This window comes from Bubalus bubalis, chromosome 6 (genome assembly GCF_019923935.1).
Source record: "Bubalus bubalis isolate 160015118507 breed Murrah chromosome 6, NDDB_SH_1, whole genome shotgun sequence".
In the NCBI taxonomy this organism is placed as follows: Eukaryota; Metazoa; Chordata; class Mammalia; order Artiodactyla; family Bovidae; genus Bubalus; species Bubalus bubalis.
The window spans coordinates 99,096,911-99,220,328 of record NC_059162.1 but is presented as its reverse complement, the minus strand read 5'-3'; the positions used below and the strand labels follow the sequence as shown (position 1 = coordinate 99,220,328).

The window sequence follows — 123,418 nt, the reverse complement described above, 5'->3', positions numbered from 1 at the left end:
CAACCTAGATAGCATATTCAAAAGCAGAGACATTACTTTACCAACAAAAGTTCGTCTAGTCAAGGCTATGGTTTTTCCTGTGGTCATGTATGGATGTGAGAGTTGGACTGTGAAGAAGGCTGAGCGCCGAAGAATTGATGCTTTTGAACTGTGGTGTTGGAGAAGACTCTTGAGAGTCCCTTGGACTGCAAGGAGATCCAACCAATCCATTCTAAAGGAGATCAGCCCTGGGATTTCTTTGGAAGGAATGATGCTAAAGCTGAAACTCCAGTACTTTGGCTACCTCATGAGAAGAGTTGACTCATTGGAAAAGACTCTGATGCTGGGAGGGATTGGGGGCAAGAGGAGAAGGGGACGACAGAGGATTAGATGGCTGGATGGCATCACTGACTTGATGGACATGAGTCTGAGTGAACTCCAGGAGTTGGTGATGGACAGGGAGGCCTGGCGTGCTGTGATTCATGGGGTCGCAAAGAGTCGGACACGACTGAGCGACTAATCTGATCTGATCTGCATGTTTGGGAGGAATATTTTGAATGCTGCCAGTCTTTTTAAAAACGAGAACAAGTTCTGTAAAATTTTTTAGAAGGTTTGGGTGCTTGGAAATTTCTTAAAGAGATGAGAATACCAGAGCACCCTACCTGCCTCCTGAGAAATCTGTATGTAAGTCAAGAAGCAGCAGGTATAACGGGGACAGACATGGAGCAACAGGCTGGTTCCAAATTGTGAAAGGAGTACGTCATGGCTGTATATTGTCACGCTGCTTATTTAACTTATGTGCAGAGTACATCATGCGAAATGCTGGGCTGGATGAAGCACAGGCTGGAATCAAGGTTGCTGGGAAAAATATCAATAACCTGAGATATGCAGATGACACCACCCTTATAGCAGAAAGCCAAGAGGAACTAAAGAGCCTCTTGAAGAAAGTGAAAGAGGAGAGTGAAAAAGCTGGCTTAAAACTCAACATTCAAAAAAAAAAAAAAAAATGGCATCCAGTCCCCTCATTTAATGGCAAATGGATGGGGAAATGATGGAAACAGTGACAGACTTTATTTTCTTTGGCTCCAAAATCACTGCAGATGGTGACTGCAGCCATGAAATTAAAAGGTGCTTGCTCCTTGGAAGAAAAGCTATGAACAATCTAGACAGCCTATTAAAAAGCAGAGACATTATTTTGCCAACAAAGGTTTGTCTAGTCAAAGCTATCTTTTTTCCAGTAGTCATGTATGGATGTGCGAGTTGGACCATAAAGAAAGCTGAGAGCTGAAGAATTGATGCTTTTGAACTGTGGTGTTGGAGAAGACTCTTGAGAGTGTCTTGGACTGCAGGGAGAGCAAACCAGTCCATCCTAAAGGAAATCAATCCTGAATATTCATTGGAAAGACTGATGTTGAAGCTGAAGCTCCAGTACTTTGGGCACCTGATGTGAAGAACTGACTCATTGGAAAAGACCCCAATGCTGGAAAAGATTGAAGGCAGGAAGAGAAGGAGACGACAGAGGATGAGACTGTTGGATGGCATCACTGACTCAATGGACATGAGTTTGAGCAAGCTCTGAGAGTTGGTGGACAGGGAAGCCTGGCATGCTGCAGTCCATGGGGTTGCAAAGAGTTGGACAGGACTGAGCAACTGAACTGAACTGAACTGAATGTCTCAATAGCCAGATGATCCTGAGTCACTCAGGCTTAGGTTCCAACCGAGGTTCTCAAAATTGCTATGTGCCCCACATGGCACCCAAGTTCAGTTAAACAGAGATGAGGGCTCTAGGGGCTCAGAGGAGGAAAGTCTTAAGGAAGGTCTCCCCACATCAGATGGAGTTCCAGCCATGCCTGTGGGGGCTCCCTTCACCATACACTCCACACAGCTCCTGGGGGTGGGGCAGTGGGAGTACCAGCAGGAAACAACCTCCAAGAGGCTGCAGTGTTCATGAGGGCCAAGGATGCTGGGGGATCCTTTACACAGCAGGTGAATGCTCTGCTCCAGGGTGGGGCAAATGGCTTGCTTCCCTATTCCCTGCTGCAAATATTTTTATGGCTCCTGAGCCAACAGGAAAACAAAGCCTTCTGCAGCCTGGCTGCTGTTCTACATTCAGTACACTGCCTCTGCCCAGATCCTCTCTTGCCAAGTTTTGCCCTATGAGGGCCTCTTTTGTGTAGCTGAGGCCCCAGCTCTCTCTTTTATCTTCTCTCTGTCTTGTCTTCTCCAAGCATCCCTCTCTGAATTTCTCAAAGTAGTTTTGTGAGGGCTTTCTGATGTATTCAGACATTCTCATGTAAGGTACAGGTCTTGGCCACACAGTTCTGAGATAAATATACCATTATATGGTGTATTCCAGAACAACCATGATCCCAGAGCCTGAAGTTTCTGAGTCTAGTAATTGAGGGAGTAGTGAGTGACCTGTCATAGGAGGTGTGCAAGCAAAGCCACCTTTTAGAATGCTGGACTGGGGCCTCCTCTGGTAAGCCAGAAGAAGGGGCTGCCTTCGACACTCACAGCAGTGGTGGAGGGCCTTAGACACCTACAGCAATGAAAGGAGGGACACTGGGCATCAGGAAGGCAGCCAGGCAACAAATGATTCAACAAGCTATTACATGTCAAGCATTTAGAGTTCTACCTAACACAGGGTGCGTGTTCAGTCGCTCAGTCGTGTCTGACTCTTTGCAACCCCATGGACTGTAGCCCACCAGGCTCCTCTGCCTGTGGGGTTTCCCAGGCAAGAATACTGGAGTGGGTTGCCATTCTCTTCTCCAGGGGAATCTTCCTGACCCAGGGATGGGACCCATGTCTCCTGAGTCTCCTGCATTGGCAGGTGGACTCTTTACCACTGAGCCACCTGGGAATCCCATACCTAACACATAGTATTTGTTATTATTGTGAATGATCCACAAACTGAGTAACCAGGAGTTTAGAAATCAGTAAGTCCCTTACTCCCACAGCTGATCATGAAGGACATGGGGAAACTGGGGTTCAGAGGAGAAAGGAATGTGCCAGAGCATCTTGGGGGCTGGGTGGGGACTCGAACCCAGGTCTATGCCTCCTAGGAGAGCCACTGCATAAAGCCAGGCTGTCTCCTTCTCAGGGAGAAAAAAGAGCTCTAGGTGGGTCTTTGCTGACTGTTTAAGAACCAAGCTGTTTTTCAACTCTTATTTAGGCAATTGGGGTAAGGGGCTGTGGAATGATAGCAGGACCTGAGCTAAGAGCTTCAGGTGTCCCTGGGGAATAAACTCAGGAGTCAGTCCATGTCTTGTCACCCCCACTTGGAGCTCTAACCAGCACCCAACAAACAGCCTTAAGAAGGCCTTCTTCTGCTCTAATTAGGGTTAGGGCTGTATTTCTGTCCTGTCCCTTAACTCATTAGCTCCAATAAACTACCCAGATTAATAGGATGGGTGAGAGTGGCCAGTGCCAAGTGCCCTGAGCTGAAACAATGACTCTCCAAAGAGACTGAGTTCCCTGAAGGTAAGGCCCAGCCCTCCCCACTCTATGATTCCTAGCCTAGCCCAGGAATTCTAGGTCGTGAATTCTCAGAGCCCTGGGAAAACCTCAGTGTCTCCACCCTGGGGAGCTGGGCCAGATGTAACCACACCAGCCAGCCCTTCACAAGGCCCAGGATCTCAGGACACAAAGCCCTCCCTACCCCATTCTGGCCCAGTTCCTTTCACAGCCTGCCCAGGAGCCATGTGGCATGCAGACCACAGCTTCCCACCAGGCCCTTTAGTTTGCCTCCTTTATTTTACCAAAAATAACTAAGATAAATTTTCCCTCTGTTTCACAAAAAGTAGATTGCCCCCATTCCACTCCCCCCCACCACCACCACTTTCATAATCAGCACTGGCAGTAGCCTAGGCTCAAACTCCCAATACACAATCCTCTTTGGGAGACTCTTTGACTTCCCCCCAGACCCCCAGCCCCACGCCAGAATTTCTGGCGAAGCTGCTGAGCCAGTGTTTCCCTTGGGAATTTCTCTGGAGGCAGCTGTCCCAGGTCCAGCTGGCTGGCCCCAGGAGCCCCATCTGCTTCCCCAGAGATCTGGCAGCTGCAGGGCCATGGAGAGGGGCATGATTTTGGAGGCTTGGCTCAGCAGACAACCCCAGCAGACCACAGGGGTGGTGGGGTACTCTGGCATCAGGCTAGAAATCCTTGCTCAAAGCAAAAAACAGCTGTGTTCTGGAGAGAGCTGTCAAACACTCCTTTGGAGTGCCTCTCATCTCCCTGTGTGACAATCCACAGGCCTGGGGTGAAAGTCAGAACCCCTGGTTTCTACTCCAGCTCCACAAAAGCTTTGCTGGGAGGCCTTGGACAATTTCTCCCACCTCTCTTCTGGCTTCAGTTTCCTCCTGTGTCCACGGATGTTTCTGTAGGTGAGACTGGATGATCCTCGGATTCCTTCTGGTTCTCCATCCTGGCCCCCCAGCCCACCATCTCCAGGACAGGAGGGCCCTGTCCCTGTCTCAGTTTTCTTACTTGTGGGTCTGGGTGCAGGGCTGGGCATGGAGGTGCTGAGTAATAAGTGCTGAATGACCATGCCAGTTTCTCTGTGGATAGCTATGCTCTGAGATCTAACCAGCTGGAATGTCTCAGATGGTTGGGAAGGTACTTGCAGGTACTTGCAGGATGGGGGCTCTCCAAGCCTGGAAGAGTCTGTTCACAGCTATGTGGTCCTCAATATCCCAGATGGGAGATAAGGCTCTGGAGTTTCCCAGCTCAAGTTCATCAGCTCTGTGAGTTGGAGGATTATCTTCTACTGTTTTTCAGATCCTCACAACCACATCTGGAGATTCAGGGAGCTAGATTGGAGGGTATGATTCCTGATTTAAGGACAGAGGACCTTTGTGGACATGAGGGATCACCCCTGATGCCTAGGAGGCTGTCTATAACCAGGCCTTCCTGGAGGCAGAGGGATGAGGGAAATGATAGCGCACGAGCTTCTCTGGCTGAGCAAATCTGAACCTGTGTCTATGGTGGGCCAGGATTTTAAATACTCAGGATAGGGCTCCCCTTCCTACCTCCTACCAGCTCCCCAGAACTCATGCTGATGTAAGATGGTGGCTTGGAAGGTTCAAATATGGAGCTACATCTATAACCACAGTTTGTGCACTTAACACCAAATGGGGTAACTGACTTGTCATCATTCCTAAGTGGTCATGGTCTGAAAGCCCTAGTCCCTACTTCCTTTCATCCATCCATCCATCCATCCATTTACCTAACATTTATGGACGGCCCATGTGCCAGGAAGGTTCTAAGGCAACTTGCTCTCACAGACACATCCCATAGTCAATATAGCACACATACACACAGATACATACATCTCATCCGTGTCCACTCACAGACCAGCTGCTCATGCTCTTGCACGTTTCTTGCCATCACTTCAGCCACATCCACACTCCCCAAATAGGCTTGGGAAGCACCGTGGAAGGGTCAAGTGTCAGAGCAGAAACCCTCTAGACTTCATGCTGGGGGGTTAGCTCCTCCTTTCCTCCTGTCTGCCTGCCTTTAAGCTCTTCCTTTCTCCACTCCCAAGCAGTCAGGAGGACATGTGGGCAGATTCAGAACCAGAAGTTCAGGGGCTTTGGGTGTGTGGAGGGGCTCCACGGCCTTCATGTCCCTCTGCCACCAGACTTCTGATGGTCCCCTCCCTGGGACACTCTGTGTTCAGATGGTCCATCTGACAGTCAACAAGGTCCAGGTCTGGGCTCAGTGACAAATCCGTTCTGTCATCTCCCTCTGCAGAGACACAAGGTGGGGAGGGGTCAGTCAGAGCTCAGTGTACCAGGCAGCCCCTTCCCAAACTACAGGGCCTGGCAACTCTTCTGCCTGAGCCTGGCCCCTGTCTGCCACTACCACCCCCCAACTCCAGGCGGCAGACCTGTATCTGTAAACTGATACTTGAATGAATTCGCTATTAAAGTACAAAATCCACTGTTAAATGAATTGCAGTCCCCTGATATATCCACTTGGGTATTGGATTTTCTTAAAGCAGGGAGACTTTGGATCTGAAAACTTACAGAGGCTAGCCCTGGTAGGGGAGGGCAGTGGGGGCTTGGCCTCACCAGTGGCTCCAGCTCCCGCTGGTCCACCAGGCTGAACTCGCGGATGAAGTAATAGAAGTGCTTGTAGCAGGTATTGACATGCGCCTCGGCCCCCATGCTGAGGATGCTGTCAAAGTGGTGGATGTAGACGTGTACAAAGACGCGGAAGAGACGGGTCAGGATCTTGGTGCAGACCTGCTGGAAGTTCTTGGGGAAGGGAACTCCTAGGGGGTGGGATGGGCAGATAGATACAGGACATCAGCAACCTTTTGATGGAACTCTGCCCAACCCTGCCCTTCGCCCACACTGCCCAGGATGGCCTCTTTCCCTAGCACACTTCCCTGTAGGAAACAGAGATCAAGGTTTGCTTTCTCCCGTACTTCCCTTTTTAATGAAGCACAAAGCTCACTGTGCCTCTCCGCTGCTGAAATACAAATCATCTTCCAATTTCCCCATCACCCTGAACACGACTCTACAGCCTTGTTGGATCACTGACCAACCCTGCTGAGGCTATGATGGAAGTTATGCCACAATTCTCTCCAGAAACATGTGCATCTGTAGATGTTTGCACATAACACTGTTGGATGCAATTCCAAGGGGAGTTCATCAATATCTGGGGCCCACTTTTTTTGGGGGGGCTACTTTTTAAAATATGGGCCTTCAGGATTGAATCCTGTCTTCCCAGCATGGTAGCTGCTCAAAGCCTTTCATAATCTGATCCTGACCTGCCTCTCCAGCCCCACCTGACTCCTTTCCCTTTGCAACATTCACACAGCGGGCCCCAGACCCCAATCCTGAGAATTCCTAAATCTTCAAGAATGAATTCAGATATTTCTCAGTCCTTCAAACATTCAATAACACTTGCAAGAACCTTCCACCTGTGAGCCAGGCCCTGTGCTGGGTCTTCTGCACCTTTAGCCTGGTATGATAATGGATATGGTAGCAACTCTAGCTTTGATAAAACTGAGGTCCATAAACATGGAACCACTTGCCCAAGGCCACATAACTATTAATTAGTATAGACTGGAGGTGGGATTCAAGCCCTCTTTGCACTGCATCGCAGCACACCTCAAATAAATGCTATAGACCCTGCCAGCGAGAAAGCCCAGGACTTTCTCTATGAAAAAGGCACGATTTCTGCCCAGTCTCCCATGCTCACAGTTGAATTTGAGGCTACACCCTCTTCTCTGCTGTGGCAGAGTCATCCCAGAGTTAAGGCACAGGCATCTGGGATCTCACAGGCCTGGGGGTGAAAACTAAAAGGGAACAAGAGCTCAGACACAGGCCCACACTGACTCACCCCACTCCATGAGGCCCTTCCCCTTCCTCACTGCTCTCGGGTGGGGCTGAGCCCTGTCTCCCTGTGAGCTCTTCCAGGCCCAGCCCAGGTCCCTGACTTGTCCTGCCCATCTAGACTCGGGGTCCTGGGTCCCACGAGACCTGAGCAAGTTCTGAGTACGTCCTGATTCAGTGCATTTTCCGTCTCTCCGCCTGTTTGCTCCCATGTGAAATGAAGATACCTGGGTTGCACACGATAGTGCAGGAAAGGGCAGGCCACCAAATGGGGAGGGGTGTGGGTGGTGATTTGTGACTCAAGGCCCTCAGCATTCAGACTTCTCCCCTCTGGGCCTGACCACCCTGGCCCGCCCATCTCTGATTCCCATAACCTTAACAAAGATGCACAGGAGGCCAGGTAGGGCGGGCTGCAGTGATGAACACAAGGTCATGCCCACTTAGCTTCTAAGCCAACGCCTCCTCTTGCTGCCCTTGAGTGAGGAAGAAGGGCCAGGATGATGTCATTCATCTCCCCTTCCCACCCCCACCCTTCCAGGCTGCCCAACTGAGCTAAGACAAGGCTCCCTGACTGGCTTGAAATGGAAAAATTCTGCCCTGAGGGCCCACTGCAGTGGAGATACTGTTTGGCCCCCAGTTCTGATCGCCTTTCCTTTCCTGGGGCCAGGAGTCAGAAAAGACTACGAAGCTGCAACTAGTCAGATTAGCCCAAACAGGATGACTTGCTAGGAGCACCTTGAGGCACTTGTTCTGGAAGATTTTGAGAATCATAGTCTTGCCTGGATGGTCCCTGGAGAAACACTCAAGCTTCAGACAAAAAGAGGCCCCAGAGAAAACAAAACAAAAGGAAAAAAAGGAGCCTGACCTGCCTGCCAGGCGAGACTCACCTACGCGCGTGGGAAAGACATCCTCGTCGTTGATGAGGCTTTCGATCCAGTCCATGAGCAGCGCCATGTAGCGCGGTGCCGAGAGCTTGGCCGGCCGCCGGTACTGGCGCTCGTCCTGCCAGCGGTACTCGTAGCGAGGCCCACCGGCCATGACCGGGCAGCTGGTCTCGCTGCAGCGCTCGGCCATGGTGCCGTAGATTAGGTTTATGCGGTTGAAGAAGTCTACCACGTGCACGGCGATCCAGTCATCTATGTTTTCACCGGGTGGCAGCCTCACCACGCTGCGCAGGTCCAGGCCAGACTTGAGCGACGCCTGCGCCTTCTTATACAGCTCAAAGCGCTGCGTGCCCGGCTCAAAGCGCTTCCGCGGCCTGAATGTCTTGTCCTTGGAGAACACCTGCTTCAGGCACAGCGCCATGGCCAGGCTGGGCCAAGGGTCCAAGGGCAGGACCTGCGGATTCCCTGCCAGGGCCAAGGGCAGAGGGGAGCACGGTGGTCAGGTCCTTACCAAATAAATGGACTTGATTTCCGCCACATCATTGCCGTCTCACCTCTTGACTTTTGGCCTGGAGTTCTCAGCCTGGAATCTAATCCTCCTCTTCCCCTCAATCCAGTATCCTGCCCTATTGCTAGCTCCCCTGGTTCCCCCTGCCAAGCTTTCCACAGGCCTTCCACCTTTTTTCTTTCTTCTCAACTTTCATTATGTCTCAGAGAGGGCTGGGCCTAGGCTCCAAACAGGTGCTCCTCAGACTTGCTGTGGACTATTAGAGTTGGCAGAGGCTCCTGCAGGAGGCAGGGGCCTGGGTGAAATGATCTCTGGGGATCTCACGGGCCAGTTGGTACAGCGTGGGAGAGCCTGCCGGCATTGTGCTGAGGGTAGAGGGGGGAGCCCCCACCCTTGGCTTCCTCTGGGATATCCCGTAGTCCTTCCGGCCACCGGGGATTCCCAGGGAGCAGGAGGGACTTTTCTACCAAAAATGTCCTTTCCTTTTACTACCCTGAAAGGAAAGAGCTCTCAGATGGTCAGCTGGGTGGCCTCTGAATGTGACTGCAGGCGTTGGAGGAGAGGGGGAGGGTGGCAGGTCTAGAAAGGCACCACTTCCTGCAACAGTGGCTGGGGGTCTTTCCTCCCAAGCCTGCCTCTGCAGCCTGAAACCCAAACCAGAACAAGCCACTGCCCCTCCCACTGCACCTGACATTCGGTAGACCTTTCTAGAGCTCCTACTATGTGCCTGGCACTGGGAGGCAGGAAAATGCAGTCACATCACCCAGTTGGGACCATCCAGAATTCAGAATTTGCTTTGCTTCTTAGAATTGAAGGATCTCAGACTCACAACAGCCTTTGAGGACGATGATAAGAGCCCTAGGCTTTAAGGCAGGAGACCTGGGTTCTAGTGTCATCCATCATTGCTGGGTGACCCCTGCAGCAGGGAGGGATTTGGCCCATGCAGTTTCCCGGGTCACTCATAGGCCAAGTTCCTGGGACTTCCAGGGTAATCACCTCATTTTCCCTGTGAGTGCTTTTGCTCTTGGGAAATGCAGGGCCCCAGGTACCCACTGGAATTTAACCACATGAACCGTGATCCTGACCCCAGACCAAGCACTAAGGCTGAGAGCAGGCTAAGCACTCAGCTTTGGCTCCAGGCTGAACTCTGACCTGGCCTTGACCCTGGTCAATTTGAGTCCTGAACTCTAACCCTAGACTAAGGCTTGAAAACAGCCACAAAGCCTGGCCTTGACCTCAGAGCTGACACTGGAGTACTTTCCTTTCTCATATCTCAAGTAACACAGGGTGAGGTTTGGGGAAAGGAGGGTGGGAACAAGGTGACAACTGGGTGTAACCAAAGGCACATGTGGGTTGTCACGTCAGACAACAAGTCAAGCTAGTGGAGAAGTTTGAAACAAGGATTCCTCTCTGTGCACATAACACACAGGCCAGGAGGGGAGAAGTCAAGTAAAATGAGAGGAGTTTGGAGAGTAGGGGCAGGTCTCTCCACAGGATCTTGTCGTCTTGAAAAAATCCTCTAAGATGTGGCAGGTCATCCATCTGCTACCCCTCAACTTCTCACCCAAAGAAGTGCTCAGTGTGGGACCCAAGCTTCCTGACCCTAGAGGAGATTTCCATACTTCACATGACCCTGCATCTAAATTCTGCTTGGGGAACTTCCCTGGCCATCCAGTGGTTAGGACTCTGTGCTTTCAATGCAAAGGGGGTGGGTTCGATCCCTGGTCAGGGAACTAAGATCTTACACATTACGTGGCATGGCCAAGAAAATTTTTTTAAAAAGAAAGAAAAAAAGAAAGAAAGAAACTCACCTTATTCTTAGGGCAGGAGCTTCCAAAATCACACTACAATTAGTTGGGTCCCTGGGCTCTCCACCTTTGCACAGCCCCCCTCACTGACAGCTACCAACAAACCTACCCTAGCATTCAACATCTCATCCTAGCTTTCTTGCCCCACTTCCCTAGAGCCACCACTCTGGGCTTCTTCCTGATCCATGAACAGCCCCTCAACTCCTGCTTCTGTATGTTTTCTTACACTGGTCCCTGGGCTTGACTCCTGCCCTCAAGTTGAACACTACCTCCTCCCATAGCCTCCTCTACTGCACCCAGATCTCTTTGTCCTCGGGTGGAGACTACTCTTTGGTTATTTTGTCCTCCACCAGCTTCACCTCCCAGCCGAGGTCAGGCCTGGTACATACTGGATGCTCAGGCTTTGTGGAAAGCTCAAAAGCAAGAATCATCGAGTTGAAATAGCCCTGAGAAATCAACTGGCCCAACTCACTTCTTGAATGGATGAGGAAACTGAGGCCCCATAAGAGGACTTTAGGAGCCTGGGTTTACACAGCAAGTCACAAGCAGGGGATCTCCAGTGGCACAGTGGGACACTGGGGTAAGGTGGGGCATGACAACTGGTCAAGGGCCATTTTCCTGCCCTAGCTGCTTGCTACTGGTCTGGTGGAGATAAGGAGAAAGGAGGGGAGTGAAGGAAAAGGGGAAGCATCTTCCCATCCATTAGACCAACTTAAATTCCTGTTCCCCCAACACACTGTGCCTCCCCCACACTCCACAGCAACTTGGGTGTCCTAACCAGTGAGCTAGGGTTCCACCTTCTTGCTGCAGAATGTCAATGCCTGGGTCTTTCCCCGGGGAAATGAAAGCTTGTGAGGGAGGGAACATGGATAGATGCCCTTATATCCAGGCCACTTGTCTGTTTTCACTTCCCACTCTCATACCTTTAGTGAGTCTCTTATCTCACAGAATCTCTGTCCCCTCCCTGGAACCATGGCTATTCCCCCTCTTGGCCCCTGTTTCCTAACTCTGGACGTCCTTTCATTCCTAAAGTGGCCAGTGATGGCTCGCTCCCTGGGTGGGCATCTGGGTTTCCCAAATAAAAGTCACAGAGGAGCCCTGCCTGCTTCTGACACTCAGCCCCCTGCCAGGGCCACACCTGCCACTCCTCCAGTCCTGGCCCCAGTCGGAAACCAGAATCCAGCCTAGAGTAGAGCGATGTGTATTAGCGGGGTGGGGGTGGGCGGGAGCGCTGAGAGCAGAAACCCAAGAGAAAAGTCGAGGCGAGGACTCCCAGCTCCTTCCCGTGGCGCTCGGCCACCCACGACCACTCCTCGACGTCTCCCAGAACACCTGACGCCCCCATCTCCCCAGCCCAGCCGCCAGGACAGATGGGTCGTAGGACCCAGAGGAGCAGGCCTGAAATTTCCGCCTGCGAAGACACGCCCTCTTCAACCGACGCGCCCCCACCCCACCCTGACTTTCCAGCTCCGAGTACCGGACCCCGGAACCAGGGTTGTGGGTACCCTGCTCCGGGCGCAGGTCGCCTGGGGACGGTGCCAGGCCGGGACAGCCGAAGAAATGAAAGTGGAAGAGAGGCTGGGCTGTGTGCGCGGCGGGGCGCGGGGGGAACTCACTCACGGGGTCCGCCGGGTGGGTTAGCGCTAGTCCTCTCTGGTCGCGGAGTCACATCCCCAGCGCGTGGTCCTCTCCTCCTGCCGGTTCCCGGCCGTGCCGGTCTTCTCGCTTGTCCTCCTGCCTGCCCTGCCGAACCCGCTGTTGCCCTCCGCCCCCAAGCCGACGCCAGCTCCGCCCAGGCCCTCCCGGCCCCGCCACGCTGCGGCCAAGGGGCGGGGAAGGGGCGGGGAGAGAGGACCCCCCTCCCAATACCTTCGCCTTTCCGGAAAGTCCGTACCGCTTCCCCAGCTTCCCAGGGCCAAAGGACTAAGAGCTGGTTCTCTTAAAAGGGTCAAGGAGGCAGCCTCAGTTTCCTTGACTGTAAAATGGGGACAAACCCATTTTATCTAGCTCTGTCTGCAGCTAGATAATGGTGGTTTCCTTGCCCTCCTGGAATCTTCTGTGTTTCCCTTGTCGCTGAGCTCAGAGATCAGATCTGCCATCCACTCTCACACCCTCAGCTCCTGGCAGAGTGCCTGGCACACAGCAGGCACTTAATACCCACTTGCTGATTGAATGAACGAACGCCTTGGGAACCATTACTTCAGCACTCAAAGGACTGGCTCCAGAGAGTGCTCAGATCAGAATTTCACCTCACCCACCAGAGCTGGGGTTTTGGCTCAGGCTGGGCAGATTCTCCTCACTCCTGGGCCAAGTCATCCCATTCCCACCCTTTCCCCCCAACCACCCACATTTTTGTTCCAGCTATTCCCACTTTGGAACATCTTTTTTCCTTCCTTTCTTCTAATCAGATCCAAACCCTTCAAGAGCTGTTTTGCATTCCCTACTTTTCTACCTGGGTTCTTTTCCCCTGAGGGCAAACACATACCCTGCAGAAGCACAGAATACACTCTGTGGGTCCCAGGCCCAGGGACCAGTTGGCAGGCTCTGCCCTGGGAGGGAGGGAAGGGTGGGGGCCTCCTACAGTAGGAGGGCCAAGGCAGACAGATGGGCTGCAGAAACTACTCTGGAGGGGTGCTGGAGGAAAGGGGCAGGAGGCATTTACATGGCACAGATACCCCACTGGGTTCCTCTTGTGTCTGGAACGTCTGCTTGCTGGATGGCATGAGAACTCACTGGATTCTTAAAAATGAACTAAAGATTCATTTTTTTGGTTGGATACCTATTTTTTCCCCAGTCTAAAGCTGTCACTCTCTTTCTTTTTTCCCCAACATCTGAGTCTTAACTCTGCCCCAGATCCTCTATAAGCAAACATTTGCATGTTCTAGTGTATGCAGAAGGAATTCAAACCTAGTCCTTCATTTGTTTGATATAATGATTAATACCCTTTACTGAATGTGACTTTGTGCACTGAGAACGGGGAGATCAGGCGATGGAGCTGACCCAGTGGTGACCTTGGATGCTGATGGGTCAGCCCGGGGTGGGGTGGGAGACCAACACACAGAGATAACACAAGGTCAGAGCTCAGCCATCCAGATGTGAGAACTTGGTTATGGACTGACAGTGAGCACTTGGTAAGTGTGGCGTTACCAGCAGGAAACACATGGAATACCCAAAGAAGTGGGTGCTCTGAGGAGAGTTTAAAGAAGGCACTATTTAGAGCCATAGTCAGGGTGTAGGAAAACCACAAGGATTGCGTATCACAAAAGGACTAGCAGCCATTTGCTGTCTGCCCAAGGCTGGAGGGAGAGGTAAAAGTGGGAGCCCTGAGGATGGTACTACTGACCAGATTTGTGGCCTGAGCTCCACCTGCATATCCTGCCTACAGCAAATCATACCTCAAAGGACTGGGGGGTGAAAAGGGGCCTCACTTCCCTCCATCTGATTTCTGGGAAGGTTTCCCCATTGGCCAAATCCTACCAGAAGCCAAGGACAAGGGAACCAGTTGATGTAGCCCATAGAGGTCAGCCTCCTGGGACCCAGAGCTGGGAGGAGGAGGGCGGGGAATGCAGAAGATTCTTGGCATGTGGGCCCAGGGACTTTGACTTTACAAAGGAAATAGAAACTGCTTGTGCTTTCCTTTATCATTCAGTTCTAAATATTTCATAATTTCATTGTCATTTCCTCTTTAACCCATGGATGATTTAGAAGTGTGTTTTTTAGCTTCCTAACCTATGGGAGTTTTTTTTTTTTTCTTGTTGACTTCTAATTATATTTCACCGTGGTCAGAGATCATGGTCTGTAAGAGTCTTTGGAATGTGATGTGACTCCCTCTGTGGCTTTATACATGGTCATTTGCTGTACCTCTGAGCTGGGTTTTATGAGATAGGCAGGAGTTTGCTGGTAAAGAGTGAAAAGCACAGAATCTAAAATTGTGGGAAATTTAGATGATCCATTTTGAAGAAACTTCAGAGGCTCCTAGCTTATCCACAGAGCCCCTGGGTGTCTGCTTCAATACAAACCAACAGGCTGGCATGTGGGATGGGAGGCACGTGGAAGGATTGGGAGAAGCCAGAGACAGCCCAGATCCTGCAAACACCTGTACACCCTTCCTGTTGCTCTCAGTCTGGGCTCAAGACACTCTATTCTTCTAGGAGACCCTGTTGGGGCTGAGAAAACTCAGACCTTGGAGAACAAAGTCCTGGCTTTACCGTGTATTAGCTGTGTGTCCTTGGGGTACTCCAGCCCTCTTAGATGGCATGCTGAAACACCACAGCACTGCATATTGACACAGGACAGGCACGGTTTCCTGACACTGTGTCCTGATTATGACAAGTCCTCACATAAGGCCATCTCTGAAGCTTGGCAGGAGTCAGCAAGGACCTAGTTGAGGAAACATCCTCTTCCACTGCACAGCCCAGGCTTCTCAATGGGAGAGTCAAGTGGCAGTGGAGTGGTATCCAGACCTGGACTCCTGCCCTGCTGTGTCTCTCTGGGAAAGCCTCTGCCCCTCTCTGGGTGTCAGCTCTCCCCTATCTTCCAGCCATACCTTTCCAAGTGCCTTATCAAGACCAGCTTCCCGTTCCTGCCTCTGTAGGCCTGTACCCAGTGACTCTGTTGATACGGAGTGACCTCTTCATGGGAATCCCCAGCCTGTCCTATGCCAGGAAATGGTCCCCCCCCCAACACCACACTCCTCCAAGAATGAGCAATAGTATCCCCAGTTCACCCCACCAGGTATCTGGCTGTTTCTATAGCCTGATGGAACTCACCTTCTCCTCACTGCTGCTGCTACTGCTACTGCTAAGTCGCTTCAGTTGTGTCCAACTCTGTGCGACCCCATAGACGGCAGCCCACCAGGCTCCCCCGTCCCTGGGATTCTCCAGGCAAGAACACTGGAGTGGGTTGCCATTTCCTTCTCCAATGCATGAAAGTGAAAAGTGAAAGGGAAGTCGCTCAGTCGTGTCCGACTCTTAGCGACCCCATGGACTGCAGCCTGCCAGGCTCCTCCGTCCATGGGATTTTCCAGGCAAGAGTACTGGAATGGGTTGCCATTTCCTTCTCCTCACTAGCCCAAGAAAATGTTTCTATTTCAGTTTAAGTACCTCTGTGCCCAGAAGGCAGAATCTCCCATCCTGGGTCTTTCCTCCTGACACATTGAGGGAAAAGCAAAGGACATTCTTATGGTGTGTGTGCATGCTAAGTCACTACAGTTGTGTCTGACTCTTTGCGAACCTATGGACCTATGGTCTGCCAGGCTCCTCTATCTATGGGATTCTCCAGCTAAAAATACTGGAGTGGGTTACCATGCCCTCCTCCAGGGGATCTTCCCAACCCAGGGATTGAACCCACGTCTCTTATGTCTACCTGCACTGGAAGGCAGGTTCTTTACCACCACTGCCCCTTGGGAAGCCCACCTCTCATGGCAGTAAGAGGAATTATGGTTGGACTTCCTTTAGTTTGAGAAAGACAGGGTTCAAGGGAATGTGACAGGGGAAGACAAGGTTGAGAAGCATGTACATCAAAATTCTGTGTGACCTCTCTGAGCCTATTTCTGCTTCCCTGGTGGCTCCGTGGTAAGGAATCTGCCTGCAGTGCAGGAGATGTGGGTTCAGTCCCTGGGTTGGAGAAGGAAATGGGAAACCAGTCCAGAATTCTTGCCTGGGAAATCCCATGGACAGAGGAGCCTGGTGAGGTACAAGTCCATGGGGTTGCAAAAGAGTTGGACATGACTTAGTGACTTACAACAACAGTAATAAAAATATACCTCCCACGGAAGAGCTGTGAGGATCAGACGTGTTAGTCCTTATAAACAGCAGCACACTTTAGCCAGTCTTTCTGGGAGTGCTGTCTTCAAGCACCCTGCAGGCCTTTGTGCAGAAGAGGGATTGCACTTGTTTCTGTGATCCTGGAAGGTGGGGCAGCGGCCAGGACAATACAGAGAGACACTTGGCACATCAGAGCTGTCCAACCATGCTGCCTAGATGGCTGCACTGACTTGTCTGGAGGGACGTGTGTAAGCAAAAGTGGCATAGCACACCCACCACCCCCACCATGTGACATGGGCTTCAGAGGGCTCCAGTCCCTTAGAAGAGCAGGAGGGCCCTCTTGACTCTTGAGAACCTTCTTCTGTGCTCCAAGGTCCTCCTCCTTCCCAGCTTTCCACCTACCTCTTGAGTTGGAGGCATTGCCCTCGCCTCTCTGGATTTCAGGTCTTTCATCTTGGGAAGGAGACCTCTAGAGGCTGTGGCAGAAGCCTAGGGTGCATAAGGGCCTTAGGACAATTTTACAGCTCCCTCCCTGGCCCCCTGAACCTGACTCCCAACATGGCCCTACTAGGCATTGCCCCATCCTCCGACTCACACCCTCCAGTCACTTGGGTTAGTTCTCAGCTCAGGAGTGTTTCAGGAGTGGAGGTGACAGTTGAGGGTGGGGGGGAGGTTCACCAGTATTCCAGGCTCAGTCTTCCATAGAGCCCACCGTGAAGCCAGCGCAGGACGTTCTGTCTAACCGGATCCGATCCTCTGCCACAGTGGAGTCTCACATTGAGCCTCCAAGGCTGCCTTCCTGGAATACGATACCAGTTCAAGGCCCTTATCCTACAGGAAAGCCTCCTCCGCCTGCCCCAGTCCCCATGGCACTTTCTTCCTTCCTCTGCAGCATCCTTTCTCCAAGTGTGTTCAATAACACCTACCTCAGAGTTGCCAGTGGGGATGGGGGTTCCTTACAAAAAACCCATCTGATTCTGACTAGGAATCTAACTGTCAGTTATAGGAAGGATTGGGAATAGAAGAACAAGTGAAATGACACTGGGGGATGAAATCAGCAAAATCCAGAATGAGGAAAATTCTGTAAGACAGATTCTCAATAAATAAGTGGCAAGAGAACAAGAGACGAGTGGGGAACCTCTTAGTTAAAAGTGACACTATGGAGTACTACTCAGCAGTAAAAATAAATCAACTACTGATTCTTGTGACAACTTGGATGTTTTCAAGGGCATTATGCTGAGTGAAAGATTCAATCTTAGGGAATTCTCTTGTGGTACAATGGTTAGGACTTGGCACTTTCACTGCCACCTGGGTTCAATCCCTGGTCTGGGAACTAAAATCCCTAAAGCTGCACAACACTGCCCACTCCCCGCAAAAGCATTCTAAAAAAAACTTCACTCTTAAAAGGTAACATACTATATTATTTAATTTATATATATTCTTGAAATAACAAAATTATAGTGATGGATATCAGATCAGTGGTTGCCAGGAATTAGAGTTGGGGAGAAGCATGTGATTATAAAGACATAGCATATAGACCATATGAAAAACAATATGAAAAAGAAAGTGTGTGTGTGTGTGTATATATATAAATGACTGAATCACTTTGCTGTGCAGTAGAAATTAACACAACACTGCATTGTAAATCACTATACTTTAATAAAGTAAATTAAAAAAAAGATGTAGCATGAAGAACTTTCTCTGGGTGACAGTTCTGTATCCAGACAATGGTTCCACAAACCTATACATGTGATAAAATTTCACAGACCTATATACACAAAAGGAAACAAATGAAAAATTAGTGCATATGAGAACTGATAAAATCCAAATAAAGTCTATAGTTTTAATGCAGCTGCTGCTAAGTCACTTAATAGTATTGTTCTAATGCTAATTTCCTGGTTTTGATCATTCTACTATGGTTATGTAACATGTTATTAAAGGAAGCTGGGCAAAGGTACACGGGAATTTTGTATCAGTTTTGCAACTTCTATGTGTGTCTAAAATTATTAAAAAATAAAAGGTTAAAAAAAACAGACTTAAAAGACATATCCAGTTACAAGGTATGGATCTTATTTGGAGCCTGATTTGAACAAGCCAACTATAAATAGAAAAGTTATAGGATTAACAGATACAAACTATTATATGTAAAATAGATAAACATCAAGGACCTACTGCATAGCACAGGGAACTGTATTCAATATCTTTTAATAACCTATAATGGAAAAGAAGCCGGAAAAAAAAAAATATATATATATATATCTGAATCACTTTGCTATATGCCTAAAACTGGCACAACATGGTAAATCAACTGTACTTAAATTTTTTAAAAACCACCAAAAAGTAGGAAATGTATAATAAAATTTATCATTAATGGATCTAGGGTGAAAATCAAATTATCATCTCCATAGATGTTAGAAAAACATTTGATAAAATCAACACTCTTGATTTTTAAAAGTAACTCTATAAGATAGAAGTCAAGTTCACTTTTCCTAATGTGAAAAAATATATCTTTTTCAGATCCAAATGGAATAGTTAGGGAACTAATATTTATTTTTTTCAACACTGCTAATTGTGAAGCGGGAATTCAGGCATTATTTCTACTAAAGTCACAAACAAGACAAGGATGCCCATGTCATCACTGCTATTTAACATTATATTGGAGGTAATAGCCAATGCAATCAGGTAAGAGAAAGGCATTAGAAGTTTAAAAGTTGACAAGGAAGAAGGGAAACGTCTATTATTTGCAGACAATATGGTTGTCTCTCTAGAAAACCCAAGAAGTCAACTAAAATTTTTGCTATAAACAGTAGGAGAAGTCAGTGAGGCAGAAGAGTACAAAAATATACATAAATTAATAGCTTTTTTATATTAAAAATATAGCTAGCTAGAATAATGGAAAAACAAAAGTCCCACTTACAATGTCAACAAAAATGATAAAATAACTAGTAATAATTCTAACAAGAGATGCAAACCTATATGAAAAAACTTTAAGACAACACTGATGTTCAGCAGTTAAGAATCTGCCTGCCAAAGCAGGAGACTCAGGAAACACGGGTTTGATCCCTGAATTGAGAAGATGACCTGGAGGAGGAAATGACAACCAGCTCCACTGTTCTTACCTGAAAAATCCCATGGACAGAGGAACATGGTGGGCTACAGTCCATGGGGTCACAAACAGTCAGACAAGATTGAGTGACTGAGCACACACGAATGATGGATACAAAATAAGATGAGTAAATGGAAAGATATGCATTTTCAGATAGAAATATTTGTCTTTATTAAAGATGCTGATTTCCCCTATGTTAATCACTGCAGATGGTGATTGCAGCCATGAAATTAAAAGACGCTTACTCCTTGGAAGGAACGTTATGACCAACCTAGATAGCATATTCAAAAGCAGAGATATTACTTTGCCAACAAAGGTCCATCTAGTCAAGGCTATGGTTTTTCCAGTGGTCATGTATGGATGTGAGAGTTGGACTGTGAAGAAAGCTTAGCGCCGAAGAATTGATGCTTTTGAACTGTGGTGCTGGAGAAAACTCTTGAGAGTCCCTTGAACTGCAAGGAGATTCAATCAGTCCATCCTAAAGGAAACCAGTTCTGGGTGTTCATTGGAAGGACTGATGCTGAGGCTGAAACTCCAATACTTTGGTCACCTCATGTGAAGAGTTGACTCTTTGGAAAAGACCCTGATGCTGGGAGGGACTGGGGGCAGGAGGAGAAGGGGACGAGGATGAGATGGCTGGATGACATCACTGACTCAATGCATATGAGTTTGGGTGAACTCCAGGAGCTGGTGTTGGACAGGGAGGCCTGGTGTGCTGCGATTCATGGGGTTGTAAAGAGTCGGACATGACTAAGCGACTGAACTGAACTGAACTGAATGAATAAATTTAATCTGATTTCAATAAATATTCCTATAGTGTTAAAAAATGTTATGAGACAATTGGGGAAATTTGAATATGATTGCACTTTTGATAATAATCCCATGGACGGAGGAGCCTGGTAGGTTGCAGTCCATGGGGTTGCTAGGAGTTGGACATGACTGAGTGACTTCACTTTCACTTTTCACTTTCATGCACTGGAGAAGGAAATGGCAACCCACTCCAGTGTTCTTGCCTGGAGAATCCCAGGGACAGGGAGCCTGGTGGGCTGCTGTTTATGGGGTCGCACAGAGTCGGACACGACTGAAGTGACTTAGCATAGCATTGTTATTTTAGGAATTTTAAAAAGTACTTATATTTTAGAAATATAAACATAAGCAGTATGGATGAAACAGTATGATGTCCAGGATTTAGAGGGAAAGTGGGTGGGGATATAAACAAAACCAGATGCCATGTGTTGAAATTTTTTAATGTTGGGTCACAGGAACTTTGGGTTCATGATACTATTGGCTGGCTCAGTGTTTGACATTTCAACAATAAAATGTTTAAAAATGAACCACACTAGATTTCCTGACAGAAACTCAGCAGGCCAGGAGAGAGTGGGATGATATATTCAAAGTGCTGGAAGAAAAACTTCCAACCAAGAATCTTTACTCAGAAAAGTTGTTTCTCTGAAATGAAGTGAACAAACAAAAGCCGAGGGTGTTCATTGCCACTAGACCAGCCTTGCAAGACATTCTAAAAGGAGATCTTCAAGCTGAAAAGGACACTAATTAGTGTCCTTTTCATGAAAACATATGAAAATATAAAACACAATGGTAAAATTCTGCAGTCAACTCAGGTTTGTTGAGTTGAGCACCAGAAGTTAGAGAGAATGAAGAAAGAGTGTGTCTGACCAGCCCAACCTCAAGACTTTGAAAGCTAAATTGCAAAGGAATGCAATACATTCAGAGTCTACAAAACCAGAGATGATGAGGAAACTAACATTGTAAGAGATCGGGCAATCATTTCTATCATCACTTCGAGGCAAAACATCATCACATTAAGGAAATGAGAGTTGAAGAGTATTTGTTTCATCACTATTTGAATGACATCATCTCATTAGCTAGTGCTGGTTAAGTTTGCTGGCCCTGTCAGGTTGGTTAGTTTCTGCCTGTTTATTCTTACGAAAATCACAGCTCTTCTGTTTCTTCAGACATCCTGCAGTCTGACTGGGATGCTCATAAAACCTCATATAAATCTAGGAGATAAATTTATAAAATCCTTAGAATGAAAAAAGGCAAAAGAACATGTTCCTGGGTAGGTCTGACACTTTCTGTTCCATGTCCTGGGTAAAATACAGGGTGGTTTCTCTTTACATGAGCATGCATGTGTCTTTGTGCATAAAGCACAGAGAGCAACATAATCCATTAAATTAAAAAAAAAGATGAACCACACTAAAAGTAAATATCTGGGTCCTTCTCATAGAGATTTTGTTTAAGTGTCTCTGGGATGGGCCCATGAATCTGAGGTTTAGCAAGCTCCCTATTGATATTTATATAGAAGACTAAGGTTTGAGTCTGCCTGCCTCTTGAAAAACCTGTATGCAGGTCAGGAAGCAACAGTTAGAACTGGACATGGAACAACAGACTGGTTCCAGATAGGAAAAGGAGTATGTCAAGGCTGTATGTTGTCACCCTGCTTATTTAACTTATATGCAGAGTACATCATGAGAAACACTGGGCTGGAGGAAGCACAAGCTGGAATCAAGATTGCCAGGAGAAATATGAACAACCTCAGATATGCAGATGACACCAGCCTTATGGCAGACAGTGAAGAGGAACTAAAAAGCCTCTTGATGAAAGTGAAAGAGGAGAGTGAAAAAGTTGGCTTAAAGCTCAACATTCAGAAAACTAAGATCATGGCCTCTGGTCCCATCACTTCATGGGAAATAGATGGGGAAACAGTGGAAACAGTGTCAGACTTTATTTCTGGGGGGCTCCAAAATCACTGCAGATGGTGACTGCAGCCATGAAATTAAAAGATGCTTACTCCTTGGAAGGAAAGTTATGACCAAACTAGATAGCATATTAAAAAGCAGAGACATTACTTTGCTGACAAAGGTCCATCTAGTCAAAGCTATGTTTTTTCCAGTAGTCATGTGTGGATGTGAGAGTTGGACTATAAAGAAAGCTGAGTGCAGAAGAATTGATGCTTTTGAACTGTGGTGTTGGAGAAGACTCTTGAGAGTCCCTTGGACTGCAAGGAGATCCAACCAGTCCATCCTAAAGGAGAGCAGTCCTGGGTATTCATTGGAGGAACTGATTTTGAAGCTGAAACTCCAATACTTTGGCCACCTGATGCGAAGAGCTGACTCATTGGAAAAGACCCTGATGCTGGGAAAGACTGAGGGCAGGAGGAGATGGGGACAACAGAGGATGAGATGGTTGGATGGCATCACTGACTCAATACACATGAGTTTGAGTGGGCTCCGGGAGTTGGTATTGGACAGGGAGGCCTGGTGTGCTGCAGCTCATGGGGTAGCTAAGAGTTGGACACGACTGAGCAACTTCTTTCACTTTCCACTTTCGTGCATTGGAGAAGGAAATGGCAACCCACTCCAGTGTTCTTGCCTGGAGAATCCCAGGGACGGGGAAGCCTGGTGGGCTGCAGTCCATGGGGTTGCACAGAGTCGGACACGACTGAAGCGACTTAGCAGCAGCAGTAGCAGCAGCTATGGACTGAATGCTTGTGTCCCCTCAAATTCATGTGTTGATAGACCTAACCCACAATGCGATGATCTTTGGAGATGAGGCCTTTGCGAAGTGATGAGGCCATAAGGTTGGAGCCCTCATGAATGGGATTAGCGCCCATATAAGAGACTCCAGAGAATTCCCTTGTCCCTTTCACCGCGTGAGGACATAGTGAGATGACAACTGTTTATGAACCACGAAGCAGGTCCTCACCAGACGCTGAATCTGTGGATGCCTTTCTTTTGGACTTCCCTCCAGAACTATGAAAAATAAATTTCTGTTGCTTATAAGCCACCCAGCAGTCTGCCTGCAATGTGGGAGACCTAGGTTCGATCCTTGGGTTGGGAAGATCCCCTGAAGAAGGGAACAGCTACCCATTCCAGTATTCTGGCTTAGAGAATTCCATGGACTGTATAGTCCATGGGGTGGCAATAAGTCAGACATGTCTGAGCAACTTTCACTTTCAAATAAACCACTCAGTATATGGAATTCTATTCTATTAGCCTGATGGGCTAAGACAACCTCTTCCTGTTTCTCATACTACTTGTGGGGTGGGGTAAAAATGGGGGACCTTCAAGAGAGCTGAGGCAATGACTTCTAGTAATAACAGTGGTAAATTAGTATAGTTTTAACATCTTATAGAGACAGCATGAAGGGTGGAGATAGTACATCTATTTCATTCATTCATTCTTTCCATAAATATTTATGGGGGCGCATTAGATGGCCAGCGCTGTACTGGGTTCAGGTGCAGATCCTGCTCTTGATTTGTGGGTGATGACGAAGCCTCAGTCTCCTGAGGAACTTCCACAAGGCCCAGGTGTCCTCCTTCATAGCTCGTAAGACTGAGGCTGCCGAAGATGCTCAGCAAGCAGCAGGTCAGAGAGAGGGTGGCTCTTAAAGGGGAAGGGCCTTGGCTATCAGTCTAATCTCCACGGAGTGCATGAGAAAACTGAGATGCAGAGAGCAAAAGGGACCAGCCCAAAGGTATTAATACATACTGAGGATGTGAACATTCATGAGCCTTCTCTACACCTGTTCTGGAGATGCTTTTTCTCATTTCCTCTCATCAACTCTGGGAAGGAGGGAGATTTGTCTTTTTGTAGCGGTTTTGTCCTTCCCTCCAGAGGGAGGGAGGGAGGGGCATGAAATAGAAAGACACAATTCCCCTAAATGGGGAAGAAAGGAATGGACGTGTTAGGGTGACACCCCAAACTCTGCCCTGGGGCTCTGTCTGGGAGAACCCCTTGGTGAAACATCCTGGTTTCATTTCCTGGAAGTGGGAAAATTGTGTCCTCCCACTTCCAGGAAGCTGAAATTCAGGCAGTGAGCAGCAACTACTTCTTGGTGGAGACCCACACCGCACCCTATGGAGTCTGGATTACACGCCAAGTACCGCTCGTGACTTTCCAAAGTTGTTTTCCAGCTGGTCATGGCTACATTTGGGCCTTTTTCAGAAGCAGCTCTGAGTGCAGCATTGCCCAAGGCTAAGGGAACCAAGGGTGTGTGCTCCCTACTTCCAGAAAGTCTGCGTCTTACGCCAGCTGCCTGGAATCAACCTTCCTCAGGGGGAGCCCTTGGCACAGAAAGTTCTTCATGATTTGCAGATACACTTGGTGGTTCAGATGGTAAAGAATCTGCTTGCAGTGTGGGAGATCCTTGGGTCAGGAAGATCCCCTGGAGAAGGGAATGGCAACCCACTACAGTATTCTTGCCAGGAGAATTCCATGGACAGAGGAGTCTAGTGGGCTACAGTCCACGGAGGTCACAAAGAGTAGGATATGACTGAATGACTAACACTTTTCATTTCAACTTTGCTTGTTTAAGCTGTGAGATTCTGCCTTCTGCTTGGATCACAAACCCTGGATAGTGGGTTCTTATTTTACCTTCTCCCATGGAACCCTGTAGCAACAACTGACATTTATAAGGATTTTTCTAACTGACAAAGTGCTTTCACCATGCCAGACATTTTTGAGTCCTGCAACAACTCTGGGAGGTGAGTATTGATAGCAAAGTGTGAAATGACTTGGCCAAGGGGCACAGCCTGAAAGTGGCAGAGTTAGGACTCAAACCCAGGCCTCCCAACTCCATTCGTGCACCAGCTCCCTGCCCCACACTGCCTGAGGTCTTAGCAGGTGTACTCACATGACCTATCCAGTAAGTTAGGAGAACTTATTTGAAAGGGGCTAGACACTTTTCTGAAGATGTTCTCCTGGGAAAGTAGATGAACATAGACATTTATACCTGGATCCGTATTAATGCAATTAACATCATTAAGATCCTCAACCATCCTCAGTAATCTTGACACCACCTTAGATTTTTTGCTTACTTTTTTGATACCCCTGCAAAATCTGCTTAGACAGGTCATATCCTACACATAGGGGATAAGACCTGTGTCTGGTACCCAAGAAAAAATATCATTTAGTGTGAGCCAAAGGTAGAAAAGCAGAAGGAGACAGGAAGGGGACCAAGTATAGACCGAAGGGGTTCAGGAAACAGAAGGCTACTGGAGAGTCACTTGTTTTTTTTTTTTTTTTTCCTGTGTCTTCCTGTGTGAGGGTTTTCTCTAGTTGCAGAGAGTGGGGGCTACTTTTTCCCTTTTTGCTACTACTATTGGTGATGTGTGGGCTTCTCACTGTGGTGACTTCTCTTGTTGTGAAGCATAGGCTCTAAGCATGTGGGTTTCAATAGTTGTGATGCACAGGCTTACTTGCCCTGAGGTATGTGGGATCTTCCCGGACCAGGGATCAAACTGATGTCCCCAGCATTGGCTGGCGAATTCTTAACCACTGGACCAGTAGGGAAGTCCTCACTTGGTTTCTAGAGTGGAGAATCACCTGCCTCTGGGAATAAGGTATATGGCAGAACATCTCTGAGATAGCCAGAGCTTTCCCGACCTTGACAGCAATTCCTTTTTCCAGAGGGCACAATGCAGGCTGCTGTCTCTGAGACAAATTGAGAAGGGTGAGAAAGTTCCAGCCAATCAATCCCAGCTTCAATGGGGTGAGAGTCCCCCAGCTGAGCTTTGTGCCTGAGTTCCAGACCATTCTCCATCATTGCTCTACATCATCTCCGTCTGCTCCCTCATCACAGGCAAGAGCAAATGCACACACGATGGATGGAGAGCTTCAGTCTACACAAGCAACACACAATTCTCCGTGCAGTTGCAGGGGCCAGGCACAATAACCCAGTGCAACAGATAATCCAGCACTGGGCTCCAGGGCTCATGGGCCTGGGGAATTCTCAGCTGTCAACAATCAAATGAGGAAGCCATCTGGACTTAAAGAGTCTCGGGGGCCTCTGGTTTCCTCTGCTGTCCCTCGAGGTGCTCAACTGAGACATGCTAGGAACAGCTAGCCTTTTCCCAGAAATCTTCCCTAGAAGCAGACAATAATCAAATACTTATTTTTCAGATGTTTTCCAGTTGTGTTGCCTGGCACGAAAGTGCAGAGAAAAATTTCAACAAAGGAATGGAAGGAACGTTGCCACCAAAACAATGCATGATGTAAAGGCAGTCATCTTGCCTGGTTTGGGGCCTTTTTCCTCAGATATAAAATCACTAATTTATCATAGGGGTTCCCAAACTAGGCTGAGCCTCAGAATTACCTGGAGATTTTTTTTTTAAATAAACAGTTTCCCAGACCTCGTCCAGACCAAAATAATCCATATTTCAGTGATGGGCCCCAAGAATCAACATCTTTGACAAGTTCTTTTGGAGTTTCCCATGTCCAGCCAGAGGGTTAAATTACAGGCTTTGGTCTCTTTACAACTGTAAACTGTTATGTGTAGTGAGTTGTCAAGGAATTAAATCAGTAGCAGTCTGCAATCAGAAGTAACTTGGTCTGATAAGTCATCCCCAAATAGTTAGGTAGGCCCTACCTTGGCCTGGAACTTCAAGTGCCACCTGGCTCCTGACGCAGAAGTCAGCTCCCAGGCTCTGGGTCCTGCCTTCGCACCTCCCTCCCTTTGCCCACTTGCGGGCACTGCGTCTAGCCACCTGGTGGTTAAGGAGAGGCAAACAGTGATCTCTCCAACCTGTATGCTCTGTTTGGGGTTAGCCCAGCCTTCCCATCTTTGCTCCTACCTGCCGATTTCTGAATCCAGCCTTGAGATTCCCCAGTTCCTAATGTCATGCTTTCTGGTATGCTTAATATTGCTCAAGTCTCTTTAAAATGTTGGAAGAGAATGTCTAAAAATGGAAACATGGTGCAGGAAAAATAGCACAATAGAAACTTATAACACACACAATATTGTAAAGCAATTAACCTCTGATTAAAAAAAAAACCCAACAACTTGTGTTCCAGAAGTAGAAGATCTATGTTCCAGAAGCAGAGTTTCCCACCTCTTCTATATAGGAGACGTGAGCCTTGAAAAGGTCAAGTAACTTAATCTAACAGCCACTACTCTGCACTTATTTTGTGTGTCAACTATAGTGCTATGTTCTCTCTACATATCATGTAATCCTTTTGAGATACGATCATTATTTTTTAATTTACAGATGAGAATACAAAGGCTCAGAGAGATTAACTTGTCCAAAGGCAGAGCTGAGAGTCTAATTTAGTCCTTACTCTTAACATCTACAATGCTATCTCCCCAGTGTCGTCATTTGTAAGATGGGAGTAATGTTATCCTTATAGCACTGTTGAAAAAGATCAAATGGAAGAAACAGATAGTGGAAGCAAATGTCTCAGAGTCTGTTGGGAGTTGTGGACCTTTCCAAGAAATACTGAAAAAAATAAAAAGAACTTGGTCTAGTTTAACCTCCTACCCACCACAGCAGCCCTGCCTACAGCATTCCCAAGTCATTGGACAACTGTTTGAAAATTTCCAGAGACTGGGAACTCTCCACCTGCCAGCTGACCTGGCCCCTGCAGGGCTCAGGAAAACTCCTCCATGCTTCCTTTCTTCCCTGCAAACTCAGTGTCAAAATGCAAGATCTGTCAGCTACTTCCCTCCTGACCAGAGGCAAGGCCAAAAGGGGAGAATACATGTAGACTGAAGAAATAAGAACGCAAGGTGAAGACTCATGACAAATCATGGATGTTAGAACAGTAACAACAAAAGTGATCTGGGGAATCACAGTGAACCAAAAGTTAAGTGTGACTCAGTAGCGATGTTTCAACCAAGGCAAGAATTTGTGTGGCGGGGGGGCGGGTAGAGGAGGGAGGTAAGTGAAATGCTTGAGGGGACATCACTTACCTCTGATTACTGCCAGGGCAGATGTAGAAGAGCACCAAGGAAAAGCAAGTATCACATCTGTAGAGAGGGACATGGGCTCTGGGCATCAGGCAAAATTCAAGTCAAGATGTGATGCAACGCTGGGCTGAAACCAGCCAGATGAAATGAAATAGGAGTAAATGCAAAGAGTTCTCGGTAGGAAAAGCCATGTTTGATGATCATGGGAAGACAGCTGAGAGTGGCAGTGAGGATGAGGATGAGGGAAGACAAGGCGGGCAAGTCAGCAAGGTGACCTAAGTGAGAGGTGATGTGGAGAGGTCACTGCCAAGTGAGCCAGGCCAACTCCCAAAGGACTTCCATCTGAAATCCACTCTGGTCATCCCACAAGGCTATCTTTGGCTTAACTCCAGGCCCCAACCATGAGGCAAACACTGGTGAGTTTGTCCAGAAGCAGAGGCTGGGGTTTTGGTTCATATAAGGAAAGACAGAGTTTGTTTCCTCTGCTGAAAAGCCTCCAAAGTAACGTGAGCGCTATCTTCACACATCAGCAGGAGATGCTATGGGGATAGAAAAGCCAAGAAACTTCTCTAGGAGGCTGCAGCTATGATGGGCAGAGCAAAGTCCAGTGAGGATGGAGAGAGGTGGTGAGATTTCAGTGTAGGGTGGGGACAAACTTGCAATCACTCAGAGCTGTCCCTGCAGGGGCCAGGTCAGCTGGCAGGTGGAGAGTTTCCAGTCCCTGGAAGTTTTCAAACAGTTGCCCAATGACTTGGAGATGCTGTAGGTAGGGCTGCTGTGGTAGGTAGGAGGTTAAACTAGACCAGCTTCTTCTTTTTTTTCCCTTTTCAGTACTTCTTGGAAACTGTTTCTTCAAATGACAGCTTAGGGAAAGCCCAGTAAATAAAGTTTGCTTCTCTCTGGTTGACTTAGGGATAGGGACCAGGCTCCCACCCATAGGAACTGTTGGGATTTCTTTGTTTCTTTTTTAAATATTTATTTGGCTGTGCTGTGTCTTAGTAGCGGCACATGGGATCTCCAATCTTCATTGCGGCAAGCAGGATATTTAGTTGCTGCATGTAGGATCTAGTTCCCTGACCAGGGATTGAACCCAGGCCCCCTGCACTGGGAGTGCAGTCTTAGCCTGGACCACCAGGGAAGTCCATATTGGGATTTTTTTTTTTAATATTTAAAAAATATTTTTAAAGTTTATTTGGCTGCATCAGATGTTCGTTGCTGCTCGAGAGATCTTCATTGCATCACAGGGGATGTCGTTTGCAGAACATGGGCTCAGTAGTTGTGGCATGTGGGTTTAGTTGCTCTGCAGCATGTGAGATCTTAGCTCCCTGAACAGGGATCAAACCCACCTCCCCTGTGTCACAAGGTGGATTCTCAACCACTGGACCACCAGGGAAGTCCCCCTGTAAGGATTTCTTGAAGCACAGTTGAAAACTAGTGACTGGAGGGTGTCTGAGATCTTTTTAGTGCTGAGACTTGGTAAGCCAAGATGGGAGCTTGCAATGTGTGCAGCTGGTAAAAATAATCGTGCTGTTCCCCAAGTTTGTTCACTGTCTTAGTTCTTTCTGCTTACAAACCTTGGACCAGCTGCCTCCTCTGATGGCCCCTGGCTTTGTTTTCACATTGCAGCCTCTGTAGGAAGGGCAAAGTGGCCACTGCCTCAGGCTGAGACACAGTCACAGTGTTTGCCAGGGCTGGGTCTCACTATGCAAGGGATGCTTGTAGACACAGGTAGTCTGAGATGAGCAGTCATCCAAGAGGAATTTATACGAGTCATTGGTACCTTCTCTGTCTGTGCTGAGCTTCTTGCTGGACACTGGGAACCTGTGCTGAGCTTCTTGCTGGACACTGGGAACACGATGTCCAGTAAGACATGATGTGTGTCTCCGAGGAGCGTCCAGTCTATGGGAAATAGAGCCTGGAAAAGGCAGAGCACAAAATGCTGGGGAAGCATAAAGGAGCACACAAGTGGGCAGGGACAGCTGGAGCGGGTGAAGCCAGGGAAGGCTCTGGGAGAGATGCTTCAGTGGACCTTTGAGAGACAAATCAGAATTAACTTGATGAAGGGGGAACAGGCATTCAAAGCTTGCAAATCCTATGCAAAGATCAGAGTAGAGGGAAGAAGAACAGTACATTCAGGAAACTGCCAGTCATCCAGACTGATGGGGGCTAAGGGAGTGGGTGGGGCCTACCAAGAGATGAGCCTGGAGAAGTCACTGGAGACTAGTTCTGAAAGCTCTTGTGAGCTGATCCAAAGGGACTTGGTTCTGAAAGCTCTGGACAGCTTGGGAGGATTCATAAGTGATATGAAGTGATTTTTCTTGTGGTTCTTCCAGTACCTGAGGCCCAGAGAGCTCAGAAGTAGCCTTGTGAATGTGAGGGATGAGACTGCTCAGTGGACGTTACAAATGATATCATTAAGTCTGAGCATGGCCTTCTATTCCTGGCTTGGTTCCTGATGCAGTGACCTTCAAGTCATCTCTTTCCTTTTTGTGCACCAAGTCTCCTTTATCAGAATAGGGATAAAAATGCTGCCATCAACCTGCCACATTGAGAACTGCCAAGACCAAAATGCTCCATACAGGATGAAACAGCACAGAAAGTCCTCTTTTACGTAGAATATGATGTCTTTAGAAATAGTTTGGATGAATCAGAAATACATAACAAGTGCATTTTGTTCTTAAGGTGTTGGTAGGAAAATTGGCACATCTGTTTCTCAGAGCAAAGGCTGGTTCAAGACACCCATGGCTTCTAAAGGTTTCAGTTGGTTGCTGAAGTTAGGGTTAAGGGTGACTGCGAGGCTGCCCTGTTTTCTGAGCTGGAGGTGAGGGAAGGCAGGGAGCACAAGGGGAGCAGTGGCACATCCCACCAATCAGCAGGTTCCTGTGACCTCACTGGGTTGTAGGAAGGACTGATACAATCTACGTAAAGGGCTCAGCATCGTGCCTGGCACATGGTAGGTAAACCACCAATAATAGATGTTAGTGGTATTGTTAACATATATATATTTTGAGACCAACTGTGAACTCATAGCACCTCCTGTCTCTTGCATGGAACACACATTCTTTGAGACTTTTAATAGTCTTTCATTCCTTATTAAGTCATAGGTGCTTCAGGGCAAGATCTGCATTCCCCACAGCATCTGACGGTAACCCTCCCTGCCCCTCTTCTAAGACAGCACTGGTCTTGCAATTAGTATTCACGTCAGCATCTTGCTTGCTGAACTCTGAGCTCCTCAGTGGTTGAACTGAGCCTTTAAGCATGCTTAGCTTGGCCCCACTTTCAGGCCTCAGCAGTTGGTGATCTCTACCTGGTACTTTCCACAGGCCAAGCAGCAGCCGTCACCTCTGCAGAGGTGGTATTCCTGACCATTACGTCACTGCCTCCACTCTTATGTTTTATCACATTTTAAAAATTTCTCAGCACTACCAGTATTTGAAATAATCTTATTGCTTTATTCATTTGTCTTCTCCACAATAATCTAAGCTCCATGAGAACAGAGGCCTTATTTGTCCCCTTCATTGCTGTATTCCCCAGTTTCCTATAACTGTGTTTGGGATATAATAGGTGTTCCATAACTATTAATGAATGCTGAATCAATTCTAAGTCAAATGACAGGCGGACTGTGCATTTGTACCTCTTCTTCAAGACTGAGCAGCAGGTCAGTGTTGCCGAGACTACAAAAAACAGAGCCTGTGGCTCCAGCTTCCCAACTGCTCGAGGAAGAAAGCACCCACACTCAGAATAAGACGAGGCAAACTCTGACCAGGCGCTAGATTGAGGCAGAGTCAAAGGCCGGACGCAGCTGATGGCTGGAACACAGCTTGAGTGCAGGGATCACCGTGCTCACCCTCCTGTGTCAGCACCTAAGTCGGAGGTTGTAGAGGATGTCCTCTGCAATGACTGTTGAATCGCACTGAGCAGACAGCCCACCACAGAAGTGCAGGAGATTTAGCTGAGATACAGGGAATGTTTGTTTACCTTGCTGTCTTGATTAGCAAATATTCCTACTCAGTAAATTTTTCACTTATATGTGTCAAGAGAATCTCTCAAGTGCAAACTATTTAAATATAAGGCACATACACGCAGAAGATAATGTTTTGGCTAAATCCATGTCATGTATTTATTTAACAAAAGGCCTAAATCTGAGTATCTTCAATGTTCCAAGCCATCAAGCCATGTCCTTGGTGCTGGAAATGGAGATTAAACCCCTGGCCCTCAAGGAGCTCACAGTCTAGAGGGGAAAAGACATATACATAAATAAATATAACGTGGAGTATGCCAAGGGGACCATTATAGGAGGCAAAGAGCCAAGGAAGCTGATTCTATGGTTAATGTCCACAGCAAAGAGAGACCTGGCTAATGTGGATTTTTTGTGAATAGATAAGGCAGTGGTTCTCAAAGTGTGACTGGCTAATTATCTTCGTCAGAATCATCTGGAGCACATATTAAAATGGAGATTCCCAGCACTTCAGCAGGTTGGAGTTTGGGACCTGGGAGTCTACATTCTAAAGTGCTCTAGGTAATTCCACTGCAACTTAAAGTTTGAGAACCACATCGGATATACTAATTTGTGGGTCTTTAGCAAGAGGTGAAGTAGGGAAGAAGGGAGTTGACATTAAGTTCTACTACAATCTTTATATGTTAATGTAATTCTCAAAATGATCCCATGAGGTAGATACTATTATTCTCATTATACAGATGCAGAAACAGAATTAGAGAGTTTAAATAATTTGTTCAACATTTAGAGCTAACGAATCCCAATACTGAACCCAGATTCACTTAACTCTAAAGCCTGTCCACGTTTATACCACCACACTATACCAGGGGACTGATTAATTTGACAGTTTTCTTATCATTCTTTGTCAGATCTTGCTAGGTAAATATAAAGAACAACCAGATGGTACTTTGATCACATCTGATGTAACTGGCCACAGACTGGCTCTTCTCTGGCAACCGGGGATTTAGGGCAAAGCTGGGAGCAACGTAAAATGAGCAGTCAGTTCCAACTTATTTCATGGTCATTTTCTCATCCTCTGGTAGAGATGTTATGAAAGGTACTAAGGCTAAAGACTGGGGCCATCTGGAGGGGAAAAGGAAACATATCTATGAAAGTAATTCCACTGAACAGCAAACATTCTTGGGACTCAAAACAACCAGACTCGTTTCTCAAAAAAAAAAAAAAAAAGAAAAAAGAAATGTCAGGACAAGAGGCCTAAATCTGCTTAGGAAATAGCTCAACCTTTAGAGAAACTGTGAAAGACCAGTAATTTTTCCAGGTTAAACAAACGCTCTCTCTTTCTACACACAGATTCAGAAGTACAACAAAAGAAACACAGCTCAGAAAATAATGGGAAGTCCAATCCCATTTAAAGGACCTGGGGACGAATTCAACCTATAAAAAGTCTCCAGTAATAAATGAAACACACAAATTGCAAATCCTGGTTATATTCCCACACACCATGCTCAGCGTTGTTCGCCAGACCATAGGCAGGAGCAGCCAAGTGGAACATGTTAGATGAAGAAAAGGAAAGACGTTATAATAAAGGTGGCTGACGACAATGGTGGGGTAGGGGGTGCTCTGAGGCCTCGTGTTCAGAAGCCCGGTGTGTTACTGCCACCCTCTTCTATCACTGAGCTTGGAGCCACACAGGGACACTATAAGCCAAACCTGAGTTTCCAGTGCTGGAGAGCTTCTTTTTTTTTTCCTGTTATTTTAAGCAACTGCTGAGTCCAAAGATGAGTTTTGATGAGATCAGCCCACAGTACAGACACAATGGACAGCACACAGCTTAGATTTCACTATTTAGTGTAACAAAGATTATAAGCCAGACTTTATTTTATTGCTACATTTTCCCACACACACAATAGGGTACATTTGCTTCCACCTACCTTTTCTATTAATATAATACTGGCATGGTTTAGAGTTGTTTAAAAAACAAAAAGCAAATCTGGATTGATCCTTTGTTTACAAAATAGTTGATTTATTTATACTGCACCAATTCAGCCCCTCCAAATACACAGCTTCCAAAAGGCAGAATAGTTAGAGATGCAGGTGTCACAAATTATGGTTTAAAAATATGCAGGCAGCAGGCACTGTACCTGTACTTTTAATATACCTGAAATCTGCTGATACTCCAAATCAGCTACACTAACAGCAATTCTGGGAGCATCTAGATAGACTCTTAATCCTGATGGCAATATGTGGTTGTTCGAGGGTCTAACTGGGTTATGCCTTTGGCTAGCCAAGTGGGAAGAGTATGCAAAGACCATGTCTAACTACAGCAGGTCTTCAAGCTTATTAACCTGTCACAGTTTATAAAGGTGAGGAATTAATTATTAGGAGCTGTGCAGTCAAAATGGCCAGAGAACAAATATACTCTTACAGTGCATATAATTAAGTCAACCATCTTGTGGATCCCTGATTGTCTCTGGATGTGACCTCAAACACTTGAAAAAGAAACTTCAAGTACGCTGGGAGACAGTTATCAGAATGTTTGGGTATCTTTGTTCCTGAATATCAAGTAACAGGGCTCACCTCCACGTTACTTCTTGCAATAAGCACACAGGACGATTCCTTAGAGACAGCTCATTATAGATACCAAGCCTCCAAGAGTTCAAGGGGTGGGTAGGCTCAGTACTATCCAGGGCTGAGCAGAAAACTCTGTAAGCCAACCTGACATCCCTAAGTCTTATTCTGGTTCTGAGAACATTTCAGTTCGGCTCCAAGTCCGCTTTGCTCCAACTCAGCGATGACAGACATATACTTGAACTCATTCGGTCTGAAGTTAAAGGTCTCTACTAACCCGTAGGTCTCTTTTCGATCAGTGGCATAGAAGAGCTGCACTTGGTTGGCCATGCACTGTGCCTCAGCAACATTCTGAAAGGTAGAAAGAACAGTGAGGTCCCTTCCAGCACAGGGCCACATAGCTCTGTGTCTAAGGCCTGCGGCAGGTGGGGCCCTCGCCCAGGAGTCACTGCTTCCAGAAAGCTTCCTGACTCCCTGACATCCCAAGTCTTGGTGAGGTGCCCCTTTTCTGTGTACCCAAATTAGTCTCCTCTTCCTCTAGCATTGTATGCATCATAGTATATTTTATCTTACCTTTGTCTCCTCTTCTTTTTTGTCTGTCTACCCTTATGTGAATTCCTCACAGTATGAGCCTGTTTTACATCCCTGCATATAGTGAAATCTGATGAATGCTTGCTGATAAATTAATGCAGATGTTAAAAATTTCCCTCTTTAAAAAAAAAGATTCCGTCTTCTTTCAGTTCCTTAGTAACTGTTAAGTATACCTCAAGGGGGAAAAAGACAGCAATAGTTAACCAGCTCTCCAGCTCTAAGAACTAAGTTTGTGAGTTGGTACTAAGGTTTTGACTAACTACACATACTCTTGAATAAAACCTATTCCTCACACCACCTCAGTTAAATAAATGGTGTCAAAGCCAGCTGCAGTTTAACAAATTGTCCACAAAGTCTATGACATCCTTTTTTTTCTCTTGGGCCACACAACTTGTGGGATTAGTTCCCCAAGCAGGGAATGAATCCAGGCCATCAGCAGTGACAGCATGGAGTCCTAACCACTGGACCACCAAGGAATTCCCCATGACACTTTTTCTTCCCTGTGATAGAGCCTTGTTTCTCTTTCCTTGAGTGATGGTTACACTTAGTGACTTGCTTTCTAACAAATGGACTAAAGTAGAATGATGAAAAATGACTTCTGGTATTCAGTCACAGGAGACATCATGGTTGCTGTCTTGCTATCTCAAACCACTTGCTTTGGAGAAAATCAGTTTCCATGTCATGAGGACATTCAAGTAGCCTACGGAGAAGTCAATGTGGCAAGGAAATGAGGTCTCCTGCAAACTGCCATGCAAGTGGGGTGAGGTGGATCGTCAAGCCCAATCAACCTTCAAATGCCAGCAGCCCCTTCCAGTATCTTGACAGCAACTTCATGAGAGTCTGAGCCAGAACCACTCAGCTATGCTGCTCCTGAACTCCTGATACAAAGAAACCGTGAGGTAATAAATATTTATTGTTTTATGTCACATAGTTTTAGAGTAGTAATTTGCTATGCAGTCATTTCTAACTAATCCCCAGCAAAGCCTCAGGAAAGAAGGAGAGGCCACCTTCTCTAAAGCTCAGGAGCAGGAAAAATGGTGACCTGACCACTCTGTAACAGAAGTGGGATCAAGATACAGGCTACACTCTTGAAATCTTACAAAAGAATTCCCAAAAACTCTTACTTTGCTTCCTATACATTCTCTAGTGCTAGCTGATCAGAGGCATTTATTCAACATTATAATGTTCACACAGCCAAAATCCAACCCCAAATAATAATGGAAAATTCCTACTAAAACTGTCAAAAGTGTGCTATGTTTAGCCACAGAGTGATGAAAATGGGTTTATAAATACCACAGGCTGCTTCACCTCCATTCCCTCCCATGGGTTGCAGGTCATTTCGCATAAGCAGGCACTCATCTCTGAGACTGAATCTTCAATCAAAAGCCATTTTCCAAATCGCTGGCTATTTCAAATTAATAGAATTTTAGACCAGGAAGGGGCCTTAGAGATCATCCAGTCCTCATTTAATGGACCAGGAAACCAAAGCAGATGAGGGTCAAGGATGGACTCAAGGTCACGTGGCACGTAAGTGGCAGAGCAAGGACTAGATCTCTGGACTCCCAGGCTGGTACTCCCTCCACGTCACCCTGATACTATTTCTGGTGGGGCAAAATAATTAAGGTCGATAACTCTACCTCATCATTTTTACCTTTTAAATTCAAACATGTCAAGGACAAACCATTTCTTAAGCAAGTGCATAATCTGAGGCAGATGTCACCACTCTGAGGCTCTGAGCTGTAGGGACTGTGACAGTTAACTTTTATTTGAGGCTGAGGATGGTGGAGGTAAGGGTAATTTCAGTTGTGTTCACCCTAGAACAGTGCTGTTCAAGCTGCAGAGTCCTAGGGCTCTGTGGAGGCACCTCAGTCCCTTCACTCTCTTTCAGCTGTTATATCCTGGTGTTTTACATAAGATTTTGTGTGGATAAAGGACTCTGACCACTTGTTTGAAGACCACTAGAATGAGGGGAAGAGAGTTAAGACATGGAGAAATGTCTCTCATGGAGGATTACGGAAAGCTCTCCTGCACCCCAGCCGCTGCCAACTCATTTGCCCCTTGTCTTTTATTCCCTTAATTCTCAACATGAAACAGTAGTCTCTTCCCCTTCCAAGACCCAAGAAGATAAACATATTAATTCCCTATGCTGCTCAACAAGGAGGTATATTAACAGACCTGATTCCTTCCTCTCTTTCAATCTTAATGGCTACAATCAAAGTACCAAGCCTTGCCCATTTTATTCCCTATACGTTTCAGAGGTCATTCTCTCTCCTTCCCTACTCTGCTCTGGGTAAGGTCTTTACCACCTCTTGCCCAGACTACTGCAACTGCATTTTAAATGATCACACTGACCAGGCTAGAACTAAAAAATGTTTAGGAAGCAAATACTTAAGGTTAATGGTCTCAAAATCCAACTCTCTATGGGTCAACTCCTCATCTTTCTGTGCTCACAGGATAAAGTCAATCTTCTGAACATAATCCACCAAATTCCCTTTTTTAATATATCAGTGACAGCAAACTGTATATCCCAAGTCATTTTGTGCTTCCTAGCTTTTCTGTATTCCATTCCCACTGTCTGGAACATTCCCCTCCCCCTTTGCCCTCCCCACTTTATACTATTAAACTCCTGCTAATCTTTGAGGTTCAGTTCAGGTATCATTTCTTCCTTCTTCTGGGTCAGGGACACTCCCCCTGATCCCTCCAAAGCTGTGCATGTCTTTATCCTAGCACTTACTACATTTCAATGAAATCATCTGCTGACACACATGTGGAACCAAATAAGGTTTTTAAATACTATACTAAATTTTCATCATTAAAATGAATCAGTTTAGAAGAAACCTATAGGTTCCATGTATTTCTATCTATTTGCTTTACTGTATTTGGAAACACAATGCCCAAAATATAAATGTATGCATGAGTATGCAGGGAATCATATATTTATACTACATTTCTAGGTTTCCCATCTCTGAATCATGTATCTCTACACTAAATTTTAGCATGTCTAATTCTGTACTACACTGGAAACTCACAGGTTGATTTATACAAGGCAAATGTATGTTGTCTAGTATGCTGTTGAATGTTATAAGACTAGGAAGCAAATTTAATAATTATGGGAACCATGTTTGAGACCACTAGAGGTGGTATAAATGCTAAAGCAGAAACAGTCTCTCCTCTGACCTCTAGAGTCCACATCTAATATGGTTAGATGTTATGGTTTGTTGAAGATCAGAAAATACAAAACCATCTCTGTGTCACTCACTCCTGTCTGTGGTCAAGTTTTACATTTTATCATTATTGGTAACTACATCCCCTCCAAGTCTCAATTTCAAAATTCACACTTTGTCTACTATTTCCTATATTTAACACTCACTCTCAACTTCAAAAATCCTTCAACTACACAACACTGTAAAATACCTATACTTCAATAAATTAAAAAAAGAGAACAGATCAACTAAATACAGCAATAAAAATTTTGCAAGTAAAAAAACAAACAAAACAAAAAACACCTTTTACCTCAAGCAGGACTCACAGTTCTTACTGTCTCTTCATCTTTCTTATGTTTCCACTTCTCTCTTTACCCAACTTGCATCCATTGTCAATAATTACAGTCATTTCTTTGCATTCAACTTTAACTTCCCGGTCCCTGTCTTACTTCATCACATCACTTGGCTAAACCATAACCCTAGGTAAATCCAACTCGCACTCCTTTATCTCTGCGCTTGTCATTCCTGCACAGACATTCTCTCTTCCTTTTCCCTAGATCACACGTCGGCAAACACCTTCTGGAAAGGGAGAGACCATTAATGTTTTGGGTTTTACGGCCCTACAGTCTCTTGTTGCAGCTACTCAGCTCTCTGTTCTAGATGTAACACAGCCATAGATAACATGTAAAGATAAGCATGGCTGTGTTCCAATAAAATTGTATTTATACACATTGAAATTTGAACTTCATATAATTTTCACAGGCCATGAAATATTATTTTAGTTTTTGTTTCTTCCAACTACTTAAAGATATAGAACACATTCTCACTTCATGTTCTAGACAAAAATTTCATACTTCCTCTTTTCTACTCAAATATCCAACATCTATTCTTCCATCCCCACTCTCAGCTAATAATTTTTCTTTTCACTAAGCAATCTGGAGAGAACATCTTACAAGCTACCATTACCTCTATCCACTTAGCTGAATGTGTCTTTATATCCTGGCTTCTCTCTTGCTACATTTCTAGCAAAGATTAACCCCTCATTCCCAAGATTTACCCATTCGAAACACCACTTAAACAACTCTCTTTCTCCTGCATTTTCAATATTTTCCTCGTTACCCGACCTTTCCATCAGCATATACATACAAGGCTCTCGTTTAAAACAAAACAAAAAACCCACTCTCATCCCCACTTCTTACACCCCATTCTTTCCTTTTTTCTCAGAAACACTCCTTCAAAGACAAATTTATGCTTACTTTTTCTAATTTCTCTTCCCAACCTTTCCTAAATGTACTCCAAATACGCTGTCGTCCTATCCCTTTGAAACTGCCCCCATGGAGGTCCCCAGTGACTTCTAATAGATTCTCAGTCCTCATCTCACTTGCCCTACCAGTATGTGAGCTGCTGGCTCAGCACCCCTATTCCCAGAAACATTTTATCTTAGCCTCCAGGGGATTCTACCATCTTAGTTTTCCTCCTACCTCACTGGCTCTTTCTTTTTCATCATCTTTGCTGATGCTTCCTCATGCTCCAGGGCTCAGTTCTAAGACCTCTTCTCTTTTCTACCTTCAATAACTTCCTTGGTGATTTCAGTCTCATGGTTGTAAATAGCAATCTGTATGCTGACAACTCCCATCTTCATCTCTCCAGCTTGGACCTCTCCTCTGAACTTCAAACTCATATGCCTAACTGCCTATTACTTGGATTATCTAATAGGCACCTCAAACTTAATGTGTCCAAAATTCAGTTCCTGATCTTCCTCCCAAACCTGTTCTGCCCGCAGTCTTGTCTGTCTGATTAATGGCAACTCCATTCTTCTGGATAGGATTTTGGGTGACTTCCAGGTGAGTGTGATGAGTAGAAGGAAGAATGGGAGAAATGAGACTGATAATAGACAGGACTAACAGACAGTGAAGGAGACTCTCAATTACGCCCTAGACTTGGGGCTTACTATTGCTATGTGATACTAGCTGCGTGCCATCACTTTTCCCTTCCTTGTATGCAGCTGGTAAAAGAGAGAGGAAAAATCAGTGGGTGTTATAATCAAGAACCTCAGGAGGAAAAGGCACTAAAGGGCCCACTATCTTGAGGACATCCTGAACTTAAACACTGCTGGATAAATGAGACTGAAACGAGCAAGGACTAGACAAACAGGCTGAACAGCCATCATAAAACTGCTCCTGGTCCTGGATATACAGAGAACATACACAACAGACACCACTACCTACAGGCGCATGGTCAATGCTCTATCCCAGGAAATGGGAAAAGAGGAAGGAAAAACACTATGCATGATGAAAGCTGTACATGTGAACAGTGTGGAGAAAGAGAAAAGATTAAGAGCTGTTCTCAACTTTGAACTCTTTTGTACACTTAAGAAGCCATTTATTTGTCCAGAGCCTCTTACCTGAAACTCCATGGGCCAGCTGTGCTTTAGAGTTAGAATTATTGGATTTTAGAAAGATAACAAATGCAGATACCATATAACTGTATTACATAACACTCATAATCCATTAATATTTCCCTTGTAAAACGCATGAATATTCCACACCTAGTAGGATTAATAAGGACTATCAGTGGCCTCACATCAAAGTGAAGTTACAATGAAGATATAGCTATCAGATAAGTTCAAATCAGATAAGGTTTGGTGACCAAAGGAGTTATGAAAAAATTTTGTGGTCAGAGCTTTTAGACTTTCAAATTGTGAATAAATGAATGAGAATCTGTACTAACTTCAATTTGGAAGAGCTTGAGTAAGACAAAATTACTGTCAATTTAAGTAAGAAACAAGTATGTTTCTTACGTTTGTCTTTGGAATTTTACTTCTCATGAGGTTTGGCAGAAGAATATCTTCAGGGCCACCAGATACATGCAAAAAGGTAAAAGTTGATTCTTACCAGAAATGTGGAATCCATTTCTGCTGTCATCAGCACTATGCCCTTTTCTTCCTTAAGTTCAGGGTAGTGATATAAAATCAGCTGGCTGGCCGCAGCTTCCCCTCGGGTCTGTAAGGAGGAACACTTATCAAGACTCAATAAGGTACCACCACAACAAAACTGCAATTTCACCGCAATAGACAGTCTGGAGGAAATTCTGGCTCTTAACAGTCCCTTGGGTGGCTAGTGAGTTGGAGGATTGGTACGTGGGGATGGTCAGGTTTGCCAAGTCACAGCAAAACTGACAGTTTGCACAGTGTTATTTGTGTCTTCAATTGAAAAAGGTTTGGCTTTTTTCCCAGAAAATGTTTACAGCAGGCAGTGAATCCTTCATCATGGCCATATATTTAAAAACAAAACGACACGAGCAGCTACCAAATCAAGTTCTAAGAAAGCAATATGCCTGTGTAATTGCCACTTTTATGGACTAGTGCATTTCACAGTTGAAATCTACTCCCCTTGGCTGGCTCTGAAGACTGAGCTCTTTTAAGCTGTAGCAAACAGCTGGAGAGTTTGCACATGCGCCAGATTTGTAATGTGCAGTTTTAAAATATAATCTGGGTGGGCAAAAGGGGGGAAAAGAAGAATTGGAATCATAATTTCATGAAGAATGGACAGGGCAGTGGTTACCAGACCTCAGTTCAGACTAAGAAGAGAGGCTGGGTTCAAAGCCTAAGCCCTCATATAGTGTAGGAGGAAACAACCATACATTCAAAGGATCTCTGGGTTTCATCTTTAAGATTTCAGAAAAAGTCCTTTTAATTATCAATACCTAATTACTGCTAGGGCTCTCTTAGTAATAGTGTAGCCTCTCAATTCTCCCGAACATATTTCTATAGATACACTATCATTTTGATCATAATTATGTTTCTGGATCTTTTTCCTATACCTGTATATGAGCTTCAGGAGGGTAGTCCTAGCATAGTTTCCAACACAACAGCCTAATGGTTAAGTTCACAGACTTTGGAATCAATAACATGGAGTCAAGCAAACCTAGCTCTACGACTTATTAGCAGTGTGAACTGCTCTAAGCTTGCTATTCTTTTTTTTTTCCTTTTCTTTCTTTTTTAAAAAAATAAACATGATACAATTTTTGGATACAATCACAAGGGATAAAATCATAAGAAAATTCTCATTCTGTTGTGTGCTCCCTTCATCCCAACTGCAAAGCTGTTATAATCCATTCTTGTTTTTGCCAGATCTGGCCTACAAATAAAGACTGACAATCCTAGTGATTACCTCACTTAAAATACTTTTATTTTAAAAGCTTCAAATGCTTTGGATCAAACTTCTTAATCTAGCATTTGGGAATAAAACGAAGAAAAAAGAAGGAAGGATGGAAGCAAACAAAATAACATCTATGAAATGAAAAATATGCATCCAGCACCTTAGACAGTGCTGAGCTGGCTAATAAAACACATGTTAAGACACAGAACCTCCCTTAAGGTTATAACTCATAGGTATTGGGTGGGGCCTAAAAAGCTAGCCCAACGAAGTATGACAATTCATCAATGCTACAGCAAATGCTGCTGGCAGTTAGTATATATTCTGTGTCTTAAAGCCTTAGCAAGGGCTCGTAGTCCCAAAGAGGAGGCTTCTTTCATCAGAGATGAACATAGGACACCTACCTGAATATTTATAAGTGCAGTGAAGTGGAGTTCAGTACCTGTCCATTGCCCGACAAAAAACTCATAACCTTCCCTTCTTGGTAGTGCACAGAGAAACTGTGGGAAATGAATACACAAGGAGACAGGTGGATAAATAAAACCGCTTGCTCTATGCCCAACCACCTGTGTCCTTCACTCCATTTCTTCAACATTTGGTTTTTAAAACTTCTGTTGTATTTTGAAATTCATATGTGATAATATAACACTCTTACACTTCCCAACCCACCTAAGAAAGAAAGTATGAGAGATTCACTGAAGCTCTCTATGTAAACCCATTCTAATTCCATTCTACAATGACAGCTAACCCGCATTTGCTAACCTGTCATTCCCTTCCAGGTTTTTATACTTTTAGTGTGTAAGTATACATCCATAAACAAGAAAGAGTACTGTTTGCGTGTTTAAAAACTTAAATCTTACCAAACTATATGTATACTTTTGCTACTTGCTTTTTTTACTTCATATCATACTTCTGAGATTTACTGATGTTAATAAATATTACTAATTCATTGTTTTCACTATTATATGGAAATTGACAATAGATATTTACCACAATTTTACCCATCCTTCTTTTGATGAACTTCTTGGTCCTTTTCAATTTCTAAACTTCCTCATGTTGCTGAATTAATTTTTGCTACAATTATAATAATCACTTCATATTCTACTATCTGAGGCTGATACTGAAGTATGGTTCTAATCACTGAATGATTAATTTCATGCTCAAGATGAACTGGGGAGGGGTGATGGGGATGCCAGAACAAAACAAAGTATAATCAGTGTCATACACATTAGTCATGGAATTGTCTCCTTACTGCCAACCACTAAGGCTCCATTTTGTTATTACTAATATTAGATGAGATAACCGTAGTGCCTACCTAATGGAGAAAAAAATGTTTTAAAGCTTTCTTGAGGTATATTTGAGGTGTAAGTTGCACATATTTAAAGTGTACAATTAAAATAGCTTTGACATATGTATACTGTGAAACCACAGTCAACAGGATTACCACAATCAACATAATGAAGGTATCTATCATGCCTCAAAATCCATTTGTAATTCATCCCTCCCTCTCTCCAACTGTTCCTAAGCAACCACTGACTTGGTTTCTTTCACTACTGGTCAGGCTTTCCAGAATTTCACATAAATGGAACCAGAGAATCTATACTTCTTTGTACACAGTTTCTTTACTCTTTCACCTGTGGTAGATTTGGGTATCTTCAGCCTCTGTTATTACAAATAAAGTTGCCATGAACAGCCTGTACATGTGTGTAAGTCACTGAATGGAGGTATGCTTTCAGTTCCTTTGGGAAAATATGTAGGAGTAGAATGGCTGGGTAGTGTGGCAGGTCATGCTTAACTCACAAAGAAACTGCCAGACTGCTTTCTAAAGTGGTTGCACCATTTTATACTATTATCAGCAATATATTAGAGTTCTAGTTGTTTCATATCCTCACCAACACTTGGTATTGTCAGTCTTTTTAATTTTAGTCATCTTAGTGGTATCTCACTGTGGTTTTTTAATTAATTAATTAATTTTTGGCTGTGCTGGGTCTTCCCTGCTGCGTAGGCTTTCTCAAGTTGCAGGGAGTGGGGGCTACTCTCTAGTTGCGATCTGCAGGCTTCTCTTGTTGCCGAGCATGGGCTCTAGGGCACACAGCTTTCAGCAGTTGTGGCAGGTGGGCTCAGTAGTTGTGGCTCCCAGGCTCCAGAGCACAAGCTCAGTAGTTGTGGCGCAGGGGTTTAGTTATCCTGTAGCCCAGGGATCTTCCTGGACCAGGGATCAAACCTGTGTCCCCTGCATTGGCAGATTGACTCTTCGTCACTGAGCCAGCAGGGAAGCCCTCATTGTGGTTTTAATTTGCATTCTATCTCAGGTACCTCACATAAGTGGAATCATACAGTATTTGTCCTTTTGTGACTGGCTTATTTCACTTCACATTACGTCTTTAAGGTTCATGAATGCTGTGGCATTTGTCAGAATTTCCTTCCTTTATAAGGCTGAATAATGTTCTGCTACATGTATATACCACATTTTATTTATCCATTCATCTATCAGTGGACTCTTGGGTTACTTGTACCCTTTGGCTACTGTGACTAATATTCAACGTAAGATTTTTTCCTAGATCTTGAGTTAATTTTTGTATACTGTGTGAGGTAAGGGTTCATTTTTTGTGTGTGTATGGATAGTCAAATTTTTTTGCACAATTTGTTGGGCATGTGTTGAAAAGATTATTGTTTTCCCAATAAGGTAATTGGGAAAGGTAGGCACCTTTGCAGAAAAACAACTGACCATGCATATATTGGTTTATTTCTGAATTGTCTACTCTGTTCCACTGATCTATGTGTCTGTTTTTATGTTATTACTCCACTGTCTTCATTACTGTAGTTTTATGAAATCACAGTCTTGAAATCAGGTAATGTACTTTTCTCTTTTTCTTTAAAACTGTTTTGCTACTCTAGATCCTTTGGATATCCAAACGACTTTTTTAAATCGACTTGTCAATTTTGTGTGTGTGTCAATTTCTTAAAAAAAAAAAAAAGCTTATAAAGATTTTGATTTGGATTGTAGTTTATCTAGAGATCAATTTGGAGAGAAATGCCAACAATACTGAGTCATCAAACACAGTATATCTCTCCATTTACTTAGATGTTTTTTATTTTCTCTCAGCAATGTTTAGAAGCATTTTTTGAGAATCTCAGAAATCAGTACAGACACCAAGTCAGCTGACCCACCTCACCTATTCCTTTTCTCTTGTCTTCTGGCAGCTCACTAGTCCAGCAACAATTTCATAATTCCTTTCAGACATATATAATCAAAATAGCATGGCCAAAACTGAAAAGAAACTGCCAAGAGAAGAGAAACTTAGAGGAAATTGAAAAGATTAAGGTCTCAGGTGTTGCTTCCAACATTCACTTATATTCTTTTTTTCCACTTTTATTAATAGATTAAGATCCAAATCAGAAAGGGCTGAGATGTTTCAGAGAGCTAAACAGCCACAGACTTATTGGGCAAACCCTCAAGGTTAGTTAGGGTTAAGGTTAAGACTCTCATTTATCAGTACAATCAACATGTAAGCACCTTTGTTAAACGACTATAAAATGTATGACAGCGTGGAGCATGAAGAGAATGGTCAGAAAACATCCTTGTCTGGCAGCACTGAGAAGCAATCCTCATATGGTCATCAGAAACTTACTGTTGGGCAGGACTGAGCCCGGTTCCAAATCAAATCAAACTTTTCTTTCTGTAGGGTTAGAAAAGAATAAAATTCAAAGACTAGAAAAGAAAAAAAGCCATAAGCACATTTAAAGTCACCAAGACTCAACTCCAGAACTAAAATACAACTAAAACAATCTCAAGTTGCATTATTTACAAACCCCTCTTACAACAGAGAGGAAAAGCCAGATGTACGCTTTCTTATTCAGTATCAGAATTATGTGTGAGGAGTGGATACTCCAAATGCTCTAAACTCTTCAGGGGACTCTGCCAAGTGTCAGAGACAATAAGTCACCGAGTCTGTATGAGGGAGAGTTAAGAAGGCCTGCTCAAACAATGAGTCAGTATTAGAGATTTAAAATAACACGAAAAGCACAGATTCTTTTGGCTGTTGAACTCATGAAAGGAAAGGGTATATATGTAAAAGAGGAAGAGAAAAAAAGATAGCAATACTCTCAACAACAACCAAAAGGCCTGGTTTTATTTTTCCATCTGTATATTTTCCTTCTTAAACTTAACATGTGTAAGCTAGGTATATATTTGTGTACTTGATACAAACTTAATCTAAAGCTACTTCCTCTTCAGAGAAGAACAATTAATGAACTAGCTGATAACCTAGAACATTAAATGCTTTCTTCTGGTAGAAGGCGGCAGGACACTAAACCAGAAGTCAGCAGCCTTCCTTCCAAGTCACAGATCTTCAACAGTCAAGCAGTGGCCCGTGACTATCTCCAAGGCAGCAATTTTGAGGAGGGAGATGCCTCAAAAGCTTGGGAAGCTCCAAGTCAGCTCAGGGATAGGTCACTTATAGACAGGAAGGGAAGGAAGGTATGCTTGAGGACCTGTCCTAAATTCCAACAGCTTGATTGGAAAACACGAAAAAGAAATAAAAGACACTTGGAAATTGCTCAGCAACGTAAACTTATACCATGCTCCCTTGTCAGAGACTTGACTCAAAGAGACATTTCTAAACCAGAAAGAGGAAAAACAAGAGCCATAAATATACCATATGGAGCTCCCAATCTTTGGTGCTCAGGGCATAATAAAAACCCTCAGAGCTATAAATGTAGGTTCTCAAGAGGCAATAAACCCAGGAACAGTAAAAGCAACTGCCTACTAAGGTTAGAGCCCTGACCCTCGTGCTGTAACACTTTCATTTTCCCTTCCAAACTACTTACAGGAATAACTGCGTAGACTGTATCTTTTGCTGCAAAATACTGCTGCCAAATCTGTACAAAAAAGAGAGTGTCTGTGACCCATCGGTCATCTTTTCAACCTGCACCAAGAAGCAGTGACAGCTTTCATTGCTCAGAGTAATATGTTATTTGATAACAGGGAAGAAAATCCAACGTAATACTTTTATTACTTGTACATGACTACAAAAAAGATTTAATAGCATCTACTCTTCTAGATGATTAAACTGTAACTCTCAGTAGCAAATTTCTGTCAGAGAAACAGATTCTATGACCTTGTTAATCATTTCTTCTAAGACGTGCTTTGTGTATAACAGACACATTCTTTTTTCCATATTCTCTCTCCCCAAACCCTCAACGCCCAGCCAACTGTGGGCCCTCTCAGAGAACCCAAGTCTCAAGGTCAGGCAGATATGGGTGCAAATCCCAGCTCCTGTCATTTGTTGGCTATGCTACTTTGGGCAAACTACTGAAAATAACTAAATAACAACAAATATAATCATTGATAAAATAGCAATAACACGAACCTCATGGGATTATTGTGAATTTGAAATAATTATTTGAAATAATAATTTCAATATTATTGAAAAAATAATTTGAAACATTATTTGAAATAATGTTTGTACTCAGCACAACAGAATTACAATGCAAACCATAGCCAATGTGCTCTGAAGGCAACAAAGAGGCACTTAACCCGATTTAGGGTACAAGTACCAAAGGAAGGGACACTTGAACTATGTCCTGAAGAATGATCAGGAGTTAGCCAGATGAATGGGGAGTCTGGGAAGACAGACAGGTAGGAGAGATGATAAGAGACATTCTAAGCAGAGAATGACAAGCATTAGCAAAGGCACAGAAGTTAGGGAAGGCATCAGAGCCAATGTGATATCTAAGTGAGCTGGTGCTAAAGAATGGGTCACCTTCCTTTAGAGCTGCCCTGCTTTGTCAACATCCCCAAGAACATGGGATGGGGGCAACTGAAGACACTAATCATAAAGTGAGATCTCACCATCACAGAGCACAGAAGGAATATTACCTCCTAGGACCTGGGCAAATCACCTTATTAATGCAGCCTAAGATTGCTATGACTTTCTTTTTTTTATGTCAAAATACTGCCTCCTCATTTTAAGGACAGCATGTCCTGCTTATTTTCATTTAATTTATATTAGCAGACAGTTTATGAATCAACACTGAATTTAAGAGACTGATAGATATTTCCTAACATAGTTGAGCTTGGCCACTCAAAATTATTTTAATGAACACAAATTTGTATCTAAAAATATAGGTCGGAATGATATTTGTCATGTAATGGTCAGGCTTCCTGGGCCTGGCTTCTCTCTCTCTCCTAAAGGACATACTTGGTGTCCACTTTCTATTGGCACTTCTTCCCAAAGGCAGTTTGAAGTTTCCTGGAGACTCTGTATTAAGCCTAAATTAGCAGAAGCTAGAACCCTGTGCTGTTCTCTTTTTATTTTTGTGTCTGTCTTTTCACTAGGCTGAAATTCCTTGAGAGGAGGGGTCCCTCATTTATTTCTGTATCTGGCACAGAGGCTGATATTTAATAAATGCTTGCTGAAATGAATGATACAGTACCCAAGGACACCCATAGCAACTGGCCCAACTTCTTGTAAGGGAATATGATGCAGACTCAAACAGACATGGGTTTGAATCCTAGTTCTATCACTAAGTAAGTTACTTTATCTCTTTAAGTTAATTTCCTCAGTTGTAAATTGGGAATAATAGTACCTTATTTTATTTTTTTAGTTTTTAAAAAAATTTTATGGATTTTTTCTTTTCTTAGCTTCTTATTTATATTGGAATATAGCTGATTAGCAATGCTGTGTTAGTTTCAGGTGTACAGCAAAGTGATTCAGTTACACATATACTTATTCTTTTTCAAGTTATTTTCCCATTTAGGTTGTTACAAAATATTGAGCAGAGTTCCCTGCTTACTTACTTTATAAGGGGGTTATAAGAATATAATGAAATAGTGCATATAAAGCACTAAGTGCAGCACCTGACACACAGTATACTACTTTTATTACTGATTCTCTCAATCTACCTAAAATACAATTATGGAACTGTAAGGAATGCCAATAAATAGCTTATTATATTCTGATTATAGAAAAAAGAATCAGACATGCAAATGTAAGTAGCAATGCAAATCAAGGTATATGGAATGACCAGACAAGTGAACAGATCACGAGTGCTTTGATGGAAGGTGTCCAGAAGGCTTCCTGCAGAAGGTCCTAAAATAATGGAGGACTCTGAATGTCAAACAAAGGAACATGGGAAGTCACTGAATTTTTGAGAGCAGGTTACTTCATAAGATTTATTTTTATTCTTTTATTTAAAGGCAAAAATATAGCATTTATTCTGTGCCAGGCACTGCTGCAAGTACTTTGTAAATATTAACTTGTTTGACTCCATGAAGTAAGTACTATTATTATGTCCATTTTACAGATAGGGAATCTGAGACCCAGAAAGGTTAACTAACTTATCAAAGTCAATCTGCCAGTAAGTGGCAGAGCCTGGACTTAAAACTGGCAGCCTGGTTCTAGAGTCTGTTCTTCAGCAATACACTATGAGCAGAACTTCAGGGGGATTGAATGAGGGAGGATATGACAGGGGTAGGGGAGGAAGAGAAATAAGAATAGGGAAACCTATTTAGAAAGGTAATACAGTCACTGGGGGAGACAGCAGGGATGGTTTTAAATAAGATGTGGACAACAGGAATGAAAAAAGAAAGGGGAAATGTGAGCTGATTAGACATATAGGAGTTTAACCAAGTTTTCTTATGCACTATTTTTCATGTAATTCATCACTTTTGCTTTCAATGATTGCCTTTCATTTTGGCTAGGAAGAGGTATCAGGAAATGTATGTTCATTTCTACTTTCAGATTTGGTTCACAAAGCACATATTTTCAGAAAGTATGCCAATTCATTTTCATTCATTACCTGTTTTATTTCTTCTGCAGTTTTGTCTTTCACCATCTCAATGTTGAAGATTGAACTGAGAGTCTGCAAGGAAAAAAATAAAAAGCAATTAACACCTACAATTGAAAAAATAAAACAACTTAACTGTATGTGTAAGCCTTATAGGAAGCATCATGTTAGGACAGTAAAGCAGATCTTCAGTAAGTGGAGAATGAGTATTAAAAACCCACAAGCTCAGAGAAGGCAGCCACCAGGGTCAGGTAGGTTTCACAGTTCTATTTTCAGGGAGTATATGCAGGGATTTCCCAAAAGTTTCACTCATTCATGAGCACTGCAGCTTGCAGCTGGTAAGAAGAAAGTTCAGTTGTTACCTTTAATTTAACTGCTATTCTATCAGAAATGGTTCCTTATTTGCAAGTTAAATGACAGAGTAAACATGTATTTATTTGATTTTTTTTTAACTATTTCCTATAGACAGGAAAGGTATCACTACATTTCCTCTAGCACTCCAGGACCCACACTATGTAGTAGTCATAATAAAACCGTAACAAAGTCATAACAAAAATTCATAAAAATATTTCTAATCTCCACAGTTAGAAAAGCACAAAAACACTGAACCACAGTACATACGTTCAAATATGCAGTCTCTTGTTATAGGTGTTCCACATGACTTCAGACTTGGCTATTTAATTAGAAACCTACCTTGTCCTTAGTGAATCCTCTGCTCACAGGCTGTTTCCCCAGTGTCTGAAATACAGGATGGGACAGGATATTACTCTAAAAGACCACCCTCTCTAGGTGAGCTGCCAATACCTCATTTAGTAATGTTGCACCTAAGAACTCACTTCTCTCCACTCTATATAGTAAGTATCCTAAGAGTTATTGTTTGTGAGACAACTTTTGAATGATTCTGAGATGCAGAGATGAGAAACCTCTTTGTTAGTAAACACCACCTACTGAGAATCCATTCAATCCCTGGATGAGGGACTCCTTCCCAGAACAAGCCTGCTTAGGTTTCCTGTGCTCCACTTCCCAGTGAGCCACAGAGGAGATGAGAAATGGAATGCTGTCTTTTCCAAGCTGCTTCTTATCTGTAACAGCACTTCTGAAGGCAGGCATCCTCAGTAGACTATCGAGTCTTTTCCAGTAATCCAAATTATAATGTATTCCCACCCTCAAATTAGACTCCCCCTCACAAAAAGCCAAGAAAAACTGAAAGTGATTATTTTCTCTCCTAACCACTCTCAGATAAAGGCCACAGCAGGATATCCTATCTGGAGTTGTTTCTGATAGTAGAGATGGGTTATTCTGAGTCTTCCATTCAATTTCTCAGTTCATGACTATCTTTCAGAGAGCATAATCCACACCTGGGAATCTGAAACTGAAACATACTTTCTGCACTAAACTGTGCTTTTCATTACTCTGTGCTTTAATGAATTCAAATCTTTCATAAACAATGTCTGTAGAACCAGTACGTACAAACTAGACAAAAGCCTGGTATAGAAAAACCTACCAGATACACCCTATGGGCCAAAGTTTCAAGAGCAATTAAAGAAACATTTAAAGCATCTCTACTACAGATGGGGAGTAGATCTGAGTACAAATAGAGTACATATTGTACATAGAGTACAAATCTATGGGGACTTTTGTTGTTGTTGTTTTTTTGTTATCACAATAATTGACTGGATGGTTACACCTGCATTTATATTGGAGGGGCAGTAGTGACAAATGAACCGCAATTCTGCAGATGAGTTCTACATAATGAAGAATTTTTTCCCTTATCTAACTTTTCAATGTCTAGCCAGACCTACCTTTCTCCTTTTCTTCCTCCATCCATCCCTTCCTCTTCCTTTTTTTAAACAGTTTTAATATTGAATTTTTCAGAAATGCAGCTATATGTAACTTAAGAGAAGATTGTACCAATACATTGTGGAATCTCATGAGAGTCACTGATAACAATACTGTTACTGTTTGGGAGTTTTTATAATTTACCAACATAACACCTCGTACCAGTTGGCATTTGCTGCATTAAGTATTTATGGCGATTTTACATAGAGGTAAAAGTACCTGATGACTGCATTAGGTCTCATAGCACAGTTGTGCCTAAGAACTTACATACTATTATCTGTATTAAAAAAAAAAAAAAAACTTTATTAAAATTAAGGCATTATTTTTTTCCCCCCTGACATTATATGGGTAGGTAGGTTCTACTGTCTACATTTCATTTCAGGGTAGAATAGAGAGAATAGAATAATAAATTAAATACAATTTATTACAAAAAGGGGATGTTTGGTGTTATGTAGTAGGGAACCAATGATTCAAAGAAATAGAATGGCTTTAGAAATAGAGCCATTAGTTATTAACCTTCCTCCAGCAAGATAAGAAAGGCAGTAAGTGAATATTTACTTAAGAATTGCCATAATTTAAATTAAATCTTTATTCTGCTCTTGTCATCATAAAGGTGAATTTCTAAGTCTTATTTCAAAAGGGGGCAAAAAGCTTTCCCATATAATATTGAAAGTTTATAACACAGTAATATTTCCAATAGCTATTAACTTGTAATCTTGACACTATAAGTGTTTTAGGAAATTACATTAGACAAAATATTTGTAGTAGAGTTGTTTGTTCAAAGTTGTAAACTAGATTTGTCATAAGAGGTTGAATTTGCTCCTCAACCTTGTAATGATTAATCCATTAACTATTCTGATTCTAATTAACTCAACCAATCATTAAAACTGAATGAACTCTTAAAATTTGGGATACCAAGGAAAAAAAGGGTGCTTCACAAGTGGCGCCGGTGGTAAAGAATCCACCTGCCAATGTAGGAGATGCAAGACTTACAAGGGTTTGAACTCTGGGTCAGGAAGATCTCTTGGAATAGGAAATGGCAACCCACTCCAGTATTCTTGCCTGGAAAATTCCATGGACAGAGGAGCCTGGCAGGCTATAGTCTATGGGGCCTCAAAGATTCATTCACAACTGAGCAAGTAAGGCAAAAAGTTATTTTCCAAGTAAAAGAAACACCTATCCTTTTACAATGTAGAACCCCAATTTTCCATTGTAACTACCTTATTTCAGGCCCATGCAGCCCACATTTAGATATATTCTCCCTGGCTTTGGTCTCTCCCACTTGGATTTGTTCTGTGCACCAGCCTAGATTAGTATTTTTCAAATTGTAGGTTATGAAATAAATTTAGTAGACTGTGGCCAAGGGTTTTTTAAAAGATGAAAATAATATTAAGAGTGCATTGCATGCAATAAAAGTAAGTATTGTTTTGTAAAAATTTTGTTTCAGTTATAATCATATACAAATATGTGTAAAGAATTGCAATGTAAAATTTTTTTACTGTGGGTCATGGTCAAAAAGTGTGGAAGCACTGCATTAGATTAATTTTCCTATACAAGTGTCCTTTAGTATCAGTCAGGGATTGGTTCCAGGACCCCCGAAGACACCAGAATATGTAGGTGCTCAATTGTCTTGTATAAAATGGTATAGTATTTGCTTATAAGCTATGCACATCTTCCCATACATTTTAAATCATCTCTAGATTACTTATACGGAGAAGGCGATGGCACCCCACTCCAGTACTCTTGTCTGGAAAATCCCATGGACAGAGGAGCCTGGAAGGCTGCAGTCCATGGGGTCGCTGAGGGTCGGACATGACTGAGCGACTTCACTTTCACTTTTCACTTTCATGCATTGGAGAAGGAAATGGCAACCCACTCCAGTGTTCTTGCCTGGAGAATCCCAGGGACAGGGGAGCCTGGTGGGCTTCCGTCTGTGGGGTCGCACAGAGTCGGACACGACTGACATGACTTAGCAGCAGCAGCAGATTTCTTATAATACCTACTACAACGCAAACTCTATATAAATAGTTATAAATACAATAAACACTAAGTAAATAGCTGCCTGCAAGTGGCAAACTGGAGTTCTGCTTTCTGGAACTTTCTAGAGTTCCCCACCCTGCCCTTGAATATTTTCTATCCTCTGTTGGTTGAGTCTATCCTCTGTTGGTTGAAATCTGTGGATGCAGAACCTGCAAACAGGTAGTGTTGCTTGTACACAGCTTTCAAGATGCTTTTCCCCAGCTCTAATTCTTATTTAAGGATAATAAAAGCTAATATGCATTAAGCACCTTTTCCTCCCTAATTCCCACAGCTGCTGTCATGTGTATCTTGCCTTGATCACTCGACTATACCCCTTGGAAGCAGAGATTATCTTTTTCATCTCCTTATATCTCCACCATGACTCTAATACCTTGCCAAAAAGAGCAGAATACCATTTACAGATGGAGACTGAGCTGAGTAAAGATAGAGTGAGTTCAGTTTATCCAGTTGACCCCTCAATGAGTCCATTCCCAGGATAAGGGTCAGGCATGGTGGTGCAGAGTATTGGTGCACCAATAGCACCCAAAGGGGCAGGTCTTACCTTCTGTTCCACACATTTAATAAAGTCACCTTGCTTGGAGTGCCCCACTGGCTGCTTCCTAAACTCACTGCGCTTCTCCAGTCTGGACTCAAAAGCAGCTGGGTCAGACCTGATCAAAGGTAAACAAAAGGTTAAACCACCTGGGCCTTTCTGGATTTTGAGACAACAAAACACCATGTTTCACTTTCAGAGATGGGGCACAGATATCATTTGTCTTAATTTAATTACCCTGAGCCCAGACCTACAAATCAAGAAAGTGGACAAAGAAATCCACTTATTCAATTATTTTTAATCCTCATGGAGCCTGTGTAACATTTTTCTCCTGCAGGATATTCCCTAGGTTGCCACTGGGCTTGGTCTCTCAGGTACTTGGAATCTGAATCTTCAAGATGGGAAAGGTACTTTGTGGGCATCTTTCTCAGTCACCTCCTCAGACAGGAATCCCACTGTCAAGCTTTTACTAGAACACAGCTAATTCTCAGCCATCTTCCTTCCCTCCCCTACTAGGGCAAATCTCCATTCAGAGCTCTGTGATCCAGAGGCTTCAGGCAGCCTAGTCTACAGATTTAGCACCCGAGTTTCCCCTGATCCTCTCCAAAGAACATGTTGATGGAACATCAGAATTTGTCCTTTGTGTCAAAATGGGGCTGGTCTTCAGGCCTGAAGTTCAGGTTGGGGCTGCCATTTGTTAAGAATTCTTCAGGCTGTGTACACTCTGGTGAAAATGTCATATAGGGGCTCCAGCTCCTGGGCCATGAGGCCTATAGTGTCATGGGTGAGGTCTGCAGGATCTAAAGACAAGCTGGTCACCCCTGTGGTGGAGTTCTTCTTGGTCAAGACACCGCTGAGTGCTCCTTCTCCGTACAACTCCTTTCTGGAGGTGACTTCGAACACCACTGCCTTCACTGCCATGTATTCTGGCAGATCTTCCTCCCCTCCGGGGGGGCCAACTCCTTCTCGATGAAGAGTTGCATCAGGGGCCCCAGCTGGTAGGGTGTGGCATCTGCCTGACCAGGGCCTAGGTCAGTGTTGCCAGTGAGTGGCTGGAGTGGATGAGGGGTCGCCTAGGCAGCAGAGCCCTGTCGTGTACTCCACCCTGGGCATCTTTTATGATGAAAACATTCCAGGTCTCCGTCTACCCCTCTGTATCTTTCACCCTGCCAGGAATCTAGTTTTTTTATGAGTACATGAAAATTGCTCTTATGTCACCTCTTAAGTTTTTCTTCTCTAGGTTAAAATTCTTCGCTTTTTTTCAGCCCCTCTTCACATACGTGATTTGTAAATCTTTCCCTTCTGTGGACCTGCTTTCTGGACATGCTTGTTTGTGCATGTCCTACCTACCTTGGGCCTAAAGCTAGATGAAATCCTGTAGCTCACCAGTGTGCTACTGCTAAGTCGCTTAAGTCGTGTCCAACTCGGTGCGACCCCATAGACGGCAGCCCACCAGGCCTCCCTGTCCCTGGGATTCTCCAGGCAAGAACACTGGAATGGGTTGTCATTTCCTTCTCCAATGCATGAAAGTGAAAAGTGAAAGTGAAGTTGCTCAGTCGTGTCCAACTCTTCGCAATCCCATGGACTGCAGCCTACTAGGCTCCTCCGTCCATGGGATTTTCTAGGCAAAAGTACTGGAGTGGGGTGCCATTGCCTTCTCCGAGCTCACCAGTGTAATGTGATGCAAAAACCCAGGGGCTAGACTAGAGTGGGGTCAGCAGGGCACACAGGCTTGTCCTGCCCTTGGCTCACAATGAACTTGTGGCTGGTGCTCCAAGAACCTGGGTTTAGTGAGCGTGCTCCAGCACTAGCCAATCAGGACTATAATTCCTTCTAAAATGTCTCAGGAGAGACACTACCTGTTTGGTCCTGGGCCTCATGCCTATGCTCTATCTTGCCCGTTTCCTTAGTCTGGCACGGGTTCTACTGACTCTTTCTTTTGGTCCTGCTTTCATTTCATACCTCCCTTTCCCTCTACTTCATGCTTCCTTTTTCTTTTTGTAGGCACATAGGTTTCCCTTCCCTCTCACTCAACTTCTTTTAGGACTTATCCCTTCCTGTCTCCCTTTCACTCATTCAACAAACTTGACTTCTTGTCTCTTGCCTGTTGGTTAACTTGCTGGGTTGGTTCTAGAGATACAGAAATACATAAGAAAGAGTACCTACGTCAAGGACTGTACTACCTAGTAGGGCAGAAAGACAAGTAAATATGTACATTAGAGTGCTACAGGTATTATGATGAAAATCTGCTCAAATATTCACAAATGGTTGAAGTGGTGTTATGCCGCTGTTCCTTTGTTTATGCTGCTGCTCCCCTTACCTGGAACATCTGCCTCCAAACACCAGTCCTTTATTCCTTTCTGCTAGGCCACAGAGCTCAAAGGAAGGTTTGGCAAGAGATAAAAGCTAGGAAGGCCTTGTATGGAACACTAAGGATATGGACATTATCCAAAAGTCTGGGGTGCCTTGGAAAGCCACTCTTCAGGAGATAACAGTAGTGTAAATACTGACAGAAACAATTGAGTGAGGAAGGAAAGTAAAACCAGTCATTCATTTGTTCATGAATAAGAATGAACAGGACCTGTGAAGCACTCGAGAGTATATGCAGACCACTCTTCTGAGATGCTTGTCTGTGAAAGCGATCAGTGAGAAAAGACTGAAGGGGAATGAAGCTCAAGAAGAGATTTTGAAAAAGACAAACACTTGGGTATATCTAAATACTGTTGAAGGAAAGCAAAAATATTCATTTATTCTGTTATTCTTTCAAAGAAAGATCACTATAGTAGTAGTGACGTGGACTGCGGGTAGACAGGTCCAAGACTGGAAGAGGGGAAGACTAGTCAGAGGATGACTGCAATACTCTACGTGAAGATGATGCAGTACATTAAGGCTGTGGAAGCAGAAATGATAGAATTCAGAGAAATTATCGGAGCAGTCTTAGGTTTTCCCTCCTAAGACAACTGCCTGCCCACCCTGCCGGGTTCTCTCCCAAGTCCCTTCAATTTTCACTTTTGATCTCCTTCAGCTCTTCCAGTTGAACTCTTTGGCTCCACTATGCCCCCTTATATCTACCTCTAATGTCCAGGACCTTCTCTCTAGAAGGTGGAGGGTAGTTTTAGGAACCTGGGATTCCAAGTCAGACAAATCCCAACCAGCTTGCGTGACCTTTGGCAGGCCTCTAACTCTCTGATCCTCAGTTCCTCACCCTAATGAGGGTCCAACTGAGAACTAACTGCCACACTATTACTTTTTGATGTCCTTCTCCCTTCCCAATCTACTTTCCTTGTAGTTAGGGTCCTTAGTTAGAAGCCTGGGACCCCGAGTTCTAGGTCAAGCTTCAGCTGACTCAGTATTTGATCTTGAGCAAGTCAAGTCCCTTCTCTGCAGAGCTCTATTTTCCCATTTCGATAATGAGGACAGGTCTCCCGGGGTGCTTGCCCCTTAAGGGCTGTCCTAAGAGTCGACCTTAGCGTTTTGAGAACTAAAGCAGAAGAAAAAAAAAAAAAAAAAGACAGCTGGAATAGAGACTCCCGGCTTTCACACTAGCTGTGTGATCTTAGGGTGGGGACAGAAAAAGAGGTCCTCTGGCAGGGCTGCTGGAAGGACCGAGAGCGCCAGATACAGATACACCAGAAGAGCGGGCCGCGCGCCGCCCCTCCTCCCCGCCCGCCGCCGGCCGGGCCCGCACCTGCGCAACTGCTGGATCTTGTCGCGGTAGCGGTCGTAGAAGGGGTTGGCCTCGAGCTCGTCGCCGACGCCGCTGCCGTCGGCTCCCCCGGCGGGCCGGCCCGAGCTGCGGCGCACCGGGAACACGCGCAGCTGCGCGGCTGACACGAGCCCCAGGCCCAGGGCGCGGCTGCGCACTGCGCATAAGCCGCGGTAGAGGCCGGCCACCTGCAAGACGGCCGGGCCCGCGCCACCCGCCGCCGCCACCACGGCAGCCATGGCCGTTCCCACTTTCTCCGCCTCCTCCTCCCCCTCCCCGAGCGCGTGGACCTCAGCCCGCGGCCCGCGCGCCCCCTCCATCGTCCTCCGGGTCCGCCGCGCCGGCGATTCGGCAACGAGGTTCCGCGCTCTCAATGTTCCGGGCGCCGGGGAAAGGCCGGGTAGGGGGCAGGGGATTCGCTGCTCCTGCCTGGGCCCCCGCCCCCGCCTCGCGTATTCTGCCGCTTTAGCGCCCGCCTTCTCCCGGAGCCCGCGACCAGCATCCCTTGCACGCCGTCTCCTCTTGAAAGCTGCTCAGACCTGCTGGTCCCCACCGTGCCTGTTGCCTTTTAAATTCTTTAGGCACACGCTGGAGTCGTCGTCCTTCAGCATCGAAGGCCCTTTCATCAGCTGTTAATCACAGCAGCAGCGTGTCTTCACTGAGCGTTTCTATATGCAGGACGCTATCTGATTCATAGCACATAAGGCAGGTTTCATCCCTATTTTACAGACGAAGAAACTGAAGCTGAGAATCATTAAGAGATGTGCCCAAAAGCTGAATTCTTTTCAAGATGCCAGCTGTTTCTGAGGTCTTGTTTTCTTCTGCTTCCTGACACCTACCGTGAACTCCAGCCAAACTAAACTACTGTACTCCCCAGAGACACACCTGGGCTTGTCCTTGACAAGTCCTTATACCTGGAACGCTGTCTCTCCACCCAATGCTATCATCTTCTTCATCCCCTGGACTTGGACAGTGACATCAATACCTGTGTCTCACCTGGAGCAGGCCCCCTGTGATGGCACCAGTCTGTCCTCAAGAAATTCCTCCCTTCTGGGGCTTACCTGATAGAAACCCCTCTTGGATGGTGGACCTCTCAGGGGCAGGGACAGCACTTCAACTCTGCTCAGCCCAACCTGCACTTTTGGAGATGGGCCCCAGGCCCTGGCCTGTGCCGGGAGTAGTGTGGTGAACTCAGAGATCAGCAGTCCTTTAAGTGTGCCGGCCTGTACCTGCCTTAGCATCTTTTCACTGGCTGCTCCCTTTGCACATGGCTGTCTTTTCATCATTTAGGGCTCAGTTCACAAGAGAGCATCTCAAAGGGACTTTTCTTGATGCACCCACATCACTTTATATTCTTTATTCCATCTTATTTTCAGAGTCGTTGACTGCCTGAAATTCTTAGGTGTTTGTTTACAGTAATTCATGGAACTTACGTCCTAGTAGGGTGAGGCGCAATATAAATAAATAATGTTAGGTGATAATAACACATTATGCAAAAAACAACAGGCTAAGAGAGACAGAGATAAAGCGACATGTGAGCAGAGACCTGAAGGAAATGAGGCATGGTCTGTATGGATATCTGGGGGAAGAGCCTTCCAGATGGAACAGCAAGTGGAAAGGCCCTGATGCAGGAGCATGCTTGCCCTGCTTGTGGAACAGCAAGGAAGTGACTGTGTGAAGGAGGCATGGGGACAGGCAGTTTGATTTTTCAGGGCTTTGTAGGCTTTGGTTGAGGACTTTGGTTTTAAATCTGAGTGAGATGGGGAGTCACTATGGGTTCTGAGTATAGAAAGTGAAAGTAGCTCAGTCGTTTCCGATCTTTGCAACTCCAGGGACTGTATAGTCCATGGAATTCTCTAGGCCAGAATACTGGAGTGGGTAACCTTTGCCTTCTCCAGGGGATCTTACCAACCCAGGGATGGAACCCAGGACTCCTGCATTACAGGTGGATTCTTTACCAGCTGAGCCACAAAGGAAGCCCAAGAATACTGGGGTGGGTAGCTTATAAGCGCCACTTTAAAAAAGGATCATTCTGACTGCTGGTGGAATATAGGCCATGGGGGACAAGGATGGAAGCTGTCCTAAGGGTGACTAATTTGTCCTAGTTTACCTGGCATTTCCCTGATGTTAGCATCAAAAGTCCTATGTCCTGGAAACTCCCTCAATCCCAGGCAATCAAGGACAGCTGGTTGTCTATAGGGAGACCAGGTGAGAGAGGATGGTGCTTGCACTAAAGCGATGGTGATGGCACAGTGGTCAGATTCTGGGCATGTCTTGAATGCAAAGCCTAAAGATTTTGCTACTGGAGTGAATGTGGGTGTGAGAGAATGAAGAGCATCAAGGATGACTGTCAGGTTTTTGGCCTGAACGACTGGAAGAAGTTTCCATTTACACACAGGAGGAAGGCTGGCGTAGATATTGGCCATCAGGAGTTTGGTTTTGGACGAGGTAGTTTGAGATAACTTAATAGACTGGCTAGGAGGGATGTCAGTCAGGCTTTTGGGTATATGAGTCTAAAATTCTGAGAAGTGATCTGGGCTGGAGGTATAACAGTGAGAATTGACAGTGTAGCTATGATATTTAAAGCCATGAGTCTGGGGGAGATCACTGAGGGAATGAATGTGGATAGAGGGCTAAGGACTGAGTCCTAGGGCACCTGACATTTAGAGATCAGGGAAAAGAAGGGAAACTAGCAAAGGAGACTGAAAAGCAGGAGCCAGTAAGGAGAGCCCAGATTAAGTGGAACCAGGAGAGAAATCTATGCTAATTATCCCTAGGTGCCATGCTGAAGGCTTAAAGAGGGAAGTAATTAGATGGTGCCAAGGAGCCAATCTAAGCTTAGTTGTGCAACCTACATGGAGGCTGACTTGGGCTTAGTTAGCTTTCTGAGCTGCCCATATCCTCAGGAGGTGTGAGCAAGTCCCTGACCCAAGCAGTTCCTAGGGATTACTGGTGCATAGAGGAGATCTGCTTCTAGGACTCAAGCATCTGCTGGGAGTTGGACTAGACAACTCTCAAAGTGCCTTCAAACTGGATGTGGTGAAATTCTGGGAGCTGATGGAAACAACTGTCTGTCACAGAGTATGGGGTGTTGGGCTGAGCCTTGAAGGATAAGCAGGTGTTTGAGGACGGGGTGAGGGGGGAAGTGGGGAGGGGCACTCCTAGGTGGAGCAGCAGTGTAAGCAAAGCTCCAGAGATGGGAATGGGCAGGGTCTGTTGAAGAGTCACCTGGTCAGAAGGGAAACGTGTATGAAGGATGAGGAGGAAGGTGAGGCTGGAAAGAGATGTAGGGACAGATGGTGGGAAGCTCCCATAGGGCCAGATGCCCCAGAAACACTTGCCAACACTTGGCTGAAGGAAGGTAATTAAACAAAAGAGATTGTAAGAGCCAAGGAAAGTGAAAGTCAAAGTGAAGTCGCTCAGTTGTGTCCGACTCTTTGTGACCCCATAGACTGTAGCCTACCATAGACTCTAGCCTACAGGCTTCTCCATCCATGGGATTTTCCAGGCAAGAGTACCAGAGTGGGTTGCATTTCCTTCTTCAGGGGATCTTCCCAACCCAGGGATCGAACCAGGGTCTCCCGCATTGCGGGCAGATGCTTTACCCTCTGAGCCACCAGGGAAGCCAGAAGACCTGAGGTCAGGGCTGCCCACTGCTCTGGGTGTACCCTGTCCCAGGCCCCATTCGGGACAGGTATCCATCAACTTTTACTTAAAGCCTAGGGACACAACAAGCCGCTGAGGGACCTAGGGCCCTGTCCTGGAGGCTGCTCTGTGGGTCAGGGGTACAGGACCAATAATTTAGAGTGTGGGTCAGGCCCTGGTAGAAGCAGTAGAGGTGCACAATGTCCAGGAAACATCCCTGCTGGAGTCCCTTCCTTCCATTAGACTTTACAAATGCTGGCCCTGGATGCTCAGTGTTTGGAACTCAGTGACCCACCTTTAAGGAACAATGGGGTCTGGGCATTCTGGGGTCTCCTATTGGCTAAACAGATGAGTAGGTGAGCTCCCTCTCCCCAGAGGCACCAGTAAGATACCAAGATTTGACTGTATGGATTCCCAAAGGGAGGACCTCAGCCTCCCTGGTGGTAAATGTGGTTCCTCCCCAAACCCCTGCCGCTTGCTTTGTGCCCTTAAGCTTGGGGGCACTCAGGGAAGACCTTTTGCCTGAATGGGAGTGATGACTGCCTGCATGGAAGAGTATTAAAGAGTTAGGACAGGGTTTACTCTAGAAAACTACGGATTTCTTGAGGGCAGAGGCCATGTATCTCTGCCCACCCAGAAAATATCCCAGGACCATCTCAATTGAATGATTAGGGTTTGGTGAAATGGGATGGGATACTGGTGTCCCATCCACTGGTAAACTGCTACTTTCTTGATGGTCTTTGCCTGCAGTGAGGCTTCTTATTCTGATGTTTTGGATGGGCCAAGGTTGGGATCCAGAGGCTTGAGTAAGCCTGGGCAGTCATGCTTCTCCGGACCTTACTTTCCTTATCTGTGAAGGGCTAAAGGTGGCCTCTTAAGCTCTCTGAAAATTCTGCTTTGACTGAATAAAAGAATGATGAGGCAAGTCAATGAGAAGAAAAGGAAGGAATTGAGAGAGTGGTTAAATGGAGGAGTTGTGTTCAGTCATCCGACTTTGTGACCCCATGGATTGCAGCACACCAGGCTTTCCTGTCCTTCACTGTCTCCCAGAGTTTGCGCAAACTCATGTCCATTGAGTCAGTGATGCCATCCAGCCATCTCATCCTCAGTCACCCCCTTCTCCTGCCTTCTATCTTTCCCAGCATCAGAGTCTTTTCCAATGTGTGGTCTCTTCGCATCAAGTGGCCAAAGTATTGGAGCTTCAGCTTTAGCATCAGCCCTTCCATTGAGTATTCAGAACTGATTTCCTTTAGGATTGATTGGTTTGATAAGTGGAGGGGACGATTGGTGAAAGGGCTAAGGAGAGGAATGAGAAACAGCCGAGACTCCCCAAACTACACCTTTCAGCCAGCTTATTCTTTTTTCTTATTGCCTTTAGTGTGGGTGTCACTGTACTTTGGATTCCTGGGGCTGTGTTCTGTGGTAACTGGCAGCTGCATTCTCTTTCTGCACTGGAGGAAGAACGTGCGGCGGGAAGAGCGTGCCCAGGAGTGGGTGGAGGTGATGAGAGCAGCCACATTCACCTACAGCCCGCTGTTGTACTGGATTAACAAGCGACGGCACTATGGCATGAACGCAGCCATCAATACTGGCCCTCCCCCTGCTGCCACCAAGACTGCGACTGACACCCAGAATTCAGATCGCCCCTCGGAGCTGGATGTCCCGGAGAGCAGGAGCTATGCTGCTCAAGATAGCAGCCCCGAGGTGGAGGCCCCCGGCCCCCTGCATCCTGCGGTGCAGCTGGCACCACAGCAGCCCCTACCTTCTTCCCCAGTGCTGCGGCCCCAGGCCAGCTCCCCACTCCCAATTCCCATCTTTCAGGAGGTGCCCTTTGCCCTCTCCCTGTGCAACCTACCCCCGATGCTGAACCACTCAGTTTCCTACCCTTTGGCCATCTGTCCTCAAAGGAATGTCCACTTCAATTCCCTCCCGACAATGGCCCAGGGGGACCACTGCTTGAATGCCAAGCCCTTTGCTTCAGAACTGTAGCCTCCTCTCACTGAGGATGGGAGCTGGAGGTATCCTGGGCAGAACAGGAAATAGAGCTGACCTCAGGGAGGTGGTATTGACACGAGGCCAGGGCCCATGTGGATGTCACCTAATGAAAGATTTAAAAAGTCCAAAGGCTCCATGTGTCTAATTTGTCGTTAGGAGGGCAGTGTCTGATGGAGGGCATTTTGCAAACCAAGCTAAAGGTCAGAGTCTCACCAACACCAGTGGGAATGACTGTGGGGAGACACATGGAACCAGTACTTGTGATGGGCTCAACATCCCTCTGTTATTTCAGAATAAAACCATGTGCCAGACCCTCGGTTAGGTGCCCAAAGGCACTGCTGTTCTGTGGGACACTGAGCACAGCCACAGAGTGACAGTCACCAAGGATGCATGAGCAATGGTGATTCATAGTGGCCAAAACAAGTCAGTGTGAAATCCATGAACCACACTGCACTGCTGCTTGAATTACATTCTTTGTTAACATCTATGATGTATTGTCTCTACATTATTTCTAATACAGGAACACTGTCAAACAGATATCACAATCTTTCTCTTACAGATTAAGAGTTTCCAAGGGCATTTCGCATATCATTTAAAAACTATTTATTTTGGCTATGCTGGGTCTTGGTTGTGGCACACTGGATCTTTATCTGAGGCATGTGAACTCTTAGTAGTGGCATGTGGTATCTAGTTCCCTGACCAGGGATCGAACCCAGACCCTCTGCATTGGGAGCACAGTCTTAAGCCATTGGACCACCAGGGAAGTCCATCATATCATGTTGCAAAGTCTCAAATTTGTCTGCCTGGCATCCAAGTTCCTGATCTTTCCACCATTCACCATGGTCCCCATTCCCTAATGTCTTTTTTGAACACTCTTGGAAAATGATTTCTGTGTGTAGGGCATTATTAACTTGGTTCACAGATTGACTTGGCAGAGGGCTGGCCAATGAACCTAAAAGTACCCATTTTTTTTAAATCTTAAAGGGATTCATGGCTTCTCCCAAAGTTAAGATCCTGCTGCTACTGCTGCTAAGTCACTTCAGTTGTGTCCAACTCTATGCGACCCCATAGACGGCAGCCCACCAGGGTCCCCCATCCCTGGGATTCTCCAGGCAAGAATACTGGAGTGGGTTGCCATTTCCTTCTCCAATGCATGAAAGTGAAAAGTGAGAGTGAAGTCGCTCAGTCGTGTCCGACTCTTAGCGACCCCATGGACTGCGGCCTACCAGGCTCCTCCATCATGTGAATATTATTTTTTGCATCTTCTGGAAACTATTCTAAAAGGAGAGACAAAGATAATACTGGCTATTTGATCCCAGTTCAAGTCTAAGAAAACCTAGTTCTGCTCCAGGATATAAAATTTTCCTTCACTTTGGAAATGAGAAAATCCCCTTACCGTACTTATGAGCTAGTCTTTATGTATAGTTTTTCCTTAGAGGAAAGGCCTCCCAGATTGTGTGTGTGTGTAATCCCAGAATCTAGCAACCATGTAGAGCTAATTAAAAAAATTTTATGTGTGAAAAAAGCCCCAGCCTCTTCCTCTATGATCCTTATCTTGCAATGGATTTCAAGCCTTCTTCCTTCATTTTTCCTGAAGACATGGAATATTTCCTGTAAACATGCTCCTATAGTGAACCTCAAAATAAAAAGCAGGTCTAAGTGGAACTTCCCTGGCTGATGCAGAGTCAGGGGCTTTACTCTTCACTCACCCTGCCCACATCGCCACAGATGCCAAAACGCCTTCATTTCTTCAGCCCAAATTGGGCAAATTTGCAGATTCTTCAATGTTACTTTCTGTCCACCATCTGTTAGGCTTTGCATCCAAAAGGAGGAAGGAGTCCATAAAAATAAGGATCAAAGTAGATTTTTTTTCTTAGTAATGGGGGGGGGGGCACGTGAGCCTTTAATCATAGACACAGTGGAAGAAAAAAGCAATGTTTAATTTATATAAATTAAAATGGTTTTATTACTGATATGAAATTAGCAAAGCCCAAATCAAGTGATGGAAATCTTGAATTCACTCCCTAAACAGAACCAAAACTGCTTAAACATTACCAAAATAGCTCCACTAAAGCAAAGTAGGTTTACATTTCTTAATATGAGAAAAGAACAAGGTAGGTTAGGTTCGTATAACAAACGATATATGCTCTGTAAAGTCTCAGGAATACCCAAATGTGTTCTGGTTTGGATATGAAAGAGAGGACCCACATCTTACTGGTGTTGTGTTGGTAAGCAAGACAATGAGGTGTGTAGCAAACAAAAGCTGTCACTAAAAACAACTCAACAACAGGCCATTATGAGTATGAGCCCATCTCAGTCAAAATCTTCAACTGTGACCGCCGAGACCAGAGCGAGAAGGGGGGCAGATAGGGCTCCGTCCAGCAACAAAGTGAGGGAATGCCGAAGGCAGGGAAAGCAACTAGCAGCAGGTGGAGGGTGTCCACTCTTCAGCTGGGCTGTAACAGACACAACCCTAAGAGCCAGGCCCTTCTCTGCTTGTAAGACAACACTACTATTTAGGGATCTAAGCCAGTTTCTGTCTTCGAGTCTTCTCTTCCTTTAATATATTGCCCCTCGATTTATGGGGGAGTCTCTCTAGGTAAACATTATACCAGATAGACGGCAAAAGAAAAACAGGACCAAGAAGTCATGCCTTGGGTAACTTAGGAAAGCAGTAGGAGCTGCCAGAATGAAGAGATAAAAAAGCATTTGAAATGAAAACCGAAACCAAAACTACTAATTCTACTCAGTCTTCCTCTCAGGATTGAGGTGTGGCAGGTTAGGCTTGATTACAGATCAACATAGGCTGGGTAAGTTAAGACAACTTTCAAAAAAAATCCCAAATTAATACTGAACGATACTGATTTATGTTGATGTATGGTAAAAACAAACACAATATTGTAAAGCAATTATCCTCCAATTAAAAATAAAAAAATAATGAACAATATAGGCTTATGGGAATTCTTCTTTTAAGCCGACAAATATGCTTAACTTAGAACAAAGGCATTCAAGATGTCCTAGTTCTGCCTGGGAGATATAGCACTTTCCCAGGTGGTGTGACAGGGTATTCACAGGTCTGAGAGTGTAGAGGAACACCTCTGCCAAATTTGGTAGGGGAGAAGATGGTACCATCCACCTCGAGGTGGGAAGCACAGAGGATAAACTGAAAAGCACAGGTGATGCAAAAGAGAAGTACATACAAAGAGTAAAGGTGTCCTCAAAGTGTTTGCCTATGAATAAGAATTTGAAACTAAAAAGGACAAGCTACATTACCCTCAAGTATATTTCTTATAAATCAAATCTCAAAAAAAATACCTTCCAGGTACAGACATACTATTTATGGTACAATATATATTATAAATATAGCAGTATAATTTATTGCTAGAATTTTATTTGGTTGTTACAAAATTTGCAAGGGTATATATATTAAAAAAAAGGGGGGCATGAAAGGCAACCAGAAGAGTAAGTATCTTCAAGTTACCTCAAGTGCCAGACTAATTTTATACTATACTTAAACCTTTCCAAGAACATAAAATAGCACAGATAGGCAAAGCAATTAGAGAGAAGCATGAGCCATAATGAGGTAAGCAGACACATTCATAGGAAAAGACTTCATCCTGCCTTAACTCTACATTTTAATATCTCTAGGGAAAAAGAAAGGTTAGCCAACACCAAGCTGAACATCATATGAAGAAAAAAACCAGCCCTTAAACATTTAAAGGTGCTCAACTGTATCCATGGCTAACAGGGAAACTTGGACAAAGTGAAAATGGAAACAAACCCTACCAAAGAAGTCTCAAGGCTTCTCTAGTTTCTCCCTGACTTGGCCGACAGCACAGTTAAATTTTTCAGTTTCCCTTTTGTGTAGCCTGAAGATTGCTTCTAAGATCAACATAGCACAAACATAGGTGACATGGAGAAACAATTCCTTCTAGTCCAGGGACCTTTAGTACCAGGGCTACAGAAGTATTTAACGGGAGGATTATACTTGCTTATATTAATTTGAAAAAACTTGCTGCCATCATGTGAAGCCCCTACTCCAGGCCTGCCTGCCATGTTCTCTGGACAGAATCCTCTGGACAGAAAGCCTCTAGTTATTTCTGAGCTGCAATTGTAAGGAAATGTAATATGATTTCAGGTGTTTCATTTTACAACCTTTTTGGCCTTAGTCAGCCCACAGAGGAACACATTAGGTTCTTGGTTAGCCCCCAGTTAAAAATCTCAAGAAGGTTCCTGGATCAGAATTAGAGGCAGCGCTTTCCTCTATAGTTCCTGAGTAGCCAGGCTGAGATAGTGGCCAAGGGACTGCGGCCCTGCCATTCAGAATGGAGACAGTATCAGAGGTGAAAGTCGATTAGAGCTTAAAGGTAGACTTGAGTGGATGGGTGGGGGAAGATAATCTAGTTCACTCAGGGGGGAAAACCTGGCTCCTACTGGATTAACTTTTTATGCATATAAGCCCTGAAACAGGATTAAAATGAGAAAATCCCCAACAAGACTTCTGGTTCACAGGATGGGAGGACAGAACAAATAGCCAGATCTTACCTTCCTGAGTCTAGAGGCAGCCCTGTTCCCACAGTGTCCACTCCCTAAATCAACTCCCCCAGCACCAGGCCACACCCCATGGCAGCACCTAAAGATGTCTTAAGGAGACGGGGACATAGCTTCAAGCTGCTACCAGGTAAGATTAGCAATTTTTAATAACAAGTCATTTGTTCACATCCTGTTTCAAACCATTTTCCCCACTTCTCACAAAATATGCACAACTCTTTCACTTTAAATATTTACAAACAGAAAAGGTCTATCTGTTAAAGGAAAGACATTTTCTGAGTCTGTATAAAGTGCAGCTAATTTAAGGCAAATTTATGTGAAATATAAAAGGTGGCTTAGTCTCTCTATATACACATTTTCCAGTTTTAAAAGATAAGGTCTCCTCCCCTCAGAAAAAGGAAAGAGAAAAAAAGAGGGCTTGACTTTTTTTCCGGCAAGTTTAAAATTAAGATCTTACTGGTTTCAGGAAATCATAGATTTCTGAATAAGTAAAATGGTCTTTTTTAAAAAAATAACTTTTATATAGCTTTTTCAAACAAGTTAAAAGGTGACAATGTGTCTGCTACTGTAGTTTGGAGGACTGGAGGATTGATGGGTAGGTAGAAGGGTTGTTTTTGTTAACTGAGCAGATAATAGGTAGTCCACAGCATACATCCACTTCCGAAATGAGCCTGATGAGGCTAGACACCTAAAGCTGCTCTCAGCTCCAGGAATGAGTATCTTCCATCTCCATCAGAATCAAACTCTCTTAAACGCTCTGGTTCTGGCCCAACAGACTCTAAGGTGTCCTCGATTTCCTGGTAGGTCAGCTTCCCATCCACATCCTGGCCAGTCTTATGGAATAAGCCCTGAAGATCTGTTAAAAAGGAATCACAAAAACATGTATATACCTATACGCATAGCTAAATTTAGTTAACAGTTTAAAAAGTAGTCTCAACTGAATTTAAAGCACTAAAAGAAAAGCTACTTTGCAGACTCTGTTCCCCAAAGGTAAAGTTTAAGGTCTCACTAAATCTCAAAGAGGAATTGTTTTTGCTTTTTAAATTTATACGTATTTATTTTTGGCTGTGCTGGGTCTTTGTTGCCTTGTGCAGACTTTCCCACTTGCGGCAAGTGGAGGCTGCTCTTTGCTGGGGTGTGTGGGCTTCTCACTGAGGGGCTTCTCTTGCTGTGCAGCACAGGCTCCAGGTGGGCAGGCTTCAGTCCTTGCAGTAGCTGTGACACACGGGGGTTAGTTGCTCCGCGGCATGTGGAATCTTCCTGGACCAGGGATCAAACCTGTGCCCCAGCACTGCAGGTGGATTCCTATCTGCTGAGTCACCAGGGAAGTCCCTGAAAGACTAATTCTTGATCCTTTAAGGATGAGAGAATACTGTAGGGCACCATCCTCCCAAAATAGAAGCAGTGACAGATAATCACAAGAGAAGTGAATGGACTAGCTTTCTCTCTATTCAGGGTCTGTCTTTAAGATTTTCCAGATTTTATTCTTATGTTGAAGGGGTAGAAGGGACTGCAGAAGCCTTAAGAGTTAACTGATAGGAGCTCTGATGGCCTATAGAACAGACTATGGCATATTGTCAATTCAATAGTTATTATATAATCCAGTAGTTCCATTCCTAGGGTATAAACTCAATAAAAATGTGTGTCTACACAAAAAGCTGTAAATGAGTGTTCATAGCTTCATTGTTACTAATAGTCAAAATGTAGTATATCCATAGGATGGAATATTATTCAGTCAAAAAAGGAATGCAATATTGTTGCATGCCACAAAATAGATAAACCTTGAAAACATTGTGCTAAGTGAAAGAAGCATATTGAAAGAAAGAAGCACATGTAAGACCATGTATTACATGATTCCACTTACATGAAACACCCAGAATTGGCAAATCCAAAGAGAAAGTGGTTGAGAGATTAGTAGTTGCCAGGGGTTGGGGGAAGGGGGCTAATAGGATGTGACTATTCTCTTTCTGAGACTGACCTTCCCCACTCTCCCACCCTGCCCAAGAGTGGGCCCTGTAATGAACACCTTGGAGGGCCAACTGTTTATATAATGTTTAACAAGTGCTTGACTGTGTCCCCACTGAATGACTTAGTATTAATGATTCAGTCTCGTTCAACAGACTTATGGACATGGGGGAGCGGGGAAAGAGAGGGTGACAAATGGAGATAGTAGCATGGAAACATGTAGATGGCCAGTGGGAATTTGCTGTATGACTCAGGAAACTCCAACCAAGGCTCTATGACAACCTAGAGGGGTGGGAAGGGGTAAGAGGCAGAAGGGAGGTTCGAGAGGAGGGGACATGTATACCAATGGCTGAGTCATGTTGATGTATGGCAGAAACCAACACAATAGTGTAAAGAAGTTCTCCTTCAATTAAACATAAACAATAAAAAAAAAAAATAGATTCAGTCTCTAATACCAGAGGACAGTACTGTCAAGCAATTTTGCAGACAACCTCTTGTGTAAGTCCCTACTTTCAGTCCTAAGAGCCCCAGCAAAGCAGCTATATAAAGCTCTCTGAAAACCAGGAAAGCAATGAGACACTTGTTCCCAATTCCTGCCACCAAGTGGTCAACTGGAAAATGTTTTGTGTGTGTGCGTGTGTATACACACGGGGCATGAGTTTATAGAATGTGCTACGCACTCTGCAAGAGTATTCTAATAAAAATCAGATTGTTGCCTCAGGTCATTTAAAAAATGTAGTCATTCAAAAGTGTGCACCACCTATATTAGGGATTAAAGTATAAATGTTAAGATGGCTATTTCTTAATCTGCTCTAACACTTTCCTCCTTTTATTTCATCAATTCTTGATGTAAAAATGAAGACCAGGAGGAGGCAACTTGTGTTGCCAACAAACACAACTAAACATGCTCCTGTCTCCCTAGAAAACAGAAAGAAAAAAAATGGGGATAGGGAAGAAAGTATTTAAATGGCAATACATATTTTTTTAAACAATTTTTAATTGAATGATAATTGCTTTACAGAATTAGGTTGTTTCCTGTCAAATATCAACATGAATCAGCTGTAGGTATACATATGTCCCCTCCCTCTGAACCTCCCTCCCGCCTCTCACCTCTTCCCACCCCTCTAGGTTGTCACAGAGCCCTGGTTTGAGTTTCCTGAGTCATACAGCAAATTCCCACTGGCTATCTATTTTACATATGGTAATATAAGTTTACATGTTACTTTCTCCATACTGTCACTCTCTCCTTCCTCCCCCCGCCATGTCCGTAAGTCTGTTCTCTGTGTCTGCTTCTCCATTGCTGCCCTGCAAATAAATTCATCAATACCATCTTTATAGATTCCATATATATGTGTTAGTATATAATACTTATCTTTTTCTGACTTACTTCACTCTGTACAATAGGCTCTAGGTTCATCCACCTCATTAGAACTCAAATGGCAATGTAAATGCCATTGTAAATTGCCATTTAATGGCAATGTAGGTTTCCTATGCTTTAAGAATTAATTGTAACCTATAGATAACTTATTCCCTTAACAAATATTCACATGTCCTAGGCATGAGGATAGGGGCTGGGAGTGAAGTTAAATGTTATAGCTCCCTAGGAAATTACAACCGTGTGACACGTGCAAACATAAGATACTGTGAGTACACACACAGGAGGAGCCTAGTCCAGTCCTGAGAGGTAAGAAAATGTTTCCTGGTGGAAAGGTTTCTAAAGTGAGGTGAAGAGTCAGGCAGAGAGGGTGATAGGAATGGGTGATTTTCCAGGCAGTTAGCAAGTGCAAAATCAGGAAACCAAACATCACAAAGAGGGATGAAACACACTGCTGGAAGCAAGACAAACACATTTCTCTGTGAATCAGATCCTTCCTACTAACATTTATCTTGCCGATTTTCAGCCAAAGACCCCTCATTTCTGAAGGACTTCTGACAAACAGGGTCGACTTTTACTTTACTTTGCTAGTCTCACAGTATTATGTTTGCTTGTCTTCTTCACTGGACTGTTATATCCGTGGGGAAAGTGAGACTGTATCTTCTTATACTGTATTCTTACTGCTTACACTGGGTCTAACTAGGTACTCATTGAATGACTGAAGACTCTAAAAAACATTCACAGAGAGATAACATAGTGTAGTGTGGTTAACGGCACCCCACTCCGGTACTCTTGCCTGGAAAATCCCATGGACGGAGGAGCCTGGTGGGCTGCAGTCCATGGGGTTGCTAAGAGTTGAACACGACTGAGCGACTTCCCTTTCATTTTTCACTTTCCTGCATTGGAGAAGGAAATGGCAACCCACTCCAGTGTTCTTGCCTGGAGAATCCCAGGGACGGGGGAGCCTGGTGGGCTGCCGTCTATGGGGTCACACAGAGTCAGACACGACTGAAGCGACTTAGCAGCAGTAGAAGCCGTGTGGTTAAGAGTAAAAGTTTCGTTGTCAAACTGCCTTGGTGTGAATTTTGCCTCATGAGTTATTGGCTGTGTGGACTTTAGGCAATTCCCTATCAGTAAAATGGGTATAATACACGACTACTGATGGTCCCAGGATTGTTACCAGGATATAATATAATGCATATCAAGTATCTGGCCCACAGGAAGTGCTCAACAGTGTTAGATATCAATCTTTATCTTACAAGTTAAAAAAGTTAGAAAGTTACAACTTTGAGCTATTTCCTCTATCATTCCATAATATAAAAATTTTACCTTCGATGCTAGAAATTCCTAGAAGGGAAACATGTCTTAGCTGGACAGCTTTCTCAATCTGGTCTCCAGGAGACTGTGGGAATTTTGGCAATGTTGATGGCTGTGATGTGAAATTCTGTACTTGCTCTGTAACAAACAATATACAGTTTTAGTATTACCAGTCTGACATAAAATTAAACCAATATTGAAGGTCACTTTCAAACTTTGTGGTCCCAACTGGATGCTCTTACAGTTCAAGTTAGCTTACACATGTTTAGAAGTTGAGAGTTCAAGCTGCAATGAGAAAAGCATTGGGGATTTGACATCGTAGGAACTCTGCTAAGAGCCTGATTTGAGGGTACGTGTCACCAGACCAGCTGTGCTGAAAGAACGCTACCATACAATTATGTAGCACAATGTCAGGGCAAGGCCTCCCACTGTACTTTTGTCTCCCATGTAAAAGAGAGTAACAGAAGTTGTATTGCTTTCCCCAAAATGAAAAATACTTGTGGGTGGGTAGAGGTCAAAATGAACATAATCTAGTGCCTTGGTTACATCATGAAGCAGCGCCAGCAGAGGTTGATGCAATGGCTAATATCGATTAGGTTATGTCCCTGCCTAAAGTCAAAGGCCCTTCCAACCCAATGATCCCATGTTATTACTTGTTAATGGCTTTTCAGGACGACTAATATTTATTTTTAAGTAAATTTTATGCACTTACAGAAATGAAGACTCCCGTAAACAACATTTAGGGCTGGTTTAATACATACTATGACAGTAATGTTTCTGCCTATAATTGGATGCAGACAGCATGGAGAAGTCTATTTCCAGCTAAACATTACCCATTCTTCCCTTAATAGACTGGAGTACAAATCATGTGCAAAATGGGCTTTTTCTAAATGAAAGCAAAGTGTAGCAGCTTCAACTCGGTGCGCTCGGGCATCATTCACTCCATGCCATCAGTCCTGCCAGAACACCTTTCCCCATTCCCCGTGTGGGAGGCGAGCTGCCCAAGCCTGCGTGAAATATTCAGAAGCCAATCCTGAATATCTTACCTTCATTGGCAGTCTCCGGAGGCCTGCTGCTCTCAGGTTTGTTTGTGAGAGCACTTAACAGCTGCAGCTTCTCTCTAAGCTTAGATACCTGAGAATCTGAACTATCTTCTTTCTGTCCAAAACAAAGGTCATAGAAGATTTAAGGCAGGAGGAGGACCTCATCTGATTCTTCACGATATTCCCAAAGCCTAGTTAGCCTGTAGCTCTTGACCCCAAATAGGCTCCTACTGAAGGCAACAAAGGAATGAATCAATAGTTACTAGAGACATCTTTAGTACTCAGTGTTGATGAAGGCTGGGCTGGATTTGAGCCTAGACCATTCAGGGAACATTATGCCACAGATGATCTGATTCTCCGTGTGCACTTGGCAGCTGGGGAAGGCATGCATATGCCAGCAGTAAAGGAATGCACACTTGCTCAGGTGCCTTCATGATACCCATTTCCGAAATGGGCAGGATCCTGTTGTCTAGGAACTATTTCATACTAACTAATTTTTCTGAGTAGCTTACTTCACCGTGTGACTATACCACTTTAGGCAGAGTTTCATGCTCTTATCACCTTAAAAAAAAAGAAAAAAGCAACCAGACCACAAGTATTCCCTTGATCTGTCTTCTCGTCCCCCATGATAACTATTCAACTGGTGGCAGGAATTGTTAGGAACATGAAAGAATTATAGTATTTCTAATTCAAGGCCTTACTTGTATCTTTAAAAAAAATTCCCCCCCCAACCTCTGTCTCATTCCTAGATGATATAGTGGCATATAAAAAATACAATTAATTATAAAAAGAGAGAAGTCTGGTTTCTGTGAGGTCAGTTTCTAACGGCATAGGCTCCTGATCCTATGTCTAATTACAATATTGACCACTATATGTTTCTTTCATTCAACATATACTTACTTATTCCTCTCTTATCCTTATTCTACACTAACAGTTACTGTATAGTAGAAGGAAATGGTTACTGTATAGTAGAAGTAATCTTGCCTGGGAAATCCCATGGACAGAGGAGCCTGGCAGGCTACAGTCCATGGGGTCACAAGAGTCACACACAACTTAGCGACAAAACCACCATCATGGATCACTCTTAGTTTATTTAGGGAGTCAAAATATGGATATATATAGCTAAAACTAGGTACTAAATGCTTGAATAATTTATGGAAAGGAGAAATTGCATTTTGCTAGGATGCTTAGATGAGGCAGCACTAAGATATTGGGGTAACAGTTCAAAATCACAAAGTGTTGGAAAGTAAAGCCAAAAAATTCAGGCAAAAATGTGTACTAGCTCTATTTTATTCTGATATTTACTATTAAAATCTGAATTGTTGTTGAAATCACTACTATTTTCCAATAGTAACCACCTGTTACTTTTTTTGTCCTCAACATTTTTATCTGGATCTTAAATTTCTCTTGTTATTCTCTAGGTGAAGTTCAATTTTTTTTTGGTAGTAGCAGTTAGAAAACTCAACAAAAACCTAGCTTTTAAAGCACTAAAATCTTAATATATGTGATTTTTATCTAGATAATACACAAAACTGTTAAGAACAAGTATATATGGAAAGCATTACACTGAAAACTGTCTGACATATGGTTCATTTCCTGTGAACTCACATCCTTGAGCTTATCAAATGTAATGTGCATATGAAATGATATTGCAGTCACTCAGTCACGATCTTCCTGGCTTTTCCTTTATCTTAACCCAGGTCTTATAATACTAATAATATTACACAATACTCTAATCACAGAGAATGTTGAAAACACCCTTTCCTTCTGGGGATATCAAAACATATCAGATTGTTGTCTTATCTAGACAATATATCTGGGAGAAAGGAAAAATGGGAAGGTACAAGGTGAAGAGAACTGACTGAAGCTTAAAGGGACTTTGTATGCACTGAGACTACAATCTTTTCTCCCCCTTCCATTCCCCCAAAGACTGTAATCTTAACAACAAGAAATAATTTTTGGTTTAGATACCATTTTTAGATAATTTATGCCTCTGTTCCCCATCAACAGTACAGAGAACTTACTGTCTTAGCTTAAAACTCCCTTCCTTAGGGAAGTCTTCCTGTTCTGTTAACACTCTGTGATATCCTATACTTTTCCTCTGTAGCACTTATATTTCACTCAATTATGTGTTGATCTTTGGATTGATGGACTTTATGAGTTCCACCACAAGAGCGGTCACATGTCTATCCTGCTCACTGTGGTCACCCCAGCTTCTAGAGAGAGCTGGGCATGGGGCAGGTGCCTGATAAAGTATTTACTTATTTACGAATATACTAATTACTGTGTCTTGAAGTTTCAGCAAAAAAGACTGAAGTGCTCCCTTTGAGAAAGAAGCAGATGCCTATGCATTTACTCTTACTTCAGAGAAAGCCTCTTATTATTTACCTTTATGCCCTGGGATTTTACTGACTTTATTCTGTTGGAGACTTGATGCAAAGACTCTCTCTTCAGAGTGGCAGCTCTATCATTCACCTTAAAGGGTAAAAGGAACAAAACGAGAGAAGATTAAAGGAAAACATGAAAACTTAAGCAACGTTTAGGACTTTTTAAACAAACTTGCCAAACTTATTTAAAGGGTCTCAGAACATTCAACAGAAATACCGGCAGGAGAATAAGAGGAGAGGGAGAAAGGTTTGAGAGAGACAAAGCTAAAAGTGTTTCTAGTTGTTTCCATCACAAACTTCAAAAAGGGAGAGAACTTTAACCCAAAACCATGCTGGGTATGATTCAGTTGGAAAAAACAGTAGGACAGATGGTACTATTGGCAATTTCCTCTTCTAGAGAAAAATAGAGTGGGGAGGGGAGGCACAGTATGGGGAGCTTTAGGGCCGGTGAGTTTTCATAATAAGCCTTGAAAACCAACCTTCAAGGCCTAATACTTATCAAATCACCCCAAATTCCTAGCGTCTACCGTCCTTAGTTTGCTGCTGCTGCTGCTAAGTCGCTTCAGTCGTGTTCGACTCTGTGCGACCCGAGACGGCAGCCCACCAGGCTCCCCCGTCCCTGGGATTCTCCAGGCAAGAACACTGGTGTGGGTTGCCATTTCCTTCTCCAATGCAGGAAAGTGAAAAGTGAAAGTGAAGTCGCTCAGTCATGTCCAACTCTTAGCGACCCCATGGACTGCAGCCTACCAGGCTCCTCCGTCCATGGGATTTTCCAGGCAAGAGTACTGGAGTGGGGTGCCATTGCCTTCTCCCGTCCTTAGTTTAGCTAAGTTCAAAAGGGCTTTTTGAAAGAAGGCTCCTTTAATCTTCACAGCTTTGTGGTAAATTACATAACCCTAGAAAGGAGGAGGAGGAATGGGTTCTCCTCTAATCTCAAAGCCAAGGCCAGGCAACTTGCCAAGGCTGCACCATGGCAGAGCCAGTTCAAAGGTTGTTTGCTATGTGCCCGAGCTTGACGTTACTTGTGGGCTTGCTTCCAGCTTTGGCAGTTACTTGATTTACAGTACAATGTCCTGTATTTGGTTTCTATTTCTATATATGCCTATGTCTTTGCTGTATGAAATTTTTAAGGGTGGGGCTTGCAGCTATTAAAAAATAATCCACATGGATTTCAAACAGTGCATATGTGAAAAGTGGTTTTTTAAAAAAGAAAAAAAAAAAACAAAAAAACCTCACCACATTTTATTTGCAATAACATAAAAACCAGTAAACCATACAATCTGTCAGCATCAGTGACTCAGTACATCATTTGGGCTCCTCTTGTGTAAAATGAGAGGATGGACTCAATGATCTCTTTAGGGGAGGAGGTGCTCTGACCTGATGTGTCTTAAACAGCTTTCCTGACATTTTCTGTAATGTCAGATGAAGACTGAAACAAGACAAGTCTGAAAGCCTAGTCTGGGCTTAAAAAAACAACAAGATTCTCTAGTTATTGTCACTGTCATTGTTCCCACCCTTAATAACTTTTTCTTTAAGTCCTGATTTTTTTTTTTTTTAATTTGGCTGTGCCGAGTCTTACTTGTGGCACGTGGGATCAGTTCCCTGACCAGGGATTGAACTGGGGCCCCCTGCATTGGGAACATGGCATCTTAGCCACCAGGGAAGTCCCAAACTGAAGTATAGTTGATTTACAGTGTTGTATTAGTTTTCAATGAACAACAAAGTGATTCCATTTCATGTACATATATTTTTTTTTCAGACTTTTTTCCATCTTAGTAACTTAAAAATGAAAAGATCAAGAAGACTTTCCTTGGAAATATGTGCTGGAACTTCCCTATCAGATGAGTCACCGGCAACACAAAAGGAGGCTTGTCATCTTTGCCAATAATTTGTGGGGAGGCCTTGGCAAGCAATTGGACCTCTCCACATCTCCCTTCCAAATCAGGACTAACACCGTCTGTACCATTCACATCACAGAGCTAGTGTAAGGATTAGAGGAGACAGGATTAAGCACAACACAAACGTGGAGCCTCTCAAGTATGCCAGAGGTCAGTGTCTGAAAAGGTGGTAGACTGTCATCCACGTACAGACAAAACACATTGCAACACAGAACACGTCAAAAAGAGGGGAAGAGGCTTACCGTGCTGGAGGACAGGTTTGCCTGCTTTTCTACTTTGCTCATAGCAACCAGATCTCTTTCTATCAAGTTGACTCTCTCGGTAAGATTACTGATGGTCTCATTCATCCCCTCAAGTTTAAGATCATTCTGTCTCTGGTACCCCACTCGGGCACTGTTTACTTCCTCTAAAAAGCTGTGAAGGTACAGGATATCCTAGAGTGGAAATAAATCAAGTTATGGAATCCGGCTAAAGACATGTACTAGACAAGCAGGGAAGCAGCAGTGAACAACCCTTATTTTGTCAAGTTACTGAAGTAAATTCCTTTCCCTGCTCTAGACCATCGATCGTCTGTCTCTGCTTTGTCCCTCCACTCGGAATTGCTCCCAGTTGACTCCCTCTGGAATTATCTGACCTCAGTTAGACAGGAGGGGAAAAGAGGGAAGAGACTACCTACATGCTTCAGTCTCTGGTCCTAGAAAGCTGAGAGCTTGAGAATTGATTTCCCAATGTTTACCTCACCTACTGGTGAGAAAGCTTGCTGGGTTATTAACTGAAATGCTCATTAACCTAATTTGTCAGAACGAAACCACCATCGGAACAATACCAATTACTGAATTGGCTCATGTAGCAAAACCATAACAGGTAGTGCATTATTTAGTATAAGATTCAATTATTTTTATTGACATTCTCCAGTACTGATTGCTATTTAAAAAGGAATGATGACTACAGGCTTTACAGGGCATTAAACTCAGTACAGGAATTCTTCTTAGTGAAGATTTCTTTTATTCTCTTTAATGTGATTCTGAACTCAATATCCTTTTCCCTCCTCTGGTCTTTAGTCTTTAGAAACTCTTCATTTTCAAGGATATGCTTTCTACTGTTCTGAATTGTGACTCAAAACAGCTATCATTTTAATCTACTATTCACCCATCTTTAATTTGTCCAGACTGCTATTTTTCAAAAACAGTTTCAGGATAACCTGATCACTCTATGACTTTCAAGATGTAAAAAGGAATTTACTCCACTGATGGACATGTAGGGGAAAAAAATGCAGTGTGCCAAGGAGGAGACAGGCAGCATGTTGGATCCCTGACAGAGTCACACGTATCCTCTCTCTGCTTAGCTCTCAGGCAGGCAAATGTGTGCAAGAGATGCCTGCTGAGGGACCACAACATGGAGCCCACACTACGCAGGTCACCTTCAGATTATAGTGTGGTCACAAGGGAGTTAAACAGAGTCAAAAGTACCTGTTTCAAATTCTCACTGTGGGTTTTATTGTCAAGTTCAGATATAGCAGAAGGTGATGGAATGATCTGGTTGCTTTCATTGCTCTCCTTCAAGGTGTGCTGATTCTGTTAACAGGAACAGAGGTTGGTATAGGCAATGAGTACTAATAATAACTACATCTACTTATTCATCAGGGATGGCCCTGCAACATTCCAGCTTCTCACGGGGGCATTCACAGATTAATCAACAATTATTTCCTCAAAGCCTTAGTGTGACCAGTCCTGTGCTAGGCCTAAGGGCACCAGGTACTTCTGGGGAGGCCTGGCCTAAAGCCTGGACTGGACCAGCAGCACCCAGACTACGTCCGGGAACTGAGGTCCTGTTTCTTAGCCTCAGATTGAGAAACTGAGAATGAACTCCCTAAAAACTACGTCTTCTCTCCCAGTTCCCTTTATTCTCAGAGAAACTACAGAACCACTGTATCTCCCAGGACCAACCTGGTCTGGACCTGGTTAGTGTCACCATTTTCCCAGGGCTAAAGAGATCTATACATTCAAAGAACAGCCATGGAACCACTGGCTTTGGGCATTGAGCAACATAATCAAGCATGCACATCATTAACTTTTCAGTTTGTACAGCACATGCCAAGAGTTATGTTTGAAGGTTACCCTTTCTTTCTCATCCCATTCCCAGTGCTCAAGACTCTTTATGAAGAGACTGAACTATGACATGTTTATATATACTTTTCCCTCTAACAGAAAATGTCTGTATGGCTTATTCAGTAGTAGGATTACCACTGGCAACCAGGGAAGTTTAAAAGATGCAAATTTAATGATAAGAGTATGCAACTGGCCAAAATAAATTGTTTTCCTTGAAATATGAAATCCTAGACATTGTCAACTCTGCTTCTATAATAATCAAATGGTAAAATAAAGAAAAGGAGAGGAGCAGAAAAAAAAATCCCATGGTTCTATAAAGTATGAATTTTTGAGTTAGGAAAAAGTATTTTAGAAAATAATTACTTTGAGAAAATGCTCAAGCTATTAAAATAATGATAATAATAATAATAATAAAAAAGCTGTTGGGTTAGAGAAGTCTTTATTATTATGGATCACACAGTTACAGGGTAGAGCTAGAATTAGAATCCAGGGTGTGTGAACACCCAGATCAAGGCTTTTTCTTCTGGGTCAGCCCCACTAAATGAAAATGACAAATACTTGTTCCAAAGAAAATGAAAAACCCTCCTTTATAGAGCTCTAATATAGTCCAGGTCTCCTTGGTACAAACTGCTCAGTTTAAACTTGAAACTCCAAAGCTTGAAAACAACATGCAGGGGAGATCTAGAAATTGGTGGAGAAGCTAGGGAATTTTTGTGTGCCTTGAACCATCCTGATTTCACGTATGGATAACTCTTCCCTCTGGCAGGACAGTGAGGGCTGTGCCATCCTTTTTCATCCTTCATAAACTTTTCGTGGAGCTGAGTAACCATTAGGAGATAAATTCAAGCTTCTGAAGGACTGAGACAGCTTACATTGGTACAGCATTAAGAGAAATTTGAAAGCATTTCCTGAACACTGCAGGGGTTTTGCCTTTGTCTCGGTTATCTGTTGCTGCATAAAAAATCATCCCCAAACTTGGTGGCTTAAAACAGTGGTTTACTATTTCTCATGATTCTGTGGGTTGACTGGGCTCAGACAGGGTGGGGCAGCATCCTGCTTCACATGCTATAGGCTGAGGTCATCCATGCAGCTGTAATCTGACTGGGAGACTGGCTAAAGCTGGAACACCCAAGCTGGCCTTTCACCCTCTGGAGCTCCTCTTTGCTTGACCTCTAATCATTCCACAGTCTAAGAGCCCTGCCCCAACTCCTGATCCACAGAAGAGTGAGAAATAATCCAGTGTTGTTTTAAGCCACTAAGTTTTAGGGTGATTTGTTATGTAGTGATAAATAAGACACTTCCTCACCCCCTTTCCTTCTTTTCCATTTTATTTCTGACACATTCCACTCTGAGAATGGTATCTTAGTGCTGTACCTCCTTCACCACATTTGCAAAAGACTCGGCTTTTCCTATCTTAGTTTACAGATTGTAGAAAAATCAATAAACACTGTCTATTGTATATTTTAAAAAGGTGCCTAGTGTGGTCTGTTTAGGTAAGTGGGAAGTTAGTATCACACGATAACACAGAAAAGGGCAGGCGGGAGTGTGCTGACTTTCTGTAGCATTTGTAGATTTCCTTACCATGTCACTCTGTAGTAGCTCCAAGGTTTTCTTGTGTTCATCCACAGTCTTCTGTATTGCCTCCACAGCAAGATGGACACTATTTAAAGTGCTGCCAATGGAAGCTACACTCTGAACAGAAACATGGAGTAGGGTCAGCGTTTTTCCCTTTTTGAAATTTTTAATAGCTTTATTAAGACACAACTGATAAACAATAAACTGAACATATTTAAAATGTATAACTTGCTAAAATTTTGACACACACACACACATATGTGAAACCATTACTGCAATCAAGATAATAAACATCAATCACCCCCAAGTTTCCTCACACCCCTTTGTAATTCACTCCTCCCCACTGCCAGGCAACCACTGATTCACTTTCTATCACTACCTATCTATTTATCTATATACCTATATATGTCAGTTTGCATTTGCTAGAATTTTATATAAATAGAACAGTGAGTGAGCATGTAGTTTTTTTGTTGTTGTTCTGGTATGGCTTCTTTCACACAGTATAATTATTCTGGGATTTGTATACGCTGTAGCTACTCAGCATGTTGTTGAGTAGCATTCCATTGTATGGATACATCCCAGTTTATCTCCTGACCTGTTGATGGCCACTTAGGTTGTTTTCAACATTTGATTATTACAAATAAAGCTGCTATGAACACACACATACAAGTCTTCATGTGGGCATATGTTTTCATTTCCCTTCATCATATGCCTTCTTGTCATCACAATACTCAAGAGTGAATGTCTGATCATATGGTATGTATTCTTAACTTGTTTATTCCATCTCCTCATCAATACTAGTATCCTCAGTCTGTTCTTTGTTAGCCACTCTAGTGGGAGTGCAGTGGTGTACCATTGTGATTTTACATTAAACACTGACCTAATGGAGGATTATTTCAAATATCTTCAAACTATGAATTCCATGTAGCTTGTGCTGACACAATTAACCAGAAACTACACACACACACACACACACACAATTTTCATAGAGGAAAGCCAGAGCTTTCCTAAAAAAAAAAAAAAAAAAAAAAGCACTAGTTTATAAACCTGGGTTTATAAACCTGGGACTCGTAGGTAAAGTTCTCCCACAAACTGTCTCTATCAAGCCCTGTAGGCAGATGACCAGAGGTAACACGGTAGATTGCCACTCTCAGGAGAAAATGATGACTTCTGAGTAAAAATAGGTGGAGCTATTTTTGGCTTTCGGAAACCCAACATTGCAGAGATGAAGGGAAAATTTCATTTGACAGCATGTTTTCTTCTGCTTTAGAATCCCATCAGTAACTACTGAGTAGAGTTTGATATGGGTAGTAGCTTATTTGCTTTCATTATGTGTAAGGAGCCCAAGTGGATTGGGGACTTAGGAATGTAATTCAGAAACTGTCTTTTTAAAAACAGCTTGTTCTAAGGGATCATACCAAAGAGTGTTACTAATTTGGTAGGTTTTGGCCTTTCATTAAGATATACTGACAATTTTATAGTGTCCCATTAGTATTTTTAACCAAGGGTATTTTTATTATACCAATAGCCAGTCAGGAATCCAAGAGAAAAAGAAATGTCATTTTCAACATTAAAAAAAAAAAAAATTACAGGAGATACATTGAAGTTAGGTTTTTGAGAAGACCTACCACTTCAAAACTGAGCCACTTGTAATAAAAGTAGTGCCTGACATTATAAATGCACAGGATTGCAAGGAGACAACATGCTGGGCAGAAGTCTCTAAGCAGGGATGTTATCTATACAAGCTCTGTTGTTACAGAAGCTACAAGCATTCAAAGACATCCACTGTTAGAGAATCCTCACTGACTGGATGTATGAGCCCATCAGGATGCAAAAAGATAGTAAGCTCTTGTTTAAGATTTTTTTTTTAAGGAAGCAGCTGACAGCACCATGTGAACTCTACAGTAAAACCCTGAAACTAGTATTCTCACCAACTGCAAAGTGCCTGGCACATACTGGAGGAAGCCCCACAAATATTTATTGAATTAATGAATGTGAGAATAAATCAATTTCCTCTTCGAATGCGAGACTGCCAGAGTTGCTTCTGTATTGAAGGCTACAGAGGCCTACTTTTTCCCCACTTGGCCTTTGGAACAATGGCAAAAAGAATCTGGTCTCATCTGGTCCCTAATTTTTTTTTTAAAGTTGTAAGCAGTGACCATATTGAACAAATAGCAGACTATAGAGACTGTGCACACACAGTGGTGTGGCTGTAAAAGTTTCGTTTCTGGCTTAGGAATTTCTCATTCCTTGCTGCAAACAATTTATACATTTATAGAGGGTGGTGTGGGGCTCCCCTGGTGGCTCAGTGGTAAAGAATCCACCTGCCAACGCAGGAGACACAGATTCGATCCCTGGGTCAGAAAGATCCCCTGAAGAAGAAAATGGCAACCCATTCCAGTATTCTTGCCTGGGAAATCCCATGGACAGAGCAGCCTGGTGGGTTACAGTCCATGGGGTTGCAAAAGAGTCAGATATAACTTAGAGATGAAACAATATCAACAACAACAAAAACAGAAGCCTGGTACATAATTAAATCAAACTCATCACATGTTGACTTTTAAAAGTCAAAGATTCTAGATTTGATACCCATTGTCTGGGGTTCTCTGCTCCAGAATCTCTTCTTTCATTTCCTGCCCTAGGGCCTCATTTCACTTGTGTGCCTTCTTTTCCTTCCATTCCCAACCCATTCTCCCCACCCAGGTCTAGAGATCCTCACATATTCTTCATTTGGTTGGTCACTGCCTCTTGCTCTCGGCCTGAATCCTAGGGATCAAGTAAACAGAAATTCTAAAGTACTGTTTGCCTAGGGCCTAGAGTCCAGCGTACATACTGAAGAGTGACTTGCTTAGAGGGTGTGCCCCTTCACCTTTGTAAAATAAAATATACTGTTTTCTAAAATGCTTTTTTACCAATTTATACTCTCAGCAGGAGTGTTTGAAAGTTTTCTTTGCACCACATCTTTGTCAACATTTATCATATCCCGAAATTTTATTTGTACTTCTCTAAATCTTTTTTTTTAAACCAAAACCAATAAAAACACAGACACCAAAAACACCTCTTTCTCAATTATGGAAAATAAGAGCAATTTAGGGCAACTCTCATGTACAACTGCTCTGCTTTCATAAAGACACTGTGGCTGATGAACTGAAAGGGCAAGTAATGAAAAGCAAACCCACACATGTTAACATAAGAGTCCCAGCAAAGCACTCCTGGGATTTGGAAAGCCAAATAAAATGGTGTGAATACATATAAACCATAGTTAAAGTCACCTGTTGCAAATCAAAAGCCCAACTAACCACACCAAAACAGAGATGTCTTGAACTCTGCTACTGTCTTCTTGGAGTAGCTGATTTCAAATACCAGCCTTTCAAAGAAAATTTGTAAGAAGGTAGAATTACAGTTGGTTAATTTCAGTATCTATACACAGCACTTACCTTCTGAAGTCCCTCTACAGTGGCAGGCAGGCTAATTAAGTCTGCAGCTGACTTGACATTGGCTTTGAGGTGGTTTACTGCAGAAGTCAGCAGAGAAATCTGAAAGGAAGTGAGTAATAAACAACGAAAACAGAATCTGTAGAACAAATGATCGCTTCACACACACTGCAGTTGATGAGGATTGTCAAGGCACCTTTGGATGCCACGTGATTCTGCAATCCAGACATTCTGACCCATCAGCTCACAGGAACAGAGGAACTCTGTGGAGTACCTTGGATAGACCTGAGGTGTAGAAGGCAGCAATAATACCCCTTCTCTCCTGGCCAGGCCAAAGAGAGAAAGGCAGGTATTATTCTTTACCCGACTCTTGGCAGCTACAAGATCCAAAAATCTTAAATTACCCAAAAGATGCAGTGATTATAATACAACCCTTAAACAACTATACAGGAAGAAAGCTAATGATCAAGGACCTCTGAAAGATTTCATTTTGATAAAAAATACCACCTCAGTTACTTACTGAACTTTTGTTCCTACCCAAGTGGGAACATAAAGTAAAAACCCATCATCACAAAATATAGTCGACAGGAACTGAACCTGACAACTTGAATGGCACTTTCAACTACTTGGGGATTTAGTTTTGGTTTAACAATGTGATTAATATTTCAAACTCAATTGCTGAACCAAAGCACTACTTTGGACCCTGAAGGGGCTCAATAAATACCCACTAACTTGCTGGCTGACTGATAGACTGAATGTATTAAAATAGGAATTGAATCAAAATAAAATGTGTCTTCCCTTCTGTGATTTAGGGATAAAATTCTAAATAGTTGGACTTCTCTCTTGAATGAGGACTGGGGGAACCTGTGTAATATGCCATTTCAGGTTGCAGAGATCATACTCCAACAACTGCAATGTAGCTGAAGATGCAGTTCCACACTGCTTTCCTGTCCCAAATTCGAGGATGAGGACACAGACCTACCAATAGCAATTATATTCAGAGTGGCCTCACAGAGTAATCAAGGAAGGTTCTGGGCACTTGTGACATGCCTAACCCTGTGGTAGGCGTAAACCTGACCCCTTATTCTTTTCTTCAACACATATCTGGCACCTTCTCTGTGCCCAACACTGGGGAGAAAGTAGCAAACAAGACCATGAGGTTTTGCTCTCATGGAGCTTACATCCTGGTAGAAAGGTGATAGAAGAACAAAGAAAAAAAGTGTTAGATAATAACAACTACTATGTAAAGTATTTAAAGAGAGCTCCTGCAGTGAGCAGCAGCATGTTCTGAACAAGGGAGTGCAGTGGGGAGCCCTGGAACTTTTCTCCCTCTTTCCTTTTAGGAGGGATATGTTCAGGGGTGTCAGACCATTTTCTTTTCATTCATTCTCTCATTCATTCATGCGTGCTGAGTCACAGTCATGTCCAACTATTTGTGACCCCATGGACTGCAGCCTGCCAGGCTCCTCTGTCCATGGTATTTTTCCAGGCAAGAATACTGGAGTAGGTTGCCATTTCCTACTCCAGGGGATCTTCCTGACCCAGGGATCAAACCTGGATCTCCTGTGCTTTCTGCATTAGTAGGTGGATTCTTTACCACTGAGTCACCAGGGAAGCCTTCTCATTCATTCATTCCTGCAACAAATATTTATCGAGCCCTATTTTATTCCAGTGGTGAACAACATAGATGTCAGTGATCATTGGTATTTACATTTTAGTGCAAAGAGACACAGAATTTCATATAAGAAAAATATTTAGATAGTGGGATGCATTAGAGGAAAATTAAAATAAGGTGACTTGATGAATGACTGGGTAGCTACTTCAGACTGGACTATCAGAGAAGGCCTCTATTAGAAGATGAAATTTAAGATGAGATACAAATAATAAGGAATTAACCAGCCAGATCAAAAGTACATTTCAGGCCAGAGGGAACTGCTAGGTCCCGGTGTGGGGAAGAGCTTGGCATATTTGGAGGATAGAAAGGCCTAGGGGCAGGAGCGAAAAATGAGTGAGAAAAGGAGAGAGGGGAGGGGAAGACGGGAGGATGGAGAGGCAGAGGTAGGGGAGAGGGATGGAGATGAAGGTACCATTAAAGAAACAAGTACTAAATGTGATACCAAATAAAGTCTGAGAAAAGACTATCACTGCGGGCTGAAAGGGACAAGCTTCACTGAAGCAGGACTCAATCAGACTCTGCCAGAGAAGTAAGAGTTTTATATATAGAATTAATCAGCTTTCCTTTCTAGGTTAGAAGGGTGAGTGTGGCATCAGTGAGTAAGTAGGAAGCAACAACAAGAATACTTTTCCTTCACAGCATTTCTCAAAGTGACAATGATTTATTTACGTGTGTGATTTTAAATTAAGGTTTCTCTCCTCCACTAGACTGTAAGCTCCATGTCTTCAAGGACCACCTCTTTTTTATTTTCCATAACACACCTGGCACAAAGATAGGCATTCAATAAGTATCTACCAAATGAATGAATGGCTAAGAATGAACACTCTGTGGCTGAGATGACATTGAGAAGGCGAGTCTGAGCAGAGCAGAGGGAGGAGGATAGGAAGTAGAGATAAAATTACATAAGTGTGAACTAATTTTCCTCACTGGGAGTATGGTATAACAACAACCATCTCATAGGGATGTGTGATGGTTTTAAAATATGTCCACAAATTCTTTGATGGTCCTCCCTCCAAAAGGTGGACACTAATTCCCTTCCCCTTGAGTGTGGCCTGCAGTCGTGACTCATTTTTGGTCCACGGAATAAAGTGCACGTGACAATGGGCAACTTTGGAAACTAGGTCATAAGAAAGCAGTAAGTTTTCCTTTTTGTTCTCTCTTAGACCACTTGCTCTGGACAAGCCAGCTGCCATGTTGTAAGAGCACCCAAGCAGCCCCATGGAGAAGCCGTGATGGGACAAACTGAGAACTCCTGCCAACAGCCCTGTGACTGAGGATCCTTCAGTCCCAGTCAAGCCTTCAGATGATGCAGCCTTGATACTATATTTTAGCTGCAACCTTAGATCCTCGCCAGAGCAACTCAACTAAGCTGCTTCCAAATTTCTGACCCAGAAAAACTGTGAGATGATAAATATGTGTTGTTTTAAGTCATCAAGTTTTGAGACAAATGTAACACAGCAACAGATAACTAATACAGGCTATAAGGATTAAATGAGATAACTAGAACTCTTAGCATAGTAACTGATACAAACAAAATACCAAATAAATGTTAGCTCTTTAATAATGAAATTTAATAAGCACTTAAACATGGAATTCTGTGTTTCAAAACATTCAAATCATTAACATTCCAACTTTATCCATTTAAAAATAAAATGAGTGAGAAACCTCAGCCCCAGAGAGATACTTGCAGCAAACCACAAACTCTTAAGGGCAGCAATTACATCAAGGAGGTTTTAACCATGCCTTTAAAAAGGTATGAATAATACTGACGTCTGAAAAGCACATTAGGAAACAGGTATTCTCATGCATTGTTAATGGAAATGTAAATTGGAGACACTTGTTAGATGGTTATCTAGCAGTATCTGTCACAACTTGAAATGTTTATACCCTTTAATCCGGCAACTTCATTTCTAGAAATATCTATCCTAGAGGTTACTTGCTTAATCAAAAAGAAGAAAATACCTAGGAATAAATCTAAGGAGGTAAAGGACCTGTACTTGGAAAACTATCAGACACTAATAAAAGAAACAGAAAATGACATAAACAGATGGAAACATATATTGTGTTCATGGATTGGGAAAAAAATCAATCATTGTTAAAATGACCATACTACCCAAGGCAATCTATAGATTCAATGCAATCTGTATCAAAATACCAATGGCATTTTTCACAGAATTAGAACAAATAATTTTATATGGAAACACAAAAGACCTCAAAAAGTCAAAACATTCTTGGGAAAGAACAAAACTACAGGCATCATGCTCCCTGATTTCAAACTATACTATAAAGCTACAGTAATCAAACAGTATGGGACTACTGGTACAAAAACAGACACATAAATTAGTGGAACAGACCAGAGAGCCTAGAAATGAACCCACACTTATCTGGGCAATGTAATCTACAGAAAAATACTGCAAGACTATACAGTGGGGAAAAGATAGCCTCTTTGACAAACGGTGTTGGGAAAACTAGACAGCTACATTCAAAAGAATTGAACTGGACTACTCTCTCACACCATGCACAAAAAAGATCTGAAACCGTAAAACTTCTACAAGAAAACACAGGCAGTAAGCTCTTTGACACTGGTCTTAGTAATATTTTTTTGAATCTATCTCCTTAGGCAAGAGAAACAAAAGCAAAAACAAACGGGACTTCATCAAACTAAAATGCTTTTACACAGTGAAGGAAACTATCAACCAAATGAAAAGGGATTCTACTGAATGGGAGAAGTTATCCGCAAACAATATATCTGACAAGGAATCAATACCCAGAATATACAAAGAGCTCATACAATTCAACACCTAAAAAAAACCAGATTAAAAAATGGGCAGAAGATCTGAACAGATTTTTTTCCAATGAAGACAGGCACATGAAAAGATGTCCAACATCATCAATCATCAGGGAAAAAGCAAATGAAAACCACATGATATATTGCCTCACACCTGTCAGAATGGCTACTGTCAAAAAAAAACAACAGATAACAAGTATTGGAGAAGATGTGGAGAAAAGGGAACCTTCCTGTAGTGCTAATGGGAATGTAAACTGGTGCAGCTACTATAGAAAACAGTATGGAGATTCCTCAAAAAATAAAATACAGAACTACCATTATCATCCAGCAGTTTCATTCCTGGGTACTTATCTGATGAAAATGAAAACATTAGAAAAGATGTATGTTTCAAATACTCCCTGAAACAGTTCTTATGCAAACATAAAGTTGAGACGCACTATCAAAAATAAAAGTGATAAAAGCAGCCAGAGTACCCTAATAAGTTTCAAATCACTGTATAAAATGATAAAAAAATGACTATGCATGAAATGGCTTTAGCTTAAATAAAAGTTCCTGCTTTAAGTCAGGAAATTAATTTTTTAAAAAATTAAATCAGTCTGCACCAAAAAGAGAGAGAAAAAAAAAGAAATATGCACCTCTATGTTCACTGTAGCATTATTTACAACAGAAAAGATATACAAGCAACCTAAGTGCCCATCACAGATGAATGGATTAAGAAGTTGTGGTGTGTACTATATACACACAGACATATACATACAAAGGAATATTACTCAGCCATAGAAAATAAAATCTTGTCATTTGTGACAATACAGATGAACCCAAAGGACATCATGCTATGTGAAATACATCAGAGAAGATATTGTAGGAAATCACTTATATGTGGAATCTAAAGAACAAATAAACAAACATAACAAAACAGAAACAGATACAGAGGACAAATAGGTGTCTGCCAGAGGGGAGTGGTGTGGGGGAAGGAAAGAACTAAGTGAGGGAGATAAAGAGGTACAAACTTCCAGTTACACAATAAATGAGTTACAGGCATGAAATGGGCAGCCTGGGGAAGTCAGTCAATAACTGTAATATCTTTGTATGGTGACATAAGTAACACTGGTGATCACTTTGAAATGAAAATAAATATCAAATCATTTGTTGTGTAACAGAAACTAACAGTGTTACAGGTCAATTATACTTCAAAAACAAAGTCATAAAAAGAGACCAAATTTGTGGTTGGTTACCATAAGTGGGGGGTGGAGATGGTGGTGGTAGTGGGGAGGGGAGGGAAATTTGGAGGAAGATCGTCAAAAGGTACAAACCTCTTGTCATAAGATAAATAAGTACTAGAGATGTCATGTACAACATAATGAAGATAATTAACACTGCTGTATGTTATACATGAAAGTTGTTAAAACAGTAAATCCTAAGAGTTCTCATCACAAGGAGAAGTATTTTTTTCCTACTCCTTTAATTTTGTATCTGTATGAGATGATGGATGCTCAGTAAATGTACTGTGATAATTATTTTATGATGTAAATCAAATCATCATGTGGTACACCTTCAACTTATACAGTGCTTAGTGTTAATTATAGCTCAAAAAAACTGGAAGAAAACGTAAATTTAAAAAAAGATTATGCTCACAAGCATAAAGATGTATGCTTAAGACTTTTCACTGGTTTCTTATTTGTAACAGCAAAACACTAGAAGACAATCTAAATGTCTATTACTAAGGATACAGATACATTGAGTAAACAGAGAAAGCTGTAGAATATATACCTAATGACTCCATTTATAAAGTCACATATACGTATGCACGTGTATACAATAACCTATAAGCTAATTCATATTAAAAGCTATTGCTGCTGCTGCTGCTAAGTCGCTTCAGTCATGTCTGACTCTGTGTGACCCCACAGATGGCAGCCCACCAGGCTCCGCCGTCCCTGGGATTCTCCAGGCAAGAACACTGGAGTGGGTTGCCATTTCCTTCTCCAATGCATGAAAGTGAAAAGTGAAAGTGAAGTCGCTCAGTAAGTGTCCGACTCTTTGTGACCCCATGGACTGCAGCCTACCAGGCTCCTCCATCCATGGGATTGTCCAGGCAAGAGTACTGGAGTGGGGTGCCACTGCCGTCTCCGATTAAAAGCTATTATGATTTTGTAAATGCATATAAAGTGAACTGTAAAAATGTAGCCCAGACTATTGACAACAACTATGGGGACAGGGAATGTGTGTATCTGTGTATGATGGGGGCACATACAGAGATGGCAGTGAAGAATTTTCTTAAGGGTTTTATGTGTATCTTACTATTAAATCTTATATAAGAATATGTTCACATATTACTTGTGAAATTTTAAAGACAAAAGATGGGAAGGAAATAGACACATAGGAAAAACACATCACAAAGCTTTGGGAGGTGCGTGACAGATTTCCTTGGCTAGCCCTTTCCCCATGCCCTCCACTGGGCCTTCCAAGACTATCTTAACATGCTCAACCCTGAAGCACTGGGAAGGGGTCTCTCCCACGTCTGTTTTATTCAATGCCCCAGAGCACGTACAAAACTGGCTCTATACTGTCTTGACGAGCAAGGATATGATTATTCCAAATACCGTATCAGTTGTGTGGTTACCTTTTTCCCACCTGAGGGAACAACTCCTTTCACTGACAACTGGCCAGATTTTAAACAGACAACAAGCTGTGTTCTGGGTGAAGTGATCTGGGTAGAGCTACTCTCCCAGGTACTGAACTATCCTGATCACAAGTATCTGGACAATGGTCATGGCCTCACAAATGGCCAGTGTGGCTAACTGGCAGCTACCATTTCACCAAAACTAGAGGAACAGCTGAAAGCCAAGGCAATGAAAGATGAGGTGCTATCCACTTCTCCCCATGCCCCAAGTGCTCTAGGCCTGGGCTATCAGCTGACTCACAGAAAGAATATGCTCTGGAGACCTGACCATTCATTTTCCTTTAAGTGTTCTCTTAGAGGACCATTCAACTCCTCTAAGTGTTAGAGGACTTAGAGGACTTCATACTCACTTATATGACCTGCATCACACACTGGTCACCAGTATTCAGCTACAGTCCCAAAAACCGCAAAGCTGGATTCTGTTTTTCAGCACTCCTCTCTTGGGTGGGCTAATGCCCACATCTGTGGAAAACTACTGCAAAGCTATATGTGTAACTAGAATGAAAGGCAAGGGACACTCTCCCATTACTGACATCAGAGGCTGCTTAGGTCTCTGATAGACCTAAGAATTCTAGAATGTTAGGTTGGATTTGAGCATTATAAAACTTATCTCTAACATCACACAATGCAATTCAAAGAGTCTAAAAAGTTGAATTAAATACAAACCATTAAGAAAAAAAGCCCCTACATTCCAGCCAAAAGATGAGTCATGACTTTCATGGATATTACATGACTTTTCATTAGCGAAATTAAAAATAGCTACTGTAGACCATTTACTTATTAGACCATTTTATACTATAAAGTCTGAAATGTCACTTTTCTGCTTTGGGGTTAAAATTAAGTGCTCTTTAAATATTAAGTAAAAAAGTTACTAAAACAGATTATCATTGATTATAAGCCCTGATATGGACTTGACTTCACATTCTTTCAGCTTTATCTACTAAGCACAACTACATCCTTTAGAGGCTATAAAGATGGAAGGTAGAATAGAAAATTGGAAAGAAAATAGGTTTCTACAACTTGAATATTTTGTTAGCACTGCTACACAGCAGTTGACCTTGGGTAAACCTCTTAACCTCAGTGAGCCTTGGTATTCTTATCTGTAAAATGGAGACAGCACCTCCTACTTCATAGAGCTACAGAAGCAAAACAGGATATCTCTTAAGTGCATCTAATAGGGACCTGCATAAAGAAGGAATTTAATGGGTGGCAGTTAGTATCTTACGTGCCATCATCATTATTTCTGTGCTCAAAGCTCAGACGGAGAAGGCAATGGCACCCCACTCCAGTACTCTTGCCTGGAGAGTTCCATGGACGGAGGAGCCTGGTGGGGGGCAGTCCATGGGGTCGCAAAGAGTCGGACATGACTGAGTGACTTCACTTTCACTTTTCACTTTCATGCATTGGAGAAGGAAATGGCACCCCACTCCAGTGTTCTTGCCTGGAGAATCCCAGGGACGGCAGAGCCTGGTGGGCTGCCGTCTCTGGGGTCGCACAGAGTCGGACACGACTGAAGCGACTTAGCAGCAGGAGCAGCAAAGCTCAGAACACAATGGACAACCTTCTGGTATAATTAGATACCTCAGAACTGCCAAAGAACCCACAGTTTGCCCCAGAGAGAGACAATAATTATTTCTCAATACTTCATGGTGGTTTCCTTTCACTTGTACTCTCTGGCCAAACTGCTCATTTGTTCTGTGAATACAAGCAAGGCCAGAGTCTATCCTGTATTTCTTGTAAAAAAAGGAGTGAATCCCTGCTTTTTCCTTATTACTGAGAGTCCAAGGCTAAATGATAGTCAATAGTAGGTGCTCTAACCCATCAATTATTTCATATTTATAAAAATGAAAGAGAACTAAATAAAAAATAAAATATCATAAGGCAGCATTATATTAAGACAAGTGATTGTTTTCAGAAACTTTTATTTCAGTCACACCCAGGTGGCGCTAGTGGTAAAGAATCCAAGTGCCAATGCAGGAGATATAGGAGACAAGGTTTCAATCTCTGGGTAGGGAAGATACCCTGGAGAAGGAAATGGCAACCCATTCAGTATTCTTGCCAGGGAAATCCCATTTTCAGAGGAGCCTGGTGGGCCACAGTCCATGGGGTCACAAAGAGTTGGACGTGACCAAGTGTGTGAATGTGTGCGTGCACACACACATGTATGTGTTTACTGCATAATTATGGAAAATATATCTTACTGTAGGTTCCAGGCAAAAGTCTAAAAGCCACTGCCCTAGGCCATTGACCTCTGGTCACAAGTGCTGGCCTGCGCTACTCCCAAACTACTGCTGAAAGGAGTGGGTAGCTTCAAAAACATTGGCAAGCACTTGATTCTAGCACAGTGCTCTCTGCCCTGATTCTGAACTTTGTGACTCCATTCTGAAGAACAGAACATCCTCTTAGCCACAACAGGAATGACAAAGCTATTTTTAAGGACTTTGTGTGGGGACCATTCTCTTGGCACTTGAGTTTTCTTTTCAGTCAATGCATGTCTTTCTTAACTAAAGCACACAAACTGAGAACAAGGGCTAGAGCCACCAAGTTGCAGCTGCCACACCTTATTCACATAAGATGCTCCATCAACATCCTCTGAATACCCTCTTTTCCTCTGGCAGTCCCTCTTTCGGCATCAAAGTGAGATCTGGCCAATTTAGGGACTAGAAAAGTTTTGGCTCTAAGCCTACTTGCCTGGTCAAGATATTTAACCTAGAATAATAATTATCATTAGCTGCTGATAAGTTTCCAGTGTGGCAAATAGCACTGCACCCTAAGGCTGTCTGTAAGTTCTTAGAGTTAGACTTGAATTGCAACTCAGTACCTTACTGTGATCTTGAGCAAATTACTCAAATTCTATTAAGCAAAATAAGCTCTCATGACCTAATAAAAACCAGTTATCCAATTTTCTTGGGGGGGGTGGTGGTTAGACAATACATTCTTAAATTTAATATCTACTCTGCTCCTTAGGAAAAACTGATTCATGAATTTCTAACTCCTTCTAAGCTGCTCTACTTGGTAAAAACTCTGCTCCTCTGTAGAAAGGGTTAACATTTTAACTATTTGGTAAATGCATAACTATTATCTATTTTAACTGACTTTAATGTGTTGGGATCACAATATGCAAAGCACCATTTCAAAAAGTAAAACAATCTGAAGGGAGTTCCCTACACTTACTGATACATACTAGACAGACAAAATTAAATATTCACAGCTTATACAGAAAGACAATCACACTTTTACTACCTGCTTATTCATTTCTGTGATGTTTATCCAGACTTTGTTCAACCCGAGCTCTCCAGATTCAATCTTCTCAAGTTGTTTTTGTTTGCTGAGTAGTTCTTCATTAAGTTTGGGAATTTCTTGGAATGAGCTTTTCTGATTAGATTCCACTAAAAGCAAACATAAGAACAATCATAAATAGCCATAAATTTTCCTCATGGCTCCAAGATGAAAAAATGATCATATAGCAGGAAAGAAGCCAGATTAATGAAAGTTAATTCTGGGAGGATAATGACAAATCTTATTTATCAACTCCACTTTTCTTTTTATTTCTGTAAATGTGTATCTTTAACACTAAAGCTTTATTTAACTGGGGCTATCTCACTACTGGCAGTACAACTTTTTTAAAGCCAGGTGGCTAAAAATGATAACAAACATCAGCAGAAACAGTTAGACTTGAATTGCAACTCGGATCTTGAGCAAATTATTCAAATTCTTTGAGCTCACTTTCTTCATGTGTAATACAGTGATAATTCTAACCATCCTGCGAAAATATTTTAAGTGAAAGAAGGCTGTAAAGCACTAAACACAGCTGGCCAGGCGTACAATAAGTGATAAATAAATGTTAAGTATTGACCTGCTCAGTTAAGAAACTTTCTGATTGGTCAACAAAGATTTATAAACTTTACTCCCTTAATGCTCAAGGTGACAGCCTAAGTTATATCTCTAAATGATTAAATTTATTTTTTCTACCTCAAATTGGTCAAATGCAAGATAGGTTCTTATTACCTTTCAAGTGCTGCTTTGACAACTAAGATTTTAAATCTTTTTCATAAACAGCAAACAGTGCTTTCTTAAATCTTAAATCAACCCAAAAGCTCAAAGTGAGATAGAAGATAAAGAAAAATGTTAGGTGAATTTGGCCTTTCTTTTGAGAAACAGCATCTTCTGGGTGGTTTAGAGATTTGCCAGCCTGAAGGCAGAGGCCTGAAAGAGTGCTTTCTCTTCATTCTTTAGAGTATTCTTTATTTTCATGGAAAATAAAATATTGATAATGGCTGGTCCGCCAGAATAAAACCTATGTCTTTCTTTCAAAGCCACAGACTGCTTGATTAGTTACCACGTGCTCTTTTTAAAATAAAAAACTGGCATAAAGGGACAGATATAAAACTATTTACTAAAATCTTAAGTTCTCAATTTTTTTTTTTTTCTGTAGGTTGGCATTGAGAATACACCCGGCACACTTCAGGCACTCAGGAAGTATTAATGACTGGATAAATCTGGCCTTTGCTTACCTCTCAACCATATTTCTCATCACCTTAGCTACACTTCGGTCTACTTTCCAGCTAAATTGATTTTCCTGACACACCAACCTCTTTAAGCCTCAGTGACTGCACACCCTAGCCTCTCTGCCTAGCTGACTTTTGCCCCTTCATTTCCTCCACCTTAGCCTAGTTGATTCCTTTCAAGATTCAGCACAGATAGCTGGCCCCCACCTGAGGCCACTGGTACTTCTTTACAACTCCCAACTCTACTGAGCACTGAACATGCTGTGCTGTTATTATTTACTTATCTGTCTCCTCCATCAGGCTGAAGAGAGCTGCCTGAGGGCAGGGATCAGGTCTTATTTAGTCATGTATTCCCAGGGACCAGCACAGTCCCAGGTACAAGGAAGCATTTAAATGCTTGTCCAGTGAAATGATTATAGGGTATAAAATGGAGTTAATATTATCCTAATTAAGTTAAACAAGGAAAACTCAACAAATAAAACAAAAGTCCCCCAAAAATCAGGGGGTGGTGGTGGTATCCTCACTGTAAACAAACCCACTATCTGAAAATTTAGAATTATTGAAAGAAATTAGACATTTTTATTCACTTTTCAAAAATATGTGAAGGAGTTCTTTATAAATAGTAGCCTTGGCTAAGTGCTTTTAATGTAACATTTGATTTACACACAGTTTGCAGGAATACATTCATCTCATTTAGTAGGAATATTTTACCAGTCAGTCTAAATTAACGTAGCACTTAGCACCCAACTGAATTTTGAATTCAGTTAGGTTATAAAGAAAAGCTTATCCCACACATATCTGCCATTCTCACACGGTAAAACACTCCAAGGCTGGGAAAGTCTCTCTCTTTCCTGCAATCTATATGAATTAAGTAGAAAAGGAAATAAGACAAGTAAGTAACTTGGATTAAAATTATTAACTAATAAACATATAAATCTGACAAGCCCTGCAAACGGTTTAAATCCTGAGGACTGTGTGAGCCAAGAAGGGATTATATTATCTGATTCGGGGATTTTTAGGAGAGAAAAGACAAATAAAGGCACTCTGATTACATACACGGAATGAAATACAGTAACCAAACTTACGATTAATAATAAAAAAACTTACGATTACTAACTCATGTTCTTTCAACATGGAAGCAACTCATTTAAAATTTAGTTTAATCCGACTCAAAAGAACTTAGTTAACTCTTTTCCTGATCTTTAAGAAGAGGAAATTTAGATTTCTGCACATTTAGATACAACACATAATGCCAATAGTAATATTTTAGATTTGTGCGTCTTTACAGTTTACAAGATACTTTTATGTAATTACTCATCTTGTAATTGAGCCCCTACTATGTGCCCAGCCATGTACCTGGCACTAGTGCATATAAAACAACCTGAAATTCTCAGTCTGGTGGGGAACAAGGCATCAGCCCAGAATTACTATAGAGTGTGACAGATGTTATGACACAGGAATGCCCAAAGTGCTTTTGTAGCACAAATTTATCTTTATGTTTTATGGATGGGAAAATGTAGGCTCAGAAAGAATAAGTGACTTGTCTGTGTTTCGTAGCTTATAATAAGCAAGTCAGGATTCAACAGTCAAACTTTCTGATTCTAGAAAGTTTGGAAAGGAAAGTGCTAGAAAGGACCAGCACTCTTCCTAGAACACATCAGCTGTCACAGATGCTTACATCCTAGCACCCTTATTAGCATTAGACCATTTTTAAGTTCTGCATGAAATGACCAAACTGCTACTCTGTATGACCAGAAACAGACATGTTTGACTTATCAATACTGTTCTTCTCTTCCAAATTCTTTCCCCTCTGTCTAGCTTTGAGTGATAAGACTGGAATGGCTGGGAATAGAATCTTCCGTAGAATAACTGAGGAGGTCTTCTGGAGAACCTGATTCTAGAAAAAGAAAACTGAGTGAAGAGTTTCAAGGCCAGGAGCACTTTTAGCTTAAGGATCAAATTACTCATTGGCCTCAAGGAAAAAATACCTAGCCTATCTGCTCTGCTTTCTGCTCCAGATATCTCCGCAATCCTGCCTCCTTTTTTCACAAGTGTCTTGGAAGATAATGAAATAAATGACAAGGTGCTCTGAATTTTTTAAAAAGATATTTAAGCCAGACCAGCAGGTAGTCTTATTACCAGTATCCTCTTGAAAAACAAGAAATAAACTTATTGAAATATATTTAAAGTAGCAACATAATTCAAAGAAAGATTATGTCAGTTTAACAAGACTAAGGTCATTTAGCTAAGAGAATGGTTTTCCCAAAAAGCCTCTTGCCAAGTGGTCCACTAAGGTTCAGCCTACAGACTGACTTATAGAGCCCCAGGCCCCACGTCTATTCTCTCTCAGAAGTTCTGCTTTAGATAGTATAGGTGCTAGCATATCTATTGCAGCAAACCAAAGCCCACAGAGCAGCTGGACTGACAATTCCAAATCTGCTTCATTCAGCTGGCTGGCAAGTATAGCCAGGGTCCCAGGGGAATGCTGCTCAGTGGTAGAAAGCAGGTCTCACAGTCCAGGGCACAACTCCTGGCATCTCCTGAACAGAGTATTTCCAGGAATTGGTATTAACAAGTGCTCAAAACATATTCGTTGCTTGTTAGGTCTATTGTATGTACACACTTCAAACATGCCTTTCTAAACAAAGAAATTTCCTGAGAATAAAAAGCTCGGTTAAGGTACATGTTACACTGATGTCCTGAAAACACAGGCACAGAGCAGTCAGAGAAATAAATCCCTGGAAGGCAGAACTGAGCAATGTTTTGAAATGTATAAATAAATAATTGCTTTACGTGACCCAAAGAGTCAGACGTGACTTAGTGACTGAACAACAACAATAACAAATATGTGACCCAAACAAGCTGCAGTACAAACGTAGGAGGCCCAACCAGTTACGGAGAGATGTCAGCATAGACAGGTGTCGTCAGTGGCTATTTATAGTTAAAACACTGCTTCTCAGAACCTCCTTTCCAAGTCATGATTATCACTTACCAAGAAAAACACCATGTAATACTGCTAAGTACAAAATTAAGAAGGGAAAAATAACTAGAATACAAAGCTTATCCTTTCTTATACTGTACTCTGATCCCACCAATTTATAACACAGAAATCAGGATGATTCTGGCAGAGAATTGTGGCCTATCCAATCCCATTCCCTGAATCAGAAGCTCAGAAGAAAACTAAAGTTAATACTTCAATATATTTTTTTAAGCAACATCACTAGGAACGTCATTAATACATTAAGGATTAGCTGTCCCTAGGTTAAGTTTTCCGGAGAAGGCAATGGCACCCTACTCTAGTACTCTTGCCTGGAAAATCCCATGGGCGGAGGAGCCTGGTAGGCTACATTCCATGGGGTCATGAAGAGTCAGACACAACTGAGGGGCTTGACTTTCACTTTTCACTTTCATGCACTGGAGAAGGAAATGGCAACCCACTCCAGTGTTCTTGCCTGGAGAATCCCAGGGACGGGGGAGCCTGGTGGGCTGCCGTCTATGGGGTCGCACAGAGTCGGACACGACTGAAGTGACTTAGCAGCAGCAGCAGGTTAAGTTTGGAACTTAACTAATGGCAGGCAACAAAGAGAAACTGGGGTGAAGGAAAGCTAGGATGCTGTGATCACCTAGGGCTTACTTCTAGGAAGTAAGGAAACAACTCTAATTCTAGTTCTAGGGACAGGTTTCTTTATTGAGAAAGCCTAGTGGTCAGTTTGCTGGAATGTTAAAGCTGCTAAAGTTAGGGTATTTGCGATTTTGTGATTAACCTGAAACTGGTTCCTTAGCTTAGAAATTAAAAAAAGCAAACAAACTGATTTTATTACTTATAATAAAATTCAGGTTGTAATTATAGCTATGCATTATTTGTTAGTTAAAACAAAGACTGAGTAAAGTATCTTTTGGGTATAACTTTCTTTCCATTTTTGTAATTTGCTGTTATTGTTTTAAGATTTTTATTAGCTTAGAAAATTAACCCTTGTAACCTAGAACCAAAGATCTCAGTGTTGCTAAAGATCTTTAGGCTAAAATAGGTTGAAGCTGCCATGTAAGCACATCTCTCAGAAAAAGGACGTTGGATACAAAATACAACTTAACAATTTAGAATATATAAAACTCTTCAACTTCAAAAGTTTCTTAAGAGACACTGACTCATGAGACAAATATTTATTTGTGACTCAGGACACAGTAAGCACGCCACACACGCTGGGTATTATTATTACTGCTCAGTACTAGGCTTCTCTAGGTTTTTCTTAAGGAGGATATTGTCTGATAGACACGCCCACATTCTTTCTCAAATGGCCCTGTGAAGAGGAAGGAAATAGCCTAGTGTTGCTACTGCCACTTTATAGTTGGGAAACATGAAGTGGCAACAGGTGGAAGTTAACCAAGGTTCTAGAATCCTGGATCTCGGCCCTTCCCTTCTATGCTATAAACACCAACTGCAATGCCATTATTTCAGATGCTATTTGTCTCAATGATGCATAAGTGCTGTGTTTTGTTTGTGCATTTAAAAATAAACATTGCATTCAAGCCAATAGCTAAGAAAGAATTTAAAAAATGCTGAAAGGAACATGTAATTGCTTCATCAGAGTGAGCAAAAATCTTAATTTCAGTGTGGTTCACTTTGTCCTAGAACCTGGCAAAGAGTCCAAAATTATATTTTGAAAAGGGTGACCACTTACTTGTTCGGAACTTTTCCTTGAGGGAATCCAGATCCTCCTTCAGAGCGACTTGCATCCACACCAGGCCAACGCAGGCCACAACACAGGCGGCAAGGATGACAAACGCACAGAGGGGATAACAGATCCTGCAGCATCGTAAATAGTCTCCCCTGATCATAAGAACAAATTCAACCAGGAGTATGAAAGGGATTATGAATATAGTTTGATTCCAAATAGCACATGTGTGGGCATGCAATTAGCATCTCTAATGAATAACCAACCCATTTACCAGGGAACATAGGGTAACACACTTAAATCTGAACAGCAGGTTGAATATGTCAAGATAATATGATCCAGGAAGAGTTCATCTATTGGGGACAAACTTCTCATGAAATGAGGGAGTTTCTGAGTTACAGGAAGCACCTGTGGGCACTGCAGCTCACAGCCATCATCATTAATTCAGGTCTTTGGAAACTGACTCAGGTTAGGGAAGTGTCAAGATCAGAGTTTTCTCTGCCATTTATTACTGTACTGAATTCACTTATCTATCTAGTTCTCTCTCTCAAATATATAGTCATTCAAGAGGACCCTGTTTCACTTTATTGAAACTTTATAAACTTTTGAGTAAGCTTTATTGAAAATGGAATGAAAAAAACTAGAACAGCAGGTTAAAGTGGACACCTCATACACTCCAGCTGATTGGTTCAGAAGGAAGGAAACATAGGAAGGAGTTAGATTTCACATCAAATGTCAACCAGCACTCAAGGTCTAAACTAAACCAACAGGGTAACTGTTCCAGTTAACTATTTCACTTCATCAGATCTTCACAGCTGAAGCCCAGGATTGCCCTGAATTACTTCACCTGGCAAAGCTCATTAGAAACCAATCTCTCCCTTTAATATAAAAGGACAAAGACATTCCAAACAAACAAATCTCAAAGGATTTGATCTCTTTTAGCATCCTAAGCTTCAGCCTAGATCTTGCTTTCACATCCTCAGCAGCATACTCTTTTAATGTGCTCCTTAAGAGAGTCCAAGGGCACTTTAAAGATTCCCTTCACCCCCTTCCTACCCTAACCCTCAATTCCCAATGTCTTTGTGTTTACTAGAGGAGGGCATGGCAATCCGCTCCAATATTCTTCCCTGGAGAATCCTATGGACAGAGGAGCCTGGCACGCTACAGTCGACAGAGTCACAAAGAGTCGGACACCACTGAATGAATAACACTTTCACTTGTGCTCAGTACTGGAGGGTGTTACCAACTAAAAGTGGTTTGAAAAAAGCTGCCTTTTCTTTCTGTCTCCCACCCTCCATTTCTCTCAAGGTTCATAGTTTTTACAGAATGTCCTTCATCATATTCCCCCATTACCAGATTCAGACCCATCAACAAACAAATAAAAAACCCTGCAGTCGTAAGGTCCCTGTGTCTCCTAAATTTAACAAGACCTTGTCTCTCAAATTTCTCTCTCCCTATGTCCCTATTCTTAGCCTCTTTGCTACTCTCACCGGGCTCTTGGCACAATCCCCAAGTCCACATTTCCACCCTAGATTCAGAGCTCTTTGTACACTTAGAGACAGATCTCTAACTTATACTTCATTCAGAACCTGAACCCATCTTCTCCCTGACATTTTTCCTTCCTTGTGCCTTCCGGGGACTATACACTTTCTTCTTCCTAAGAACTCCCCTCCTCTCCTTTCCTTCGCCCCCTTGGTAGTGCAAGGAAATGCCTTTTCCATCCCAGCCTCAGCACTTTACTCACTTGACAAAGCGAGAGCGATTTCCAGCTACACCAAATTCCTCTTCCTCTTCTGAGCTGGACTCGGAGTCTGAGTCAGGAGGCTCCGTGCGAAGCAGGCGGTGGCCTGAGCCTTTCTTGGGTTTCTTTCTCCGGCTGTCCCCAGCCAAGCCGATCAATGCATTGAGCTCTTTGCGCTTTTTCATCTTCTTGTGTGGGGTAAGTGGAGCACCCACTCCTGAGCTGCCAGGTTCGTACCCGACACCCAATTCTCTCCCTGCCTTGGAGCTGCCTTCCAGGGTGAGGAATCCTGGGCCAGAGCCCTCTGGTCACTCCCACCCAGGGGTGGGACTGACCAGATACGCTAGGGGCTGGAGATTGGACTCCAGAGGAAACTGGAACTCAGATGAATGGGGCAAGTCACATAGAGATGGCCAGGGAGCTGGTGATCCAAATGGGTAAAGGCCTATGCATGGAGTGCCAGTTACTTAAGAGGGTACTGGGGAGAGGAGCAACTTTTGTCTCTCAGGATAAAAAGTCAAGTCAAGAATAAGAGATTCTGAACCCTGGTCAGCAGACAGTATTTCTAAAGGTACTCCAGGAGCTGGAAAGGACACACAGATAGGTGTTTCGGACTTCCGGGGCAGGATTTCCAATGAAGAAAAAAACAAGAAACTTGGTTCTTGAATGGGAACACACGGGGAGATGCAAAGCAAGACGGTGGGAACGCGCTGGTCTCTCCCTAGATGGCAGCAGGAGGGGGCTCCCAGCCACTACAACCCTGACAGAGAAAATGCCCGAGTCCGAGAAGATCACCGTCCTCCGGCCTCCGTCCCGAGTTTGAAGGGGGTCAGAGGCCAAGGAAGACCCAGAGCCCAGCCTGGAGGATTCGGCCTGAGAGGAGCCAGTCCCGCGCCTGGGAAGACCCCAGCCCTGCTGTCCGGGCCTGGGGGCGCGGTGAGGAGGGGTGACCGCGGCTCAGCCCACCTGAAGCGCTCCCGCCGAGTTTGAGGTGTTCCGGTACGGACGACTCTCGGCAACTCACACGCGCCGCCTCCACTCCAGCCGCGACTCCGGCCCCCGCTCCGGCTGCGGCCGCAGCTGCTCCCAAGTCGCTGGTGGCGGCGGCGGCTGTGGCCGCAGGCACCAGACCCGAGCCATCGCTTCAGCCCCAGCTCACTTCCCCTTTGGCAGCGGCCGCCGGCACCGCCTGCCAGTAAGGCGCGCTCCCATTGGCCGGCTGTTCCATGACGTCACGCAAGGGTGGGGGCGGCGGGGCGTTAAAAGGCGCAGGCTCCGGCGCTGGCAGTCTCCCCTGTCGAGGAGGCTCCGCCCCCAGGAGGGTGCCAGGGGACCTGTCTCTCACCTGTTCGGGGCCGTGTGTTGTTTCCAGAGGAGCAGGGATGAGCCAGGCAAAGCACCCAGCTGGATGAATTTGCTTGGGAAGTTCATCACCGCATGGGCCCCCAGTTGTGACTAGCCCAGTTTAGGGGTGCCAACCCTCTGACTCTCCAGCTGTTTATTAAAGGTTTAGGCGTGTTACAGGTTAATGACCGGGTTGAACACATTCATTCATTCATTCTGTAAATATTTATTGATTACCATGTGTCAGAAACAGTTCTACCGCTGAGGATACGGCAATAAACAAAATAGCCTTCCAGGGTAGGGTTGCCCGATTTAGGGAATAAAAATACAGGACACTTAGAAAAGTTTAAATTTCAGATAAACAACGATTTTTTAAAAAAATGTAAGTATATCTCATGTAACGTCTGGGACATCTTCATAATTAAAAGTTATTTTATTTGAAGTTCAATTTTAACTGGACGTCCTGTGTTTTATCCGCCAACCCTGTTCCTGCAGTTTATACTTGAGTGGAAGGAGGTGATAAATATGATGGGGAAAACGGAAACATGATAAAGGGACGGGGAGTGCCTCTGCGATAAGGGAACCTTTGGTTAGAGATTGGTAGGCAGTGAGGGAATGAGTTGTGCAATGATCCCAAGGAAGGAGTGACATGGAAAACGTGGTGTGGCTGGACCTGAAGAGCCAGCCGCTGCTGCTGCTAAGTCGCTTCAGTCGTGTCCAACTCTGTGTGACCCCATAGGCGGCAGCCCACCAGGCTCCTCTGTCCACAGGATTCTCCAGGCAAGAAGACTGGAGTGAGTTGCCATTTCCTTCTCCCTTGAAGAGCCAGAGGAGAGCTATAAGAAATGAGGTCAGACAAGCATCAGGAGCAGATCTTGTAGGGCGTGAGGGACTACTGTGAGGACTTTGGGAAACCATTGGTGCTTTAAGCTCTGGCTTAGATTTTTTTTTAAAGATCACTCTAGCTACTGTGTGGAAAAGAGAATTAGGAGAGAAAAGGACAAGTAAATATGATGGCAATAGTGGAGATGGTGAGCATTCTGGATGCTTCTTGACCATAGAGCTAACAATATTTGCTGATGGTTTACAGAGCAGGTGTGTGCAAAACAAGGAGTCATAGATGACTCCAGAGTCAGGTTGGAACAGCTGGAACAAAGGAATTGCTGTTTACTGAGATAGGAAAGAGCAGATTTGCAGCAAACTTGAGAAGCCAATTCAGTACTCAGATGGACTGTTTGGTACATCTATTTGGAATTCTGGGTAGAGGTTGGGTCCTGAAATATAAATCTTAGAGTCTCCCATGTAGATAGTATTTAAAGCAAAGTGCTTTGAACTACTCGGAAAAAAGTCATTTAAAGTAATTTTTTAAATACAATTTTAAAATTTATTTTGGCTGTCCTGGGTTTTTTGTTGCTATGCAGGCCTTTCTCTAAGTGTGGTGAGCAGGGGCTACTCTCTGGTTGTGGTACGCAGGCTTCTCTTGTTGCAGTTTCTGTAGTTGTGGCACGTGGACTTACTAGTTGTGGCTCCCGGGCTCTAGAGCACGGGCTCGATAGTTGTTGCACAGGGCTTAGTTGCTCCGTGGCATGTGAGATCTTCCTGGATCTGGGGTTGAACCCATGTTTTCTGTACTGGCAGGCAGATTCTTTACCACTGAGCCACCAGGAAGCCCTAAAGTAATTTTTATATCCTAAAGTATAGCCCTAAAGTAATTTTTTATATATTGACACTTCTTACTGTGTCAATCACACTGCCTTTGTCTAGGGATACCCACCCAAAGTCTGGGCCTGTTTCTTATTTATCTTTATGTGTCAAGTCCAGAGGTAGAAGATCCGATATATATATGACATCTATGTAGGTGGGCAGAGTTATATAGAGGTATGAGTGGAGGTTTGGAATCAAGAGATCTGGGATGAAATCATTTAGAATATTTACTAGCTCTGTCAACATGGAAGCCATTTAAATCTGAGCTTCAGTTTTCCTCTCTGCAAAGTGAGGATTAACGTCTATTTCATAGGACAGACACATGAGAAGATACTTGTGAAAGTGCTTTTGATGCCCCCCAAACGTGATGCAGTTATTTTGGTTTTTCGTTTCCTTTTGTTTCTAGAGCTGTGCTACCCAATATGGTAGTCAGTAGTCACTAGCCACCTATGACAATTTAAATTTACATTTTGCTTAATTAAAATTAAAAGTTTAAATTAGTTCCCCAGAGTCACTGGCCACTGTGCTCCATAATCATATGTGGTTAGTGGCTATTGGGCAGCAACAGAACAGTACATTTTCATCGTTATAGAAAGTTTTGTTGGACAGCTCTGCACTAGCATCTCCTTGAAGGTGTGGTACTGCACAGGAAAAGGTCTCGACTTCTAGAACCATTTCCCAAACACGTGCTGTGGTCACGAGAAGCCCAGGCATAAGGAGTGACTCGGAGAAGGCAATGGCACCCCACTCCAGTACTCCTGTCTGGAAAATCTCATGGACGCAGGAGCCTGGTAGGCTGCAGTCCATGGGGTCGCTAAGAGTCGGACACGACTGAGTGACTTCACTTTCACTTTTCCTTTCATGCATTGGAGAAGGAAATGGCAACCCACTCCAGTGTTCTTGCCTGGAGAGTCCCAGGGATGGGGGAGCCTGTTGGGCTGCCGTCTATGGGGTCGCACAGAGTCAGACACGACTGAAGCGACTTAGCAGCAGTAGCAGCAGCAAGGAGTGACTGGCTCAGGATGGCCCTTCCCATGGCCCTCCTGTGTTGTAAATGTTACATATACACCAAGGGAACCTGGGGCTGAGGAACCCAAGGGAGTGAGGCGGGGCCAAAGCTGTTTCACCCAGCTGCAATGACATCTGGTCAGCCAGGCCCTGCCCTCTCATGCAGTGGACCAGTCATGGGTGGGGAGGTTGGAGGAGGATCTGTGATTCAGTCCCACTGTCCACCTTTTTGTCTATTGCTCTTTAGATAACATGACTTTCGGTGTTGGGCAAACATCCCATGAAATACTGAGACTTTGAAAACTACTGGCCAGGTGTCTATCTTCTCTCAGGAGCTCTTGGCACTCTTTAGCTTTCTCCCTCAAACCTGGACCCTCAAGGCCAGAAATTAAGCCAACCCTCTCAGAGCAAGGGCTCCTGCACTAAGGAGCCACGTGCCTTCCACACCAGGACCTCTCAAGGTTGTGACCCATCTGTTCATTTGGGGATGTTCACATTATGATTCTGTGTCTGTGCAGCCCTGTTACCCATTCAAAACTTGTTTGGAATGCACTAAGATCTTGGGTAGGTAACTTTCCCAAGTGACCCTTATTTAACTTATTAACTTATGTGCAGAGTACATCATGAGAAATGCTGGGCTGGATGAAGTGCAAGCTGGAATCAAGATTGCCGAGAGAAATATCAATAACCCCAGACATGCAGATGACACCACCCTTATGGAAGAAAGTGAAGAACTAAAGAGCTTCTTGATGAAAGTGAAAGAGGAGGGTTAAAAAGTTGGCTTAAAACTCAGCCTTAAGAAAACTAAGATCATGGCATCTGGCCCCATCACTTTATGGCAAATAGATGGGGAAACAGTGGAAACAGTGACAGGCTTTTTTTTTGGCGGGAGTGGGGGGGGGGGCTTCAAAATCACTGCAGATGGTGACTGCAGCCATGAAATTAAAAGACACTTGCTCCTTGGGAAAAAAGTTATGAACAACCTAGACAGCATATTAAAAAGCAGAGACATTACTTTGCTGACAAAGATCCATCTAGTCAAAGCTATGGTTTTTCCAGTAGTCATGGATGGATGTGAGAGTTGGACTATAAAGAAAGCTGAGTGCGGAAGAATTGATGCTTTTGAACTGTGGTGTTGGAAAAGACTCTTGAGAGTCCCTTGGACTGCAAGGAGATCAAACCAGTCCATCCTAAAGGAGATCACTCCTGAATACTCAGTGGAAGGACTGATGCTGAAGCTGAAACAATCCTTTGGTCACCTGATGAGAAGAACTGACACATTGGAAAAGACCCTGATGCTGGGAAAGATTGAGGACAGGAGGAGAAGGGGACAATAGAGGATGAGATTGTTGGATGGCATCACTGACTCAATGGACATGAGTTTGAGTAAACTCTGGGAGTTGGTGATGGACAGGGAGGCCTGGCATGCTGCAGTTCATGGGGTCACAAAGAGTCAGACACGACTGAGTGACTGAACTGAACTGAACTGAACTGGAGTTTCCAGTTCTGGTATTCTAGCTTTTCTGTGTGTACAATGGGAATAAGCATATTCCCTGCCCAGCTTTCTGCTTCATGCTTTTTTGGGAAGGGAGCAACATCATAGTGTTTATATAGGGTGAGTTGATACCCGCTGAATTCTCCTACAACAATGTGCGGAGGGTAAGCAAAGTTGAGTTCCCAGAGCTCAAAATCCCATTTTGTGTGAATGGCGAAGTCACATCTTGAGATGCTTTGCTATCTTAGAAGACTCTACAGAATGCTTTCACTTGGGAAAACTGAGGCAGAGAGTGTGGCAAACTGGCTCAGGGCCAATGATCAGAAATGTGATCCAGGACTTCTGATTCCTAGGCTGAAGCTCTTTAAGATCTCATAATCTTCTCTTCTTTGGGCTCTAAGTCCACATCTGAGCTCTGCCAGTTGGCAGCTGTATGACCTTGGGCAAATGACTGAGCCTCTCTGAGTCTCCACTTTTGTGAAGTGGTGGTAATAATAGTACCTAGGACTAGTCATGTAATTTGTGGGGGTCAGTGCAAATGGAAATGCAAGCTCCCTTGTTCAAAAATCAGGAAAAAAGCTTTTTTTCCCCTTTCTCTCATGATTTCTTACCTAGCTTGTCATGCTGTTCATTGCTCACTAGTTTAGCCCTGTGCTTCCTTGGGCATGGGGACACTCACAGGGGTGAGGGGCCCTTCCTCAGGCACCCCAACCCAGCCCTCCCTGTGTCTGTACCCAGGCCAAGGATGAGATGGCACAGGGGAACAGGCAGCTGAGAACCTATCCTGGGGAAGGGGAGAGGAAGGTGGGGCAAGGCAGGACTACGTGTGAACAGAGCCTCCAAGTCCCCAATGTAGGCTCCATTGCTCCATCAGACTTCACTTTCAAAACACAAATTCAAAAATAAAATGATTAAGAATTCCAAGATGGTAACCACAGAGCATTAAGCCCCAGTTAATTCACACCCTTCTGAGTTGGGGGTTCTGTGTCACATACTTGTGAAACTGACCCTGATAATATGTAACTCACAGAGTAGCTGTGTGAAGAAGCAATGTGCCTGAGTCATAGTAAATGCTCAATAAATGTACCTGTTCCATTAATGTGATTATTACTTATTCAATGTGATTTATTATAGATTTATTAAGTATAATTTTCATGGTGACCCATTGGGTAATTAATCTTCATTTACCTAATAGAAAATGCTGCTTCCATCTGCTACAAGAATTCCCTTTGCCATCATTTTTCTTGTTGGTTAGAGTTGGAGGGAAGGAACAGGAATGAACATTTAAAAATACTCAGGTAAGAATCTGCTTTGCCATCATTTTTCTTGGTGTTTTTCTATGGTTAAAGTTGTAGGGAAGGAAGAGAAATGAACATTTAAAAATATTCATATATTAGGCATTTTTGGTGTTAATCATCACTGTGATAAATTAGTCCTCCCAAGGTAAGCATCTTATCCTTGCTCTAACTGAGAAGAAAATGAATGTCCAGGGATTGCAAGAGGCTTGCCCAGGGACACAGCACATCAGTGGCAGAAACTGGGACTTGAATCTGGATCTGAGCCTTGGAAGCCTGAGTTCTGCACCTGGTGCCTGGCGCCATGGGGGCGGACCTGTTGCCTGGGCCTTTGTCTGCAGCTCATCTGGAAAGGGACCACCAGCTGAAGCATCTTACTTCTCCTGGGATGGCTTCATCTGCTTTCCCAGCCCCTTCCCCATTCTTTTCACTGCTGTGCGGGCAGCTGCATCCGGCACCTGAAAGACAATGGGAAGAGGAAGGACTGGGTGGTAAGAGAGGGGCCAAGCTCTCTTGCTAAACAATGATTTTCCCCCAGTGGGTCCCCAGCAGCAGGAAGCAGCACTGGTTCCCAGCATCACTGTGGACAGGGATAAGGGCTGCCCCCACCGGGATCCTTCTATTCTAGGCACAGTCTCCTCTGAGATGCTGCAAGCTTTGTTCCCTTGTCTGTGTAGTAGCCTCAGTTTCCCCATCTACTGATTATCTTAGCACCCAGAACAGCGTCCAGTGCTGGAAGGACCTTGGGCAGTGTTTGCTGAATTAAAGTATTGGAAGAGCAGAAGAGAGCTATTGGAAGAATTTCTAGGCATTGTTCTTCATTTTGGTGATCCCACCCATTCATTCCATCCATCTACTCATCCATCCAACAGTCCTGCCCTAAGGAAGCTACTTCCACATGCCAAGTCCTGTGTGTGGCCCTGGAATACACCAGTAATATCCAGGTTCTGCACTGCCAGAGTTCCCAGGAAGCAGGCAGTGGTCCCCAGGGTTTATATTGGGGGACAAAAAGAAAGCCTGGAATGATTGAGTTTATTTTAGGATGAGAACAATAATCCTGGGAAGAAAGAATGGACAATGGCCTTCAGACCACCAGCTCTTGCCCGCCTTTCCAGGGGCTTGAGCTGGAAACAGACTTGTAGCTGGACCAGAAGGGAGCCCTGAGGCTGGGTACAGTATTGTACGGGTTTGAGTCTCAGCCTCTTCACCTACTGAGTGTGTGATCTTAGATGAGTTCCTTTTCCTCTCTGAGTCTGTTTTTTCATCTGTAAACTGGAACTAACTATGTGCACCTCCTGGGAGTGCCTGAGGATTAAATTTAAATGGTGGGCATTAGAGGGCTTCAAGGGAACTGTTAAATGCATTGAGTGGACAAGGAGACTGGGAAACAGACCTCTGAGATACCTATTTGGAGCAGGGGACTTAGTGCAGGCTGGGAAAGGAGGTGATGGGATCGTGATGGGAAGGCTCTTCTAACTGAGAAAGGGCTGTGTGTGTGTGTGTGTGTGTATGTGTATGTGTGTGTGTGTATGTGTGTGTGTGTATGTGTATGTGTGTGTGTATGTGTGTGTGCTCCCTCCAATGCTGGCGGTGGATGAAGGAGTAAATGACAGGTGATGCCGAATCAGCAAGGTGTGGGAGTGGGGGACAACACGGAGAGGCTGTCTGGGCCATCCTGAGTTCTTTTGTAAGGGAATAGCACTGGCTTTGTATGTCTAAATCAGCCTAAGACTACAGTTCAGCTCCATCTGAGACCAGTCTACTTACCGAGAAGACTGGCACTAGGAGACAATAGACATATATTGCCTCATGCTGCCCTCTGCAGCTTTCCTGCAGAACTGCACCTCTTCAGTTCAGTTCAGTTCAGTTCAGTAGCTCAGTCGTGTCCGACTCTTTGCGACCCCATGGACTACAGCACGCCAGGCCTCCCAGTCCATCACCAACTCCAGGAGTTCACTCAAACTCACGTCCATCGAGTCGGTGATGCCATCCAGCCATCTCATCCTCTGTCGTCCCCTTCTCATCCTGCCTTCAATCCCTCCCAGCATCAGAGTCTTTTCCAATGAGTCAACTCTTCTCATGAGGTGGCCAAAGTACTGGAGTTTTAGCTTTAGCATCAATCCTTCCAATGAACACCCAGGACTGATCTCCTTTAGGATGGACTGGTTGGATCTCCTTGACTGCACCTCTTAAATGGGGACAATTTCTCTTGTTACCACAAATGGTAACTCTCCTGTGTCAGGAGATGGGGAAACACAAGATAGACAAGATCATACTCCTGCTGTGTAAGACCTTCTGGTGTGTGAGTGTGTGTGTGTGTGAGAGAGAGACAGATCAACAGACAGAGACAGAGAACAATAAAGATGAACAGTAAAGATGTGATCAGCAGAATGATACAAGATGCAGAAAGGGTAGGGATGGCATTAGGGAAAGGTTTTGAAATGAAGTAAGCTTTCATCCATTCAATCATCCATCCATCCATCCATCCAGCATATATTTATTGAACACTTAATGTATTCTAAGCCCTATTCTTTGTGCTGGAGTTATAGCAAGGAACAAAACACACAGAAATCCATGCCTGCATGGAACTTACATTCTAATGAAGGAAAAAATTCACAAATAAGGTGATAAATATACATTGTGTTGGATAATGAGTACTAAGGAGAAAAAGGAAGCAGTAAAGGAAGAGTATTGTTGTAGTGATTACAGCTTTTGAAGTGAAAATTGAATAAAAAGATCCAAGGGAGAGGAATTTTAGCTTCTGTACGTTATTAAAATTGTGCTGGACTTTCTGTCCTGCATATCTAACTAGTCGTGTACGTGTGTGCACACTCAGTCATGTCCAACTTTTTGTGACCCCACAAACTAGCTCACCAGGCTTCTCTGTCCTGGAGAGAATTTTTCAGGCAAGAATACTGGAGTGGGATGCCATTTCCTCCTCCAGGGGATCTTCCCTGCCCAGGGATCACACCTGCATCTCCTGAGTCTCCTGAATTACAGATGGATTCTTTACTGCTGCCTCATGGGGGGAAGCCCATAAATAACTAGAAAACTGTACAAATATATGGAAGAACTTTTTAGGCATTGGACAACCATTAGCGCAGAACTATTATCCTTGAGAGAAGGAAAACAAGACAGTACAAAGAAAATTAACTGTCTTTCTCTTATGAAAATATACAAAAACATTTAACAAATGTTACCAAATCATAACCAACTCCAAATAAAAAGTGTATATCATGACCAAGTGGGGTTCATCTTAGAAATGCAGGATTAGTTGAATGTTTGAAAGTCACCATCTTGTAAAATAAAGGAGAAAAACATAATTTATCACAATATATACAAAAAAGAGCATTGGTAACATTCACCATCTATTTATGAGAAAAGCTCTATTAAAATTAAGAGTAAAATGTGGTAAAGAGCATCTATGAACATTCTACAGCTAATATCATACTTAATGCTGAAAGAGAATACTTTCACATTAAGAACAGGACAGGGATGTCTGCTCTCATTACTTCTGTTCAACACTGTACTGAGGTCCTAATCACCGCCACAGTAAAAAAGAAAAAAGGTCACATATTTAGATATGAAGAAGTAAACTGTCTTTATATACAGATAAGATAATATAATCATATAAGTAAAAAGTCCTAAAGAATCTATAAAAGAGCTATTAGAACTAATATATTAATTTAGCAAAATCACAAGGTAAAAGGTCAGTGTGCAAAAGTTATTTGTATTTTTGTATCCTAGAACTGAACAACTGGGAAATAAAAACTTAGAACCATTTACAATGACTTAAAAACATGGAATATTTATGGATAAGTTCAGCAAATGATGTGTAAAATCGGTACACTAAAACTACATAATACTGCTGAGACCAAAGTAAGATCTAAATAAATAAACGTTTCATGTTCATGGATTGAAAGACAACATTGTTACGATGTCAGTCATTCCTAAGTTCGTCTATAGATTCAGTGCAGCCATAAGCAAAAATACCAGCAGCCTTTTTTTTTTTGGATAAAAATTGACAAGCTGATCCTAAAATATATATAAAAATGCAAAAACCTATAATAGTAAAAAATTTTTTTTGAGGAAGAACAAAGTTGTAAGATTTACAATATTTGATTCTAAAACTTTCCTCAAGGTGGGAGCATGTTTGCACATTTGAGGAGCAGTGAGGATACTTGTATGGCTGTAGAAGAATGTTTGATGCAAAGAGATTATGGATTTCATTCTAAGTCAGTTAGGGAGCTATTAGAAGATTTTGATAAGGGGGCTTATATGATCCCACTTAATGTTTTAATAATGTCACTCTGGCTTGAATATTCAGAACAGGATAAAAGGGGAAAGGGCAGAAGCAGAAAAGCAGTCTAGAGGCTACTGCTGTAATACAGAGATGATGGTGATCTGGACCAAGTGGTAAGAAGTGGTTGGTTTATGGACACATTTTAAAGGTAGAGGTGACTGAATTTCCTGATGAACTGGATATAGGGCATGGAAGAAAGAAGTTAAGGTCTGGGCAACTGGATAACAGGGCTGCTGGTTACTATGGTGGGGAAGCTGGTAGGAGGATGAGACAAAGTGTTTTGTGTGGCTGAACCACACTGACTCCATCTTATCAGCTTCATCTTAGGCCTGAAGTCTACCCCCTGCTCTTTCTGCATGACTGAGCTTTAACCTACTCATAAGGAATTGCACAAGCCATATATATTCTCTGTCAACTTTTACCCTTGCCTTCGTCTCATATGAAAACTGGAAGAATGCCTTTTGCTGATGCAGATGGTTAATGGTCATGAGATCCCTGGGGGAGATGAAAAATGCCCAGTTTCCCTTGGTGCTAACATGCTTCCCACTTGATAGTCAGATTCTGTTTTTAGCTTTGGCTCCTTTAAATCTTCCTGTACTCCCTCCACAGTATGGCGTGGAGCATAGCTATCAATGTCTGGACTGTGGTCCACACCGTCCTGCCTGTATGTAAGTTACCCACAATAGATTTAATTGTTGCACCTTTTGAAGTTGCTTGCTGCATTTTTCAGCCTTAAACTTCCTTCTCAATTCAGAGGATATTATTCAACATCCTTCTTCCCAACAATTTTGTTAGAGACATGATAAGTCTGAGATGTCTATTGGATACCCAAGTGGGGTTATCAAGTAGGTAGGTCCATGAATATGAAGTCTAGGTTAGAGATGTATTTAAAGCCACAAGATTGGATGAGATGACTAATGGGATGAGTGGAAATAGAAGAGAAGTTCCAAAGACTGAACCCTGTGGATCCTCCAATATTTAGCACTTGTGGGAATTAGGGGGTTCATCTGAGAAATAGGAGGGAAAATTGTGTTAGGAGCAAATGTGTTAGAAAAGAGAGGAGACCAATAATGTCAGACATATGGGCAGGGGAAGTGTTGAAGGGTCTTAAATGCCAGGATGGGGATATCAATCTTAAAAGACAGAGTCACAATCAGATTCAAGTCATAGAAAGATTCCTCTGGTAGCACTATGGGATTGAAACAGAGGTTAGGAAGAGGTCAGACTTTAGGTAGGAAGACCAGGGTGTGCATTCACGCTTAGTCACTCAGTCGTGTTGCACACTTTTGAGACCCCATAGTCTACCAGGCTCCTCTGTCCATGGGATTCTCCAGACAAGAAGACTGGAATGGGTAGCCATTCTCTTCTCTAGGGGATCTTCCCAACCCAGGGACTGAACTGAGTCTCCTGCATTGCAGATGGATTTTTTCTGCCTGAGCCACCAGGGAAGGTCAGGGAGGAGGCAAAAGCAATCATGAGGTCATCCAGTCAGGCTAGATCAGGACTGATGGTCTCCTGATCTGGGATTTCTCTATCCTTGGGCTCTTGGAGCTCAAAGATTTGTCTGCCAAAGTTTCCAACAGGGGGCTTCTCTGGTGGTTCAGTGGTAAAGAATCTGCCTGCCAGTGCAGGAGACATGGGTTTGATACCTGGTCTGGGAAGATTCCACATGCCACAGAGCAACTAAGCCCGTGTGCAACAACTACTGAGCCTGTGTTCTAGAGCTGGGGAGCTGCAACTACTGAAGCCTATGTGCCCTAAAGCCTGTGTTTCATGAGAGAAGCCACTGCAGTGAGAAATTCAGGCACGGCAAGTAGCGAGTAACCCCCACTCTCTGCAAGTGGGGAAAAGCCTGTACAGCAAGAAAGACCTCGAACGGCCAAAACAAAACAAAAGATTCCAGCTAGGTTCCCCTGGCTTGCTCTGAACCTTGAGAAGACAGGAATGGCTGAGTCTTCTGTCCATGGTGCTGATTTGTAAGTTCCTCTCTCCACCTCTTAAAGGCACATTTGTGCTCCCATCTTAGCTTTCAGGACTGGCACAGAATCAACTAGCCCTGAATCAATCATCACAGAATCAATCATCACCCTGCATGTGGCCAGAGACTCAGAGCCTTAAGATCTGATATAAGATTTTTTGGATTGTGTGCCTGGCTATACCTTTATTCAGATCTCCAAGGTTACTGTTGCTGTGATAGTCTTGCTGGTCAGACAGATTGAGAAAGGCTCCATACCTAGAGAATGGAGTGCCCTGACCCAATCAGTTTCCTAGGTCCTACCCCGTCCATATGGTTGAAGTTGTTGGACCTACATAGTTCCCTAGTCTTGTTTCTTACACACACAGTTCCTTAGCATTTCCCATTCTGCTCAGCAATTATCCTTAGCAACCTGTAAGCTGCTAAGTCATGTCCAGCTCTTTGTGACCCCATGGACTGCAGCACTCCAGTCCTTCACTATCTCCCAGAGTTTGCTCAAACTCATGTCTATTAAGTCAGTGATGCCATCCAACCATCTCATCCTCTGTCACCCACTTCTTCTCCTGACTTCAATCTTTCTCAGCATCAGGGAACCTGAAGAATCAGCAACCTGTAGCCCAACTCTCTGGCCTTTTATCATTGCATGTTGACTTTCCTTGAAAAGCCTCTTCATGCCTCCTTCATCTGAATAAATCCTAGAACGCTCTTCAATGCTCAACTTAGGGGTACCTTATTTTAGAAAGCCTTCCCTGATACGAAGGTTGCTTAGGTGTCTCTTTCTTCTCCTCCTCCTCTTCTTAACTGCACACCCAGTTGCACAAATTTCAGTTCAGTTCAGTTCAGTCTCTCAGTCGTGTCCAACTCTTTGCAACCCCATGAATCGCAGCACGCCAGGCCTCCCTGTTCATCACCAACTCCCAGAGTGCACTCAGACTCACGTCCATCAAGTCAGTGATGCCATCCAGCCATCTCATCCTCTGTCATCCCCTTCTCCTCCTGCCCCCTATCTCTCCCAGCATCAGGGTCTTTTCCAATGAGTCAACTCTTCGTATGAGGTGGCCAAAGTACTGGAGTTTCAGCTTTAGCATCATTCCTTCCAAAGAAATCCCAGGGCTGATCTCCTTCAGAATGGACTAGTTGGATCTCCTTGCAGTCCAAGGGACTCTCAAGAGTCTTCTCCAACACCACAGTTCAAAAGCATCAATTCTTTGGCGCTCAGCCTTCTTCACAGTCCAACTCTCACATCCATACATGACCACTGGAAAAACCATAGCCTTGACTAGACAGACCTTTGTTGGCAAAGTGATGTCTCTGCTTTTGAATATGCTATCTAGGTTGGTCATAACTTTCCTTCCGAGGAGTAAGCGTCTTTTAATTTCATGGCTGCAGTCACCATCTGCAGTGATTTTGGAGCCCAGAAAAATAAAGTCTGACACTGTTTCCACTGTCTCCCTATCTGTTTCCCATGAGGTGATGGGACCAGATGCCATGATCTTCGTTTTCTGAATGTTGAGCTTTAAGCCAACTTTTTCACTCTCCACTTTCACTTTCATCAAGAGGCTCTTTAGTTCCTCTTCCCCTTCTGCCATAAGGGTGGTGTCATCTGCATATCTGAGGTTATTGATATTTCTCCCGGCAATCTTGATTCCAGCTTGTGCTTCCTCCAGCCCAGCGTTTCTCATGATGTACTCTGCATAGAAGTTAAATAAGCAGGGTGACAATATACAGCCTTGACATACTCCTTTTCCTAGGTGGAACCAGTCTGTTGTTCCATGTCCAGTTCTAACTGTTGCTTCCTGACCTGCATATAGGTTTCTCAAGAGGCAGGTCAGGTGGTCTGGTATTCCTATCTTTTTCAGAATTTTCCACAGTTTATTGTGATCCACACAGTCAAAGGCTTTGGCATAGTCAATAAAGCAGAAATAGATGTTTTTCTGGAATTCTCTTGCTTTTTCCATGATCCAGCGGATGTTGGCAATTTGATCTCTGGTTCCTCTGCCTTTTCTGAAACCAGCTTGAACATCTGGAAGTTCACAGTTCATGTATTGCTGAAGCCTGGCTTGGAGAATTTTGAGCATTACTTTACTAGCATGTGAGATGAGTGCAATTGTGTGGTAGTTTGAGCATTCTTTGGCATTGCCTTTCTTTGGGATTTTCCAGTCCTGTGGCCACTGCTGAGTTTTCCAAATTTGCTGGCATATTGAGTGTAGCACTTTCACAGCATCATCTTTCAGGATTTGAAATAGCTCAACTGGAATTCCATCACCTCCACTAGCTTTGTTTGTAGTGATGCTTTCTAAGGCCCACTTGACTTCACATTCCAGGATTGTCTGGCTCTAGGTGAGTGATCACACCATCGTGATTATCTTGGTCGTGAAGACCTTTTTTGTATAGTTTTTCTGTGTATTCCTGCCACCTCTTCTTAATATCTTCTGCTTCTGTTAGGTCCATACCATTTCCGTCCTTTATTGAGCCATCTTTACATCTTTACATGAGCTCAATAAAGGACAGAAATGGTATGGACCTAACAGAAGCAGAAGATATTAAGAAGAGGTGGCAGGAATACACAGAAAAACTGTACAAAAAATATCTTGCACAAATTTAGTTTATCTATAATCTTGACTCATAACACTGTCATCATTAGTCTTTGAACTGACCTCTTTTCCTTCCCTCCTTCCTTCCTCTTTCCTTTTTTCCCCTCCCTCTCCCTGCCTCCCTTCCTCTTTCTCTCACACACAAACTCGCAAACCAGCTCAGCAAGTAACATCAACAATAATTACATGTAAGTGTCCATCTTGTTTCTTCAAAGAGACAAAGGAGGAAAGGAAAGATATACCCATCTAAATGCAGAGTTCCAAAGAATAGTAAGGAGAGATAAGCGAGTCTTCCTAAGTGATCAATGCAAAGAAATAGAAGAAAACAATAGAATGGGAAAGACTAGAGATCTCTTCAGAAAAATTAGAAATACCAAGGGAATATTTCATGCAAAGATAGGCACAATAAAGGACAGAAATGGCATGGACCTAACAGAAGCAGAAGATATTAAGAAGAGGTGGCAAGAATACACAGAAGAACTATACAAAAAAGATGTTCATGACACAGATAACCATGATAGTGTGATCACTAACCTAGAGCCAGACATCCTGGAGTATGAAGTCAAGTGGGCCGTAGGAAGCATCACTATGAACAAAGCTATTGGAGGTGATGGAATTCCAGCTGAGATATTTCAAATCCTAAAAGATGATGCTGTAAAAGTGCTACACTCAATATGCCAGCAAATTTGGAAAAGTCAGCAGTGGCCACAGGACTGGAAAGGTCAGTTTTCATTCCAATCCCAAAGAAAGGCAATGCCAAAGAATGCTCAAACTACTGCACAACTGCACTCATCTCACACACTAGCAAAATAATGCTCAAAATTCTCCAAGAGAGGCTCCAATAGTATGTGAACTGAGAAATTCCAGATGGTCAAGCTGGATTTAGAAAAGGCAGAGGAACCAGAGGTCAAATTGTCAACATCCATTGGATCATCGAAAAAGCAGGAGAGTTCCAGAAAAACATCCACTTCTGCTTTATTGTCTACTCCAAAGCCTTTGACAGTGTGGATTACAACAAACTGTGGAAAATTCTTCAAGAGATGGGAATGGCTGACCACTTTACCTGCCTCCTGAGAAATCTGTATGCAGGTTAGGAAGCAACAGTTAAAACTGGACATGGAACAATGGACTAGTTCTAAATTGGGAAGGGTGTACATCAAGCCTGTGTTTTATCACCCTGATTATTTAACTTATATGCAGAGTACATCATATGAAATTATGTACATCCAGCCAGGCTGGATGAAGCATAACTTGGAATCAAGATTTCCAGGAGAAATATCAATAACTTCAGATGTGCCGATGACACCACCCTTATAGCAGAAAGTGAAGAAGAACTAAAGAGCTTCTTGATGAAAGTGAAAGAGGAGAGTGAAAAAGTTGGCTTAAAACCCAACATTCAAAAAGCTAGTATCATGGCATCCAGTTTCATCACGTCATGGCAAATAGATGGGGAAACAATGGAAATCGTGACAGACTTTATTTTCTTCGGCTCCAAAATCACTGCAGATGGTGACTGCAGCCATGAAATTAAAAGACGCTTCCTCCTTGGAAGAAAAGCTATGACTAACCTAGACAGCATATTAAAAAGCAGAGACATTACTTTGCCAACAAAGATCCATCTAGTCAAAGCTATGGTTTTTCCAGTAGTCATGTATGAATGTGAAAGGTGGACCATAAAGAAAGCTGAGCGCCAAAGAATTGATGCTTTTGAACTGTGGTGTTGAAGACTCTTGAGAGCCCCCTGGACTGCAGGGAGATCCAACTAGTCCATCCTAAAGGAGATCAGTCTTGAATAATCATTGGAAAGACTGATGCTGAAGCTGAAACTCCAATCCTTTGGCCACCTGATGTGAAGAACTGACTCATTGGAAAATACCCTGATTCTGGGAAAGATTGAAGGCAGGAGGAGAATGGGACGACAGAGGATGAGATGGTTGGATGGCATCACTGACAAAATGGACATGAGTTTGAGCAAGCTCTTGGAGTTGTTGATGAACAGGGAAGCCTGGAGTGCTGGAGTCCATGGGGTCTCAGAGAATTGGACACGAATGAACTGAACTGAACTGAACCTCTTTCCTCATCTCCATGTAAATACCATCCTGAAATTTGCATTTGTCATTTCCTTGATTTTCAAAACATACACACACACATTTTTTTTTGTTTTAGTTAATTTTTTTTATATTTACAAAAAGAATATCATGGTGTATACAATCTTTTGAGACTAGCTATTTTCTTTTGGTGTAAATATCATCAATATTCAACCAAATTGTAATATGGGCTATAGTTCACTCAAATTTGCTGCTGTATATGTATATCACAATTTATTGATTGATCTTCCTGTCAATGGATAATAATGGTATTGTTTATATTATTTTGCTATTTCAAACAGTACTGCTAAAAATATTATTGTACTTATATACTGGAGCATCTCTCCTTGTGCATACTTACACTTACTTACACACCTGTACATATCTTGAAGTGGAATTGCTAAGTTGTAGAGTATCTGGAAATTCATATTTATAAGCTAATACTAAATTGCTTATCAAGGTTGTTATGTAAATTTACACTCCCAGTCACAGTGTATAGTAACTAGTTGACCAACATTTTCTCTAACATTTGCTATTGTCAGACTTCTTTATTTTTTAACCATTTTTAATTGAAGTATAGTTATTTTACAGTGTTGTATTAGCTTCAGGTTAGCAAAGTGATTTAGTTATACATATATATATATATATATATGTTTTCAGTTATATATGTGTGTGTATATATATATATATATTCTTTTTCAGATTCTTTTCCCTTATAGGTTATTACAAGATATTGAATATAGTTTCCTGTGCTATACTGTCAGACTTTTTAATCTTTGTAAATTGAATGGAGTAATTGTGATTTCATCATGGTCTTTATTTTTATTTATTGGATTACTAATGAGGTTTAGCAAATGTTTATTAGTAATTTGGTTCCCTTTTCTGTGAAATGCCTAATTGTGACTTTTGTTCATTTTTTAATTGTTTTCCCCTCTGTGAATGATTTGAGGCATTTTATATATTCATTTATATAAATAAAATTATAAAATGAATATATAAATATAAAATTATAAAATGAATATATAAATTTAAAATATAAAATTATAAAATGAATATATAGATATTCATTTATATATTTATTTATATACTCATTTTATATGTTCATTTGTTGGTATGTGTTAACAACTATATTTTTCCAAGTTTGTAAATAATTGCTTATCTTTTCTTAAAATGTCTTTTAATGGATAGAACTATTTTAATATAGTTCAAGTTATTCTTTTCCTTTTATGATTAACTATTTTTTTTTTAAATAAGGTCTTCCCTGGTGGCTCAGTGGTAAAGAACCCACCTGCCAATGCAGGAGACCTGGATTTGATCCCTGGGCCCTGAAGATCCCCTGAAGAAGGAAATGGAAACTACCCCGGTATTCTTACCTGGAAAATCACTTGGACAGAAGAGCCTGGCAGGACACAGTCCATGGAGTCACAAAAGAGTTGGCCATGACTTAGGAAAGAAAACAACTTTTTTGCAAATTATTTAAGAAATTATCTCCCAGGTCGAAGTTATAAAGATATTAAAGTATATACTAAATGTTTTACATTTTAGAGTTTCCATTTTGATCTTTAGTTCACCTTGAATGGAGATTTTGTGTATGGTTCAGCTGGTAAAGAATCTGCCTGCACTGCAGGAGACCTGGGTTCGATCCCTGGGTTGGGAAGATCCCCTGGAGAAGGGAAAGGCTACCCAGTCCAGTATTTTGGCCTAGAGAATTCCACGGACTGTATGGTCCATGAGGTCGCAAAGAGTTGGACACGACTGAGCATATTCACTTTCA

General features: G+C 43.1%; 4 protein-coding genes across 10 annotated transcripts; 1 reads left to right on the top strand and 3 right to left on the bottom strand.

Annotated features, from left to right (window-relative positions):
• Positions 1–3,713: 3,713 nt before the first annotated feature.
• Positions 3,714–12,408, bottom strand: MOB3C (MOB kinase activator 3C). Of its 2 annotated transcripts, none has more exons than XM_006052518.4 (4): positions 12,143–12,408; positions 8,210–8,671; positions 6,051–6,253; positions 3,714–5,724 (listed from the first exon to the last, which is right to left on the bottom strand). In XM_006052518.4, exons 2-4 carry the CDS (start codon positions 8,625–8,627, stop codon positions 5,695–5,697), a joined length of 651 nt encoding a protein of 216 aa, XP_006052580.1. In that variant the 5' UTR covers positions 8,628–8,671; positions 12,143–12,408; the 3' UTR covers positions 3,714–5,694. The 2 variants fall into 2 exon arrangements, with proteins under 2 accessions (XP_006052580.1, XP_006052579.1); XM_006052517.4 differs by having other exon boundaries at positions 12,139–12,274.
• Positions 12,409–33,885: 21,477 nt separating this feature from the next.
• On the bottom strand, positions 33,886–58,965 carry ATPAF1 (ATP synthase mitochondrial F1 complex assembly factor 1). 4 transcript variants are annotated; one of them, XM_006052515.4, is made up of 9 exons: positions 58,464–58,937; positions 54,785–54,893; positions 51,058–51,102; positions 50,377–50,439; positions 47,404–47,454; positions 46,206–46,253; positions 42,978–43,073; positions 41,311–41,418; positions 33,886–34,973 (listed from the first exon to the last, which is right to left on the bottom strand). In XM_006052515.4, the coding sequence occupies exons 1-9, from the start codon at positions 58,799–58,801 to the stop codon at positions 34,779–34,781; spliced, it is 1,053 nt and encodes a 350-aa protein (XP_006052577.3). In that variant the 5' UTR covers positions 58,802–58,937; the 3' UTR covers positions 33,886–34,778. The 4 variants fall into 4 exon arrangements, with proteins under 4 accessions (XP_006052577.3, XP_044800985.1, XP_025144588.2 ...); XM_044945050.2 differs by lacking the exon at positions 42,978–43,073 and having other exon boundaries at positions 58,464–58,957; XM_025288803.3 differs by lacking the exon at positions 47,404–47,454 and having other exon boundaries at positions 58,464–58,955.
• A 1,455-nt stretch (positions 58,966–60,420) lies between these two features.
• On the top strand, positions 60,421–64,246 carry TEX38 (testis expressed 38). Of its 2 annotated transcripts, none has more exons than XM_025288802.2 (2): positions 60,421–60,474; positions 63,505–64,246. In XM_025288802.2, the coding sequence occupies exon 2, from the start codon at positions 63,630–63,632 to the stop codon at positions 64,113–64,115; it is 486 nt and encodes a 161-aa protein (XP_025144587.2). In that variant the 5' UTR covers positions 60,421–60,474; positions 63,505–63,629; the 3' UTR covers positions 64,116–64,246. The 2 variants fall into 2 exon arrangements, with proteins under 2 accessions (XP_025144587.2, XP_006052576.2); XM_006052514.3 differs by lacking the exon at positions 60,421–60,474 and adding an exon at positions 62,490–62,569.
• Positions 64,247–68,803: 4,557 nt separating this feature from the next.
• Positions 68,804–105,029, bottom strand: EFCAB14 (EF-hand calcium binding domain 14). 2 transcript variants are annotated; one of them, XM_006052513.3, is made up of 11 exons: positions 103,843–105,028; positions 102,105–102,253; positions 96,161–96,306; positions 85,778–85,876; positions 82,347–82,457; positions 80,127–80,231; positions 78,900–79,091; positions 76,761–76,847; positions 74,376–74,487; positions 73,342–73,467; positions 68,804–69,528 (listed from the first exon to the last, which is right to left on the bottom strand). In XM_006052513.3, the coding sequence occupies exons 1-11, from the start codon at positions 104,022–104,024 to the stop codon at positions 69,353–69,355; spliced, it is 1,485 nt and encodes a 494-aa protein (XP_006052575.2). In that variant the 5' UTR covers positions 104,025–105,028; the 3' UTR covers positions 68,804–69,352. The 2 variants fall into 2 exon arrangements, with proteins under 2 accessions (XP_006052575.2, XP_025144586.2); XM_025288801.2 differs by lacking the exon at positions 85,778–85,876 and having other exon boundaries at positions 103,843–105,029.
• Between the last annotated feature and the right edge of the window lie 18,389 nt (positions 105,030–123,418).

Bases quoted from the DNA above. Each gene is read 5' to 3' on its own strand.
- TEX38 (XM_006052514.3), top strand. From the start codon at position 62,533: ATGGATTCCCAAAGGGAGGACCTCAGCCTCCCTGGTG. The intron at 62,570-63,504 runs GTAAATGTGGTT...TATTGCCTTTAG, and splicing joins GGACCTCAGCCTCCCTGGTG to TGTGGGTGTCACTGTACTTT.
- EFCAB14 (XM_006052513.3), bottom strand. From the start codon at position 104,024: ATGAAAAAGCGCAAAGAGCTCAATGCATTGATCGGCTTGGCTGGGGAC. The intron at 76,848-78,899 runs GTAAGCCTCTTC...TTACCCTTTAAG, and splicing joins CAAACCTGTCCTCCAGCACG to GTGAATGATAGAGCTGCCAC. The intron at 69,529-73,341 runs GTAAAATTTTTA...CCTTTTTAACAG, and splicing joins AGGAATTTCTAGCATCGAAG to ATCTTCAGGGCTTATTCCAT.
- MOB3C (XM_006052518.4), bottom strand. From the start codon at position 8,627: ATGGCGCTGTGCCTGAAGCAGGTGTTCTCCAAGGACAAGACATTCAGG. The intron at 6,254-8,209 runs GTGAGTCTCGCC...CCCACCCCCTAG, and splicing joins TGTCTTTCCCACGCGCGTAG to GAGTTCCCTTCCCCAAGAAC. The intron at 5,725-6,050 runs GTGAGGCCAAGC...GTGTCTCTGCAG, and splicing joins AGCGGGAGCTGGAGCCACTG to AGGGAGATGACAGAACGGAT.
- ATPAF1 (XM_006052515.4), bottom strand. From the start codon at position 58,801: ATGGAGGGGGCGCGCGGGCCGCGGGCTGAGGTCCACGCGCTCGGGGAG. The intron at 46,254-47,403 runs GTAAGTAGTTTG...CTAACCCTACAG, and splicing joins CAGTCTACGCAGTTATTCCT to AAAGAAAAGTTTGATTTGAT. The intron at 43,074-46,205 runs GTAAGTTTCTGA...CATTTCCCACAG, and splicing joins GGGCTCAGTCCTGCCCAACA to TTTCTCTGTGCACTACCAAG.